Genomic DNA, 123,063 nt, shown 5'->3' on the forward strand with positions numbered 1-123,063 from the left:
GGGTAAGGAGAAAACCGAGCTATTTCATTCATAGCAGAGCGATAGACATTTTTTACATGAGCTATTAAGTGGTATTAGTGAGATCCCCAACAAATTCATAAGGGTATCTAGATAATAATGTTGCTAAAATGTTACGACAATGTGAAAATAGCTGGGCGGTATATGTATAACAGTGCGGTCCTATGTACATGTATTTACTCAATTCTGTATATGTAATATGTCTATCAGTGCGGTCATTTGTATATATATAACAATGCTGCTATCACCCAATGGACCTCAACAAAACCCGCAACCTTCACTGGTATTCCGCAATCTGTGTGGCGATCTGTGCATTTGCAGCACAATTCAATGCCTCTTGTATCATTCATAGCTACATGACCTTACAAATAATCAAAAGAGCACATTGTTGTTAGAACTTGCAAACATAAGCTAACAATAAGCAATCAGCAAAACAGACTAACAATGGAAGGCAGCTTGCCTGCCGAACCTTGAGGCTCGACTTAAGTATCTGTTGCAAAAAATATGTCCGACTATGACAGAAACGCTCTCCTTATTGCTGAACACACTAAAGTGTACATTAAGTAGCACTCCGGGCATTGGATCAATCCACTGATGGTCTATATTCTCATTCTTAGAAGTCACGCCTATAACATGTCCGTCAAACTCAACTCTATGCCATTCATCTTTCATTGCCTGTCAAATATTTAAGCGAAATAAACATCAACAATGAAATTTCAGTTACATTGAGAGGTAAGAGGAATTATCAGGTACCTTGAACGCATCTTGCCCCATTTCCATGATATATTCATAGTCCAATATCATCAAGTTAACCGACAGACCGCAGCTACAAGCCTCCTGAACACGGTCCATGATATAATCCAGTCGACTCACACAAGTGAGTGAAATTCAGGATTGACCGCGGATGGAGTCGGCACCCATTCATTTTGAGTAAAGACCTCTTGGATAGTAGACTAAAAGTCTTCTGAAATTAAAAAATCATGATACACATTACAAAAACTATATGTTTACCCACTTCACGGCCTTGTAAGAAATCATTCAAAAATAGTACAAGATAAGAGAAAGAAGTAGTTACCCTATTTTCACTCCCAACATCAAAGGCTGCAATGTTAATATAGGCGTGTTTCACCATCTCAACACTAAATCCTGAAACGGTAAACAATAGGCACAAAATGCATAAGAAATCAGAAGTAGGCATAAAGAGGATAGGGGGCTACGGGCTCACTGGGGGTGACTATCTCAGTAGAGACTTGTTCAAGATGGTGGTCTTGCCATAACCATTAAGACCCGCCATCAAAATGAGCTTGTCCCTCCGTGATTTGAGGTCTGCCAAAAGGGTAAAAAATTCCAATTCGGGATCCATAGCACCTAAAACAAGTAGAACCAGAGGCATTATGATTAATGACTAACAGAAAAGTTCAGAGGTCATACTCATTGAATGATTTATCAGATGAAGAACTACCAATCACACACCTACTTGATAATTTCAAGAATGCATAGAATTTGAAAATTTAGAGAGTATATAGAGTAACTAGCTTTCACAAAATATCAGTTTTTGTAAATTGTAAGTAAAACATAGGTCAATATTATACTTACCTATACTATCTTGCTAGCTTAACGTGAGTTATTTTTAACAGTGTACATGGTCGATTTTTTTCACATTCCACAACAATTGATCGAGGTCTAGATTAAAAGCTATTTTCATTTATTTTTTATATTCATAAAGACATTGATCGATTTGAAACAAAAATGGCCAAATTTACATTTTCCACAAATCATGGTGACAATTGTGATAGAAGCCATATCTGCCACCTAGACAATGGATCGATCTTCACAAAACCAGGTTAGCATACTAAGATAATTGTCTAACACATTGTCCCAACCTTTCCGTGGGCAATCCTGATTAATTAACATATTAAAGCAGCATTAGGATTATGAAATATATAATATTTCAACGTATCATACTTTCTCAAGACCTTTCACAGAAGAGAGAATAAAAGTCTAATACGTTTGCGTTTCCTAGATTTATAGGGTTAGGATTTCCGAAACATGGTTGGTTAAGGACTTCTATTAGGGTTAGGGTTTTCTGTTCTCTATATAAGCAGATAGATTTGCTGTAATCTTCAACTTATATTTTGAAGAAGTTTTATGGTGGATTGTTATACTTTCTCATATTGTTGTTGTGGGTTTCAACGTATTATTGTTGAAGCATAAGCATGGCAGTTGGATCAAGCATTCAAAGTTGCTGCAATATGAAAGAAGAAGAAGCTCTAAAATGTTTAAGTGTCGTTCTTACCTAAGTTTATATATATATATGTGTAATAAACGGTTAAGCTTATATCATCTTAAAGGTGTATAACTTGACACGTGTCCAGTTTGTTAGATGTTAAGTGAAACCATGTGAGTAGCACGTGATCATAGTCACAATGCTTTGATGATGTTGGCAACGGCTATATAGCTAGTTTGTAGCTGAGTTTCTTGGTGCAAATCCAACATAGATTCGAGGGAGCAACGCACTCCTTCTTCTCAAAAGTTCATCTTTGTCATTCATTTTGCAAATTCATTTCAATTACTTGTTGAATTTGTTACAAATTGATAGAGAAATTTAGCTAATAAAATAGCTCAAACACTAACATGGCCTTAGAGGTTGGATTTGAATCTGGGAGTGAATCTGTGAATGTTTGGCTAAATTCTCAACGAAGAACTCAGAAGTTTAAAAATGGTTGGATCTAGCACAGATCTTCATGTGCAAGTATTGATTAGAGTCAATTATGAATTTTGGTGTATCAAGATGAAAACAATTTTCAAGTCTCACAATCTATGGAGCTTTGTTGAAGATGGTTTCACATTGTCAAAGGAAGGGAATGAGACGGATGAGAAGCAAATTCTTGCTAATCAAGATCTCATCTCTAGAGATGCAAGGGCATTAGGACTGATACAAGGAGCTGTGAGTGATGAGATCTTTCCTATAATCGCCAACCAAGAGATTGCAAATGATGCTTGGATGTTCTTAAGTAAGAATTCAAGGGTGATGCTCAAGTCATGGCTGTGAAATTACAAGGTATTCACCGTGATTTTGAATAAGCTAGGGTGAGAAATAATGAATCTCCCTCTGATTATCTAGCTAGATTATCTGGTTTTGTGAATAAGATGAAAATGTTTAGTGAAACCTTGCCAAATAAGAGACTCGTTGAGAAAATGTTAATTAGTCTAACTCCTACATATGATAATATTGTTTTTGTTATTGAGGGAACTAAGAAATTGGATGAGATTGATCCAAATGAAGTTGTTGCAACTCTGGAAGGATTTGAGCAGAGATTGAAAAGACATAATGAAGATGAGGAAATGAGTGATAAGGCATTTAGCAGTCTTAGTATCCAAAATAAAAGTGGATCACATACCATTGGGTACAAGAGGAAGAAACCTTTCAAATTAAGAGATAAGAATGGTGATTTTAAGGGTAATGATAGGTCTCAAAATGCTGTCCACCCCTGGTTTAACAAGGAGAACACAAGAGAGGCATGTAAAATCTGTGGAAATGTACACTACGGTGAATGCAGATTCAAAGGGAAGCCTAAGTGTCACAATTGTGGCAGATTTAATCATTTTGCCAGAGATTGCAAAAGTAAACCAGTTCAACAGGTTCAAGTGGCACAACAAATGGAGGAGGAAACCTCTATGTTATTTGCTTGTGATTTAGCTGCAATTGTTAAAAGTGAACATGTCTGGTATATTGACAGTGGATGCAGCAATCACATGACTTCACATGAGTCTATGTTGATTAATCTGGACAGAAGTGTCTCAACAAGAATCAAAATGGGGAATGGACATATTGTTCAAGCTAGTAGGAAATGAACTTTGGTGATTGAAACCAAGAAGGGTACTAGACACATCAAAGAAGTAATGCTTGGATGAAAACCTTTTAAGTGTCGGGCAAATGATGCAGCATGGTTACTTTTATTATTTGGAGATGATCAGGTTGCAATCTTTGAATATACAAGTTTGGAGAGTCATGTTGTTACAATACAAATGACTTACAATAGGTGATTTCCACTACTTACTGAGGACATGAATGGTTCCACTCTAAAAGCCAGTTGTGAGGGTGATGCTTGGGAATGGCACAAAAGGTTGGTACATTTGGATTTTAGCAGCTTGCAGTTGTTATCTGATAAGGAAATGGTGTTAAGATTACCAAAGCTCAAGAAATCATCTGGTGTATGTGAAGGATGCATTGCAGGAAAGCAACACAGAGATGTCTTTAGTAAAGAGTTGACATGGAGAGCAAGCAAGCCTCTGGAATTAATCCACTCAAATGTTTTTGGACCAATGCAGGTCACAACATTTGGAGGAAGCAGATATTTCTTAACTTTAATTGATGATGCAACCAGAATGTGTTGGGTTTATCTTCTGAACCACAAATCAGAAGTGGTCAAATTGTTCAAGAAATTCAAAGCCATGGTTGAATTGCAGAGTGGCTACCAATAAAGTTAAGAAATGACAGAGGTGGAGAGTATAACTCTTATGAATTTAATCAATTTTGTGAAGACTTGGGGTTGGAGAAATAGTTGACTGTAGCTTATTCTCCATAGCAAAATGGCGTTGCTGAGAGGAAGAACATAACCATTGTTGAAATGGTTAAGAGTATGCTTCATGACAAGCACATGTCCTATGAATTCTAGGGAAAAGCTGTTAACATAGCTGTGTACTTGCTCAATAGGTGTCCAACCAAGGCTATGGCCATTTGAAGCTTTTAGTGGCAGAAAACTAGGTATTCAGCACTTGAAGGTGTTTGGATGCATCTGTTATGGTCACATACCAAATGTCATGCTTTGATGTTTAAAATGTGAACTAAGTGCAATAATTTACATTTATCATGTTATTAATTATTTTCTTTTATCTTTGTCTACATTTTCACTTATTTTCACATTTTGAAAAGAGTTTCATCAATATAAACCTCATTCAATTCGCTTGTATCCCTTTTCAATCATGTTGGTGAAATGAGTTTCTTTCCATGCAATTTTGATTACATTGAAACACGTTGTGATTTAGAATTGAGACTGAAATTTTTTAAATAAGGATGTCATCTTTTTCTCATTTTTATTCTAGTAGATTGCTAACCAGTGTTAAACCAAAATAATGCAAAATCATTCAATATGCACTCAAACACTTTTCAAATGAAGTAGGGGTACCTAACAGTCCCTCACAGTTATTTTACTACATCCTTATAAATGAATATTTTGTGTCATTTGACTCATTTCAATACTTATACATAACGTAAAATTGACTTAGACAATCGAAAAAAAATGTAAAATCAATATAGTGTAATTTTGTAGTTTGAGGTGTTATGGAGAAATTGTCTAATTCCGAAAGGATAATTAGCAATATAAAATATTGGAGGAAACTAAAAAGTTATATTCCCAAATTGGCCAATCTTGTATTTCGGAGTTGATCTATTCACGAAAGTTGTAACGCTTGTCATTACGACTGATTTTGAGGTGTGGGTATCATATCAGATGGAATATGGGTACGACAAGCCCTCCGCCATCTAGCAACGGGCGGTCAGGCGTATTATCAAGGGTTATGATGTCATAGCCCAGTCCTAGTCAGGTACCGGCAAAACCTCCATGATTGCCCTCACAGTTTGCCAGTCGACACCTCCTGCCAAGAGGTCCAGGCTTGGATATTGTGTCCCACTAGGGAACTGGCGGCTGAGGATATTCAAGATCTTAGGAGACATCGAACAATACTACAGTACCCAAATTGACGAAATGTCGATGAACGTTGGTGATTTGATATGAGAGCTCTGTTTCTGTCCATCGTCATCGTCATAATTCGATATATTATAGTTATATATACTTATGTTAAATGTATTACGCCACATTAATTCGTTGACAAACGTATGGGTTTTGAATTTGATATTTCGGTTTTTCAATTCATATAAAAAGCATAAAACTAAAATGTTTTGTGCAAAGAAATATATGATCAAGTTTGCAATATTGATACCACTCTTGGCTTCCGCCAAGAATCATTCGAAGGGATTAATTTTGTCTTAGAGGGATTAAGGGGCAGTAAACCCATGCTTGAGAGAGAAAGAGAGAGGGGTAAGCAGAAAACCGAGCTATTTCATTCATAGCAGAGCGATAGACATTTCTTACATGAGCTATTAAGTGGTATTAGTGAGATCCCCAACAAATTCGTAAGGGTATCTAGATAATAATGTTGCTAAAATGTTACGACAATGTGAAAATAGCTAGGCGGTATATGTATAACAGTGCGGTCCTGTGTACATGTATTTACTCAATTCTGTATATGTAATATGTCTATCAGTGCGGTCATCTGTATATATATATATATAACAGTGCTGCTATCACCCAATGGACCTCAACAAAACCCGCAACCTTCACTGGTATTCCGCAATCTGTGTGGCGATCTGTGTATTTACAGTACAGTTCAATGCCTCTTGTATCATTCATCGCTACATGACCCTACAAATAATCAAAAGAGCACATTGTTTGTCAGAACTTGCAAACACAAGCTAACAATAAGCAATCAGCAAAACAGACTAACAATGGAAGGCGGCTTGCCTGCCGAACCTTGAGGCTTGACTGAAGTATGTGTTGCCAAAAATATTTCCGAATATGACAGAAACGCTCTCATTTTTGCTGAACACACTGAAGTGTACATTAAGTAGCACTCCAGGCATTGGATCAATCCACTGATGGTCTATATTCTCATTCCTAGAAGTCACGCCTATAACATGTCCGTCAAACTCAGCTCTATGCCATTCATCTTTCATTGCCTGTCAAATATTTAAGCGAAATAAACATCAACAATGAAATTTCAGTTACATTGAGAGGTAAGAGGAATTATCAGGTACCTTGAACGCATCTTGCCCCATTTCCATGATATATTCATAGTCCAATATCATCAAGTCAACCGGCAGACCGCAGCTACAAGCCTCCTGAACACGGTCCATGATATAATCCAGTCGACTCACACAAGTGAAGTGAAATTCAGGATTAACCGCGGATGGAGTCGGCACCCAATCATTTTGAGTAAAGACCTCCTGGATAGTAGACTGAAAGTCTTTATGTTCATCTTCGTCTTTACCTATTTCTTCACCACTGCAGCTTATATCCTTATCTTTATCAACACAAATTAACACGTGCACATGAGGGACCTGCCAATGAAGAGGAATTATATAGGTAAGAAAACACAAAATGCAATCTGTTCAATGTTCATGAATTATGCCTGTTTTTAAGGACACAGAAATGTCGCAACATAATATACCAATCCACAAACTATTAACAAGAGTTAATTAGTTTTCTTATCGTAAGCAAATTCTAGGCAATTACCCTGGAATCAATGGCCCAAAAAAATTTACGCAAAGCCTCAAGCAAGCCATCCCCACTGATTGCACAAGTACTAGAAATATGCCTGAAAATTACATTGACAGCAGTTTTATGACATACTTTATTATCTGCAAGTCGGAATTTTTACATGAGATTAAAATAAATTCCACATATCTCCGTTGAATGATAAAATAGTTTACCACTGATTGATTCTGAGAGACTTAATATCCAGCTCTTTGCTCAACTCTTCTGCAGTCATTGCATTACAAAGATCTTGCTTGTTGGCTAGTACAAGCACAACAACGTTCTTGAGTTCATCCTGCAGCCAAATTCAATTCCCCGTTGTAAAAAAACATAACTCAAATATTTTATATTTCCAAACAACTATTCATGGAAATCACGAAACTACCTCCTGCAACATCCTGTGTAACTCATCCCTTGCCTCCAACACTCGGTTCTGGTCGTTGCTATCTACCACAAAAATAAGACCTTTCCTGTTCTGGAAATGCTGCATGTACAGTGGAGGTATCTGTATTGGGAATATCTAGAACAGTCACTGCCTATGAAAAAGTAGAACTTCTGAAATTCAAAAATCATGATACACGTTACAACTATATGATTACCCACTTCACGTAAGAAATCATTCAAAAATAGTACGAGACAAGAGAGAGGAGCTACCCTGTTTTCACCCCCAACATCAAAGGCTGCAATGTTAATATAGGCATGTTTCACCATCTCAACACTACATCCTGCAACAGTAAACAATAGGCACAAAATGCATAAGAAATCAGAAGTAGGCATAAAGAGGATAGGGGGCTACGGGCTCACCGGGGGTGACTATCTCAGTAGAGATTCCTTCAGAGTGAATCTTGTTCAAGATGGTGGTCTTGCCAGAACCATTAAGACCCGCCATCAAAATGAGCTTGTCCCTCCGTGATTTGAGGTCTGCCAAAAGGGTAAAAAATTCCAAATCGAGATCCATAGCACCTAAAACAAGTAGAACCAGAGGCATTATGATTAATGAACAAATTTTCTAACTCTGGTCCCTTTCCAAGAAGGGAGTTACAAAATATCCAGATTCTGCATTCTGCCGAATCCAATTCCCAAATCAACATCAAATTAGCAGAAATCCCCAATAAAAAAAACCGAGGAACAAAGCTATATTGTTGTCTTCATGACTTGTTTAAGAAAAGTCAGAATCCAATAACTACATTCGGCAGAATCCAATAACTACATGCATCATCCAACATCCAGTTTTTCAACCAAATTCAACACGAAAACAAGCATAAATCCCACTCGACAAACGGAGGAACAAAGCTAAAGATACGCAGTTCTTGGAACAAAAATGTCCAATTACTAGTTCTAACAAAAAAAATTCCATAAACCCAGTTGAGAAATCAAAGAAACAATCACATTAAATTACAAAAATTCGAGTCTTACATCACAACCTCATTTGAAGAAAAAAAATCCAATTCAGAAAGTAAAGAAAAAATACACTGCTATGGAGAAATTCGAGTTCTTTAGCAGAAACCCACTTGAAAGAAACAAGGGATTGAAGAAATATAAGCAACCCTAAATAGAAATTTGCAGAAACCCCATTCAGAAATCAAGGAAACAATCAAATTATACGAAAGAAATTTGCAGAAGCTGACCGTTCGGACTGATCAAGCAACTGGGATAGCAGAACGCATGCAACCCGAAAATCGTTGGCCTTCGCTTCCTCTTCCTGCAGGCTTCAAGAATTGGGATTGAATTTGATATGGTTTTCACTTTCAAGCTTCAAGCTTTAATCTTTAGCTCTCTCTTTCTCTCTCTCTCTTTCGTCCAAGCCTATGGTTCTTGAAAAGTCACTGACGACCCGAAGAAGTTTGTCTGTTACGTTTTCAGGCTCTGCCTTTTGAGTTCTCCGGAATACAATTTTCCCGCTCGAATTGGAGTTTGAGCAATTTACAATAATGCTCCTTCTATGAGAGATAATTACAAGTTTTTACCAGCGACCTCTTCCCCTTGAGGCTCGTGTGAGCTGTGAGGTGGTTATGTGACATGGGTATTTTAGTCATTTAGGTTTAAATTTTTCGCGTTGGACATCATCCCACACGAGAGCGAACAGATTTTTTGGATTCTTTTTATCTTAAAAACATCTCCAACAATTTTGCCCCCAATTGCACTAAAACAGTCTGTTACGCAAATAAAAACAACGGAATAACCGAAAAATGTCGTCTCATTTATGGTACTAGCTAGTGTTTTTTAGCCTATCTAGTTCTACTTGGTTCTTTACTTGGACTAGGACGTTCCCTATTTTTTACGTATTGGGTTTTCCAAGTTTCTTGTGTCTTGTTGGCATCAGGGCTAGTTCAGAGATTTTTGAGACTTGGGACGACATTAAAAAATGTGTCCTCACATCATATAAAAAAATTATTTGTTTTCACACGTAAGACATCGATAAAATTATATTTAGAAAAGCGCTTCAAACTCAATAATTTAAAAACACGGAATAACTAATTTATTTTGTATCGAGAGAAGAAAACCAAAAAACTTCGAGCTTACAAGTAGATAGATTATGAGTTTTGTTTTCCATCTAAACTTTTAAAATGCTTTTGTATAAATCGAAAATGCTTTTGTATAAATCGTGAGGTATTTTTTCTTATTTACTAACCTCGTTAGTATAAGACTAAAATTATAATAATATTTTCGAGTCTCTAAGGATGTGTATAAGTAATGAATGAACATTAAATTAAACCTTTTGATGACACATAATATTATTTGCAAATTTGGTCTAAAAAATTAGTCTACGCCTTACTCTTTGTTGAATATTAGATTTGAATTGGAATGGATATTTAAAAATAACAACTCACATAACTACTAGCTAGTAAATAAATTAACAACCAAATAAAAATTTGTAAAAAATTGAAAAAAATAAGCATGCATATAGTATTTCGAACTTAAGACCTCTCGTTAATTTTAAACAACAAAAACCATTGCTTATAATTAAAAAGATATTTGTAAAAATTGGAATGTAAATAAACACACATGGTGTTTTGAACCTAAGACCTCCTCATTAATTTTAAACAATGAAACCACTAGTTCTAGTTAAATTCTTTGTCACTAAACCAAATTTTATAAATTTATACTCTTATAAAAATATATCATCTTAATAATTTTGGTGCCCCTAATTTTTTTGGGCCCCAGACGATCGTCCTGGGTGCACTTGACCTGGGCCGGGCCTGGTCGGCATGGTTTATTGCACACTTTGTTTGAAAAAAAAAAATATTTTGATACATTTATGATTTTATTTTATCAAACAATTGGTGTGCAATGAATCAAATGATTTTGGTCTGAGATTTAATGTCACATCCCGGCCCGGGTGGGACTACCTCCCGGGCCCGACTCCACTACCGTAGCACGATATTGTCCGCTTTGGGCTTACCATTCCCTCACGGTTTTGTTTTTGGGAACTCACGAGCAACTTCCCAGTGGGTCACCCATCATGGGATTGCTCTAGCCCCCTTCTCGCTTAACTTCGGAGTTCCTACGGAACCCGAAGCCAGTGAGCTCCCAAAAGGCCTCGTGCTAGGTAGAGATGAGAATATACATTTAAGGATCACTCCCCTGGGCAATGTGGGATGTCACAATCCACCCCCCTTAGGGGCCTGACGTCCTCGTCAGCACACACACAACCAGGGTTAGGCTCTAATACCAATTGTCACATCCCGCCCCAGGACGAACCACTTCCCGGGCCCGCTCCACCACCGTAGCACGATATTGTCCGCTTTGGGCTTACCATTCCCTCACGGTTTTGTTTTTGGGAACTCACGAGCAACTTCCCAGTGGGTCACCCATCATGGGATTGCTCTAGCCTCATTCTCGCTTAACTTCGGAGTTCCCATGAAACCCGAAGCCAGTGAGCTCCCAAAAGGCCTCGTGCTAGGTAAGGATGGGAATATACATTTTAGGATCATTCCCCTGGATGATGTGGGATGTCACAATCCACCCCCCTTAGGGGCCCAACGTCCTCGTCGGCACACCACGGCCAGGGTTAGGCTCTGATACCAAATTGTCACATCCCGGCCCCGGACGGATCATTTCCCGGGCCCGAAAAAAAGGCTTCAAAACTTTGAAATTTAACCAAAAGGCTTCAAAACTTTGAAATTTAACCAAAAGCTAGCTAATAACTTTATTTAATGATAAGGACAGAAAAAACAAAAACAAATAAAATTCTAACTATAAGCGCATGCACCACCTCAATCTTCTGCAGCTTCATATTTTTTTTGACAAACCAGCAACCAGAAACAAAATTGCATTAATGTTCTTAGAAACCAAAAACAAAATCGCACTACTGCTAATTCAAATTAGATAAAAAAAAAATCAAACATAATCCAACACTTCCAAATATCTTTCTATGAACTAACAAAACAGCGTTGAGGTCTTTGCCCTGCTAATTTAACTTTTCTTAATCTCGGAAGAACTTCTCATCCTTTCAAAGCTTGAATCTTTGCCCTACTTCTCAGACGAGTTGGGTCCCCTCTTCTTTCCGATGCCAACCACGGGGGTGACGGATCTGCGTTTGTATTGTAAGCATTTGTGGGCGCGACCCTGGGGCTGCTTCTTCTTATCCTGCTTGACCACTTTGGCTGTCTAGCCTCTCACCTTAGTGGTGCAAGCCAAAGAACCGTGGACCTTTCCCAAGATGGCGAGCCAAAGTACCGTTAAGTTTCATAAACAGATAGATTTGCTGTAATCTTTGACTTATATTAGGGTTAGGGTTTTTATCTAGCTAGATTATCTGGTCTTGTGAATAAGATGAAGATGTTTGGTGAAACCTTGCCAAACAAGAGACTAGTTGAGAAAATGTTAATTAGTCTAACTCCTACATATGATAATATTGTTCTTGTTATTGAGGGAACTAAGAAATTGGATGAGATTGATCCAAATGAAGTTGTTGCAACTCTGAAAGGATTTAAGCAGAGATTGAAAAAACATACTGAAGATGAGGAAGTGAGTGATAAGGCATTTAGCAGTCTTAGTATCCAAAATAAAAGTGAATCACAGACCAAAATGCTCTCAAACCTTGTTTTAACAAGGAGAACACAAGAGAGGCATGTAAAATATGTGGAAATATACACTATAGTGAATGCAGATTCAAAGGGAAGCCGAAGTGTCACAACTGTGGCAGATTCAATCATTTTGCTAAAGATTGCAAAAGTAAACCAGTTCAACAGGTTCAAGTGGCACAACAAATGGAGGAGGAAACCTCTATGTTCTTTGCTTGTGATTCAACTGCAATTGTTAAAAGTGAACATGTCTGGTATATTGACAGTGGATGCAGCAATCACATGACTCCACATGAGTCTGTGTTGATTAATCTGGACATAAGTGTCTCAACAAGAATCAAAATAGGGAATGGACAGATTGTTCAAGCTAGTAGGAAAGGAACTTTGATGATTGAAACCAAGAAGGGTACCAGACACATCAAAGAAGTAATGATTGTGTCAGGACTGGATGAAAACCTTCTAAGTGTAGGGCAAATGATGCAGCACGGTTACTTCTTATTATTTGGAGATGATCAGGTTGAAATCTTTGAAGATACAAGTTTGGAGAGTCATGTTGTTACAATCCAAATAACTTGCAATAGGTGATTTCCACTACTTACAGAGGACATGAATGGTTCTGCACTAAAAGCCAATTATGAGGGTGATGCTTGGGAATGGCAAAAAAGGCTGGGACATTTGAATTTCAGTAGCTTGCAGTTGTTATCTGATAAGGAAATGGTGTTGGGATTACCTAAACTCAAGAAGTCATCTGGTGTATGTGAAGGATGCATTGCAGGAAAGCAACACAGAGATGTCTTTAGTAAAGAGCTGACTTGGAGAGCAAGCAAGCCTCTGAAATTAATCCACTCAGATGTTTGTGGACCAATGAAGGCCACAACATTTGGAGGAAGCAGACAAGTTCCTATGAATTCTATGGGTGCACGTGCTATGTGTGTATGTGAAGATATATTGCCTTCAAGCTCTAGCAAACATGTTATACATACATATGTTTTTGCTGCACATATTTGTCTAATCATGTGATGTTTTCCCTTCATCAGGTTTCCTTGGTTATCAACTATGATTTCCAAACAACCGAGAGCTATACATTCATCGGACAGGTCGTTCTGGTCATTTTGAGCGCAAGGTATGCATGTATTCTAATTTTTATAAGTGTGATATGTTTTTGTCCATGGATCTCGCGTCTATTTTCGTTATGTATGCCAAAACATATTCTTAGTCTTGTTTTGTTAAGTTATGTTCTTGAGTTCTAATCATAATGTGCTATAATTTGATTATTGTTTGCAGAGTGTAGCGATAAACTTTGTCAAAAGCAATGATATCAAGATCTTAAGAGACATCGAACAATACTACAGTACCTAGATTGACGAAATGCTGATGAACGTTGCCGATTGATTTGAGAGCTTTGTTGCGTTCTGTTGTCGTCATCCTCTGGGCAAATTGCTAAGTCGAGGGGTTTTAAGTCGTTGATTAATTGGCGTCTTTGTACTGCTTTGTTAAATATTTTCGGTTTGAATATACTATTTTAAATAAGTTTTTCGATGAAAACATAAAACTATGGATTTTTTTCATTAGCATCCCCTTTTTTGTTGAATGCATCACACATAAATTTTATAAAATAAATTATTTTATAAGGTATATGTAGAAACATAGTTGTGCCTTCCTTTCCTTCTTCTCTGATGTGGGTGTGTGTAGAGAGTATAAGGTATAGGTAGAAAGTATGAGGAATGACAGTAATTCGAGAATGTGTTTGAGGCGTATTAAAATAAATATTAATTAAAAATATATACGTGGAGTGTGTTTGAGGTGTACTAAAATAAATATTAATTAAAAAATATATATTTGGAATGTATTTAATAAGTAAATGTATTTAACCGTATGTGAGATGCGAATAAAACAACCCTAAAATGATATCAGAAACAAATATAAAAATATTAGAATCTACATAATCGCAAAAGGAGCAAAAATATTTGCTTGGGAAACGAATAATTGCTCCGTTGTTTCGAAACTTTCTAACATATCTCTATGATCAAAATACAAGATTCAAATCTATATACAAATTGGAAACCTTTATACAGTTGACTTTACCATCTCTAAACCTACAGTCAATATAGACAGTAAATTAATAATTTTGTATTAAAAAGCTCGGGTGGAAAAATTGTCTACCCCAAAAGGACCATTGTCTACATTCCAACTGTCATGCCTTGAAGTTTAAAATGTGAACTAAGTACGATAATTTACATTTATCATGTTATTCATTATTTTCTTGTATATCTGTCTACATTTTCACTTATTTTCACATTTTGAAAAGAGTTTTATCAATATAAACCTTATTCAATTCGCTTGTATCCTTTTTCAGTCATGTTGGTGAAATGAGTTTCTTTCCATGCAAATTCTAATTACATTGAAACACGTTGTGATTTAGAATTGAGACTGAAATTTTTTTAAATAAGGATGTCATGTTTTTCTCATTTTTATTCTAGTAGATTGCTAACCAGTGTTAAACCAAAAGAATGCAAGATCATTCAATATGCACTCAAACACTTTTCGCATGAAGTAGGGGTACCTAACACTCCCTCACAGTTATTTTACGACATCCTTATAAATGAATATTTTGTGTCATTTGACTCATTTCAATACGTATACATAACGTAAAATTGACTTGGACAATTGAAAAAAATGTAAAATTAGTATAGAGTGTAATTTTGTAATTTTGTATTTTGAGGTGTTATGGAGAAATTGTCTAATTACAAAAGGATAATTAGCAATATAAAATACTGGAGGAAACTAAAAAGTTATATTCCTGAATTGGCCAATCTTGTATTTCGGAGTTGATCTATTCCCAAAAGTTGTAACGCTTATCATTACGAGTGATTACAGCTACATGCAAGAAACGAATCTCAATTTTAGTAAAAAGTTAGAACTGGATATTATAGTTACATTCAAGAAACGAATGATGGCGAGGAGGAGACGGGAAGAAGTTATGTGGTTAGCAAGAGCTAGATATTTTCTTGAGAGGGTGAGAAAAGTTTGCAAAAGGTTCGGCAACGAAAATCAAGGGTGAATTTCATTCCAAAAAACAGAAATTGTGCATTGCAGCCACCAATTATGACAAGGAAGAAAAGATCAAAGAGGCATACTCGAGGTCAGAACTTATTTGATCTAACTGTAAATCAGTCACCAACCGCATTTCTTAAAGAAATAGTTAGTGATAGGCAAGAAGTTGAGAATTGTCGCAGGTTCGATGTTAATAAAGTTGCATTATCTACAAATGAGAATTGAGGAATGGTGACATAGAAAATGACACAATTCCCCTAAAACTTTCAAACAAGAAATAATCCGTGTTTTTGCCAGTTTCTTGACTCGAATGCAAAGTAACTATGACGTGAAAATCTACTGTAATTCCATTGGACCGCTTGCCGTGGTTTATTTTGAATATAAGTTTTTGGATGAAAACATAAAATCATATCAGAACCAAGATCCCTATGTAGATCTGGTCAAACAAATACGAAAAATACCACGAATTACATAATCGCAAAAGAGGCAAAATATTTGCTTCGGAAACTAATGATGGCTCCGTTGTTTCAAAACTTTCTTGTACATCCCAAACTTTGCTCTACTATTTCCATGCTTGAAGAACACAATATAACATATCAATGATTTACACAATTTCAACTTTATCAATCGCGTTTCAAAGCCTTTGTCAAGCAGGCCTTGAAAATTACTATAGCAAGGTACGCCAAGACTGTAAGGGCGATGCTCCCAGTAAGACAAGATGATCGAAGGAAAATTTTTGGATAGTGTAGACCCGAAGCCCAATCACATCCCAGTTGCTTTCTGTCCAAACAGCATCCAACAGCCCCATGGGTTAGACTTATTGGGAGGCAATAGAGTCCACGTTCCAGATTCAAACTTCAATTGTGTTGAGTATGCCGGAACATATCTGTATGATCAAAGCACAAGCATTCAAAATCTTTATACAAATTGGAAACCTTTAGTTGACTTTATCACGATCTATAAACCTACAGTCAACAGATAAAAGGTTGGTCTGGACAAAAACAGGATCTTTGGATGGAAGTTTCAAATAATACGACCTGGCAAGCAGGACAGACACCTCAACTAGGTCAATGAGGCACGGTTTATTACATTAAAGCATCATCCACTAAAAAAAATTGATTAAGAAATAAGCATGCTTATTAAAATGAATCTGCGATTTCTAGTTAGGTAACTGGTTGTGGAGACAACGCATACACCCTTTCCCTCTGTTTCTGCTCTAATGCATACTTCACCGTCATTACTGCAATCTTGAGAACATAGCTTGCATTTTCCTTTGGAATAGAAGTTCTTTCAGCCAGGAAGTTCCAAACAAACCTTGAAATGTCACCAACGTATCCAAGATAAGGTGTGGAGGAAGGTTCATCAAGCATAACACCAACATAATGGCTCAGGCAGGTATTGGCTGGTGATATATAGCTTTTCACCAGAGCACAAGAAAGACCTGGCTCACAGTCCAACAGGCAACCCATTAGTTCTTCAACTAGTGAAGTATTCACGTTGATGGATGTCAAACCTGGACTGCTTAGATTTTTGGTGTCACTCGCAAGAATGTAAAGGGTGCGTGCTACAAGGGAAGCAGCCGCCACAATGGATGACAAGTTGATATTTGCTGCAGTGAAAAGTCAAAGTACGAATAAAAGAAAAGATATTTTGGATCACCTTGTAGCATCAAGGTGATTAATCAAGAAAGAACAAAAGAATACTTAAAAACTCACATAAATCGTCAAGGTGACTGTGGTAGAACTTGTTGGTGCAGACAGTATCAAAATCTTCTAACACAACACCAGAGGTTAGAGAGTTCTGTTAAGATTAAGGAGCTATTGAGAATTCCATGAAATCAACAATAAAAAACGATATCCATTTTCTTGAGCGTTCAATATCTCCGAAGAGAACAAAAAGCTAAATATAAAGAAAAAAATGCGTAATTATGCGCAGTAAAACATAAGCTACAAAAATCTTAGTACTTTCCTGAGTTCAAGATTCTGTGGATTCAACAAAATGAAACTTCCACATGGAATGAGACATTCGATACCTCCAGATGATGAATGCTCTGGGGATAAATTTAAGGGGACATTGCATAAGACTAAGAGTAGACTGAATTCAGTACTGTCCTGTGTTTGGAGCACTGTCAGGCCAATCTATATGGTACGGTCATGTTTCTAGTATATGATTAGAGTCAGACTGCATATTGATTTATAAAACTTAAACAATATATACGATAATGTTCTGTCAGACTTAACGTTGGCTTGTCAAAACAAGACCCCTAGTGCCTGTGTTATTCTTTAACTTGGACAAGCTATCCAGTTTCAGGAAGTCGAGATATGGTACTAGTCCAAGACAAGTCAATCCCTCCCGTACTCCAGTCTATCAAAAGCCCCTAAAGATCACCTCACAACCATACTAAATCATTTTTCCGGTATGAAAGCGAATAAGCAGACGCTTATCATTAAAAAGTTTTGAGGCCAGGTCCTCTTCTTCAGTTTTTCTTATACGATCCTTCCTTCAATTTGGGGATTTGGTTGATTTGTGTTAGGATAAACTCATTTACTTATATATTTTTTTTAATACATTGTTTGGCCTTTTAGCAGCTCATCCTTGAAAGTGATATTCACATATATACCATAAAGGTAGCCAAATGTTTGGAGCCCACATGTTAAAGGAATGAAATTCAAGGGCAGACACCAGATTCCTTTAACACATTGTTTTGGCCTTTCAGCATCTCATACTTGTGCAGGTGCATTATGCAAGATACAAATTCCAAGGCAGAGTAGTAGAAGTTAAAAGGATGTGCATAAAATTTGAATCTTAGGAAACAAGGTTTCTTACCCCGGCTGTATGGATAAAAAAGTTAATAATTCCTTGGTTGAGGCCCTTTCCAACAGATCAAATTTCCACAACCTACAGACAAGCATGCAATTACCATTTAGTGAGTTTCTCAAAAGGATTGCTGATGTATTATGTGAAAGATCCAACTAAATTACAAGAAAATGAACCATATAACCTAACACAATACTCAAACCTACACAACGCGAATCACGGTTCTTAGTCCAACATGAGAGGACAGGAGAGGGATCTTTAACATGACATATAAAAAAGAATTCTCCCTGACCAGAAAGGGAGGAAATTAAAACTCATATCTCCTTCTAACTAATGCGTTTGAAGATTCTGCTCAGGAGGATCTCGTAACGTGTAAGTTTGCAATACTTAGGCCAATGGCTGGGTATAGCATTTAACCGGTCAAGTGTTATTACAATAACAGACCCTTGAGATTACAGTAGTTGACTTCCATAGCATCTTGAGCAGAGGTGTACCTTCTCAATCAATGAGTAATTAAGACCACTAACAGCATTAGACTGCAGATCAAGTTCAAGCAAAAATCTCCTGCTACCAAGATAGCCCCATGCCTCTCCAGTGAAAACAGCGAAAACAAGCTGCTTCAAAATTTAGGATCATTAAATAACATTAAATAATACATATCTACATGCAGAAGCCAGAAGCTATACATGGTCACCAAAATTTAAGAACAATTTTTTTTTAAGATAAATAAAATGAACCCAAAATAATACATCTCAAAAACATGCATGTTAAGAAATGACATTGTAAAAGGAGGAGACGACAAGCTTCTACATATAAACATAGTATACAAATGAAGACCACCAAGACAACAAGCTTCTACATATAAACATATATATATTTAACTTGGTACAGAGAAGCCAGACGATCAGGCGTACTAGATGGTCTCAAAACTCAATCTGAGAGAAAACACTCATAAATAAAAGCCCTTATACCAAACCAACAAAGTTTTCAATAGGAACAAACTGAAAGAACAATATATTATACATAGATTATCCATCTTATAGCACACCTGTTTATTGAAGCCATCCGCATGAGAAAGTGCATCAACTGCGGCCAGCAATGAAATCAGCCCCTATAAATTGTTCCAAGTATGATTTTGTATGTTCATTCAACGCAGCATAAACATTAGAAAGAAATAAAACGAACTCACAGATATAGGAGAATTGGCACCGAGACCATTATCACGGAAAAATGAAGCTGAATCCATTGACGCCAGTGCAAGTATAATGGTGATGAAATGTTGATTGGGGGAGGTGATGACTAAACACTGCCCTTCATAATCAAGATGCAAAAACTACACTTCACACAAAATTAAGAAAAGATAAATAACTGAATTCACTTCTACCAGGTAAAAATGGCTACATATAGTTCTCACGGCCCTCGGGACTATATAAAGTCATCTAATTGAAGACAGACACAAGATCCAAATCTACTTGCCTTTTTGTGACTTATGCTTTATTGTAAGAATTTAAGATGCCAAATAGCTAATGGAATAATTATGACGATACTTCTCTGTTTGTGTGTGTGTCCTACATATGAATGTTATACATAAATCTTTTAGATAAAAAGTTAGAGTTGGTTGAATAATACCATAAGCATAGCACTGCATCACAACTATACAAAATTGCAAACGAAGGGGATCATAAGTTTATTCATAATGAGAACAGGAAAACTCACCTGTATCCACCTAACGGAAGGCAAGTGTTTTCCTTTAGACAAGATTCGGAATCATGAGTCCCAGATTTCATTGTCTAATCCAAGCCAAACGTGTTAGAAAAGGTCATTTTATGATATTAAGTTAAGAAAACAATCAAGGCATAAAATCACCGAAATGCAGCAGGAAGAAAAAAATCATGCTGAAATAACAGATAATACCTGCATCACCGGATCGAACTCAGCCACATCATCAGTATAAGATTTCTTGCTCTTCTCATTCTTTATGGCAGCCTAGATATAAGTGACAACACAACTAAATATATCAATCAGAAAATTTGATCTGACCCTATAAGTAATCAAAAAGTCAATTGGACACAACATTGAGACTGCAGTCGTGAATAGTTTGGGATTAGAGAAATATTGATGGAACTATAGGTGAAAAGCAATTGAAAAAAAAAATGTTAAAACCTGGAAAATTTGAATTAAGCTTTAGGGAATTGTAATGTTTGACATCTGATTAAATAACACTTCTTAGCACGTGATATAACTTACACATTAGTAAATCCCAAAAATTAATTTCACTTACCATACACTAAGAGCCCAAATTTTACCTACATAGCCACTTCCTTATTGCACACTGAGTTGTAAAAACAAGAAGAAAAAAGGATTAAAATTCATTACATCTTCGATTACATGGTAAAACCTTTTCCAATCTCAGTACAGCAGCGAAAGTAGGCAACTGCAGAAAGTTTCAGTGGCAGCTTGTTTCACAATTGTGTGGTGCCGAATGTTGCACCGTAACAAAACTGGGGAAAAAAAAACTTAGATCTTACTAACTTGCCATACTTTCTAAAGGGTGGAAGCCTACACCCTTGTGTCAGCCGGCATTTCTTCCATTCATGGCTTAGAGCACAAACATCAAATAAAATAAAGGCTTAACTATCAAAACTCCCCCTGAACTATCTGGGAAGTATAAGCAGGGTGTAAAGTGATACTTAAGGTATTGTTCAGGAGGCATTTTGATAAATAACATAACATAAATTAATAAGACGGCATCGTTGTAATTCATAAAGGACACAAGAAACAGCCATTAATATTCAGAAAATTACCAAGAGGCATTGGCAAATTGGGACAAATATTTACCATGGCATTTTAATTATATTTTTTTTTGCACCATTATGTCTTTCAACGAGAAGATGAAGCACTTCTTCAAAATAGAGATGTAAAAGACAATGAATCCAGGTTAAACAATAGTTCCAGTTATGATTTAACTGGGATTAAAAGATTATCTAGGTCATAAGCAATTATGTCTGTTGGAATATTCATAACATTTAGCATATTAAGCCATCTCACAGTAATAATAAAACATTTAACCAGGGCCACATATGGTACTCGCAATTTTTAAGAACTTGCATTACCTCCTGCATGGTCATTGTGCTAGTCTGCGAGAGTAAGAATACAGGAAAGTTATATGGGTTCCACATTATACCAGAGCCCTGCAAATTTGAAACATTGATGCCTAAATTTATCAGGGGAAAAATAGGTGAATCTACATCCTCCGATTCTAGTATTATCAACTCTAATCTCGAGAGTTTAGTGACAGAGAAAGTAAACGTTTAATTATTAAGTTTGTTCATGGTTTCCTTAAACGATGTTTTTGTATCTTTGGAGTTGATCAACTAGCAAGTTGCGTTTGAAAGCAAATCAAGCACTTTCGGTACAAAATATTATCTTTGTCAAATTACTGATTCATTAAGACACTTTTTTTTAGCAACACAAGCATTGCAATAGTTAAGCAGTGTATATAAAGTTAAATTATAAAAGAGTCAAAAGACCGTAAAAGAACTTACAGTTGGATTCCATTCGTAGTTGATGCTAGTGCAAGGAGCGAATTCAGATTGTGGGAACTTTTGAGCTGGAGAGAATCCTACAAGCAAGACAAGAACCACTGTCAACAGCACCAAAAAGAATTCCTATGGTTACCCGTTTTAGCTTTCTTGAAAAAGAAAAAGACAGACGTATGACCAAACCCTAGATTACTACAAGCAAAAAATAGATTACTACAAGCATCATTCTCAAGTTAACCATCAAAGCCTAGGCTGTTAAGGAATCCAAACCCTAGATTATATTACACATTGAAACATCAGTACAGAATAACAGAACCTTCTACTTATATAACCCACCAAGTCCTAAACATAGCAATACATGTTGAACCATGGACATCATTATAAAAGCACAAAATCCTAGTATTATCAGCACAAGAAAAACTAATTTATATCTGCCAGCAAAAATTACTAATTGCTATCACAATTTAAACAGAAACAGATTGGAACGAATGAAGATTGAGTATTGTTGAAGGCTTGGTGCTTTGTTGTGTTCTCCCTCTTCCTTCTCTTAGGAAGTCCTAACACTTCTTTGTTCCCTAAATATCCTACTTGTTTGAATTTCTGTCATCCTATGCCCACCATAACAATCCTCAAACACTCACCTTTTGCTTTGTCTTGCATCATAGTTTTATTTTAGGGAAGTGTTATTGGCACTCCAAAAATCTGATTCTACAGTCCTCACAAATGTATTTTTTTTCTTTCCTAATATAGAAAGTTTGGAGTGTAGAATGAGATTTTTTGAGTGCTAATAACAATTCCCTTATTTTAATGTATTCTTCCTCTTCATTTCCCCCTCATAATGCTAAAAAGGTAACAGATCTTTCATATGCTAATTATTGTCATGTCTATTTCGTTGAATAAAGGTTTCCATTACTGCAAATATTAATAATAGCATAGGCCACAGGGTTCTCTACCTTATAGAACCTCAAATTACAAGTTTCGATCTGATTAATAAAAATGTTAATGTGACATACAAATAAGAAATAGACCATGAATTCCGTGGCCTATGACTTTCTTTAATAACATATAGGACACGAACATATTGTTGGATTCACTTCTAAGCTCTCAACATGTTGTTGTCAAAGTGTTTGCATGAGATATTAGTCCATTACGAAGGATCATTTTTTCATTTAAATATAAGAAAACTAGTGAAAATGACTCGAAAAGTTTTAGTTTTGATCAAAAAGCATGTTATAAGTTTTCTTTAATGATTAGTACAAGGCCCATATTAAAGTAGTCCAACTAAAAATGGCTCAACTATAATAAATTATAATTTGTTGATTTTACCCCTAACTTTTTAGGTTGAGTTCCAGATTTTCGTCGTTAATGGAGTTCATCGTTGTTTTGTAGACATTCTTCTTTTTCTTTGAAACAAAATTATAGATCGTCATGGTATTTAATTTATATTTAGTATTATTTCGTTGAAATGTGATCGTCGTTATTATTCATAGTGTATTCGAGGTACTGTTTTTCAATTTTTCTTCGTCAGTGGTGTTCATCGTTTGTTTCTCCATAAAATAAATTTGAAATCTACATGCTATTCAATAATAACGACGGATCACTGTTTTTGGAATCTAAGTTACTGTTTTTGGAATCTAAGTCACTATTTCTGGATCCAAATGAAATAGACACACTATTTCTTAAATGTAAGTTAGAAAAAAAAAATAGTGAAATTCACTGTATTTGGATTCAAAGCAAAATAAGCATCATGTTTCTTAAATATAATCAACTGATGCATGAAAGAAAAGAAACAGTCAAAAGTTAAAACATAAATTGTTTATGGAATCTAAATCACTGTTTCTGGAATTTAAGTCACTATTTCTGGATTTTGGTTCTTTTCTTTCCAGATACAGTGTTTGTTTGTATGCAGACAAAACAAACATTGTATCTGATTTTTTTTTTTTTCCAGAAACAGTGTTATGTTTTGGGTTCTCTAGAAACCATTTTATGTTTTGGTTCTTTTTTTTCAGAAACTTTTTCGTCAGTTTCTGCCATTAAACTTCTTTGAACTTGTTTCGGCGACTTTGTTCCAATGAATGCTTCCTTTTTCAACTTTGATTTGAACTTTGATTTGGTTGTTTTTAAAATGGGGGAATTCGATTTGATAGGAAGACAGTGAGTTATTATGACGGTTTTGTGCTGGGTTGAGGTTGCTGATAATTAATAAAAAAAGAGCACAACAAGGTGAATTTAAACAGAAGACCTTGTAATATCTGCGGGTCAAAGACAAGCAATCCTGCAGCCTTTATCCTTTTACAACTAATACATACCAAACAAACACTGAATTAAGCAAAGGTTTTCGACATTTCACAACAGTACCAAAAACTAATGTCTACAACAATGCAGGCATTTCATCAAACAGTTTACAGGCAGACTCTTAGACACAAACAGAACAATCACAAGGTAATCGAAATCACTACGATTCAACGCCCGATTTCATCGAATCCAATTTCTGATCCTCTGTCTTGCTATTGTCGTTGTCGTTCTTGGGGAGGGTTATGGCGACACGGTGTTGGTGGACACTTAGTTTTGGATGGTTTTTATTAAACTTTGAGCCATTTTGGTTAAATAACATTTTGAGATAGTTTTTTGTTAAATATTTGTTGGTCCAAGCCCTTTTCATTAAAACTCCCTTTAAATATCCATATGATAAATGTGTGCGCGCGTGTGTGTATCTATGTATAGGATTAGGACCCATTTCTTAAAGGGATCACTTAGGATGAGTAGTTGAAAGGAATACCATTGTCCAAACAATCCACAATGAAGTTCAGTAGTCCAAATTGTTTAGTTTTTAAATCCCCATCTAATAATCATCCAAAAATCATTGAAATCTAAAATTGTTAGTAAGGACTATGGTTGAATAAGATCCTGAAAGTTGAACAATTCTGATCTTTGGATTCCATTCATGGTTGGGCCCACTTGTGATCCCTTTTCATGAAATAGTAAAAAATGATGCCGCTTAAGAAGGCCTCCCTGTATGTATTATACACACATATACATATATACATATATTGGTTAGGATCCAAGAACATATGTTTTTGACACACTTTTTGACACAATTTTTTGTTAGGCCTGCTTCATAATGTATTTCAACAATTCAACCATCTATCTATTATATCTTACCTCAAAGATCATGTTTACTAAAAATCACCAAAATTCGAAATCATATGACTGTTGGATTAAATTTTGTTTTGCACCATACTTGACCAATCTCGAAACTACCAAGCACCGATCAACGTCATACCTTCAAGGACCCACTGAGGGGTTCATGCTGAGGCACCGCTGTCAAAGCACAAGAGTTTCCCTCCAATCAGGAGACCAATCACACATGACATATGTCAACGTTAGAATAAAGCTCATAGAGTCTCACATTGACTGCGGACAGAAGCTGTCTCCTTAACTATAAAAGGAGGCCATTCTCCTACAATTAATCTCTAATGTCATTATTGTATTTAAACTAGTCATTAAAACCCAATGATGATAGTTATACTTAAACTTATGTATTTATGTAAACCCCTCACTATTAATGAGAACTCATCTACTTCGTGGACGTAGCCAGACTTAGGGTGAACCACGTACATCTTATGTTTGCTTCCTTATATTTATCTATTTACGTATTATCCTCACCAAGTGACCGGAGCAACCGAGCGAAGGTTACAAACTTGACATTTTATATTGTTCCAAAGTCTCATTGATTTTGTGCATCAACATTTAGCGCTGTTTGTGGGAAAAGAAACTTCATTCCTACTCTCTTCAGCTTTGTCAAGTTAGTTTCCATCGTTCGTACACTCTCATTTGACCAGGCATCCCTCTCCAACGTGGGTAGCGAAGGAAGCCACATCACACAGAATGACACTCCCCTTGTGCCTAGTATAAGGTAGAGAAGGAAAGAACGAAGGAAGTTTGCTCTTCAAGCTAAAGTTGAAGAGTTGGAGGCTCAGAACAACAAGAGAGCAATGAATAATGAAATCCTTCATGAGCAGTATAAGAAGCTTTTCAAAATGCTCCATAAGGCTAGGCATACTCAGTTACATGAGCCCATTGTCCTTATGAACGTCAACCATCACCTGGGTACCCCCCAACACGGAGAGTCATCAGTCTTCAACATGGATATTCCTAATGAGGAGCGAGCTACTCATCAATGTGTTGATCAACGTGAGACTTCTTTCAACCCAGTTACTTCGACCCGAAGCAAGAGAAGTGGAGGGAGACACTTCCTTGCAGAAGGAGGCACCTCCTTGCAGAGGGAGTGGAATGATCGAAAACTGTTTATCGTGACTGTCAAGACTTCCCGAGGCAACATCGAGAGAACCCCATCCGCATAAGCTTAAAGATCAATGACCCAAGGGTTTTTGAAAGACTCGGTCTTCTACCACGACCCAGGCTAGCTAACAATCCAAGGAAGGAGCGACAAGTCCTAGAGGAACATGAGGGTATAGAGGACTCGGAGGTCTTCTGACATACATGCCTTAAAAACCAGTATGGTGAATCCAAGGAAAGACCAGATGCCATTGATCAAACTTCCCTACTTCCAAAAGGTGATGGAAACTTAATTAGGAAGGCTCCAGTAGTACATGACTCCACTCAGGACCCTATTGTCCTACAACTTCTTGAGGAAGTAAACAAGTTGAAGGCCGAACATCAAGGCAAGATACCTGATTGGAACCAACCAAGGACCGACCCTCTTACAAGAAGGATCCTTGACATGCATCTCCAAGCAAAGACAAAGTAAAAGCTAGGCTTATAACTATATATCGGAAAGGAGGATCCGATTGAACACCTTAACCTCTTTGAGTCCACTATGGCATACCAGATGCATACTAATGAAGAACGATGTCTTCTCTTCCGCTCCACCCTCTTTGGTGGAGCTCTGAACTGGTATTGCCGCATTCCATCTGAGACGGTAGATTTCCTTGAGGAGCTGAAGAAATTGTTTGTTTCTCAACACATTTTCCAAACCAATTGCTTGCACTTTGCAGATGACTTGTACACTATTTGCAGAAGCCAGGCAAGTCACTACGTGAATATGTCAGCCACTTTAGCTATGAGTATTCTTATTGCGCTGAGGTAGATGACAAGACTGCCCTTAAAGCCTTCACGACAGGTCTACGTGACTGTTTCTTCAAGTACATGATTAATGCCAACACTTGGAAGACTTACTCTGAGGTGATGGCACAGGCTTACAACCCTGCATTCGCCAAGGCAAGGACATATCAAAGGAAACCCCTCATGGCTATCCCTTATTAACAAGTGGGAAATAGGAGCCAGATTCAACCAAGTTAGAAAACCTCGACCTTCCAGACAGCTGTTGCATCTCCCCTTGCCTTACCTAGCGCGTTACCGGAAAAACACACATATCAATCTCAAGGCAAGAAGAAATATTTCCATCCTCAACAGTCTCATTTTAGTAAGAAGAGTATGGGACACTATCACGATAACTAAGGGTATCGCTACAATAATGCCAGCCCTCAGGCAGTCAATGCAATGGGCCAAGTGTAGGTTAAGACAGACCCTACCCCAGGTATGAGATATACACACCTTTAAATGCCACATGCCCAACTATTTACCTACTTGATACCAAAGCTAAAGCCCAGACAGCCAGATTATAAGTCCACGAAGAACACGAGCATGTTTTGCTGTTACCACGAGTATAATGACCATGACAGCGAGAAGTGTATCACCCTCTATGACCATATTGAAGGTTTGGCACGCGAAGAGAAAATTGATCAATTTCTTCTTCACACTCCAAAGGATAACCGTAACCAACGCCAGGTGAACGTGATATATTCTATCATTGGTGGTACACCCTTCTCTGAATCACCCAAGTCCCTTGAGTAGCAAATAGTCATGCAGATGCCTTAGCTCGCTTTGGCTCGCCTTGCCTCTACAATGGAAGACGAGGTTGGAAGAAACATTCATGTCGAGTTGTTGGTAGCACCAAGCACCATTACCATGGAAGTATGCAACTTACAACAGGGGGATAATTGGATCACCCTGATTTATAAATTCCTTGCTCATGGCATCCCTTAGATGATAAATTTACAGCTAAGCAAATTTGATATAAGTCTCCCTACTACATGATCATTAATGACCAACTCTACAAGCAAGGTTTTACCCTGCAATACTTAAGGTGTCTTACACCTGCTGAGTGGGAAATTATCATTCGAGAGATACATGAATGAGTATGTGGAGATCATGCTAGATCTCAGTCCCTAGCACACAAGGCTTTTCACCAGGGATATTATTGGCCAACATTTCACCAAGATGCCATCAAAATATCTCGCTTATGTGACAAATGTCAAAGCTATGCAACTATTCCTCATTCCCTTTTCTAAGCCTCTCACTCCTATGATCAGCCCTTGGCCCTTGGCCTAATGCTTGTGGGGAAGGGCAAGTCGTTATGCGATCGTTGCAGTTGACTACTTCACAAAGTGGGCTGCAGTAAAACCCTTGGCAACCATTATTGATGCAAAGATAGAAGCCTTCGTATGGAATAACATCATTTGCTGATTCGGCATTCCCAATACAATTGTCATTGACAATAGACGGCAGTTTGACAACAAGAAGTTCAAGATTTTCTGCTCTAAGTTCAACATCAACTTATGTTTCGCCCCTCCCCCCCCCCCCCCCCCCCCCGCTCATCCCTAGGCTAATGGACAAGTTGAGGCCATCAACAAGATAATCAAGCGCACTTTGAAGACCAGCTTGGACAAGGCTAAATGTTGTTGGCCAGAACTTGTACCCTAGGTTCTTTGGTCATATCGAACTTCGTATCAGACTTCAACATGAAAAAGTCCATTCTCACTTGCCTTTGGTACAGAGGCAGTTGTCCCAGTTAAGTTTGAGTAAGCAACATACCGAGTTAAGAACTACATGCAAAGTGAAAATGACAAACAACTCACCCTTAACTTAGATTTAGTCGAGGAACATAGGGACCAAGCTTACTTGAGGAACATCGTTTACAAGCAGTGTGTTTCCAACTACTATGACTCTACGGTCAAACCTCGCTTTTTCAAAATGGGGAACTGGGTATTGAAGAAAAAGCTACTATGTGACAGAGTCCCGAGTGAAGGCACACTCAGTCTAAATTGGGATGGACCATTTGAAGTTGTTGGCATCAGTTGCCCTGGCTCTTACAAGCTCAAAAGTTCCAATGGCAAGACCTTTAGCCATCCATGGAACACTGATCACATAAAGTACTATTACAAGTAGACTCACATTATATAAGTGTTGAGCTATAACCAATTGACATCCTTTGTAAGGAAGGCCATTTGGCACGAACTTAATAAAAAGGTGATTCAGACAACTTCATCCAAACTCTTTTACATTCCTAGCACCGAAACACTTGGTCTCACTCCGACCTAATAAAATTATAACTCAAAACCTCAACTCAAATGACACCGCATACTCGAGTTCGAAGCTTCAACATCAATGCTTTCAACATGAAATAAAGTCTAAGCATCTGTCAACAAGACTATGCAAGTAAACAAACATCTTCAAAGTGTATTCATTCAATTATACTCAAGTCATGGGTTGTATCCAAACAGAGGATCTATTCGAACATAGCCAAGCATTCATAAATGATAGTGCAAATACTTAGCACTTAACATCAAAATAAATGGTGCAATGTCGTAAAGATCTATACACAAAAAAGCCCTCAGGCACTTAACTTAACACATAACATCTATGCAACAAACTAGTGCATGTAGGAAGTGAAGGCACTACGAATCATCCTTATTTGAGGTCGAACTCTCGATAATATCATGTTGTGTCTCGCCTCCATTACCATCACCGCCATCCTCGGCATCTCCAGGGCCATCCTCACCATGTTGAGTCTGCTCAGCAACACTGGTGCTATCCTCAACTTTAGGATTAATAGTTAGACGGGATTCCTTAATTATAAATTATTATATATGTAAATACACATAATTCCTTAACTTTAGGATTAATAGTTGGACATGATTCCATAATTATAGGATTTGAACCAATTCGTTAATAACTTAAAACTCTCTCGTAGGAATTATAGGTTGGGTGATTTTGGGGTGATTATGAAGGATGAGAAGGTGAGTATTGCGTTTGCTGCTGGGCATCAAGTGAGAGTATTATCCCCATTTATGCTTAAAGTTATTGCAGCATGGAAGGCTACACTGTTGCTCCACCATGAGTTGCAGATGATTGCACAATGATTTTTTTGAGAGAAACTCGTTCATATTATCATAGTACTTGCTGCTCTACAATAATTTGATGATGATTCTTTTACCTGGGTGCTGTTTTGAATGATGCATGACCTTTTTTGCATTTAATTTCTTGTGTCCGTTTTAATCATGGCCTTTGAAATTTAATCCAACGTTTAAAGTTATTATAACTTTTAATGGGACTCCCTATTGTTAACCATTGGATCAAATTTCAAGGGTCAGGATTATGTGGTAAGTAGGCTCAGATGGAAAGGGATCTGAAGATGATCCTTTTCCTTAATCATGGTTAAAGTGAAGCAAACAGTGTGGCTCATATGCAAGGTATGGTGTGGGAAAGTGATCCAAATGTCACACTTGGTTTCGTTGGTGTTTTATCTACCTGTATTATAGGATTATTTATTTATTTATTTTAATCAATCTACCCTATTATATACTCTATGTATTATAGATTAATAGTAACTTATCTACCTATATCACTTGTTTTTGATAATTCATCTCAAATTAAATGTTTATCAACCTCTACCAGAGGTTTTTGCTCGTAGTTTGTGGAGTATATTTGCTTCCTAGGTATAAAGTATTTGCCTTCCTATATCATAGGTATATATGGAGGTAGACAATACTTTTGTTTATCTATATGTATAATAGGTTTTTGTTTATAATCTACCTCACATGTTTTGGACTTAATTTGAAAAAAGCTGAATATTTTGGACTTGGATCAAAATGCACCAAATTTTAATTCAATTAATTCAAAATCTTATGCGAGATGTGAGATTTGTAGATGCATAAAATACACTAAAAAATCTCTTCAATTCCCTCTAGTTTCTCAACTTCTTCAAATTATTTAAAATCAAATTCTAATTGAATACACCTAGATTGTTATAAACTTCTTTAAAATCTTAATTGAATACACTTAGATTTCTAAGAATTTTAATAAACCATGTTAAAATCCTAATAGAATACACATTGAATTTCAGATAATCATCTAAAATCCTGATTGAATCCTCCTAAATTCATTAAAATAATTAAAATCCCTCAAAATTCCAATTGAACACACCTCCTAAAAATTCTTTATCCAACCGCTAGATTCTTCTGTTGCCTTGTGTGGAATTTCCGTGCAAGTAAAGTGCGTATGCCTCCTTTGGGTTCTACAAAACAAATGGGCTCTCAATGGGCCTCTTCTTTCGTTAATCAATCTGGCAAAGAGTTTCCACTTCCAACGTCGCGACGCAACGACCACACCTTCCATTTCTAATTTTCTCTCCGTCTTCATAGCTCACAGAGCTTCTGAAAGTAGCAAAATCGAACACATTGCGAGTGCGAGCTATCATCGACAGCAATGGGGTTGGGATCGCTTGCTTCGAGGGCCCTGAGGCCCACAGCGTCAAGGCTCCTCAGCTCTCAGAACCCCAGACCCTTCTTCTCCTTCCACAGGGCGGTCTCAACCACGCCGGAGCTCCAGAACGCCGACCAATCAGCGGCGGCGGCCCAGCCCGACCCCCCCGCGGATCTCCCTCCTCGAACCCCTGTGGGCGGGGCCCGTGTCCACTTCCCGAATCCCGAAGATGCCATCGAGGTCTTTGTCGATGGATACCCCGTCAAAATCCCCAAGGGATTTACTGTGTTGCAGGCCTGTGAGGTCGCCGGCGTTGACATCCCTAGATTCTGCTACCATAGCCGGTTGTCGATTGCCGGTAACTGCCGTATGTGCCTTGTTGAGGTTGAGAAGTCCCCGAAGCCCGTCGCCTCCTGTGCCATGCCTGCCATGCCTGGTTAGGTTCCCCTCTAACCTCCTTTTTCAGCTTGTGTTAGCTGTTTGTTGCTTCAAAGTTCCGATTTTCGGACTTTCTTTCGGGGTTTTCTGTTTGTCGAATTCCTAATCTCTTTAGTGTATAACTTAATTGACCATTGGGGTTACATGTTTCCTCCGTAGAAGTGTGAATTATGATTCTATTTCACATTAGGATTTTCCGTAGTGCACAATTTTGCGAGGTTCTGATTATTGTTTTTGGATTCACAGTAACATTTTGATTTTGATATGATATTTTGTTAGTTGAGCAATACATTGTTTGGCTATGGCATAATTTGGTTGTGGTTACAGTAGAATTAAATTTTACTTTATCTTTTTGTGCATAAAGTTATGATTTTTTGACAAAAGTTTCTTCTTAGGCATGAAAATTAAGACCGATACACCAATAGCAAAGAAGGCTCGAGAAGGGGTGATGGAGTTTCTGCTGATGAATCATCCCTTGGATTGTCCAATTTGCGATCAGGGAGGAGAATGTGATCTGCAGGATCAGTCTATGGCATTTGGATCTGATCGCGGCCGTTTTACTGAGGTGAAGAGATCCGTAGTTGATAAGAATCTTGGTCCTTTGGTGAAGACTGTAATGACTCGGTGTATTCAATGTACAAGGTCAGAATCCAGCATTACCTCTTCTTATACACCAAATATTCACTACAGTTCTAGTGAACTGTATGATTTTTTGGTAAAATTTTCTTCTAGTGTAATCTTTTTTATTCTAAAAAAATACTCATTTTTTAAGTGATGCTAAATATTGTCGTAGTTTTACCTCTAAAAGTACACAATCTCTAAGTGTTGGTAGTCTATCCGTAGTGTTTTGTGTTCGACAGTGAGTTACTGAATGATCGATCTATTTGTTGTTTGGTGTTATGTATTTTTAGTGATGCTAAATATTGTCGCAGTTTTACCTCTAAAAGTACACAATCTGTAAGAGTTGTTAGTCTATCCCTAGTCTATTGCATTCGACAGTGAGCTACTGAATGATTGATCCTTTTGTTGTTTGGTGTTAGTGTATTTTTGGTGATGCTAAATATTGTCGTAGTTTTACCTTTAAATGTACACAATTTCTAAGAGTTGCTAGTCTATCCCTAGTGTATTGCATCTGACAGTGAGTTATGACATTCGGAAATCATGTAGTCCATGATGTTTTCTTTAGGTAGAGTAGGTTTTCAAATTAACAACGTACATCACATCGTTGATAGGGTTTAAGTTTATCACCTTCTTATAATAAATTTTTGATATATCAGAAAACAGTTGCATCATTCGTCGACTTGGATAGAGCTCTTGTTTTATTTGTAGTTGCAAGCTTCTGATATTGAAAGTGCGTTTGGTTGAACAGGTGTGTCAGATTTGCAACTGAGGTTGCGGGGGTTCAGGACCTTGGCATGTTAGGTCGTGGCAGCGGAGAGGAAATTGGGACTTACGTCGAAAAACTTATGACAAGTGAGCTTTCCGGAAATGTGATAGATATCTGTCCAGTGGGAGCCCTAACCTCAAAACCGTTTGCATTTAAAGCTCGAAATTGGGAATTAAAGGGAACAGAGACCATTGATGTTACTGATGCTGTTGGATCCAACATTCGAATTGATAGCCGAGGTCCAGAGGTCTTGCGCATTGTCCCACGATTAAATGAGGTAGATTTTATTAGACTACTTTTGATGATTGTTATCTCTGAGACTAGGTTTCTGCATTACTAATATATGCCAATGATGATTACACTAAACTTCAAAACTTACAACTTGCATAGACTAAGATTTTTAACGTATGATGTAAGGGCTGATATTAGTCATTTTTAATTTCTCAAATATGTATAAATTCAAGTGCCAAGGTAGCTGAGATAAAACAGTTCTGATAATTGATGAATCATTAATTATTTCTTTTATTCCTGTTAATTGGATCGTTTGTTTTATTCATCTGGAAGTTGACAAGTCAAACTTCACTTACTTGCTTTCCTCATCCTTCACCTTTTTATTTTATTTTATGAACAAACGATACCATCTACACTAAGGGGGTGGGGGAGTGGGCTAAGCCTCACAATAGGCTTGCAATAATTTGGTTCAAATTCGCCTTTGGTGAGAATCGAACCTAAGACCTTTCACTTACAAGTGAAGAGGAATACCACTAGACCGTAGTACTAAGTGGCCCCTCACCCTTCACCTTGAAAACCTTATAAAACAGTGGGTTCCATAAGAAGATTGGGGCTCTCCAAATGTGAGGCTCAATGGAGGGGTTGGGCCCTAAAGCTCGATTGTTCTGAAGGGTGAATGAGAAGGTGAAAATTAAGGATAAACACCTCAAACAAAGGGGCCTTAACTCTTTGGGGACTTAAATATGGGCTGCATGTAGATGTTTGGGACTTAATTATTGTCACTAGGCTCCAGAAAAGCTCATGGGAAGACATTATTCAAGGCATTAATTTGTTTTATTCTTGCTGCCAGTTTCAGTGGGTAATGGGGAAAGGGTGAGGTTTTGATAAGAGAGGTGGGTGGGGTTTAATGCATATGCCTTTCTTTTCCTAGACTGTACAGATCATCATTCTCATATCTTTTCCATGTGCTTTAGTTCCTGTCATCTTCCTTTGAGCGAGAATTTTGGGTTTCATAGGAATTTGAATGCTCTGGATGTTCGGGAGCTGTTGTCCTTATTAACTTGGTCAATGGGTGTAGTGCTGGTCTTGTCCAGGGTGGATGGGGGAGATGGATGTTGGAGGCCGAAAGTACCGCCTAAGGCATAGGTGTTAGCGTGGTTTACCACTCACTGGAGTGTTAACACTTGTGTTAGCATTAACCATCTGTTTTTGTACTAGACATAGCATATGTTTTTGGGTGGGTGGGAGGAGGGTATGGTATTGAGAAGTTGTGTGATGTCTATTATCTGGGTTATTTTGGTGGAAACTAATACGATGAATTTGAGAATGTGATTATCTCTGTGAGAGGGTTTGCATTTGTTAGAGATAATTCTTTCTCTGCATATGCCTTTCTATTCCTAGACTGTACAGATCATTACTCTCATTTCTTTTCCATGGTAGGCGTGCTTTAGTTCCTGTCATCTTCCTTTCAGCGAGAAATTTGGGTTTCATTGGAATTTGAATGCTCTGGATGTTCAGGAGCTATTGTCCTTATTAACTTGATTAATGGGTGTAGTGCTGGTCTTGTCTAGGGCGGATAGGAGATGGATGTTGGAGGCCAAAAGCCCCACCTAAGTCACTGGTGCTAGCATGGATTATCACTAACTGGAGTGTTAACACTTGTGTTAGCGTTAACCATCTGTTTTGTACTATATATTTGCCTCAGTATGCATATATTTATGGGTGGGACGAGGGTATGTTACTGAGAAGATCTGTGATGGCTAGTATCGGATTATTTTGGTGGAAAGTAATACAGTGAGTTTTGAGCATGTAATTGTAAGAGGGTTTGCTTCTGTATTTGAGAGATGGTTCTTTCTCTGCAATTTTATTTTAATTGTAATGTAGTTGTTCACTAGGAGCCTGTGCTCTTTGCACTATTGGAGATTTCAATTGGTTGCACTTTTTCAGATCGGCGGTCCAAAAAGCAGAGTTGGCCTTGTCTTTTTGTTTGTTTGTTTGTTTGTTTGTGGGTTGGTTGATTGACCTGACTGTTAGTGACAGGCCTACTTCTCAGCCATGAACTTCATGTTTTTGATCTTTTGACTAATTGTCTTCTTGAGTCCTGATGATTCATAGGAGCTACATTTGGACTACCCAAAACACTTTAATTGCAACCTAATCTTATGTCCGAGTCAAGAAATTTATCCTAGTCCGGTCTTTTAGTGTTAACCTTGAATGCCTGCTCCTGTCATGTTTTGATTCGGTCTCTGTTGTTCTGAATCTATCTCAACTGTCGTGAGTCCATATATTTTGCTTTTAAGTTTGCCATCAGTGTTGATGAGTGTTGATGCTTTTTAAATCTGCAAGTTACCCCCATGTTATTGAATTCTTCTTTAACACCATTTGAGTTCCTATTGGATGTTAATTACATGCACGTCATAAAATTTGCCAGTCTACTTGAGCGCTCTAGCACCACATATGCCACATATTAATAGACACTGAATTGTAAAACATACGGGTGTTATCATCCACCACCCTTTTATAGTAATACTTCCTTTGTATAATGTATTTGCTTACTACCTCGTGCAGGACATAAATGAAGAATGGATATCAGACAAGACTCGTTTCTGTTATGATGGTCTGAAGAGGCAGAGGTTAAATGACCCTATGATTCGTGGTGCTGATGGGCGCTTTAAGCCTGTGAGCTGGCGGGATGCCCTCGCTGTAGTTGCCGAGATGGCTCATCAAGTTAAACCAGAGGAGATTGTTGGGGTTGCTGGCCAGCTATCTGATGCTGAGTCCATGATGGCACTGAAGGACTTCTTAAATAAAATGGGGTCAAACAATGTCTGGTGTGAAGCAAATGGTTCAAACTGTGACGCTGATCTTCGATCTGGATATATTCTGAATACTAGCATCGCTGGTCTGGAGAAAGCAGATGCTTTTCTGTTGGTTGGTACCCAGGTATGTTTATGGTCATCTAATCATAATTTTTGCGGTCCAGTTTAAGTGATTTCCACCTGCCTCTTACATGTTTGTATGACATGCTAAGGATTAGTGGATGGATAGGTAGGGACTAGTGGGGGTCTTTGATCATGAGTGGATTCATTGTGTTTTGTGTTTTAATTCATACTGTCATATTATATTTACCAGCCAAGGGTAGAAGCTGCTATCGTAAATGCTAGAATCCGGAAGACTGTGCAAGCTACCCATGCCAAGGTTGGGTATGTTGGCCCTCCAGCTGATTTCAACTACGAACATGAGCATCTTGGCACAGGCCCTCAGACACTTCAAGAAATTGCTGAGTGTCGTCACCCATTTTCCTCAGTCCTCACAAATGCCAAAAACCCTGCTATCATTGTCGGTGCTGGGGTCTTTGAGAGGAAAGACAAGGATGCAATTTTTTCTGCTGTTGAAGCCATTGGAAAATACGCTAATTTTGTAAGGCCTGATTGGAATGGATTCAATGTACTGCTTCTCAAAGCAGCCCAGGCTGCAGCACTTGACCTTGGACTTGTGCCAGAATCTGGAAACAGCATCGAGTCTGCAAAGTTTGTTTACCTGATGGGCGCTGATGATATCAGCTTGGAGAAGGTTCCAAGTGATGCATTTGTGGTTTATCAAGGGCATCATGGGGACCGGGGTGTGTATCGTGCTAATGTCATCCTTCCTGCAGCAGCATTCAGTGAAAAGGAAGGGACATATGTAAACACTGAAGGGTGCTCTCAGCAAACAGTACCTGCAGTTCCGACTGTCGGTGATGCCAGGGATGACTGGAAGATTATTCGGGCTCTATCTGAGGTGGCAGGTGTACGGCTGCCATATGATACACTTGGGGCCATCCGATCGCGGATTAGGACAGTGGCACCAAACATTTTGCAAGTAGACGAGAGAGAGCCAGCTACCTTTCCATCATCGATTAAGCCTGAGTCCACTCAGAAGGTGGATTCGACCCCATTTGGGACTGCTATCGAGAATTTCTATATGACTGATTCGATCACAAGAGCTTCAAAGATAATGGCACAATGCAGTTCATTGCTCCTGAAGAAGTGAGGATGGTTTTATGTTATTCGAATAAAGTCGCAAATTCACATTTTTTTCTCCTGTTATGTTTATTGGGTTGTTTTGAGGCCCTGTTTGGCCAGAGCTTCTGGCACATTGGAAGTACTTCCAATAAAACTACTTTTAGGCTTTTGTTTCACAGTACTTCAAATGAAATGTATTAGGATTTTCTGTGTACAACTATTTGCATTTATACTTTGGGATTTTGCATTCCATTTGTGTTTCGAAATATGAAAACCATGAACGACGTGGGTGAGGCTAAGTTGGCTAAAACAGTGTTATCTGGTAAGATTTATCAGCTACTGCATGGAGGCAGTCAAAGAGTTTACTCTTTGACAAATGATCTCTTGCAATTCTATCTATATCGGTGAAGATGAGTTTGATCCAGCCAAATCACAGTTTTTCAAAACCAATCCTGGATGCAATTGGAAAGGGAGTTCTCAATTGAAGGAAATGAAAAAAAAAAAAATGACTTCCCTTACAATGATAAAAAAAATAAAAAAATAAATAAAAAATCAAATTGAAGAGGTCAAAAAGAGCATCTACTTGACACCTTGTGTTCCATGTTCGCCTCTCCAATATCACTTGTAACAAGAAAAGGCGGGAGAAGTTAACAACTCTATGAAAATACGTACACACTTGATTTGTGGATTGTTGATGACATGGAGCTAGAAACTCACCCCTTAGGTTTAAAGATTACTAGCAAGAGACTAGAGTGGTGCTGGGGTCACCCATTTTATGACCTCACCACCGCTAAGGGTTAGAGAGTTTGGCATCAATTGTGTTTGGGTCAGCTTGTATACGAGGCTATTGACGGATCCACATAGGACTATAGGAGCCAATGCATGCAATTGCCCCCGCTCACCACTAACGTTACACAATAAATTGTCCAAAAGTCTTTTGTTATTCTTCATGAGCGCAAATTTTATAGGGGACAATATGCTTGACAAAATGCCTCAAAGTTTTGCCAATGTGGTATATGCACATTTCATCTCGTCCCCGGGATAACAAAATTCTTCAATCCGCCACTACACGAGACAATGTATAATGAATTGTTTGAGCACATATCTCAGGAACAAGAAGGTACTTTAATATCATTTTGTATACTAACCATTGTTATTTATCACTAATTGACAACTGTTATGGTCACCAAATTATTCCCCAGCTGGGTGCAAGCTTTCTTTGTTTTCCTTCTTGTTTCTGGGTCTCACCTGCTGGCCTTGCCTTGTATTGGTCTTGGTCTTGTAGGATACTGTTTGTTTATTTTAATAAATTTGGTCTTTCATATAAAACAAAAAGCAGTCAATTGGATTTGATGGTCGTGAATTTTAAGATTGGCCTTGTTATAAACTATTGACAAGGTCTAGTTATAAACTATTCTCGCTTGTTAGCGGGGTGATTCAAACTCGATTGCAAACCGTGGACATACATTCCTAACCAACTAAAGCAAAATTAACCTAATGTTTATAAACTCGTGTAATTCATACATAAACGTTTACAATTACATAAAGACATCAAAAGTAGACCTACAAAACGCAACACACACTATTTCCTTCCTATCTCTTGCACTTCCTTATTCAAAAGCCAATACTACAAACAAAAGGAAAACCCTAGGACCTTCTAGCAGAGCACATGAGATAGCAAGAGCGAGCAAGCCCTCCACGGCCATGAGAGTATGAGATGAGGGCTTTGTTCGGCTTTTCTTTATCCTCGAAGAAGAAGACTGAACCCAAACGAAATCGTGCACCCCATAAGCCCGAATATAGCCAAAAACCCGTATTTCCTGTCATTGCAATAAAAAAGAGTAAATCAAGTCTGACATGTTACGGTTCCACCGGTCACATAACAATTTGTAGAATTGTTAAGTGAAATCTTATTAATAGGAAAGTACATTTGGTCTATATTTATCGTCCATACGATATTATAAAAAATAAAATGTATTGTCGCTCTATAGATACAATCTCATAACGTATCATTCAAATCACAATCCTACACAAAAGATCCTATTAGTTGATCAATACTCTTCTCATCTCAAATTTCTATATATATATATATATATATATATACACAAAATTCAAAAGAAAAAAAAAAACAAACGCACGATGACTATTTTAAAATGCAAATAACAACCTATATATATTGATGTATCATTAAATTAGCTAGGGTAATTGGCAAGATTGTAAATTAGTGGAAAGAGGGCATATATACCCGATGGCGAGGCGGTTCATGGGGTCACCGGTGGCGTAGCCTTTGAAGTAGAAGTAGCGAGTAAAAGCAAAGAAGAAGCCAAGGGCGGCGGAGATGCAAGGATGCTTAAGACCTCCCAAGACCAGAAGCACAAAGAACATAGGCATCATTTCGAGAGAGTTCTGATGCCCTCTCTGAACACAGTTAAACACGTTCGCATCTTTGTTATCCGATTCCGACGCATACATGGTCGGATATGGCACCTTGTACCTGCGGCGGTCGTTGTCCAATTCCAATCAATTAATCACATAATTAAACAAAAATATACGGAAATCAAATGATAATTACGCTAAATTCATCTAAACTACATGAATAAAAGGGGGAGACATAAGTGGAGCGCACTGCTTTAGCCAACTCGACGGAACTCAAGTAAGTACGAGGAAACAGAGAAAGATTTACGCATACCGTTTTCTGGCCCGGCCAACTTGGGCAGCCATCCAGAAATTGAGAAAGGTGTAGAGAACGACGGCGAGAACTACATAGCCGTATTCTTTGGGCAGCAATTCAACCGCAGATGACATATTTGTTTTCTTTTATTTCTGATATGAACTGAAAGATTACGATGGGGAGGAAGAAAATTAGGGAAATGGTTTTATGGATTGATCGACTTTTGAGCTGACCGACTGGTGGGGGTGCGAAACTATGGATAAGGTCCAATGGATTGGATGGTATTGGTATTGGTAATCCACGCTCACTCTTATACTTATTTTCCGACTTTTTCTGCAAGGCAACTTTTGAGTTTAATATTTCAACTGTTAAATTAATATATTATATGTTTGACAAAAAAAAAAAAAAAAAAAAAAAACATATAATATGCGTGTAACAAAATATACATTTGTAGGCTTGTTCAACAAGTAGTACTTGCATCTCTTTTAGAGGTGGGCTCCAAAAATCGAAAACAGAAAGAAATTGGGTAGAATACCGAATTGAAAAAAAAAAAAAATGAAAATCAAACCAAACAAAAAATTATTGGTTTGGTTTCAATGGTTTTAATATCGGACCGAATCGAACTGAATAAGACATAATTTTTTATTTATGTTGGTTATTTATTTTTCAAATCCAATTCCAAGTTAACTATTAGTCTAATTTCAATCCAATGATAGGTAAACCCAACTTTAGGCTCAAATACGTTGAAAGCTTTACTCTCTAGATTATTGTGTTTCTCCTTAACAAATTGCAAAACAAACAAATCGAATTGAACCGAATAGTAATTTCAGTTTTGACAAAAAGTAAAACCGAATGAAACCGAACTCTCCTTTGATATCTTTGTTGAAGTATGTAATGTACTTACATCAAGACTTTTTATAAACCTCACACATATTAGATTGTATATGTGATTAAGTTGAAGATCATATCGATATTCATTAGTTTGCTGAATCATCTCTAAATTTGACATGATTTTTGAGCCAATCCTTTGCGCCCGCTTGAACTCGAATTGGGCAACAAATTGAAACCCCTAAACAACTGAAACCCAAACCAAGGGTTACTATAGTGTTGTCTCAAAAGAGTGGCCTCACATAAAGAGGGCACGATGAAATTAAATCCTCCTTATTCTCAATGATTTCATTGCTAATTGTATCAAAACATTTTGTCTAAAATTGTGCACATATTAAACAGAGTTCACATAAAATCTCATTTTTGAAAGATTTCTCTTAACATATCTCAAATTAGAAACAATAACAGTATTGATTCGTAATCGGCCACGAGACTGTTCGGAAACTTTTGACAATCATTTGCAACATTTGAAGCTACAGGGACAAAAGTGGACGTTCAATACAATTACAAGGACCAAAATTATAGTTTGGCCTAAACAAAAGAAACAGAAGAACAAAACAAAAGGGGAGACAAAAAACAAGACAAGACAGAAGCCAACATAGAATGATGCATTCCACAATCCACATAACATTGTAAAAATCCCCACAGGGCCGAAACGCCAGACGACTTTGATTAACACTTCGAAATCACACAACATAAGTCAACCCATATTTTGCGGAGTCTGCACTGTTGACTGCGACGCAATGCCTGTTTGACTGTAAGAGGCTTCCCAATTTTGCCCGTCGTAATACTTAATCTCAATGTGGGCGAGTGTTCCAGGATCAACACACCTAAATGTGATGGCGACCCCATCAGGGTTTGAGCGTGGATGATAGAACGAAGTTATCCCACAAACTTTACAGAATGTGTGCTTTGCTATATGAGTACCGAAGCTGTAAGTTGTAAGAAACTGCTCAGAATCACTCAAAAGTTGAAATCTTTCAGCAGGGACAATGAAATGGGTGTTACTCCTCATAGAGCAATTCGAGCAGTTGCAACTCCAAACCACAACACTGCTAGGTGCCTTCACTCGCCACCTTACATTCTTGCAGTGGCACCCGCCTTCATGCACTACCATCTCAGTTTCCATGCCTCAAGATTCTAATTCTCCAACTAACGAACAGGATTATTTCTTCTAATTTCTAAATGCAAGCACTCTGACCTGCCATGTCAACAAAAATTACTTAATAACCATTCGTTGTAAGTGGAAACCAAATCCGCAATTGCAACTTCCATCTCATTCAAGTTGATTTTATTCTAGTTTCCTCCAGTTAAATTTCTTCTTTCGTCTTTCTTCCGCTTTAAATAAGAAGACATTTACTATATCAAAATATACAAAAAATTTCATATGGATCAACTTTAAAGGATTTTAAAAACATGACAATCGACATTTCTAGCAAATACCCTTCATTTTAAGGCGGTTTGTACAATGTACTTTATCATATGATTACCCAAGTCGCCCACAGGTCTCACCCAAACACCTCGACCGCAACTCTGACTTATCAAATCCACATTGCTACAACATAAGGCTGGTCATATCTGAACAGCCACTTATATACTAACCCAAAGCCAAAAGTGACTCATCCATGGTTCATGAACTATGTGCTTCCATACTACCTCACAATCAAATGGTCAAATTGTTAACCCAAAGCCAAAAGTGACCCGTCTATGGTTAACGAACCATGTGCTTGCAACTGTATGCTACCTTACAATAAAATGGGCAGTTGCTCCATTCATTTGTCCATGGCCAATTGATTCGGGAAATGCGCCCAATGACCCAAACAAAGACGCGAATCTTAGAAACGAAAGAGAAAAAGCGGAAGGACGAGCAGTAGAAGATATAAAGGGATATCCTGTCTACCTTCAACCTTCAACATTAATGGAAAATGAAGTGAAAATCTCATACAAAATAGCAGGATACAAATATACAAATATCTAACAAGAAACAAAGATCAAACATGACATCAATATCTTGTTAGCATGCTTTCTAAGTTGAATGGTTTCTTTCTCCTAATGACTGATCCTAATACCAAGGAGGGAAAGACGTAGATGTTCTTTTTCTACTTGAGTTTAAAATCATAAAAAGAGAATTTTATTTGCATCGATCGAGGATGTTGTAACAGAACAGATGAGTAACTACAAATACAGATGATCCTTTTTCATCAACGGAAGCCACTTTCCACAGCACATAAAGAGGCCTCAGCATTGAATTTTTTTCTTCTGAGGTGACGGTTCTGACTAAGTTGAATACAAGTACAAAACGGCAAGCGATGACAGGATTGGTACTGATTTTAATATGTTTATTTTGATGTAATGGAAATTGCTAAAACAAAAATCGTATCATATGTACTGGCAATTGCCCTAATGAAAGGCTCAACCCCCAACTCAAACTAAAACTGACAAGTTTCAATGAAACCCAACTAGACTTGGTTACGGTACAAGTATTTACTTAAGGGAGCCTTTAGATGCTGTCCCTACCCACCACTCTTCTTTGACCTTTTTTTTTTGTTTTAATAACCGCTGTTCTTTGACTAAAACCTTACCGGTTTTTAGTTTTTAATCAAAGTTCTTTGATTTTGACGACTTCAGCATATTAATATTAATGTAATACATTTCTATTTTCATTTTTTTATGAAAGTTACAAATTATGAGATTTATAACTCCCCATTTCATGAGATAAATTAGGTTCACATCCGTCATTTTTCTTTCTCATTAATTGAAACTTTATTTCTTTTTCATTTTTGATCAAGGTCTCTTGACTAATCTTCATGTCATTATTTGAATATTAAAATTATTTACACGTCATCATATGTAAATTTTAAAAATGAAAAACTTATTAATCATTTTTAAATATATCTTTTTAGTATTTTTTTTTTCATTTATTCCTATTTATAATTTGTACCCTTTTATAAAAATTTTAATTATAAAATTCAATTATGCTAGCATGTAATTTTATAATCATTGAAACTATGGCGTGGATAGAAACCAAAGGATCTTTGATCAAAAATTGAAAATGAATAAAGTTTTAATTAATGAAATAAAAAAAAAGAGAGATGACAATTTAATTTCTCCTTTACTTAAAAGGTCAGATATGAAACCAAAAAAAAGAAAATATCATATCTGACCATATCCGACCATATCTTTGACAATAAACACGAATATATCAAACATCAAGAAAAATAACTAAACCCTAAATTATAAATAAATATATAAAGAAAACAGAAATAGTAAATAAGAAATGAAGTGGGTGAGTGAAAAAGAGAAGGAACCTGATTCCGCCACCGCTGTAAATCAAAGGGCACCTGGAATCTGGATAGAGAAGTTGGAGGAGAACATATAATTTCTTTCTACAGCTGCTGGCGGCCGGTAGTGGCGGTTGTTGAGGTGGGGCCCCCTGTAATGTACTGGCCCAGCCCAAAATCTGAGTTAGTAGGCTGAACCCCGTCCGGCCCACTAAAGCGCATACTTTATATTTTGGTCAAGCACTTGATTTTTTTTTGGTCAAATAAAAAAAAAAAAAAAAACTTTACTCAGCCAAAACAGTTTCGACATCCCTACCCAGCAGCAGTCCGGCCTCCTCCTCCTCTGCTCTCACTCTGTAAGTCCTTCTTCTTCTTCTTCCTTAAAATTAGGGTTTTACTTAATCTCCTAATTATGTTTTCGGGAATCAATTAACTTGTAGGAGTCAATTTGTTTCAGTTAATACTCTGTGCATGTATAGGTTCATATTTCAGCAGCTTCCCTAAAAGTAACAGGATCGATAAACTGACTTGTTTATTTGACTGACTGACATGGTTGGTGTGATTTGTTGCTTTAGTAAACCACAACTTAAACTAGTTTTATATTGTTTTTCGATTCCACGGTTGTTTGTTGTTGTTGTTTTTTTTTTTTTTTTTTTGAGTTTTGCTAATGTATAAGTGTGCATTTTGAGGTGTAAGGCTCGTTACGCTCCCTCGAGTAGGCTTATGTTTTCTTGATTTTTTTTTGTTTCCTGCTTGTCAATGAAATTCACTCGTGCGTGTCATAATACCGTTGGATTTGTATTGGGGAGATGATTAACAAAATAGTCTTTTTAATGTCCCGTCTGTCAAGTAAATTATGAAGATGAATAGAAATGATCAATGTGACAGTCTTAAAAGTAGCAATTATCAATGAGTTTAAGTGTTTCATCAGTGTAGGGAAACAGTTCCTTTTTGAATTGGCAGTAGCCATCATGTGTTAAAATAAGTTGAAGGAGTGAAATAATGTATGTTGGGTGATTTATCCATTACGTTTACTGTTTTTTGAAAACAATTTTATACTTTCTCTAATTACAAATTTGGAACTCTTGTATATAACTTTTGTTTATAAGATTACATCAGTCTATGAGCATGCCAGTATGCATGTATGTAATATATATGTATGTATTTGTATCATGTGTATGTTAAAGTTGTGCTCACTGCCCAGAATTTTCTGCAATATCTGTAGGAAGCTTGTAAGGTATAGTATTTGGAAGCAAAGATGCAGGCTTGTAGTGGAGCTGCAGTGATGGGTTCTCTCCAACAGCCCACTTGGACCAAAGGAACAATTTTTCCAAACAAGGGGCTTACCGGTAGTGGATTTTCACATCAACTAAAGCTCAATTGTGTGAAGCCCGTTAGATCTTCTTCTTACATTGAAGGAAGTTTGGTTGCTGGAAGGCCGTCCTCTTCTGTCTCTGTGCCTATGCCTGAAATTGGCGGTAGTTATACTCCAAACTTTGAACTGATCTCAGTACCTTCTATTTATTTATGGTTCCATTTGTAAATATTAATAAAATGCATGTTAAATTTCTGTTCTGAGAAGTCTGTGGCAGGAATTGTTCTGGTTTTTTAAATTCTATGGTGTTATAATTTAATTTTGATTTCAGTTTCTCTTAAGAATACAAAAATCGAAAAGACCATCATTTTGCTTAGCATCTGCCAGAATGGTATTCCATTATATTGCTTGGATTTGGTGCTGTGTGTATTTATTTTTGGAGTTTTCTTAGTATCTACTTAGTATAACAACAACTACAGCAACAACAAAGCCTTATCCCATTAAGTGCAGTCAGCTGTATGAATCCTATGAGAATGAATATTGACTTAGTATAACTAAAAAATTTCATTACTCAGTTCTATGACAAAACCATCCTTATGAATACACATCTTTAATAGAACCATATGTTCCGGCTGTATTTTCCCAACTTCTGATGTAGTATGAAAGGAATCATTGGTTAGTAGCAGGAATTATGTCTGACTTGTTCATGAATTGTATTTTTTGATTTACAGGTAATGGAAGCAGTTTTGTAGACAATGGGTTAAGCGAGGCTGACCCTGAGGTGCGTGCTATTATTGATATGGAGAAGCAGCGACAGTTCAAGAGTCTTGAGCTTATTGCCTCAGAAAATTTTACTTATCGGGCAGTGATGGAGGCAGTTGGCTCATGTCTCACGAACAAGTATTCAGAAGGATTACCAGGTAAAAGGTACAGATACCAAGACTCAGAGTAATGTGAGTTGAGTAGGGACCTTCCATTAAAATTATTTTTCTTGGTGTAGCTCATCGTTTGATTGTACATATCAGGTACTACGGTGGAAATGAGCATATTGATGAGCTTGAAACACTTTGCCAAAGGAGGGCTCTTGATGCATTTCACTTAGATGGAAAGAAGTGGGGTGTTAATGTTCAACCATTATCTGGTTCTCCTGCTAATTTTGAGGTTTATACCGCAATTCTTAAACCTCATGATCGTCTCATGGTAAGTTATCCTCTTGGGTTTGGTTTACTCTTTTTATTGGTGGCTACTGGCTACTAACATGTGCATGCATCTTAGGGTTTGGACTTGTCTCACGGAGGACATTTGTCTCATGGTTTCATGACTCCTAAAAGACGGGTATCAGGCACATCCATTTATTTTGAGTCCATGTCGTATCGACTCAATGAATCCACAGGTGCTGCATTTTGTTTCTAGATAAGACTATGTTGCCTTTCAGATTTGTTAAGGGTGTAATTGTTATTCTTTGGAATGATGTTGGATTTTTTTTCGTAACAAAAAACAAAACGCAGGTCTGGTTGATTATGACAAGCTTGAGGAAATGGCTGACCGATTTAAACCAAAACTCATTATTGCCGGGGCTAGTGCTTATCCTCGAGATTTTGACTATCCTCGCATGAGGAAGGTTAGTATTTTATGTATTCATTCTATCTAAATTAATTTAATTCGTGTAATGGATATGGAGTTCATTATCATTTACAAGCTTGTGTTTTTTCTTTGGCAACTAATGAATTACATCTAATGTTCATGGGAAGATTGCGGATTCTGTCGGTGCTTTTCTTATGATGGATATGGCTCACATAAGTGGGCTTGTTGCTGCTTCTGTGCTTGCAAATCCCTTTGACTACTGTGATATTGTGACCACAACAACACACAAGGTATTGTTCAAACTTCAAACTCATGTATTTATATCTTACTAGATTTTTCCAAGTTAAAAAAATTACACTTGAATGGACTCGTAGACATGCGAAAACACGAGTACTTCATAGTAGCCTTATCACGTGCTTCCTATGTTGTAATCCACATTTGGATGATCTCACATATTTGTGACTCTTCTTTTCAGTCTTTAAGAGGTCCAAGGGGTGGGATGATCTTCTTCAAGAAAGATACAGTTCTCGGGGTTGATTTAGAAACTGCCATCAACAATGCTGTTTTTCCAGGTTTACAGGTTAGTTGTACTTGTTTCATCTTAACAAATCTTATTGATGCCTAATTATTTATTTATCTTTCTATAAATTCAACATTTATTTTGAATTTTGATATACAAAGGATAAAGGCATGAGTTCTTTATGCAGGGTGGTCCTCATAACCACACTATTGGGGGCCTTGCAGTTTGCTTGAAGTATGCACAGTCCCCAGAATTTAAGGCTTACCAGAACCAGGTACCATAATATTTTGTCCTCGTGTAAAAATGGTCGAAGACATGCCCTAAGTTAGTGTGGATACTCGACCTTGTAGGTGGTATCTAATTGCAGGGCTCTTGCTAGCCGATTAACTGAACTTGGATACAAACTAGTTTCTGGTGGCAGTGATAACCATCTGGTTCTTGTGGATCTCCGGCCTTTAGTAAGTTCCTAGTCCTAGATTGTTAATTAATTAACTTGTTTTGATTGATACTAATTTCTCTTTGCTGCTTATATGAGACCTTGTCCTGAGACATGGAAGTTTAGCTGTTGTTTTATCTATGTTTCCTGCGCAACTTATGCTTTAAAAGTTAGCATTAGAGGTACAGAAAGAACAAGAAATTCACTGAGATGAGTATGACCTTATTGGAACGTTTAAATGGCTTTTTTTTTATATTTTATTTTATTTTTTTATTTTATTTTTAATTTTAATTTTAATTTTTAGGTTTGACAAGGTATTCTTTAAAAAGGAATCTTCTTCCTTCCTTTTCCTTCAATGCCTGACCTTGTCGTTTTATTTTGTTTTGTGTTTTCTCGCTTGTGATGTTATAGGATTAATTAAGGATTAATTAAGGATTAAAGTTACTGGATCCTGTGCATTGGTTTATAACGGAATCTTGTTTTCCAATGTTATTTGTCATTTCCTTTATTGACAGGGTATTGATGGAGCTCGAGTGGAGAAAATTCTCGACATGGCTTCTATCACCCTCAACAAGAACTCAGTACCTGGTGAGTGTAGAGAGGTCAATTTGGTTGAAAATTTTGAAGAGAACTCTGGATTTCAGGATAGGGCTATAAAGTTTTACACGGGATGTATTTGAAGTAATTATATGCAAGTAATCATATGAAATGGACATGTTTTCTTTCGTTCAAATGTTTATACATCCTAATAGTCTAATCAAGCCATTTCTATAATTTTACCCGATGGGCTAAGGGTTCCAGACCTTTACTTTTGGTTTCAGGCCTATTTGGCCCTAAAGGGTACTTGCCTAGTTTTGAAGGGTCTTTATCGTTGAGCTATTTTGTTAGTGTAGTTGTGGTTTTATCTGTCTTTGAGCCTTTTTTTTTTTTTTACTCTTGATCTTACACCTGAGATATTTGATGAAATAGGTGATAAAAGTGCCGTAGTGCCTGGTGGCATTCGCATTGGATCACCTGCCATGACGACAAGAGGATTCACCGAGAAAGAATTCATAGCTGTTGCAGACTATATTCATGAGGGTGTGCAGATAACAATTGATGCTAAACGCGCAGCCTCAGGATCGAAGCTCCAAGATTTCATGAAGTTTGTAGCTTCCCCCGAATTCTCCCTAAAGGACCGAGTGTCAGATCTGCAGAGAAGAGTTGAAGCTCTTACCACCCAGTTCCCGTTGCCTGGAGTATAGCTCGTATAATTAGGCACATGTGGTCAATGTTCTCGTAAGGAAATACAAGGTTATTACTTGTAACTTAAGTTAGCGTGCTTTTTTCAGATGTACTAAATATTCATCTTCGGTTTTGTTCCTGTGCGAAGGTGAGGAAACGAGTTAAATGACTTGTCTACGCGAAGCGTATGAACTTACTGTATCAATGGCATGTTAGACGTACGCAATGTAGTTTTATGTTAAACATCCATGACCATGAAAATTAAATAGGGTGGCGAGCAAATTCGTAGTAGAAAGAAAAAGATGTGTTCTTGGAGTGTTGTTATTTGCAGCAAACATCCCAAAACAATGGTTGATCATTGTAAATAATTTAAACAAGTATTCCCCACACTAACAAACAGAATGCAGAAATAATCTTGAGTTGAAGAGTCCCGGCTGCATTGGCACTGCTGGTTTCCAAGGTTGAACAGAATGACCAAGAGCGAATGCTGTGTATTTCTACCCACCCGCGGCAGCAGAGAAACCAACGCTAACCAGCTCCGGCAGCACATTCCTCAGATCGACTATATATGAAGGACTACAATCTCCGACATTGTATACTGGATTTTTAGCAAAGAAAATTAGGAAAACGCACAAGTTTTGGGTGGTGGAGTTGGCTTACCCATGCATTTGCTACAGATCATTTTTTATGCCGCTTTTCAATGTGACATTGGCTATTGAGGCAATGGAATTAACATTGATTCCTACATGATAGGACTTGATCCCACATATTTTTATAACTGTCGAACTCAACGGCAACGACTTTGTTTCTGGAGGAGTCAGTCGAATCAGAACTAAATAAACCAAAGTATCCACCACTTGAATTGTGAGGGATGTTTGATCCGAATGGTGCAATGAAGAAGGATATGCCCTGGCCGTAGTAGGTATCACTCAGGGCTTTCACGATGAAGTTGAAATGGGTTGTGAAGTCGGTGAGCCTCCCTGTGCTGGCATCACAAAGGTGAACGGGCTGGGTATACAAGGCTCCGCCAACACTGCGAGGGAGGGGAGGACTTCTGAGTTGGATTACTCCCCCAAATTGAAATGCATCACCTTGGAAGGTTAAATCCGCAAGTTTGGACCAAAACTGGAGAACTTGAAGGAGGTTGACACAACATTGTTGACTAGTAAGAAGAATACAAAGATAATAATGACAAGTGAGGGCAATGTTGGTGTGAAATTAGTTTGAAGAGAGTCATTTTCCTTCAATTGTTCTTACTCAAATGCTCACACTATCTATATTGAAGCTAATATATATACAAATAACATGATTTCAGATTGTTATGATGTTTTGTCGAATCATTCGCAGCTGAGTTATCAAAGCTCATGGTGGCTGTCTTCGCTTTCTAGGAATATGATTTTGTAGCTGTCATTTGACCTCTTCTTTTATATTTCTCCATCTACTCCAACTCCGGCAACATCTATACAAAAACGGTATATACAAACCAAGTCTATAAATCTATAGTATAACCTATTTTCTTATGGTTGGACTATGCATTTCATAAGGACTGAGACTTTAGGCAACAACTAAGAAAAGACATGTCAGTAAGCGCTACCAATCAACAACGATAGTAGCTTTTGGTGAAAGTTAATTGATACACCAAGGAGCTGCTGTTGAGATTGTTTTTGGAAGGGTTAGAAACTTAGAAGCAGTTTCTGACAATCAAAAACACTTCCGACTGAATTTGGCGAAAAATGTTTGAAGCGCTTTTGGGTAATAGAGCACTTGCCATGTGGCTCTTCATAAATCAATTGAGTTTTCAATGAAAAACTTGACATGTTTATAATAAAGCATTTCTAGCAGTCCAGAAAACCCCTAATTTGGTGGTATTTCTCTTCCCAATTTTGGAAAATGCCCCAAATCCAGCACCTCTGTAATTGATAAAAAGCCTACAACAACAACAAAGTTTATCTTACTAAGTAGGCCTACATTATAAAAATATATGCAACCAAATGTTTGAACTCGTCTCTGCAGTTACTTATGTGAGGATTGTTTGCTGTGTATTCGTCTAGAAAGGCAAAATCCTTGCCCAACAACTTTTTTGTCTACTTAGTACCCCAATGCCGAAAAAATAATTTGTTTGCATGGATTCTAATGCCACTTTCAACGAGTCTTTTTTTTTTTTTTTTTGGTGAGATTTCCTTTGCTAGCAAAACGTTTGTTGGGTTCAAGAAACAAAATTAATTGATTGTTTGCTAAATTAGGCTGTATTTTGTTATAAATTCTTGTTACATTTTCATTACTGGTAAAGTTTTTGTTCTAATTCAATGTTGTTTTAGGATAAATTTACAATGAGTGGAAGAGTGAGTTTATCGCATATACAACATCTAAGCATCCATTCCCTTGCAGCAGTCCAGCGTCCATTTTCTTCTTCTCCTCTTCCTCCTCCTCTGTGAAGAAAGTTGGGGTTCCATCATAAACTCAATTGGCAATATGGAGAGTAGCTCAACTTACTTAGAGGCCTATGCAAGGACCCTCCTTCCATCGATGTGAGATTTATTCTCAACACTCCTCCCATCGATATGGGATAGAAAACCTTTGTGTGACATAATATGTCATCGGGTAATCAAGACACAACGAAATATATCTATTCAAATATATATAGAGATAGAGAGTGTGATTATTAAGAGCTCTTGCATGTAATAGTGTAATGACACAAGGAAACGAGCTGTAGCTTTCTCTATTTCATCCGTACACACTAGATGATTGTCTATATTTATCCATGGGTTCAAACTTACCCAATAATACCATAAGAGACGGAATTAGTAAGTAAGAAGGGCAAAAGAAAGCGAACTCTCAATCATTATTTGATACAATCTTCGTCAGTTCTAGATCTTCTATCAATCCTCTCAAAAACTCAATTAAGACCATGGCCACACACATCATATTCCTAATTACTCGGCCTCGCCTCTTCCCCTTTTTAGGTTTGCTCTCCACATCAAAGCATCTAAGTCCTTTGGTAGACCATGTAAACGGAGGTAAACTTTCAACTTGTCTTCCTTTGAGGTATGCTTGTACTGCATGCTTAGTCCTAAATCGATGGAGGAGTGTTGAGATTGAATCTCAAATCGATGGGAGGAGTGTTGAGAATGAATCTCACATCGAACGGCCACACACTCTCCAGGCACCCTATTGTATTGTCCACATGTTAGGCTTGAAAATTCACCACAAGTGAGGGGGCATGTTAAGAATGCTAACAAAGAGGAGTCTTCGGCTAAACCTTAATGCCATAGAAAAATGTCGTGGCCTTAATAATTCTCACAATGCAATAACTTTGTCCCTTAAATTTTAACGTGATGGACAACTTTGTTGCACTATTCTTTGGAGTGCGAGTGGCCGTTTGATATAAAATTCATTCTTAACACTCCTCCCATCGATATGGGATTCATTCTCAACAAGCCCCTCACATGTGGCAAATTTTTAAACCTAACACATGGACAACATAACAAGGTGATGTGGAGCGTAAATAAAGTTGAGGTTACACCATAAAACCAATTGGCAATATGGGGAGTAGCCCAACCTCTTATAAGCCATTGCAAAGTTTCTCCTTTCACCAATATGGGGCTCTTTTACCTTCACATCTCATGTTGAGAATCTTGAACACCCATTTTCTCTCATTTGACACCCTTATTTAGTTTTGGTCCTTAGATTGAATAATTTAGAAGATTAATAATGTGTGGAAATCATTTCCCAATCTTTATGTGTGAGATTAAGTCTTGCGTTCGGGGAGCTAGCTTATTGTCAGCCTAAACGCACCCCCTCCCTAGTGTAGATAATATCGATTGTTCAAAAAAATAAAAAAATAAAAACAGTCTTTCTTTCAAGGAATATGACTTTGTAACTCTCATTTGATGTTGGTCGAGTTGGAGTAGATAGAGAAATATAAAAGAAAAGGTCAAATGACGGTTACAAAGTCATATTCCTCAAAAGCAAGACTTTTTTTATTTTTTATTTTTATTTTTAACAAACGTTATTATCTACACTAGGGAGAGGGGATGGGTATAGCCTCACAAAGGGCTAGCTCCTTGAAAGCAAGACTAATCTCATGCATAAAGAATGAGAAATGATTTCCGCACATAATTAATCTTCTAATTTATTCAATCCAAAGACCAAAACTAAATAGGGGTGTCGAAGGAGAGAAAATGGGTGTTCAAGATTGCGTTATCAAAATGAAAAGAAGATAGCTACCTTGAGCTTCGAGAACAAAACATCCGGAAAAAAAACAGCATCACAATAAGGTTATGTGGCTTATGCTTTTTCCTTTGCATATTTACGAAGAAGGATTGAGGCGCTGAGGGATCATGTGAGGCTCTAGAAGTATTACTTTAATGTATTCCTACGAAAAAAGTGAATCTCATTTCATAATTTCATTTTGGGCATAAATTTATCTTTGTAGAATATTTAATGACTAAAGTTGTTCATTGTAGCTTGAATTTGTTACAATTAAAATCAAGTTCATTCACATAGATAAATTCAGTATATACTTATACAAGTTTTGCATTACAAACAAATATTCAACGAGATAACCCCAAACAAATATGGGGATAAATTCCATAACTTTTATTATCTTTCACCTTCTTTCATTTAGGAAGACATGTTAGCTAAAGAAACAAGGAGATTGATGATCAAGAAGTTTAACATGTAGCAGAGTTTATTATCAAGTATCAACTAACTCAACATATTTTTAGAGGTGCGTATAAATTGTTTTTATTTTCTGACTTTACTATTCGAAAAATATGGGAGGAAGAGAAATTGTAAGAAACCAATACACTGAGTTAGGACGCATGTGAAGTTTTTTTTTTTTTTTTTAAATACTCGTTATGTGGTGGAGCAATTTTTCATCTTCCACTCACTTCGACGTTGATTGCCCATTCTTTTGCGAATGGAAGGGTACAGTTGATACACTATAGTACCTGTGTGATACATGTTTTTTCCCAATACATTTATATGTCCAATTTGATTAATTTTTTTACATGGTGTGTGCGCTGATTGAGTTTACTGGATGGTTTTGTTATTGTATTGCAGGAAATGATTGAAAAAGAAAAAGCACTATGACCAAACCGCTTTTGTGAAACTCTTCAGCACCTGCATTGCTCGCTGCTCAAATCTGGTTAACATGGTTGAAGACTTGAAGGCTTGAAGCATGCATGTTTTATATTTGGCTGGAATAAAAGTACTTAGGTTATAAAATGGCAGCATCTTCACGTTGAGTAATTTCTGTTGCATTGATTGACTTCTCATTGCAGCTTCTCAATTTTATTATTTTCTGACATGTTTAGGGTTCCTTATAAGTGTGCCCCTTAAAACCCTTTTTATAGTAAAAAAAAAAACATTTATGTTACGGATAAAAAAACGCATGAAACAAACTGTTAGTACACTCGACATTAAGAGTTGATTGGCGAGTGATTTCCCACCCCCCCCCCCCCCCCCCCCTACAATTTGTTAATTTGATCCTTGTAATAGAGTGTTTCTCACTACTTTAGGTACCAGGAGATTACACTAATTTTAAATTCGTTAAGCAGCACGAATTTCTGTTTAACTTCACATATATTATGACCTTATCTGGTACCAATAAAATCTGAATAAAAAGTTTGTCCAGATTTAAATGAAACATTATATTGTGATGTTGAAAGACAAATTATTAGATGGGGTAATTCGTATCGATTCCCGATCAATAACAATGCATCTTCTCTTCAACATAATTATTAGATGGGGTAATTCGTATCGATTCCCGATCAATAACAATGCATCTTCTCGCTCTCGCTCTTTGTCCTAATTAATCGCGAGGGCTCTGGGCATGAGAACGAAAGTTCCGGAATTGAACAAAACGTCAGAGGATGAAAAAAAAAATGCTCCTTGGGGACAAAATTTGATATATGAATTTGGCGAGTAGTATTGTGTGAAAAGATTTACAAGTAACCGATATCGTAAAGAGAAACATATACAATTGAGAATACACCTTTGCTGCACGTATATTATAAATGGTCTTTTTTCCTTAGGGAGAGGGTTGGTGCCTCACACACGATGTTGATGAAGAGCTAATCTTGCATAATCATTTTCTACAAAATTTAAATAAAAAACTGTTGTAAACGATGTTATTGGTGAACAATACTATGTATCTAAGTATCAAATTGATGCAATTGAATGATGGAGAGCAATTTTAATGATCATATAGAAATAGTTTAATAATTATTGGTATGATGCCTAATACTGCACAATACTAATCAAATAGTAAAGGCATTCCATGAGTCGTTCTATCACCCATTTGTTTATTTTATCAGCACATTGGTTGCCACATACGTGTATATATTCTTTTTTTCCAGCATTATTGTTGATTGCATCTACGCCTATTAACATATGGTATTAATATGGCAATATTGCATTTTGTAAGATAAAGGCACATTGCTTAAACAAATAAGCTCTAATATTCGTTTGACTTGACAATTGACACAGGTCCAGTAGGTTTTTTTACAATAACGGTGCAGGGATGCATCAATGCTTGAATGGTTAGATTAAGGTTATCAAAATTCAATCATGTAGATTCAATTGTCCAATGCATCGATGCATTTCATACATCTGTGCATTGTAGAATTTTCGCATTTTCGCATTTTCGCATTTTCTGGGGGTAGTAGATGAAACGTCTTCATATTTTAAAGGGTAGCTAGATGCAACATTATTATATTTCTGTCTCTTGGACCTATATAATCCTATTAGAATATAATCATGAGTATCAGTCTTAAGGCCGGCTATTTGTTTCACGTTGGTATATAAATTAATAAGGTAAAAATATATAATTAGTCCTTGTTTGTGAAGGTTTGAACAGAAGTATGTAAACTGGTTTATTAACACTTCATATACAGTACTGTAACTGGTATTGAATGAAGAGTCTAATAGGAGAATTACATGGATTAAATATGTATAAATTGTGGCATCCACTCTTACAAAACATGCGCTCAAATTCGAACTAAGATCTATTGTTAGTTTGAATACTTTTGGTTTTGACAGAAAGAAGAAGAAATACTACTTTGTTTGATAATGGCTTCATCTTCTTTCAACAGCTGCGGGTTAGTTTTTCCTTCTATATGCATATCGCTGTCAGTTCATCGATTTAGTTATTTGTGGTTTTATTAATTACGTGCTCGACTATGGCCAACGATTTAATATTCTAACAAATCCTACACGCATAACCCGTGAATCATATAATAATCTTGTTCCAGGAGTTAGATACGTTGAGATCCGACAGCTACCATGCAATAATTTTGTTTTCTATTGTTTTCAATTTAGATTGATTAGTCATATGTTAACGCCATGGCACCAATTATTCTCATTCCCTAGTAAACGCGGATAAAATTTTGTCCTTGCTAGTTCAGTGTCTATCCATGATAATAAACCCAAGTAAGAGATATTTTAATAATCTTAATATTAATTAGAAGACAAATGATATAGTATGGTTTGTTTTTTCATTCAAATTCATGACCTCTTAACTGATTGAGCCATGTTCATTAAACACTGTGTCCTTCTTTTTAAGAACAATAAAAATTGTTGGGTTCAGAATTTGCATCTACAACTTATTCAAGATCTTAATGGAAACAGAAAAATATTGGAGTGAGTAATTGATCTCATTTACCTTGTTGCTAGTTTTATGCTCATACAATACCATGTCGTCCAAAACGATAATGCTGGGAAGAGCATATTTAACTAATGAAATTAATATTGGCATGGAAGTCGATTGATGATGGCTTAATTTGGATTCCCAACCAGCTTAATCCTCTGGCAATTTCATTTCTGAAACACTATGGTATTCCTAATCCTAATACACAACGACGCAAATCTCTTTATAAAACTCCACACATCTGCGACCTTTGACCACATCTCTCCACACGGTGGCGAATGCATGGGAAGTCGTTTTATTAGTGATTGGTGCAAATAAAGCGAGGAAAAAAGAAGTTACTGTCCTTGGACATAGGTATGTTAAGTAGTGGTAATTTTTATCATCCTATTGACTGTCATTTAATGCACTTAAATTTTAAAATTTGTGTCGTAGATACATTAAATAACTCATGTAACAATAATCAATGAGATAATCAGCGATACTGCAGATTAGCATTAGCTAAGTCATTCTAATATCAATCGGTCCAAGTGAAACTATAATCTGAGTGTCTTTTTCTCTAGAGTCACTAACGCGTGGTAATTATTCCACACAAGAATTTGGCCACCGGCCATTTACATTTAGTGCGTGAATGCGTTGGGGTCTGCCGGCAAACGTTGTCATCCAATATACATGTAAAAACAAGACAAAAAGGCCATAATTACTGTACATAATTTATGTGTAGTACTTAAATGTGTGGACATCTAGACACTTGCATATCGACCTTTCCCCACTCACCATCACCCATGCCCCATCACCCTATAAATTTTCAGTTAAACCCAAACACGAAGTGATACACTACGTATCATTATATAAATGATAAGATACTTGTGTTAAAAATTTAACAACTTAAAAAATAAAATTTTTCTCTGCTTGTATTATGACAAGTGGCATACCACCAATGTTCCAGGCAAAATGAAAAATTTCCCCCATCACACATGCAAGTTTATATATCAAACAGTGGAAGCCATATATATAGAGAGGATCCTCGTCGGATCCTCTTTGTGAGGATTATGGGGATCTTTCAATCATATCCGTTCATTCTACATCGTACAATCATTTTTTGTCAAGTACTGTTTATATTCAATTTTAAATAAAAAATTTACAATAATTTTTTATCGCATAATATACCATGAACGGATATGATTGAATGATCTCCAAAATCTTCCTCGATATGCGCACACACACACATATATATGATCCCTACTCTTAACTACTCTTTTAACAAAAACGCGTTATCTTCTGCTCTTTTCTTTTTTCCTCTGGCTTGTCCTGTCTTTGTTTGTTCCTTAACTTTCTTCTTTAGTTTTCTTCCTCCTTCTACCCTCATAATTCCGATGGTATAAATACTACCCCACCTCCACAACCCCACTCTACTGAAAAACCCACCCACCCCCTTCATTTCTCTCCTCTTCTCTCTTCTTTCTGTGTGTGCTTTTGTAAATCAATCACTAAATAGCCTAGCTTGCTAGCTTGTAATAATGTACCTCTCTCCCAAAACCATGTTCTTTAATCTTCTCACGATCTTCATCTTCTTTCTCCTCTCTCCTTCTCAATCGATTTCCATCCCGAAAGATGATCAGAACAAGCACCAAAACAAGTTGAACAACAACGACACTAGTGCTTTTTCTCTCTCTTTCCCTCTCACTACTTCTCCACTTTCTCTCTCTCCTCCAAACACGTCCAAAACATTTCATGCCTCTCTCGTTTCAAACTCCAAGCAAAACCCTACACTGTCCAGAAGATCGGCTGGTGGTGCTACACTAAAAACTCCGTCGTACAACTACAAGATTTCGTTCAAGTATTCAATGGCTCTGATTGTTTCTCTCCCTATCGGAACTCCGCCGCAGACCCAGCAGATGGTTTTGGACACCGGAAGCCAACTCTCATGGATTCAGTGCCACAACAAGAACCCCAAACCACGGCCACCTCCTCCTCCCACAGCGTCTTTTGACCCATCTCTCTCTTCCACCTTCTCTGTTTTGCCTTGCACTCACCCTATTTGCAAACCCCGGGTTCCCGATTTTACCCTCCCAACCTCTTGCGACCAAAACCGCCTCTGCCACTATTCCTACTTCTATGCCGATGGTACTCTCGCTGAGGGCAATCTCGTCCGAGAAAAATTTACCTTTTCTCGTTCCGTAAGTACCCCTCCCTTGATTCTTGGTTGTGCTAAGGACACCAGTGACACCAAGGGTATTCTGGGTATGAATCTTGGGAGGCTATCATTCGCTTCCCAAGCAAAAGTTACCAAGTTCTCCTACTGCGTACCTAACCGACCGGCTCGAACCGGGTCCAATATGCCGACCGGAAGTTTCTACTTGGGCCACAACCCGAATTCTGCGGGATTCCGATACATTGACCTCTTGACCTTTGGTCAAGGTCAACGCATGCCGAATTTGGACCCCCTTGCCTATACAGTTGTAATGGTGGGGATAAGAATTGGTGGGAAAATGTTGAAAATTCAACCCTCCATATTCCGACCCGATGCCAGCGGGGCGGGTCAGACTATGATTGATTCGGGTTCTGAGTTCACTTATTTTGTGGATGAAGCGTATAGTAAGGTGAGGGAAGAGATTGTGAGACTGGCGGGAGCAAAGTTAAAAAAGGGTTACGTGTATGCAGGTGTGTCCGACATGTGTTTTGATGGTGACAGCATGGAGATCGGGCGGTTGATAGGAGACATGGCATTTGTGTTTGCCAAAGGTGTGGAGATTGTGACGCCAAAAGAACAAATTCTAGCCGAAGTTGGGGGCGGAGTCCGTTGCGTTGCAGTCGGACAGTCCAACATGCTTGGTGCCTCCAGCAATATAATTGGAAATTTTCATCAGAGGAATCAATGGCTTGAATTTGATCTGGCAAATCGTAGAGTTGGGTTCGGTAGGGCTGATTGTAGTAGATCAGTATGAATATATATATGATTTGGTGGGGGCTGTACAAGTTAATGCAAGGGTGTATTTACACATATGAGGGCAAATATGTCATTTTTATGATGATGACCTAATACAAGAATCTAAACGAGTGAAGAGATGATATTGCCACTTGCAATGCAGTAGTTAGTAGTATCAATGTCTTGACTGTTCCAAGTCTCCTGTATGTATTTACCGAATGTATTATGTGTGTGTAGTCAGTAGTATCAATGTCTTGACTGTTCCAAGTCTCCTGTATGTATTTACTGAATGTATTATGTGTGTGTGTGTGTGTGTTGAGACCAATGTATGTACAAGATGTGCAATAATATAATCACTTAATTTGGTAAAAATAATCATCTCTCCTTTTCAGGTTTTTTTTTTCTTCGGTTGGAATTAAACTTTCGACCTAACTTAATTCTAATTATGTTAATGCATGTTCTTTAATATCGTTTGTTCAAAAAAAAATTATATGATTCTTTTAGACTCATTAAAATAATATATAGTTGTTGTTGGGTCTAAGGAGATAGGCTTGAAGAAAACTCACTAAAGGATGAGAAGATCAAGACATTTGGCTTACAAGCTAGCCTAAGGAGCTATGCAGACAGAGAACTACCACAACAACGAAGAAGATAGCCGCTCTTAGCTTTGGACTGTCTGCCAACAAAGAAGGACGAGCAAAAAACTTAAAAGTGCTTTCCGACCATTCTTGATAGTTGGCAAGCCTGACAACTTTTTAGCATGGAGCTCCAAGGGTAGGTCTACCCTGACGTCAACTTCGTTCAACGTGTTGGCCATCAACGTTAAAATAAGTCCATGAAGGGACGTAAATACTCTCAGGCCTAGAGCTGCTGAGTGCTTTCCCACCACTCTTGAACAAGGGGTGCGCTCGATATGCGTCGTCCTGGGAATCATGCAAGTAGCTCTGAGCAAATGTCACTTATGTCAAGTGGATAATGGAGGAATAGCTTATATGTCCCATATATGTGTTTGGCCCATTAAATGATAGGATAATGAGAGAATTAAGGACCCAAGACTTTGGGACTCACTCAAGGCCTATATAAAGAGGTTGAGTACCCTTATAAGCGGTCGGATCCATGAGAGGAAAATCAGATTACATCGTTTCAAGTTCTCTTGTAAATTACTTACATCATTTCAAGTTATCTTGTAATCTACATCAAATATATAGCAGATCACTAGCCCTTTTTAAGGGTGAACCACTTAAATCCTTCTATTTATAATTTAGTTTTATATCCTGAGCCCATTTTTAGGAGTGAGCCGCTTAAATTTTTTTGACCATATTGGTTTTTGTTGACCTCCTAGTTTTGAGCTTAACAAATTAATTTACTTCACTTGTATTCGTTATTTTGTTAAATTATTATTGTTAAGGGAAGGGGAAGAGATCGAAACTATTACAATAATTTATGGAAGGAGAAATTTTGAACTCGGGATGGATGGGTGGAAACCCAACACCCTATTCAGTAGGATATTGGATAACATGCTTTTATTTGTCACTTGAGCTAGCATTTATTTGTCACTTGATCATCAAACAAATGTTAGATGATAACTTTGGCCACCTCACACTCTCAGACTCTCTAATTTAGTGAAACGACAGTACTATAATTTTGAAAGGAAAACAGGTAAATGTGTCCCCATCGACTCATAGACAATAAAGGGAGTAGTTGTTATATGATAGGAAGATTGATAAAATGAATTCAAACTTCGAAGAATCTGGTTTGTTTTTTCTTCTAAAATTAATCAATTCCATTGAACATGGACATGCATCCTTTTGACCTATAATAATTAATCCAACAAAGAGAAAAAAATATCGAACATTGGGGCCTAAACTCGGCCAAACTAAACCCTTACTTTATGGTTCTACTTCTTATCCATATCCTTGTAAACTGTTATCTCACTCATTACATCTCTCCTGTGATTTTTATGCTGTATTCCAGTAATAATTTTCTTGTTTTAATCTTTATGGGAGATGCAGATTCAAATTCGAATCATTCTTCAATACTTTAAAGAGAAATATCACTAAATTTTAAGCTTTATTTCGTTTTATATGCTTGCATTTGATCATTTTTGTTGTTAATACAAGAGATGTTTTTACTTTAATTTATACTTGAAGAGAGAGAAGAGGGAGAATAGTTTAAACCAAAAATACAACGGGTTGAAGAATAATGCACTGACCACCAAGCAATCCATACTACTTGTTGCTTTGCATTTGATCATTAAAAAAAAAAAAAAAGAAGATGCGCCACTCCATTCATGCGACTCAAACCTACTTTAATTAGCAAAATGGCCAACGGTATTTCATTATCACATAGGTCTAAGAGAAAAAAAAAAAATCTACATATGTTAAAGCTTTATGTAATCGATTCTTACCAGTGTGAGCCTGTGAACATCTTTCTTTGTTTTGTTTGTGTTTGTGTAAACATCCAACAAAATAAACAAGTCATGGGATTAAGGATAATGCTAAAAAAATTAAATTATAGACAAAATTATAGAAACTAAAGGACATAGAAATTCATAGTTGATTAATTACATTGATAAACGTATTCATTCATATTAGTAACATATTATTCAGTTTACAAACTGTCTTCAATTTTAATCTCCTAACATTACCCTGGAATTAAAGTTTAAACCCGGCAAAGCATCATGCCGAAGATTTAAGTAGAGGAAAATGTGGGCTCTACCAAAGTTGGAAGCGTGCAGTGAAGTGGAGAAACCTACTTGGGACTCTTCTGCCGACTCAATACTCCTCTTTCCACAAATATTCCCGACACTCACATGTTTGACATTTTCTTTTCTTTTGAATCTTTGATTATATTTTGTAATATTTTCTTGTAACATAATTGATTAAAGATTTTATAGAAAAATATATACCATAAGGTCGTTCTTCTTCTCACCCTTTTAACCTTTTGTCACGTGGAACTTGGAAAAATGTTCCATCATTTCAAAATCATGATTGTTCTTTTATATATTGACAAAATTAAAATGGACTTTATTTGGTTGGTATACGTGGCCTCAAATCATAGATAAAGTTGCATGCATTGTCATGAATTAATGAGACTAATTTAATTAACTTTACAAAAAAAATTGACCACTTGTCATCCTATGCTTAATTTGATCTGAAAAATTCATTCATCATCTCGAATATAATGTGAAGCATTTGATTAAGAAAACGAGATGGTTCACGAAAAAGCAAAGCTAATTAAACCCTAGTAACCTACAGAAAATGACCTTGAAAGGCATGAGCTATGCTCTCTCGTGAATGTGGTGAGTTATGATCGATCGTCCAATCTTCTTGTGCCAATGCGAATGCATGAATAAGTAGTAACTAATAAGTTCTTATCATATGAAGGAGATGATAACATCGACATAAAACAATCCAATCTTCTGTCAGAGTGTAGACAAACACAAAGATGAGGATTTAAGTAAAGACAACAAGCATAAAGATGACAATCCAAGTGAAGGGAATTCAAGGGTCTATATGATGATAAGTGTCACAAGATCCAAAGGAAGTTACAAGGTTGTTAGACTCTGGTGCTAAGGTTGTTAGATTGTTAGATTGTTAGATTGTTAGATTGTTAGATTGTTAGCTTGTGTTGCAAGTATTGTAATCAGATAAATACATATAGCTAAGGTGTAAAAAGATAACTTGACTCTCAAGAAATACAAAGAAAACTTCTCTCAACTCTCAATCTTTCTCTCTCTCTCTCTCTCTCTCTCTCTACAAATTGGTTTCTTCGATCATTTCCATTGAAGCTGCTGCTTCAATCTTTACATGGTATCATCGCCACACATCGACCTGGCGCTTCCGCATCTCAATCAAAGCATCTTCTGCATATCAACTGTTTGATAAAACGTCTCAGTGAATGAATTCTACAAAGTATCAACAATGGTTACTGCTGATCAGTTAAAGATTGTTTAGTCTCCGATCAACGGCCTTATCCCACCATTTCTACATCAATTACAATCAAGCTTGATGATTTTAACTACTTAACTTGGAGTTTTCAAATCACACTACTCTTCGAAAGTCATGGAACTATGAGGTTTGTAAATGGATTAAAAAAATATCCTCCGAGGTTTGATAACGATGCTACAACTGAAGGGATTGAAAATGACGATTATCTTGTCTGGAAGATGCATGATCGTGCTCTTATGCAATTATTCATTGCAACTCTGTCTACAACTGCAATGTCCTGCATAATTGGAAGTCAAAGTTCTCATCAAATGTGGGTTAATCTTGCTGAGAGGTTTTCGACAGTTACAAAAGTTATAATCTTTCATATGAAAATTGAGCTCTGGAACATCAAAAAATGGTCTGAATCTATCTTTGTGTACTTGCAAAAAATCAAGGGTGCAAGGGTTCATCTTCCAGTTGCGGGAGTTATTTTTTATGATGATGATGATATAATCATTCTTGCCCTGAAAGGTCTTCCTGCAAAATTCAATACTTTCAGATGTGTTATAAGAGGCAGATTTCAAATCTCAATTGTTGACAGAAGATACTACAATTGATCAATATTATAAGTCCTCAACACCTTTTGGTTCTGCAATGGTTGCTGGTACTGAAACCAATAAAGGGAAAGCTCTAGTTCTTGATCAAGACTCATCACAATCTGTCGAGTTTGGTTCTAGCTCTGGAACCAATGATCAAAACTACAAGAGTAATGGTAATGGATCAAATTTTACTGGTTATAATTCTGGTGGTTAATACAATAACAATGGCAGTCAATACAACAACTATGGTGGTCATTATCAAGGTTGTTACAACTAAATGGGTTACAAGGGAAACAACTTTAAAGGTAAAGGAAGAGGCAGATCATATCACTCTGGGCCAAGATCTTACAATCATCCACCAAATGCAAGTCCTGGAATTCTTAGTGCTTCAAGGCTATTTCAAACTCAATGTCCAGATCATCAATCTAAGATACCAAAATGCCAAATTTGTAACAAAAGAAGACATGTTGCAGTTGATTGCTTCCAGTGACATAGTACATCAGTCACAAGTTTTAGTTCTCCAATTCAATGCCAAATTTGCTGGAAATGTGGTCATTCAGCTATTCAATGCTATCATAGAGGCAATTTTGCTTATCAAGGAAAGTCACCACCCCCAAATCTTTCTGCAATGCATGCTAATCATCAACCATCTGCACCTGCAAAACAATTTTGGGTTGTAGACATTGGTGCGACTTCACATATGACATCTAAGCTAGCTAACTTGGAATTGGCAAGTCCATATCAAGGTAATGACACACAGCAAGTGGTGCATGTTTGCATATTTCTCACATATGATCTTCAAAATTACACACTTCAACTCATAGCCTTGTATTGATGAATGTGTTACATGTTCCAAAGATATCTCAGCATATATTATCAATTTACCAGCTTTGTAAGGATAATAGACGCAGGTTCATATGTGATGATGTTTCCTTTTGGGTTCAGGACAAATTCACAAGGATAATTCTTCTCAAGAGGTTGTGTAAAGATGGTTATTACCCTATACCTTTTCATATTACTCAAAAGCTACCACATGCATCATCCCAATCACAAAAATGCTTTCTTGCATAACTTGTTAGCACAAGTTTATGGCATCAAAGGCTAGGACACACATCTAATGCAATCACCTCTGCAATGCTTCATCAACATTAAGTGTAAGATCCCACATTGCCCAGGGGAGTGATCCTTATATGTATATTCACATCCCTACCTAGCACGAGGCCTTTTGGGAGCTCACTGGCTTCGGGTTCCATGAGAACTCCAAAGTTAAGCGAGTAGGGCGCGAGAGCAATCCCATGATGGGTGACCTATTGGGAAGTTCTCGTGTGAATTCCCATAAATAAAACCGTGAGGGCATGGTCGGGGCCCAAAACGGATAATATCGTGTTACGGTGGTGGGCCCGGGATGTGGTGGACCTCGGGCCGAGATGTGACAATTTGGTATCAGAGCTTAACCTTGGCCGCGTGTGTGCCGACGAGGACGTCGGGCCCCTAAGTGGGGTGGATTGTAAGATCCCACATTGCCCAAGGGAGTGATCCTTATATGTATATTCTCATCCCTACTTAGCACGAGGCTTTTTGGGAGCTCACTGGCTTCGGGTTCCATGGGAACTCCGAAGTTAAGCAAGTAGTGCGCGAGAGCAATCCCATGATGGGTAACCCACTGGGAAATTCTCGTGTGAGTTCCCAGAAACAAAACCGTGAGGGCGTGGTCGAGGCCCAAAGCAGACAATATCGTGCTACAGTGGTGAGCCCGGGATGTGTTGGACCCCAGGTCGGGATGTAACATTAAGTCTCTGCATCTTTAGACACATGTAAATCAATTTGTACACCATGTCTAGAAGGAAAATTCACCAAGTTACCTTTTTCTTTTCCTACAAATAAGCCTGTACATCCACTAGAAATCATACATAGTGATGTATGGGGACCTGCCCCACTACTATCATATGAAGGATTTAGATACCATGTAACCTTCATAGATGAATGTACAAGACATACATGGATTTTCCCATTGAATAATATATCAGAAGTGGTTACTTTATTTGTCAAATTTCATGCCTTTGTGTGTACCCAATTTTCTGCCAAAGTAAAAGTTTTACAAAGTGATGGAGGTGGAGAGTATATAAGTTCTCAATTCCAACATTTTCTGGCTACAAATGGTATAATACATCACAAATCATGTTCATACACTCCTGAATAGAATGGCTTAGCTGAAAGAAAACATAGGCACATTGTAGAGACTGCAATTACTCTACTTCAAACTGCAAAATTACCTAATTTCTTCTGGTTTCATGCTTGTGCCACTGCAACATATCTAATCAATTGAATGCCCTATGTCACTTTAAAAATGAATTCCCCTTATCAACTGTTATATGGTCAAATTCCCAACATTAGTCATTTAAAAATCTTTGGTTGTGCCTGTTTTCCTCTCTTGAAACCATATAACACTTCCAAATTACAACCAAAAACAGCAACATGTGTTTTTCTAGGTTATGCAGCAAATTACAAAGGTTTTATATGTTTAGACATTGCTCAAAATAAACTATACATATCCAGACATGTGCTATTTGATGAATCAGTCTTTCCATACAACAAGTTTTTTGGTTCTGTCAAAACATCAACCTCCCCAATCACAAATTCTTCACTGCATCATTGTACATCATTATCATGAATTACATTGACTAATCAAGTCATATCATCACTTCATACTCATGCATCTTCATCAAATATCACAGATTCAGTAACTACAAATGCATCTAGTGCCCCAGATTCATTGGCTACATCTAGTGCCTTATATTCTTTGCCTGCATCTAATGCCTCAGATTTCTTGGAAACATATGCATCTGCTACCCCAAATTTCATTCATTCATCACCAAGTTATAGTTCAAATGAGCCTCATAGTCCTAAAATACCAGAAAATACACCTACACAGCATCCAGGCCTTGTGGATCCTGATTTCCAGCATGAACAACTTCACGTTATGTTAACAAGATCCAGGAATGGTATAACCAAGAGGAAAGCTTTCTCAGCCAGTATTGGTTCTCAGTCATTTGTCTCAGAGCCAAAAACATTCAAGGCTGCTTCCAAAGTATCAAAATGGCAAAATGCAATGCAATAAGAGATAGATGCACTACATTCTCAATATACATGGTCTCTTGTTCCAATTCCAAGTGGTAAAATCCTGGTTGGGTGTAAATGGGTGTACATAATAAAAAAGAATGCAAATGGCACTGTGGCAAGGTATAAAGCAAGGCTTGTAGCAAAAGGCTATAGTCAAGAGGAAGGTGTAGACTATGGAGAAATATTTAGTCATGTGGTTAAGCCTACAACCATTAGGCTTATTGTTGCTTTAGCATCTCAGTTCAAGTGGCAACTCAGGCAATTAGATGTGAAAAATGTCTTCTTACATGGCATTTTACAAGAAGAAGTGTATATGGAGCAGCCTCCAGGGTTTCAAAGCTCACAGCATCCATCTAATTATGTCTGCAAGCTTCAAAAATCACTCTATGGGCTTAAATAAGCTCCAAAAGCATGGAATGGCAGGTTTACTAGTTTTTTACCAGCATTGGGATTCAAGTCTTCACAGGCTGATCCATCTTTATTTGTTCAACACACTCAACAATTCATTGTAGTGTTGCTGCTTTATGTTGATGATGTAATTTTAATCGGCATCTCATCTTAGTTGATATCTGAGGTGATCAAAGAACTTACTACAGAGTTTGAGATGAAGGATTTAGGCAATTTGCATTACTTTTTGGGGCTGCAAATTAGTCACATAGAAGAAGGCTTATTTGTTTCACAGTCCAAATATATCAGTGAGTTAGTTGACAAAGTGGATTTGTGGGATTGTAAACCATGTGCTACTCCATGCTTACCATATCACAAACTCCTAAAAAACGATGGAAAATCATACCATAGTCCTAATCAATACAAAAGTGTAGTTTGAGCACTTTAATATCTCAAATTTACAAGGCCTGACATAGCCTTCTCTGTGAATCAATCATGTCAATTCATGCATAATCCTATGGAGTCACATGTAATTGCAGTTAAAAGAATTATAAGATATCTCAATGGCACATCAAATTATGGGATTCACTTTAAACTAGGACCAATACATCTTCAATCCTATAGTGATGCAGACTGGGCCGAGGATCCAAATGACAGAAGATTTACCTCAGGGTTTGTAGTTTTCCTGTGATCCAATCTCATTTCTTGGGCATCAAATAAGCAGCACACTATGTCGAGGTCATCCACAGAAGTTGAGTATCGAGCTCTTGCTATCATAGCTGCTAAAATAGCCTAGATAAGACAGTTATTTTGTGATTTACACATTCCCCTTTAACAAGCACCAATGATTCATTGTGATAACATCTCAGCTATAGCTCTATCAACCAATCATGTGTTTCATGCCAAGTCCAAACACACAGAGATTGACTATCACTTTGTTCGTGACAGAGTTACAACAGGAGATCTTTAAGTACAACATGTTTCCTCTGCTGAACAATTTGCTGATATACTCACAAAGGGTTTATTTGCACCCTTGTTTCGATAGCACTGTGGCAATCTCATGCTCAGTTCACTAGTGCATGAGATTGAGGGGGGATGTAAGAGTGTAGACAAACACAAAGATGAGGATTTAAGTAAGGACAACAAGCACAAAGATGAGAATCCAAGTGAAAGGAATTCAAGGGTCTAGATGATGACAAGTGTCATAAGATCCAAGGGAAGTTACAAGGTTGTTAGAATCTGGTGCTAAGGATGTTAGATTGTTAGATTGTTAGCTTGTGTTGCAAGTATTGTAATCAGATAAATACATATAGCTAAGGTGTAAGAAGATAACTTGACTCTCAAGAAATACAAAGAAAACCTCTCTCTCTCTCTCTCTCTCTCTCTCTCTCTCTCTCTCTCTCTCTCTCTCTCTCTCTCTCTCTCTCTCTCTCTCTCTCTCTCTCTCTCTCTCTCTCTCTCTCTCTCTCTCTCTCTCTCTCTCTCTCTCTCTCTCTCTCTAAATTAGTTCTTTGATCATCTCCATTGAAGCTGCTGCTTCAATCTTTACATCTTCTTGTCCCACTCATAGATAGTAAAATACGAAACGAATATATAAATGTATTATTGATATGTCATCTTGTCACTATTTTCACGTCAAATTAATTTAGACTTAAGCGCATTCACATCCACTAGTTAAGTCAAACATGATAGCTCCTCCAACCAAGTGGAGACAGCAACCCCTAGGGCATGGGCTAATTTTTCTTTTCCTTCTTCTTTCTTGCCTATTTTATTCTTTATTCTTTTCAATTTTTTAAAAATAAATAAGAAATTCAGTTTTAAGATTTACAAAAAGGACGAGGAGGGTATGGTGAGCAAATTTTGAGGTACAAACAGATTATCCCTAATGTTTTTGCGTATGGGTATCTGCATTGATTAAATTTAATCACTAATCCAATGAATGATCCTAGCTACATATATAATAACTTGTTTTGTGAACTTTTGATCCATCCCTCTCCTTTTAAGGAAAATAGAACAGAAAAAGAAAAGAAAAGAGTTGCAAAGAGGTGGCTTAAAGTGGAATGTAATACACAGTTTTTTAAATATTTGACAAGTGAGTTTCAATAATTTCAACCTCGTGTTCAACATTGGATGACCGGACTGGGCTTCCAGGGAGAAAGGTGCATCATCTCATCATCAAAAGATTCAAAATATATGGAATGCCATTGCAAACAAGGAAAAGCGTAGTTTGATCATTACAGCTGGCCAAAAGAGATAAAGCCACTTGCATGGTTGCATGCTAGCTATTTTAGGATGGACTGCTTTCACTTTCAGCCCATCCTCGACGACCTAACCCTAAACTGGATGACGATGAGCACATCTCGCTTTCGGCATGATGTAAAGTAAGAGGAACCCTAGTTTTTTCCATGGCTAGTGAGATTTTTCACCCCTTTTAAAATCTCCAGCGTACTCATGAGCGCAAAAAATATATGAACTCGTAAATTTAGAGTGCAAATGATTACAAGTTTGTGTGAAAACCGACTCAAATTGAAAATACTAGGTCATTTAATTTGTAATTTGATGTTTGTATAGTAGTTAGCATTGGTTCCGTATAACATTGCATTGTGCTATCTATTTGTCTTTGTGCATGAAAGCGCCACATCCTTCTTTGAAAAAGTAATGACCAAAAGTCTTCTATTTAGATATTGCTGCTATACACTGTTAGTGGCCGCCTACAAATTAACAGGGTTTTAATGGTCCCCTCTCAGACTCTTCCTATTCTTTTCCCACGAGTTTGTTTCAAGTTTTCAATCATAAACGAAAGCAAATAATGCCAGCTTGCTCTTAGCACTTTGGTGGACTTGTTGGTATATATCATATATGGTTGGTAAATGAAATAGACAATGAGAGTAGGAATTTTACATTTGGGAAAGAAAGGACATTGGATGTGCTTATAAAAGATTGAGCTACTTCCAATATTACTAGTTGATTTTATGGAACCCCAACTTTCTTCAAGAGGAAGTCAGTGAGAAAACAAAGTCAGTCCACTCAATACAAACCTTCTCTTTGGTCTATCGTAGCCTTTTATTGTGTTTATAATCTTGTGATTGGTAGCAAAAATGCAGAAGTCAGCTTGTAACCAAGAGTAGATCACTTCATAATTCATTTATACAAGCTCAAATATAGCTGGATACAATTAAGATCCATTAATTTGGATAGAAAGATTACAAGCCCAAATTTTATACTTAAAAATCTATTGGGTTGATTTACAAATATTCGAGCTTGAGAGAGAGGGGGGCTTTTGATTTTATAAATTGTGGAATGAATGAACAATGACAAACTGCTGTAGTACTAAAACTATAAACAAAAATGCTTTAAACAAAAATTAATTTCTAGGCACTCAATTTTATGCTTATTTTCGGAAGGGATATATAGAATGCATACCAAGAGCACATTTGATCATCCATGAGGTTGAATCCAAAAGGTTACTGGTTGTGAATGGGAGAAAGATTGGTATAAGTGTAATAATCAGTATACCAACATTTACACTTACCTCAATTTTTCTTCCATTCAAAACCAGCAAGATGTTAGATTTCAACTTCATGGATGAACAAATATGCTCTTGTTTTGGATTCCATCGAGCCAAGGTAGACTCCAACCGAGTCCCAAGGGGCATTCTTCGTCATGTATTCCTCCACTGCTTCATTTGAAGCTTTATATAAATGTTTTAATTTTGCCTCGTCTTCTAAATGATTCAATATCTTAGTCGCGCCCTCCATGTTGTAGTTGTGGCATGCAACCTTAAGTGTATCTGATCTTACAATCTTGAATTGATGAGGTTTGCTGATCCATCCGCGGGAGGTTATTCTTGAATCGGTTACGATAACAATCGTATTATATAAATCCAATAGAATATTAGTAGTTCCGTGTTCTCGTAGAAGGCCTAAAAAAGTTCGAAAATCCTTCTCTAAATCATTAGCAATGGTGATTACTTGTGTCGAAGTTTCTTTTTCTTTTTGTGCTCCACTCTCTTTATAAAGCATGTTAACAAAATAAAGAATAAGAGTACAAAGTATATCTCATAAATAAAGAGTAAAAGCATAACCTCATACATATACATAACAAAACAATTCTGCTGTAATATAATATTAGCTATTGAATTAAACCCTCCATCGCTCTAACCCTAAACTACCCGCCAAAGCCCCCCTCGCTCCCTTCTCAACCCCAAAGCCCTCTCTCTCAAACACAGTGATAAATCGTAACTACCCACAAAGCCCAGTCCCTTCCTCTCTCTGACAAAGCCATGAACTGCCGACGGAAAGCCAAATCAAAGGCCAAGTCCCTGGTGGGATCAGTATCCTGGAATTGGAAGAATTCAGCCCAAGCGCCAAAGCTCCTAGGTGAGTTCCGGACTCGTTTTGGTATGCTTTTCGTTTTTCTTTTAGGGTTTGTGAGGAGGAAATAATTTCGATTTTGCTGATAACATGCTTTGATCGTTTGAGCAAACATACTAAACAAAATTTGGTTTTTGGCTGCTGTGCGTGAATTTAATTAATTCATACCGAATTTTTTGTGTGCATAAAACTATATCCCTTTTAATATATCGTATATGTATCTTTTAGGGTTTATATAATAGCAGCTAGATGTATTGTGGTTACCTGGGTAGAATTCTGAACAAATTTCGCAGGAGTGCATTCAAACGGATTTTCTTTAGACATGGTTGCAGAGTTCATAGCAGCGGAACTCCACTCGGAGTGATTGCCATTTCTGAACCCGTCACATGAAGGCATGTGATGCAAGATCAGCCTGTATGAAGGTCAGTTGAAATTCTAAGCTAGCTAAGAAAGTCGTATCATACAGTGCAATGTGCATAGCTGATAACTGCATGTGCATCATCCGAGCTAACTGTAGGCAAAATGCCAGTTTTTAAAGAAAAACAAAAATGTGAACCGTTCCGGAGACCGAAGAGTAAGGGTTTGGTTGTAAGCTTGTACAAAACCAGTGGCCTAACAAAATAATAAGAAGGTTTCTTTAGCTAAAATGGTCATTGAGATTTGTCTAACTTCTCACTTTGGTCCTTGAGATTTGAAATCAATAGAAGTAGTCCATGACCATCAATCATTTTCGTCATTCGGTGAAAAATTATGTAAATAATGATCATAATAACAAAATTACCCTCCATATAATAAACAATAGGTCAAAATAATTTGGCAAAATTTGAGGGTATTTTTGTCATTTTATTCTTATTTTATGGAGATTTTCATGGAATAACCAAAATGATTGATTGTGGAAAAATTTAGGGACAAATTCTATCGATTTCAAATCTCAGGGACCAAAATGCGGAGTTATGCAAATCTCAGACACCATTTTAACTAAAAAGTATAACAAGAAATCCATAAGGGGTTTGATTGTAAGCTTGTACAAAACCAGTTTTTAATTTTTAATATTTTCTTTTTCTATGGAATTATAAAGACTATCTTTATTGTTTAAATAATTAGTTATAAGGGTAAAGTTATCAATTTATCAGTAAAAATTTGACCAAAAAGGTTATGTAAAAGTGAATTAAAAATTAAGGAGTGCTAGTGTAAGGTCTCAAACTTAAATTTATGAAATCACCTATAAACCTCAGGGGTGTTAGTGTAATTATCAAACCCCAAAAGTTAGTATATAAGGGAAACCTCTTATCCCTCTAACCAATAAACTACCAGCCAAAGCCCCCCTCCCTCCCTTCTCAATCTCGCTGTGGCCCAAATCTAACCTCAAAGCCCTCGCTGGCTCTCTCTCTGAATAGCCATGAACCGTCGACTGACAGCAAAATCAAAGGCCAAGCTCCGCATGGGATCAGGATTTTGGCAGGTGATGAACTCAGCCCAAGAGCCGAAGCTCCTAGGTGAATTCCGGACTCATTTTGGTGTGCTTTTGGTTTTTAGTTTTACGGTTTGTGAGGAGGAAATAATTTCGATTTCGCTGATAACATGCTTCGAGTTTGAGCAAACATACTAAGCAAAAAATTGGTTTTAGGCTTCTGTGTGTAAATTTAATTAATTTGATAACTAATTTTTGTGTGTGCATAAAACCCTATCCCTTTTAATATATTGTATAGAGGTATTCATTAATTTCCCCCCTGAACTTGTGACCATTGGCTAATTTCCCCCCTGAACTTTAATTTTGGCTAATTTCCCCCCTCAACTCTCATAATTAGTCAATTTCTCCCCTCAACTTTAATTTGGCCAATTTCCCCCCTCAACTCTCAAAATTAGTCAATTTGCACCCTACTGTTAATTTTTTTTTTTTTTAAAAATTTTCCATCTATTCTTTTCTTAATTTTCAATCTTTCTAATAACTTCCAACAAAGTACTAAAATTAACATAAACTCACCTGCATAATATAGGGTAAAATGTACAAAAACATAATACGGTTAGTATGTGATATGGGTTGATTATAAGAAAAAGTTATGAATCGGGTTTAAAGCATGTAGAAGAAGAGATAATAACAAAAAGAAATAATAATCCTAAACTCATGGATCAGACCTATTTCAATAAAATGGGTTATTCTTAATAAGGAGTCGAAAATTATGAATAGACTAGCCATTTTTTCACTAAAGCTCGATTCTCTGCAATTTACTTGAACTTAGCTTTCACTTTTATAAAGAAAATTGTATTCACATACAAAAATTTACACATCAATCCTTTTCGTTATCAATTTTGTATGGTTAAAAATCAAATAAAATTACTCCATACTGATTTATTATGACTAATAATACTATCTATGATAAATTGTAAATTCTAAATTTTAATCTATTTGTAATAGGATAAAGATATAGGAACATGATTAACATACATCTTATTTAGTTTCTTACACACTTGTTTAATTATGATCAAATGAAAAAATTAACAGTAGGGTGCAAATTGACTAATTATAAGAGTTGAGGGGGGAAATTGGCTAAATTAAAGTTGAGGGGGAAATTGACTAATTATGAGAGTTGAGGGGGGAAATTGGCCAAAATTAAAGTTGAGGGGGGAAATTGGCTAATGATAACAAGTTCAGGGGGAAATTGATGAATACCTCAAAATAATAATAAAGAAATATAACATAAAAAAAAAAAAATGAAGGGTCTCCATCTAATTTTTGCACAGGGCCCCTAAATACTCAGGGTCGGCCCTGTATACAGAGTGCCCAAACTAAAGAAAATAGAGAGAAAATTAAGCAACTACCATGAAATAACGTCCCTAGACGATACAACTGCTCCAGCATTCGTACATCCCAATCCTCCGCTTCAGCAGGATCATATCATTTGAGATACAGGATCAACGCATTTTCCTTTGTATCCTCCTTCGTTCGTCTTGGGATCTTCGAACACTCACCAGTGATGTGCTGACCCCACACTTTACATATATAACAATACACGTAAACAACACAGCCGATATTATGCTTGCACCTGTTACGCACTGAAGGACAACGCAAACAAACTATTACATAGCCCTTGCCAACCTCAGTTACGCCAGCTGGGACACGACGGAGGTAGGAGCACTCACAAGTCCAGTGGCCAACCTTGAGGCAAACACGACAAACTTTGTTGACACATTTCTCAGGCTTACAAGTTTTCTTCTCTGAAGTTGTATCCTCAAGTTAGACGTTGAGTTCAGTCAAAGAGTCTTCAACAACATTTTCCTCTTTCTTCTTATCTGTTTTTAATTTACGGAAAAGTACAGAAAAAATTAATAATGTATCATATATAAGTATGTATCTGTACATATGTATGTATGCATTTCTGTGTATGGTAAGAGGCATCTTGATAAAGATAATTAACAAAGCCCATCATATGCATGCCGCAAATATACATATATACATATAATTGAATCAACTCCTGCGAAATTTGTTCAGAATTCTGCCCAGGTAACCACAAAATGACTAGCTGCTATTTATATAAACCCTAAAAGATACATATACGATAGAGGTATTCATCAATTTCCCCCCTGAACTTGTGATCATTAGCCAATTTCCCCCCTCAACTCTCATAATTAGTCAATTTCCCCCTCAACTTTAATTTAGCCAATTTCCCCCCTCAACTCTTATAATTAGTCAATTTGCACCCTACTGTTAATTTTTTCATTTGATCATAATTAAACAAGTGTGTAAGAAACTAAATAAGATGTATGTTAATCATGTTCCTATATCTTTATCCTATTACAAATAGATTAAAATCTAGAATTTACAATTTATCATAGATAGTATTATTAGTCATAATAAATCAGTATGGAGTAATTTTATTTGATTTTTGACCATACAAAATTGATAACGAAAAGGATTGATGTGTAAATTTTTGTATGTGAATACAATTTTCTTTATAAAAGTGAAAGCTAAGTTCAAGTAAATTGCAGAGAATCGAGCTTTAGTGAAAAAATGGCTAGTCTATTCATAATTTTCGACTCCTTATTAAGAATAACCCATTTTATTGAAATAGGTCTGATCCATGAGTTTAGGATTATTATTTCTTTTTGTTATTATCTCTTCTTCTACATGCTTTAAACCCGATTCATAACTTTTTCTTATAATCAACCCATATCACATACTAACCGTATTATGTTTTTGTACATTTTACCCTATATTATGCAGGTGAGTTTATGTTAATTTTAGTACTTTGTTGGAAGTTATTAGAAAGATTGAAAATTAAGAAAAGAATAGATGGAAAATTTAAAAAAAAAAAAAAAAATTAACAGTAGGGTGCAAATTGACTAATTTTGAGAGTTGAGGGGGGAAATTGGCCAAATTAAAGTTGAGGGGGGAAATTGACTAATTATGAGAGTTGAGGGGGGAAATTAGCCAAAATTAAAGTTCAGGGGGGAAATTAGCCAATGGTCACAAGTTCAGGGGGGAAATTGATGAATACCTCTATTATTTTTTTCAAATTTTTCATCTATAAAAGTAAAATATTACAAGTTACTATAACAAAAATAAGTTGTTTGATTGGGCAAGCTTTTTTCCTTACCTTCAAAGGTCCTGAGTTCGATATACGTTGGATGCATTTTTGTTATCTCCTTTTTATGTTTACAAATTTGCAAAAGCTAAAAAATTAGAAAAGCAATATCAAAGGGATTCAAACCGAGCCCATGGGTCATAAGGTAGAAGAGCTAAATCGCTAGAACCACATATAAGATTGTCCTTTGCATCTCATCTATTTATATGCATCTATATACATGTAATGAAAATTTGGGGGCTTGTCCAAATTAGAGGCCCTGTGTGATGGCACCTTTTGCACACCCTCAAGGCCGGCTCTGTTTGTATATGCCATGTTTGTTTTGGAATAAGCTAGCTCCATCACCATTCATGGCTAGCGATAGCAGATAGATACTATGTTGCTTGATCGTATTGGTCTCGAAAGTTGCAATAGCTAGCTGCGGCAGTTTGATATGTACTTGGTTGTTTTTCTAATCACTGCTTGTGCATCATTCGACCTAACTACTGTAGGCAAAATGGCAGTTGTTAAAGAAAAACAAAAACGTGAACCGCTCCGAAGAAAGACCAGTTGTTAAAGAAAAACAAAAATGTGAACCGCTCCGGAGTAAGGAGGGGGGAGGCATTTAATAGAAAAGGGCAACGCTAGGTTTCCAAAATTTGTAGACTAAATTTTGGAAACTAAAGGCTATGGAAGAGAAATAGATTGGTTTTTTCTTCCTGTGCTTTGGTCTTCTTGGGCTTTTTGGTTAAACTTAATTCAAATGGTTTGTGTAAAGGAAATCATGGTCCAGCTTCTTGTGAAGGAATTTTCAGGGATTGTCATGGTCATTGCAACTCTTGTTTTGGTGGTTTCTGCCAAGGAATTGGTCGTTGCAACTCTTTTTTTTTTGCATAATTATCAACAATTTTTATTGGTCTAGAATTTGCACATCAATGGGGTTGGCATTGTCTTTGGTTGGAAAGTGACTCTTCTATTGGTATTTTTGCTCTCCAATCGACTGATTTTGGTCTTCTTTGACCACTTCATACGCAATAGTCTATTTGTTTGGACCGCATTTAGAAGATGAATTTCAACAACTCTCACATACATCGCGAAGGGAATGTTGTTGCGGAAAAATTTGCTAATATGAGTCTCTTCTCCAACTTTGGTATGGCATGATTCCGTTTCATTAATAGCTCATGCCGATTTGTTTTCGGATTATATTGCCTTTCCTGATTTCCGCTTCTCAAATTAATTTACATCTTGGTATACATGTTTGTCTCACTTTTTTATTCTTAACCTTATGATGTTGTTCGATTTGTTTTGCAAGTTTAAACCATTAGGTTTGGCTTTGGAGGGGTTATGTTTTATATCCCCCTATTTTCTTGTACTTTATTGTTTTCATTGTTAGAAGGGTAAAATTTAGGTCCTCTTGTTTTTCATATGCTTTTTTATTCTCTTTTCTTCTTTTTTATTTTTATTTTTTTGTCACAAAGACAACTTTCATTACAATAAAAATTAGTACAAGGCCCAAAAAGGACCAGATAAACAACTACAGGCAAAGTAAAAGGCCCAAGCGAAATGAGCGCAGTAACCCAAGATACAACGGAAGGCCCACACAAGCTTAGGCCTGAAGGCAGCAGTAAACAAACATTAAAAATCCCTAATCTCCAACAGCAAAGACCACATCACCGCCGACATCACATCCTCTAAGAAAGTCAAACTCCAAATTGAGAAAGTACACATCAAATCCAAGTTCCCTTCACAAACCCCTGCAAACATATACAAACAAAGTAACATATGGGAAGAAGGTGAGGCTAAGGGGTTATGTAAAATACCCAACACTTGGCCTCGATGGAAATCCGGCATGCCGGTTGGGGGAGGGGAACTGAGGGAAGGAAGTGGATATGATATCCAATTTCTGGTCAAAGCCTGCCAATCAAGCACATGGTGGGATGGGGATAAAGTATCACAGTTAGGAAGGAGGGAGAAAGGGAAATAAAAGACAGAAAGCAGTAAAAGTAGGGGGAAAAGGCCGGATAATGGAGAAGAAGCCCTGGATAGTTGAGACTCGGATCAAGGAAAACTGAGATTAAACTTAAGGAAGGGAGAAAACTGGAAAAGATGCAGGAAGAGGAGAAGGGAAGTAAGGAAGGGGGAGGAGCAGAGGAGATGAAGGGAAGGAAAAGAAGGAAAGTGCAAATGAAAGAGAACTCGAGAAAACTCAAGAGGAAAAGTAGAAGAGGGAGGAAAAGAAGAAAAGAAGGAAGGAAGGGAGGATGCCTCCGGCACCCAACCCAAAGGCTAGGGCTGACAGCAAAGTTGCTGGAAGTCTTTCACAAAGACAATTTTAGAGAGAGAAATTGGGAGACTTTTTAAAGAGAGACTCGATTGTATAATAGTGAAGTAAGCTATCAACCCAAATTAAAATTCTTGATTTGCTGTACACCGATCATACCTTAATTAATAAGAGAATTGTTTCTAATAATAAATAAAGACAATGAATTTGTAAATAGTTTGCATATCACAGACAAATTTGGAGTAATACCAATTTAACGACGATCTATTATCTTTTGGGGGATCGAAATCTACAATAACCTTACTTAGTATATGATACTCGCGCTGATAATGTGAATTTGCATCCCTTTTGTATGTTTAGGATGCGACAACCACCAATGGCAAAAAAATTAAACGAAATCTCAAATTTACAACTCCGCTATTAAAGTAAAACTGTAATGTATCGTATTGTGATTGTGTCACACTTGGCAACCCCATATAATATTGGGCCAAGCTACTCTACCACAAAAATACAACCCAACCCAACTGACAGCTGGCCCCAAATAGCTTTTGAGGCCCATCGACCACCAAGCTGCCTACCCCCTTTTTTTCCCGTGTTTTTCTCTGTAGTCCGTGGAGGCAAGCGTGGAGGACCTGAGACCGACGCACGCAGCAGCAGCAGCAGCAGCAACAGCAACAGCAGTTCCCTGTCATTTGTGTGTGGATTCAGCTGCTGTATTCGTAGCAAATAGCAAGTCAAGGAATCCAATTTCCCAAGGGTAGGTGTGTGTGTTTATATGACTATGATCCTCCTTCTATATGAAATCCACACGTATATTTGCTTCTCAATTTTTGGGTCTTCCTTCTCTTGTAGCAATCGTCTTCCAGATTCAAAACCCATTTCGTCAATTTCCCCAAATTTCGTGTTCTCAATCGAAAATTTGAGTTGGGTATTTATTTATATGACCAATATGTCAGGATAAAAAAAGAGGTTGGTGTAGTTTCTGCAGGTGTCTGTAGATTTGGAGTCAATTGGGGTTAAAAGATGTATCCTCCATTAACGTTACACAAGCACCCCATGTGTGCACAAGTGACTCCTCCTTCCCCTTTGCTTTCTTCATCTTTATTTATATTTTTAGATGTATAAGACAAAAAATTGCTCATCACTTCAATGGAATTTTGAGTCCTGAGCCTCCGTCTAAGTACTTAGTGCTAACCGAAGACTTGGCGCAAAATTGAGCGCAGTGGCATAGGCTTGGTTGTTGTTGTAACATTTTTTTAGTCAAATGATAACTGGTACTTATTAAATTAATCGAATGTGAATCGATACATTGACATCTTCAGCTAAGATATTGATTTTGGTTTTGGATCATCTCTATATGTGTAGTTGGGCTATGTAGTACCATAACTAAAGATTTCTTCATCTATTTTCTGTTGTTATTTTCGTATTAAGCGCATATTTGTTAGTTTCAGTTTATTATGCTAACTTGGGCTATCTAGTAAAAGTTTTTCCTCCTATCATATATTCATGTACTGGGTTGATTCTGTAATTAATACTCTTCCATTTCTTTCATATCAGATAAGCAACCGTTAGAGTTACACTAAGCTGAAGAATGACAATATGATGTCTGAAGCCGCAGGACTTAGGAATGACAATATAATGTTAGTGGTTTATGATGATGCTTCGGATCAACGATCGTTGTCTTTGGATGATACCAGCAGCACTGAGGAATCGCCTGATGAGACCAGGCTTTCATTGGAGACCACAAATGATCTAACTCCATATATTGGACAAAGATTTTCTACTCATGATGCAGCTTATGAATACTACAGTGAATTTGCTAAGAGATGTGGATTCTCAATCCGGAGGCACCGCACAGAGGGAAAGGTTGGGGTAGGAAAAGGAATTACAAGACGCTACTTTGTCTGTCACCGTGCTGGAAACACCCCCATCAAAAACTCCAGTGAGAGTAAACCTCAAAGGAACAGAAAGTCCTCCCGATGCGGATGTCAAGCTTACATGCGGATAAGCAAGACAACAGAATTAGGAGCACTGGAATGGCGTGTCACGGGTTTTGCAAACCACCATAATCATGAACTCTTGGAACCAAACCAAGTTCGTTTTCTTCCTGCTTACCGAACTATTTCTGAGTCTGATAAGAGCCGGATACTTATGTTTGCCAAGACAGGAATTTCGGTGCAGCAAATGATGAGGCTCATGGAGCTGGAGAAGTGTGTGGAACCAGGGTGTTTACCATTCACTGAAAAGGATGTTAGGAATTTACTCCAGTCATTTAGGAAATTAGATCCAGAAGAGGAGAGTATCGACTTGTTAAGAATGTGCAGAAGTATCAAGGAGAAAGATCCCAACTTCAAATTTGAGTACACCCTTGACTCAAACCACAGATTAGAGAATATTGCATGGTCATATGCATCATCAGTCCAGGCATATGAGTCATTCGGTGATGCTGTGGTGTTTGACACTACTCACCGCTTAACTGCATTTGACATGCCACTTGGGATATGGGTTGGAATAAATAATTATGGTATGCCTTGTTTTTTCGGCTGTGTGCTTCTACGAGAGGAAAGTTTAAGGTCGTTTTCGTGGGCATTAAAGGTAAGAGTGACCATGTTTATTTTTCATCTTCATAAAATCTGTCACATCACTTGTATACTTTACAGAGGGATACCGTAAGGTTATCTTGGACAAACCCGTTGATAGGTACTTAAGTTTAATTTGGACTATGACTAATACATTGTTGATACCGTAAGTAACTTGGTCTAGCAAATGAATTAGGATTCTCTTTTGTGACACAAACAAAAGCCATGGAAGCATGTGACAGTGTAAACCAGGGAAGCATGTGAGAGTGTAAACTTAGTTTCTGAAATAAAGGGCATCAAAAGGATGGGTGGGAGGTGAGAAAGCTTAAAGTGTAATATTAACGATTGGTCAGTCAGTTTTTGGCCAACCATAAGAGATGTTGCTTAGGTGATTGTGGTTCATACTTAAAGCAAGGGACTGATTTTTTTTTTTTACTTTTTTTCTACTTTAAATTTGAATCATTTTTAAGCAGTTTTGTAGTACAATTGTATAATGCGAGGGACCAAGTCCTTATCAAATTTATGGCAGTTTAACTAATGAAGTTGGGGACTTTTCTTACCCCCTAGTAAATGCCAACAATCATCTCCTCTTATGTGTTCTGTATATCAGTCTTTTCCTGATAACCAGTTTGAACTAAAACTTATATGTGTTGAAATCTTCTTATACTCATGATGAATGTCTGGCATCTGCAAAACTTCATCAGTCTCAAGTTTACTTTGGTTTTCTTTTTTGTATGAAGGCATTCCTGAGCTTCATGTATGGGAAGGCACCACAGACAATATTAACCGACCAAAATGTGTTTCTGAAAGAAGCAATAAGCATGGAAATGCCAACTGCTAAGCATGCACTATGCATATGGATGATAGTGGCAAAGTTTCCTTCCTGGTTCAATGCTGTTTTGGGTGAACGTTACAATGAGTGGAAGAGTGAGTTTTATCGCATATACAATTTGGAGTCCATAGAGGATTTTGAGCTAGGATGGAGAGACTTGGTAAATTCTTTTGGGCTTCACTCTAACAGGCACATAGTCAACTTGTATGGCCTACGTTCGTTATGGGCATTACCGTTCTTGAGAAGCCATTTCTTTGCAGGAATGACTGCAATTGGACAGTCAAAGTTCATTAATGCATTCATCCAACGATTTTTGAGTGCACAGACCCGACTTGCGCACTTTGTTGAACAAGTATGCGTCCCGTTGCTCAATTTACAATCAAATTTGAATAATTCCATTTATGATTTACTCTTAACTCTTGTTTGGTTAGAAAGTCTGGTTATACTCTGATTCATTTTAGTGTCTTGCTTGGTCAAATGTAAAGGTAGGATGATATTAACATAGGAAGATTGATATTTCAGTATTAGGCTATTTATTCAAAGTGGTTTTGTAATTCTACCTTGCCTAAGATTTTGTAGTACATCAGAACATGGAAATTTGTGTGTGTTTCCATGTGTCAAACAACATCAAAGCACACACAATTTTATTAAGTCAAAAACTGTAACTACAGAGGAAGAAGTGTTGAGCTACAATAATATTCTTCCTGTGGTCAATGTGTTATCTACCTTTGACCCCGGACATGCTAGAACTTTAAAAAAAAATTATTTGGAACCTGAGTTTTGTCAAATAGTCTGTTTAAATGCGCAATTTTTCAGTTTATATGGAGGTTCTATATAGTACGCAATTCCAATTATGAGGGTAAAGTGGAAGTTGATGAATGTTAACCTGCTGAGTGCTGACTGTACGGTAAACAATGTTTTCCTGTGACTGCTTCATGCTTGAATGACAAGCATAGCTCCTTCTACTGATTTCTCGTGTGGTTTACGTACCTATCACAGTTGATTTTCTACACTTAAATGAATGTGTTGGTGGATGGAACGAAGTTGTACCTGTCATTAAGTTTGTGGAAGGTAGTAGTCTACTTTTGGAAAACCTATTTTGCTGGTATTTAGGAAATAAACTTAATCGAGAATTAGAGTTAGCCCAAAGCTTATCTAATATACATGTTGGTTAATGCGCATTTAGGTGGATGTATTATAGGATGCACATTTAAGGAGTCATGTCTCTTTGTGAAGATGCATGAGGCATATCTTATGATGTATGAGGCATCTCTCGTTTTTTTTATTTCTTTTGTGTTTTTGTCCTCAATTGTTTACTTCGATTTGCACGAGCAGGTAGCTGTTGCTGTGGATTTTAAAGATCAAGCTGGAGAACAACAAACAATGCAACAGAATCTCCAAAATATTTGCCTTAAAACAGGAGCGCCTATGGAATCCCATGCGGCCTCAATCCTTACTCCTCATGCTTTCTCTAAGCTTCAAGAACAACTTGTTTTGGCTGCCCACTACGCATCTTTTCAGATGGAAGATGGTTTTCTTGTGCGACACCACACAAAAGCTGATGGAGGTCGTAAAGTGTATTGGGTTCCTCAGGAAGGCATCATAAGTTGCAGTTGCCATCACTTTGAGTTCTCTGGAATTCTCTGTCGGCATGCACTTCGAGTTCTCTCCACAGGAAATTGCTTTCAGATACCCGATAGATATATTCCTGTGCGATGGCGCCGGATCAGCATGCCTTCTGCAAAACTCCTTCAGAGTGCTCCAAGTGAACATGCAGAAAAAATACAGTTATTGCAGAATATAGTCTCAACTCTTGTAACAGAATCTGCCAAGTCTAGGGAGAGACTAGATATAGCAACTGAGCAAGTCTCCATTCTCTTATCTCGTATACGAGAAGTGCCTGTTTCGTTGCAAAGTACAAGAGAGATTTGTTCTACGCATAGGAATATTTGATTCATACATTCAGATAGCATAGTCCAGGTTCTCATGGACAGCAACGCTTGTCAAGGTTTGCTAAAGAATGTAAGTCGGACAGGCTTGGAAGCTGCAATTTGCACCAGAGGCTTGGAAGCTGGTATGTCTGATAAAGTTGTTGCTTGACCTTTTTGTAGTTGTTTTGGTACCCATGTGATGATGGTTGTAGAAGGACTTGGGTTTTTTGGACTTCATTTCGTATGCCCTACGGCCGATGGATGAAGACATTTCTGCTAGTTGCCAGTCGGGACACAAGAATGCGGATACATAGAGGCACGGTTGTTTTGAAGCAATGGACGGATGTTTCTCCCTCAGTTGATTGAGTCGGAGTGTCTCAACACCAGAAAAATAGAACGCAGTTCCTTGTCTTCATGAAATAGGGACACCAGAAGAAACAAGGTTGGATTGGTTACCAACAACTGGAGCACCCTGGAGATATTTGGAATTGACAATAACATGCTGCGGTGCACGCCAACTAAAATCATGCAAGAGGATTGTAGCTCAAGGCGATTAGAGCATTTACTAATGTATTTGATGTTCTTTGTTCGATCCCGCACTCCCAATATCACTTGTATCTTGGAAGACAAAACTAGGAATCAAAATCGAACCTCGGCAACTTCGAATGGATGCCACATCTTATCTCTGCATCTTCTTCATTTTGAGAGAGAGAGAGAGAGAGAGAGAGAGAGAGGAAACCTGTGCGTAAAACAGAACAAAGTGGGTCAATCAACTCTAGCTCAAAAACACAGCCCAACCCAGCTTACAGTTAGACCCAAGCAGCTTTTAAGGCCCATTAACCACCAAGCTGCCTACCTATGTTATGTTGTGCCCTTTTTTGTTAATTGCATTTTACACCACAGGGTTTAGACATCATTAGTAAAAATGAGTTACGAGATTTCAATTTTCGTGTATTGCACAACGTGATTTCAAAATTGTACCAATTTAACTTCTCTTTAAGTTTCACATTCTAATTAGACGTTACAGAGTGATTTAATTGGTGCCATTTGAAAATTAATGGTATTACTTTGCGAAAATTGAAATCTCAAAACCTAATTTACAAATGATTCCAAAAGTTTTGGTGTAAAATGCAATTAACCCATTTTTACACAAGTGATGTGCATTTTTCTCTGCCGTCGGTGTAGTCAGAGCGTGGCGAACCTTAAACCTCTAGTTTATGCGAAGCCTGAAGGAGGAGGACCTGAGACGGACACACGCAGCAGCAAATCGCAAGTCAAGGAATCCAATATCCCATTTCCTCAATTTGCCCAAATTTCGTCTTCCATATCGAAAAATTATAGTTTCTGCAGGTTGCTGTAGATTTTGATTCAATTGGGTGTTAAAGATTAAATATGCATCCTCCATTGACGCTACACAAGCACCCCATGTGTGCACAAGTGAGTTCTCCATCCCTTTTCCTTTGCTTCTCTTTCTCTTTAATTTTTTATCAAATTTTTTATATGATTTCGGAATCGGATCGTCTCTGTTTGTGTAGTTTGAGAGTCATGATTCACTGCCTGAATTGCTTTGGCGTCTCATAGATTGTATTCAACTTAATGGGAAACTGAACCTGTAACTAGTTGTGTCTTTCTGTGCCAAATTGCCAATACAATTACAAACAAAAAAAGCAATTGAAGTGTTTTTTTGGAAGATGTGCTTCTAAGCACAAGTGCTTTTTGAAGAAGCATTTTCAAACGGGTAGTCTAAGGGTTCGTTTAGAAGTGGTTTTAAAATGATTAAAAACGTTTTTGATGAAAATATTTTTGAAATCAATCCATAGTAAAAATTCAAGTGAATCTTGGAAAAATGCTTTCTACAAGAAGCACATAACTGGTCCTTTTTGCATAAAGCACATTGCTTTTGGAACCTAAAAATATTTTCTCTAAAAACGTTTTCAATTATTTTTAAAGCACTTCCAAACGAATTAGGAGGCTTGCCAGTGTGTAGCCCAGCTAATGTTTGATTTCAAATGGAGAAAAATTGACAACTTATAGACAAGAGTTGCGTAACCTAATTCATTCATTATATAAACACGTATGGAACTACATATACGCAACCAAATAGATGAGTTATGTATCAGGATTTGCCAGTTCTGTTATAGCTGGATACAGTTTGGGGTTACAATTTATGAGGTTAAGGGAAGATGGTTTTGATCAAACATCTCTCGTAAATCTGCCAAGAAAAGTCATAAAAGTTGTTATCTCGACACGAAAAATACCGTCAAGACTCCTATCTTGAGGTCTTAGATGGTTTCTGGTGTAGGAAGTTTCAGTTTTTGATATTCGAGTTATGAAATTAAGCAGCAAGTTGATATATTTATTTTATTTCTCTTTGTGTGCGGGTGTAGATCATCGAGGAGTTTCAGAAGTGTCATGTAGACCATCCTATTGCAAAATTCTTTGGTCAATGTACAGACCTCAAAATACAGCTCGACCGTTGTTTCCGACAGGAAGTAAGTCTTAGTTATCTGAGTCTTTTTATTTCAAAAATAGAAACTGATAATTGTTGTAGAGTCTTGTTAATTATTTTGGGGTAATAGTTTTGGAATTACTGCAACAGAAAGCTGTGAAGAGGAAGGCAAACTTTGAAGAGAGTAAAAAACTCAAGGAAAGGCTACAAACTTTGAGGAAGGAAACTGCTGAGATAACCCCTGAGAGTTCTGTACAAGCTTAATTGCAAACCAAGGCATTCTTTTAGCGACGGAAAAAAGGCGCAATATCAGGTACACTTCATATTGACGAATATAATGTAGTATGTTGCTTCCACAGATTAGTGACATGACAAGATACTCCTCAATGTCGTGTTGCTGGCGATGTTGGCCTTTATTTTCTTCATTTTGTCGAACGTGTGTCCGAATAGTCTCTTTCGTTTGAGGGAAACAAATGTACAAGAGAATGTTTCAAAATAATTTTGAAGTTTGAGGAATATTATTCATCGAAAATAAAAGTAGGATTCATTTTCAGTCGTAGTTTCAATGGAACTGTGTTATATGTTGAATAATACATGAGCAGCTTCTTTAAATTGCAAATCTTTGTCCTCTTGAGATATGTATGCTAAATCATAACTAGAAGTTTAATCTACGTTACTTGGGAAAACTTTGGCGAATGGCATCGCTTGAATTTCAATCCACGACCACCACAAGTGTCGTTTCACTGCTTTCGCAACGACATTTTGAAGGATCGCTTTACCTTGTATCACCAAGAGACTCGTACAAATGCCACAATGCAGAGCTTTAAATGCAGGTGCTCAAGCTTCATCAGAGACTGGCCAACACCTTATGGGAAGAATTTATGCTAACGGAAGCAAAGAAAGTTAAAAAACTGAAACAAGATTAAAGATAATTTTGAATCACTCTGAAGGCTTCACACGCGTTCTTTATTTCACAATACGAAAATCCTTCTGCAGGAAAACATTCTCAAAGCTTAAATCCTCAACCACCCTTGACGATTTAAGTTACAGTAGCAAATTAAAAGACAAACCCTAGATCGAAGGGCTGAAACACCATTGGAATTGTATCACTCCTGTTCTCCATCGGACCATCGCCAGTTACATCTCCGTCATCATTGTTCAACTCAATTACACTAGCTTTGGATGTGCTTTGATTTTTCACTTTTTGCTTAATTTGCTCGATTTGAGAACAACGATCTCGAGGAGTCCATCATGCCGGAAATGAGGAGAAAAGAGACGGGGGTCAACAGGTCCGGGAAGACTGAAAGAAACGGCAAATGGTCCAGGCGGGCATAGTTGCTGGACTATCATACGGTACACAGTTGATGAGTTTCTCAAAAGTTCAACACCGTTCATGACTCCTTGTATTGAACCTTTCCATCACGTTGGATAACACATTTTACGTTACCTGCGCCAAGAACCAAAAGCCCGATTAATTACCTACTACTTCCAACTTGGTCGCTGAGATTTGCAATCTTGGACAACATTAACTTTAACAAACACACCAACAACTATGAGGATTGAGAACTGAAAATGAAAATGAAAACGTATTACCTCGATTCGTTCGAAGACCAGCAAGTGCAACTCGAGCAAGGTAGGCAGCTTCGCTCTCGCCAATGTCGACAACACCGCCATTACCTTCCTTTGCAATTGCTTTTCCGGTGAAAGCAACGCCCGACTCCTTCGAATGTGGACGACGATTCCCGACATTTTCTGCTCGCATCTTGATCACTGAAACTAACTAGGATCAGATTTCATTGAAATATTTACAATGCAGCACGGTAGGAAAAACGGAACAAAACAATAAAAATTGTGCACAAATGCAAGTCGTGAGTTGCCCAGGTGGTTCAGGTATTCCTCTTCAACGCACTGTGTCCTGATTCAATCCTCTTCCTCCCATTGGCGTAAATTCATGTAGATGATCACTTTTACGTACAAAAATGTGCAATCTCACATGTGAAATTAAACAATGTGAAATTTATGCATGCCGTTGCCTATTACATTACAGAAAATTATAATTCCGCAATCCAAAATTGTGTTATGAAATTTCATACCGGCGTCGCCAAAACCGAGGGAAAATAACGGAGAATCTTCGAATACACCAAAAAATGGATGGGTTTCTGAACAATCCAACACCCCAGGTCTTCGGATTGGTGGTGGGTTCGTCGGGTCGCGGCAAAATTAATCCGGACCGGATCCTAGTGTTTTGGACGGAGTGAATTTTGAAAAGCAGATTTTTCCAATTTGAACACGGGCCGGGTCTAGATTTGGTAACTAGGAAAATGGGTTGGGCCAGCACACAATTTTACGTTAATTGTAGTGGGAAAGGAAAGGAAATAAAATTGGAATTTAATTAGGTAATTTGTTTGAGGTTATAAAATTTAATTTTAGTATTACCAAATCAACCATTGGGTGGTGGATGCATGCTACTTTCTGTATATCAATTGTACAAGGAAAGGAATAAATTGCAATTTAACTCGGAATAATTTGTTTGAGCCTTTGAGATCACAAAATATTTTTTGAATGGAAGGTTTAAAATTATCAACATTAGGATTGAGTCAACGCCGCCAAATTCACTTGTTTATTTATTTTTCATTCATACTCATTTTAGGAATAAGAGAATAAATAAATAAATCCAACCCATGAAAACCGTCCAGCCCAACCCATCTTAAAATGGTTTGGGAGGGTTGGTTTGCTTATTTTCTTGTGTAAAAAGGGTTATAATACTGACAACTAGCCTATTGGGTTGGGCAAAGAGATGAAGTCCAACCTGACCAACTTACCCAGTGATCACCCCTATTACTTAGAGTGAAAAAGTGTTTCCATTGACATATATTAGAAATAAAATATTCATTACCCACCTATGTCAAATGTGAAATAATTTGTTGACCTTAAACAAAGAGAAGTAAATATTATTTAAAATACAAAAAGAAAATAATAAATTAAACAAAATCACCTCAACTATGAGTCGCATAATAATCTCATGCTTCATGTTTTGAACATTGCAATGTTATACATCATCTTATAACTTTGTTGTAATGTCATACCTCCATCAACTTTTCTATTAAATGCTGACGTTGCAAGACTGGAGCCCACTCATTCGCCAAATGAAATAAAAAATTAATTAATTAATAATAAATTATTGTTATTTATTTAACAATTAAATTTCATTAAAAACAAATAATCTTGTGGACCCCATGTTTGTTTAACAATTAATTTAATAGAAATAATAATTTTTTGGGCCCCCACACCCAATCTCTATTTTTCTCCCTCAAGCTCTCCCTTATCTCCCAACTTGCGTCTCTTTCTTCATCCGTAGCCGCATGTTGCACTGCTGCAGCTTATGCTCCGTTTAACCTCAAATCTCTACCAAAACACATGAAATTTATCTCAAAATGGAGATCACAAAACAAGGAATAGAAATATACCCTTTTTAGGCCAAGTCGTGGCTGAATAATGGCCTGAGCTTGTTAGCCCAAAACTGGGCTTGTGGTTTCTCGCGAAATCGAGGCAAATTCAAGCCTCTCATGCTCGAATCTGAACCTCAAGATGAAGGCGAAGTGATATGTGGTCCTAGTCTCATCCAATCTGATGAGGAATTGACAGATTTTTCATCGGAATACCGTGAGGTGGTGACGGCTTCCATTTGTGTTGGTGTACAGAGAGAGATTAGATAAAGTTGGGACTTGAGCGTTGAGGGAGAAAAGAAGAGAGGGTGACACGATTATGGTGGTGGTCTGGAGGGTGGCCGTTCTTTGGGGGTCAGCTTCTCTGTGAACACAGAGAAGTAAGAGACGGTGAGAGTTGGTAGAGAATGGAGATTTTGAGGGAGAAAGAGAGAGATTGGGGATGGGGCCCACAAAATTATTTTTTTAATTAAATTTAATTGTTAAATAAATAAAAATAATTTATTATTAATTAATTCATTTTTTATTTCAGTAGACGAATGAATGGGTCCCGTTCCTGCCACGTCAGCATTTAATAGAAAAATTGACGGAAGTATGACATTGTAACAAATTCATAAGATAAGATATGACATTGCAATGTTTAAAACATAAGGTATAAGGTTGTTATGCGACTAATAGTTGAGGTGATTTTGTGTAATTTATCCAAAAGAAAAAAGATTGTTTGCAACTGCAAGTAATTGTGCTTCAAAGAAGCATTGGACTTGTATGGTTAGCAATGTTGAGTGGTACCTTTCTAAGAGTGTATCAAAGCTTCCACTGTACAAAATTCAATTGTACCATGTTTATAATCGCACTTGAAACCACACCTTTGCCTTCGCTTTCCATGACAATGCTCTCCTAAGGTCCTCTTTTTTAGGATCTGTGAGGACCACTTTTATGTGAACCATAGGATTGATCTAACGGTAAAAAAACTGATAAGGTTATATAACTATGACACTCTTCAAAGTTACAAATAGACCACTTCGTCCCAAACTTGTCACGAGAAATGCTTAACTTTGCCTTACAACCCACACGAGTTGATCCAAGATTCCTTTCTTCCTTGATTGATGTATTCTTTTTTGTTTTCTGATAAGTCTCGTCTGGTTCGCCTTCTTTTGAAGAAACAAATTGTTTCCAGCTAATTTAATTTGTTCCTTTTTTTCTTTTTACTTGAACCCATTTTGACGCTAAATCCAACTTCTCAAGCATATTGATCGTAAAAATCATATGCTTTCGTTATTGATCCAAATTCTTAGCCTACTTTGGGATTTCGTTCACCTGCAACTTGTTTGAGGTGAAGGACTTCTTTGTTCTTCCATCATACAACAATCTACAATTAAAATTAAATTAACATGATGCAAAAAAAAAAAAAAAAAAAAAAAAAAGAGAATGGGGTTGAGGTTGAACCACCAGCAAAAAAGATTATAAAATAGGTTACTATGGAACATAATTAAATAAGAGTGGTGCTCAATTAAAATTACAGTTTTTCATTGGTTTTTTATATTAGCACCTCATAAAATGTTGAATGCACATAACATTAAAATTTAATATTAAATGACTTATTTATCCTATTATGCAATGACAATATTGACCTTACTAGGTTAAAAAAAATTCTAAATACACCTCAAATCACTTTTAGCGTATTATTTTTCTTCTCAACTATCAAAACCCTCCCACCCTCCATTGTTGAACAAAACCCTAAACCCCTTTGATCAATTGATTGTGCATTGGATGCATCCTATGCCCAAGCCCCTTTGCCTTTTTCCAACCTCAGGCCTCTAGTTCTAGTTCTATTTAATAGTGTTGTAAGTGAAGTGAAAGATGATGAAAGTTGCTATGCAAATTTGACAAAATCCTCTCTTCCGTTCTGGGGAAATTTGTAGCAAACAAAAAACACTCTAAAAATTTATTGCTCCTAATTTTTCATATCTCAAAAACCCTACCGCAAGAATATTATCCAGGGCTCCTTATTCTACTACAAGTGACCATCATCTTGTTAGCAAGTATGGTAACCCTTGAGATCATCTTCTTCTATGTGGAGGATCTGAATGTGGGTAACGTTGCAGAGATTCACTAGAACACGATGGTGGAGCACTTGTCCAATTAAGGTAATGAAACCAATTTGATCAGTTGATTTGAAATCTTTCGGTAAACTAAACATTCAAATGGTTAGATTCAGTCCCTAAAAATTAAAAATGAATGTTATAAGATTTGAGAAATGTGGGGGGTATAGAAAATGTGGGGTGTATGTACAAAATATAAGGTGTATATTAAGAATGTGGGGTGTGGGGGTATTATGGAAAAATATATAGGGTGTATAAAGATAATTTTTAAGTGAAAAAGCAAATGTGAGGTGTATTAAATATGTGGGGTTTATTCAACAATTTATAGGGTGTTAATATAATAAGCCTTTTTCATTTTACGATAACCATAAACATGATTTAATTTTTACTTTTTTTTAACTGTGGAGAGGGGAAGGGAGAAATTGAAATCAATACAACCACAAATGATACATTTTAGTTGCTGGAAAGAGAATTTAAATTTTTTGATGACCCTGCAAAATTGGACATCGCGCAATGTTCTCCTTCAACTTACGAAATCTATCAACTCAAGGATGAGCGTCAACTCTTTTTTTTTTTTTTTTTTTTTTTTTTTTTTTATGTGTTTTTTCATTTTGTTTAGGTGTAATAGGATTATATAACCTCATCAACTTTTTTACCATTAAATTAATCATATAGTTCACATAAAAATGACCTCTTAGGTCCTCAAAAAGAAGACATTAGGAGAGCATTGTTGTTGATTCATGTATTATGATTGGACTAATTATGGTAGATAATTGGCTTAGCCAAGTTATGTGTGGGTCTCACCAGTTGAAATGTATAATCTACAAAATTATTTTATTTTTTTTACAAACGATATTACTATTATGAGCTTAGGTAAACGCAATCGAATGATTTGATGACACATCCCGGCCTGAAATGTCCACTTGGACTCCGAATTGAGTTGTGCTGGCAGACACTCAGAAGGTGATGAAGTCATAAAGTGGACATTCTGGGTGTCGGCCATCACAACTTGATTCAGAGTCCAAGTGGATATTCCAGGTCGGGGTGTGTCATTTGAACTCAAGGATTAGTGAGTTAAAAGATCCACCATTACTCACAAGGTCCAATTCAAAATACTAGATATGTTAGTTCTATGTATAAACATGAAAATCCTGCGACAAATGAGACAATAACACGTGTACAAAATAATTATTTTGTATTAATGAATTTGTAGGGTCAGAATTTCTTTACAACTTGATCCTCTGCTTTGATATCTGAAATGTAAGGAGTGTAACGTTGTTGATCCAAGGGTTGCGATGACTTGATCTTGGATGGATGGATGCCGCAAGGTTTTAGCCCTTGGCAATGAAGGATCAACACGGGTAGTAGTGCTTGGTGATTCTTCGAAGGTTTGGTGAAGAACACAGAGAGCCTTTTGAATTCTTCTTAGTGATTGGGGATTTGGGTGCTTGAGCTTTAGCAGCGTCTGGATACTTGAATGATTTCTGGATCCCCTTTTCTTTGTCTTGGAACCTTCTATTTATAGACTTTCCAAGCTTTGACTGCAGATAGATTTGGCCTTGATTGTGGGCTTGATTAATTGACGAAAGAACCAGGACTTGATTTGTGAGTCGATTAGTGATTTGACTCCATCAATTAAAATCAAATAATTCCCTTCTGCCAAGTGTTGACACTTGTCCTTCTTGATAACTCGTCTGATTTTGATGAATCACGTACCATGTGTACAATTTGTGGGACACATGGTACATGCCATGTAAGCCCTCATATGCCAAAATTTAATGCATTGGTGAACATTTATTTTCACCGAAATTTCGATGTCTACAAATGGTCCCACTTCAAAGTGCATCGTATGTATGTGCTTGTCACATGTAGAATATATGTTTTGAAGTCCTTCGCATAGTGGATATATTTGACCTCTATGCTTTGAAGTCCCTCAATGTAGATGTCAATTCAAAGGTCGTCGAGGCTTGATCTTGAATTATGCTGGAAATTTCTTTAAGGGTCGTCGAGGCTTGGTATTGAATGAAACATGGCCACGATGAGTTTCATATGGCTGGTGATCTTCGACATTGGTAATGGATGAATTGGTACGTGCTTGTTGTGCTTGTTTATTCTCCATGAGCTTGATGAAAAACACGGTGTTTGATTTGGCTAGAGAGCATTCTGGTTTCCTCCAAAGGTTTGGCTTTGCTTCATTTCTTTGGAGTTGAATTTGATCCAAGGGTGGTTGACACTTGATCTTGAATTCGGACTTGTGATTTCTTTAAGAGTCATTAAGGCTCGATCTTAAATGCAATGAGACCACAAGCAATTTCACATGGTTGGTGAACTTTGGCTTTGGTAGTGGATGAATCCACACGTGTTTGTTATGCTTATTGATTCTTTACGAGCTTGATGAAGAACACAAGTGTTTGTTTTGGCCAAAGAGCTTTCTAGAGTCAATTTGATTTAAGGGTGGTGGGCACTTAATCTTGAATCGGACTTGTGGTTTCTTCAAAGGCCGTCTAGGCTTGATCTTGAAGGAAGCAAGACCCCAAGCGGTTTCACGTGGTGGGTGATCTTTAGCTTTGGTAGTGAATGAATAGGCACGTGTTTGTTTATTATCCACAAGCTTAATAAAGAACACGATTGTTAAGTGTTTGAGAGATTTCTGGATATCCAGGGCTTCGACTTGCTTCTTTTTACTATCCCCCGCTTATGAATGAGTGCCTGGTATTTATAAGAAAATAATAAGAATTGATTTGGAATACCTAATTGAAGCATTAGGCTTGCCATGCTGCTTTGTCATCCTACACATACAAATGAATATATATGTGTATATATATATATATATTATACACATATATAAAAATAATATCCACGACACCATCACTATTTTTTCCTTCTTTTCTTGATTTGTTCCTGCTGTCTTCCCCGTCCTTGATTCTTGATTTCAGGTGAGGAAGTCACAACATCCTTGAAATTTTTTTCCTAATTCAGACTTTCATTTTCCAAATTCGGAGGATGTGATTAGGGTTTGAATTCTGTTAGGGTTTCTTCCTTCACACTTAAAAAATAGGCTGATCTTCTTTGAAGTGACCAAGTGCAAGCATCCCAAGTTGTTTTGCTTTTCATCACATCACCATCAATTTTGCCTTCTGATTTTCCTTTATCGTTTCCTTCAATTTTGCTTTCTTTCCCTTCTGAATTCCTCGATTCCCTTTGACATGATTCCTTCAATTTGATTCTCTTGGGTCTATAAATTGCGCAGCCATCTCACATCTCTTATAGTGGCCTTCGGTACAAACACTCTTACACAGATTAACATTCATCCACCCATTTTTATTTGATTCCTTTTGTATGTAAGTGTACACGTCGTCCTCAGATTTTGTCGTGTTCTACTTCTACGTTCCTGCCCGCTTCTGTGCACTGCATCTTGTTGTCTGTCCCAGTGTTGTTGCTTTCTCCATCTCTTCTGTAGTGGGGGTTATGGCTTCTTTTGTTCCGCATCCGATGCGTTTGTGTCCTACGTTTGTGTCTGCTCTCTCGGCCTTTGCTCGCATGCATGTTGCCTTCATAAATTCAGGCCTCAATAATTTGCTGGATTTATTCTCGCAATAGTCTGGGTAACAAAGCCATCCCAACTGCAGCTTATTGTTAATGAGCACCACATCCAGTTCCTTTGGTTTGACACGGGTTTTAAGTGGGTGAAGACCCCACTTTAACATATGTATATACTTTTTTATTGTCTTGTTGTTTTTGTTTTTTTTTTTCCAGGAGTTTTGAAAGATATCGTCTACTACAACAAATAACCATATGAAGTAAATACATTATTCTGGGGCAACGTCAAAATGAAGACTTGAATAGTAGTGGACCTCTCTTGCTCAGATCTTAATGTGTTTTGCCACTCAAGCCCACGTGTCGTCTTCGAGCACAGGTCCTAATCGTATGTGGCGGTTCCCTTTGTTGGGTTTGTTACGGCATTCGTCATTGGTTATGCAACGCTACTACCGTCACTATCTTCTATTACCGTTCATGTCTGCTATTGCAAAGTCATCACTGCTACTTGATGCAGAATCGTCATTACTAATGTTTGCTGCAGAATCATCATTACTATTGCAAAGGAATTCCTAGATTGCACTGCCCCAACGGCGACACTGCCACAGTGACTGCACTATGTTTGCGATGGCATTGCTTTGGCGATCACACTACCTCAGTGATTGCATTAACTCGATGATTGTACTAACTCCGCGATCGCAGTGTCTCGACGACTGCACTACCTCAACGACCGCACTGCCTCTACGACGACACTGCCTCGGCGACCTCATTTCATTTGTGATGATACTACCTCAGCAATTGCATTGACTCGACAATCGCACTGCCTCGATGACGTCACTGTCTTGGGGACTTCATTGCCTCGACAAAGACACTGCCTCGATGATTACACGGCCTTTGTAATGACATTACGTCGGTGATCACACTGCCTCAACGACGTTAGTGCCCCAGGGACTGCAATGCCTCGACGATTGCACTGCATTTGCAACTACATTGCCTCGACGACTGCATTGCCTCTACGACACTGCCTCGATGATAGCACTACCTCAACGACTACACTACCCCTTCAACTGCACTGTCTCGGTGACTGCCACTGCCTATTTTCGACATTACGCTTCTTATGAGGACAACAACATGCTGCTGCTTATGAAGATGAGGACACATCGCTGCCTGCAAAGACGAGGACACGTCATGCTACTGTGACGACAAGGCATGATGCTATTGTGACAACAAGCTGTGATGCCGCTGTAAGGAAGAGGACACGTCATTGCCTTTGAGGACATGCCACTACATACGAGGATGATCGCTGTCAGTGCTGCTTTATTTCAAAGGCTGGAACCCTTATTTTTCATTTTAATGTAACTGAACTTGAAGTTAAGAATTCGAGCTGCCTACGTACCCCCATTTAGGGAGGGATCAAGTCATTACGTAATTCAGAGGGTTTTTTTTTTTTTTTTTTTTTTTTTTGTCCTAATTTTTGTTTGAATCGCCCTTTCGGATTTTCAACTCAATGAACTTTTGCTTGAGTCGCCTTTTCGGGTTTTCAACTCAACGAATTTTTTTTTCTCTTTTTTTTATTTTTTATTGTGTCCTAACTTTTGCTTGAGCCACCTTTTTGGGTCTTCAACTTAACATACTTTTTTTTTTTTCATTTTTTTTATGTGCCGTATGCAATTTAGGCTCTTGGAGGCCAGGAGCATTTGTTGTCGCCTTTTAAGCTCGTGTGAACAAGAAGCTTTGGTGTTGCCTTTTAGGCTCATGCGAACGATGAGCATTTTGGTGTATATTTGGTGTCGTTTGCAATTTCAACTCGTGCATGCAAAAAGCGTGTTTGTACCTAGTGTAGTTTTAACTCATGCAAGCAATAAATGTTGAAGTGAATTTGTCAAGCGATCTTAGAGAGGTGTTCCTTGCAGATTTCATAGCAAGGAGTCCTAACCAATTAATTCTTAAAGAAGTTTTCGGGGAAGAAATCGCGCACCGTGATGGGGATGGACGATCTTCGTATCAAAGTTGCATCATCTTTGACTATTCTATGCTAGTTTAGATGTTGATGAGAGCTTATTTGCCTCCTCATGATTTGTCAACTTGTGGACAAGGCGTATGCTTCTTGGGCGGTGTTTCTAGAGTGACATGAGTCTATCCTTCAACTTCACTAGGCTTAACTGGCATGATTTTTGGAAAATGTCCCTAACCATTGAGATGAAGATGTTGAGTCAAATGAGCCAAAAATGACAGTGGTATGGTTTGATTCCACCAGATCATCAAGACCTAAGTCGATGACTTCTTCTACGGCCAACTTCATGATGAGATCTTTCAGCACGAAGTACATTTCAACCGGATACTGATGACGTGGTGGTACTTATAGTATCTTGGGTTGTCGATGCGATTCATCTCTTCCAGCTGTTTGCACTCAAGTAAATTGATCACCATTTTTTCAAGCAAGTTTTCCAACATGGCAACCACATCGGAGTCGGGGAATGGATAAGTCTTCTCCTCAAGATCCTTCAAAGTGCGTTTACACTTATCTTGGTCATGAAAAGCTTCGGTCGACTTCACCTTGTCTCATGTTGAGATTTTAACGGCAGTTGTGTTGACCACCATTGCTTCATTGACAAGCTCCCTCTTGGATTTGTCCATTTTCTGCCCAAAGAATTTATTTTCTCTGTAGTTAGCAATAGGGTCTTTCTTCCTATAATGGGCGATGCTCAACTCCATGTCGTGGGTACGAGTAGCTAGCTCTTCGAAAGTCCAGAGCTTGATGCCTTGGAGAATGTAATGTAATCCCCAATGCATGCCTTGTACGCACATTTCGACCGTAGAAACCTCCAAGAGCCCGTCCTTACAGTCGAGACTTAATGAGCGTCATCAATTGATGTAGTTGACAACTGGCTCGTTATTCCACTACTTTGTATTTGTAAGCTCCATTATGCTGACGATGCGACGGGTGCTGTAAAAATGGTTCAAGAAGTCTCGCTCCATTTGATCCCGATTTTTTACGGACTCAGGCTCTAGGTCCGTGTACCAATCAAATGTATTCCATTTCAAAGAGCGGACGAATTGTTCACGAGGTAGTCTCCTTTGGTCCCCGCGTTGTTGCAAGTTTCGACAAAGTGGTTAATGTGTGCTTTAGGTTCCCCTTCCCATCAAACTACATGAACTTAGGTGGCTGGTACCCCGTCGGCATCCGCAAGTCATCAATTAGCCTGGTGCAAGGTTTGGAGTACAACAATGCATCCCACGAAAAAGGTCCGTAATTGTTCCCTGATGGTGTTTATGATCAAGTCCTAAAGTTACTGGATGGAAAGAGAGCTCATTGATGTTACTTTAGACTCTGGATTTTGTTTCCATCCAGCCTTGTCGACATGACGTGCCTCCTCCTTACCAGACTTCTAGTCATGCTGATTCTTATTTGGGTCAAGGTCGACTTCTCTGTTATACTGCAATTCCAATCGACTCATAATCGTAGCGATCTACACATATTTCTCCTCGATAGTTTTTGTCAGCTTCGCAATCGCCTCGTTCATCTGTGCAAGTTGCTCCTCAATGAAGGTGGCACCAGTGGTCATGACTTGCATAACCAAAAGATGTGACTTTCCCTTATACATAAAGAGTGCTGGTGAAGTCTTCGCGCGACGGTTACTGGTCAGTGATCTGCAGTAGGATCCTACGTTTGAGTTCGCGTCTGAAGCCAGTGACAAGGAGTGCTCTCTCAAGTTCTTCGAAGACAGAGAATCCCTGTTGGCCATTTTGGGATGTCATCTTGTGTGCCACAACAACATGCTTCGATACCTCCAACGAGGCTAGGTTAATGACGGGTGCGCGCCTCTGACGCTTCCTTTGCTCTCTTAGCAGCACCAAATTGGAAATGGTGCATTGAATAGTGGTGACCACCTTTGCCTTGCTACGGGTTGTGACGTCAATGGATTCTCCGTTTGCGGTAAAAGTGCTGATGTTTTTTCTCTTGGTTGCAAGAGCAACTTGTCCCTTCTTTGATGTCATTGACTTCGAAATGTGCTTGGATTTCTTGAACAGAGAAAGAGATAAGAGGTAGAGATATCCCACTGGGCATGCCAAATTTGTAAGCACGAAAATTCTAAAACAAATGAGACCAGAACACATGTACAAAATAATTGTTTTGTATTAATGAATTTGCAGGGTTACAATCTCTTTACAACTTGATCCTCTAATTCGATCTCTGAAATGTAAGGCATGTATTGTTATTGATCCAAGGGTCACGATGATTTGATCCTGGGTGAACGGATGCCGCATGGTTTTGGCTCTTGGCAATAGAGGATTAGCAAGGGTAGTAGTGCTTGATGATTCTTCGAAGGTTTGATGAAAAACGCAGAGAGCTTTCTGAATTCTTTTGAGTAATTGGGGATATGGGTGCTTGAGCTTTGGCAACGTCTGGATGCTTAAATGATTTCTAGATCCCCTTTTCTTTGTCATGGAGCCTCCTATTTATATACTCTCCAAGCCTTGACTACGGATGAATTTGACCTTGATTGTGGGCTTGATTAATTGACGAAAGAATTAGGGCTCGATTTGTGAGCCAATTCGTGATTTGACTCCATCAATTACATTTGATTAAATTAAATTAAAATCAAATAATTCCCTTCCGCCATGTGTTGACACATGTCCTCCTTGATGACTCATCTGATTTTGATGAAACACATGCCATGTGTACAATTTGTTAGACACATGGTACATGCCACGTAAGCCCTCGCATGCCAAAATTTAATGCATTGGTGAATATTTATTTTCAACGAAATTTCAATGTCTACACTATGATCCAGTGTTACTGCTCTTCACTTTAAAGTAAAAAGTCTTATATTAGAAACTTGTAAATTGAAGTTTGATACCATTATTTATTCCTCCTTCCTTAGTGTAAATATGTATCATTGTATCAACAAAAGGAAATAATTGGTGCTCAACTTCTCACCATATTCTACCATTTATGTAGGGGTTCTGAGAGATTATTGGTACTTCTCTCCGTAATGTGGTAAAACTACAACCTCTCTCCCAAATAATAAATTTGATACTCATTCGTCGTAGATTTCTTGTGAAGTACATATTTGTAGGGACAACGATCGGCCTACTATTTACTCAGAAAGATTTGTCTCCCTAATAATTCTTCAGTTAATTACGTAGTGTGGAGTTTGTGGATGCAAATTTCTGCCTTCTTCTTCTTAGTTAAAATTGCACCCACAAAACAATTAACATCTTAGGTCAAGGCTAAGAGCCTCACGCGCCCACGATGCATTTTTTTTTTTTTTTTGGGGAAGGGGGGGTGAGGGTGGGGGGTGGACTTTGGCCGAAAAACCTCTGATGCCAACGTTAGAATTTGAGGACAACTGTTTAGAGATATTTGGAGAATTTTGCAAGATAGTTCGAATTAGATTTTTGGGAGAAATAAAGGCTATTTATAGGGGTGTGGCCGGCCCCTCTTTTGAGAAGAAGGGTCCGGCTAATTATGGTGATTTTTGAGTGTAATTGCAAGATATTATGTCAAAATAATATCTGAAAATCAATTAGGAAATTAATTAGAAAACTAGTTAGTTAATTAGGAAATTAATCAATTAATTTAGGTAATTAACCCTAATTTGAATGAATAGTTGAGGGTTATCTTGTGGGGATGATTTGATGAGGATGGATGAAATAGGTTTTGAATAAATACATATTTTGATCACTTTTGACCTTGATTGAGTCGTGATTGTCCGCTGCTTGCGTGCAGGAATTCTGGTATGCCTCAAGGGTAATTTTGTTTTTTTCACCCGAAAATCCAAGTGTCGTCTCCATATTCTTCTTGATTATTTTGGGCTCCACAAATGCCCCCACACCTGTTGGGTTGCTCGCATGAAAGGGCAGCAAGTGTATAAATCTTCTTGCTTTATGAAACATAGGATTGTTTCCTATTTTGATGTAGATTCCCTCTTTAATTGGAAATTATCTCCTTCTAGGAAAAGGAAATAAATTTCTTCTGAGGTCTATTTGAGTCTACCTTAAGTAGATTATTAAATCAACTTCAGAGAGTAATTTATTCTACCCTACAAGAGAGAGAAAGCTAGAGGATATTTGTTTCCCCTCCCCTAGCAATCTTTTACACTTGCTCATGCAAATGACTGTCTTTTGTTGCTTTCTTCGTCTTCTTCGTGCTGCACCGAGGCAAGAAAAAAATTAATTTTCCTTGTCTTATTCTTGGATAATGATGTCGCAGGGCAGTTGTCAAGGTGGTGCAGCACGTGGGCTTACAAGGGCCAGGAGTCGACTCGGCATAGATCGAGAAGGTGTTATGGCAGGGACCACTGCTTGGGCTGTTCGGTTTGGCTAAAGCTAAGGGCGGCTGTGCTACTGGGGCGACAGATTAAGACGCTAGGGGCGCAGTGCTAGGCGAACGGCATGTCTCATATCCTTTGGGCTTTTAGACTTGACGCGAGCTAGGTCAGTGATTGAGAGAAATGAGGAGGTCGTGGGCTTCATAGACTGCTAGAATGCTGAGAATGCAGGTCTCCCCTACTAAGTACCATGAATGGCATTGGCTGCTTAATCATCTTTGTTGGGAGAAAAGTGGGCTGCCTCCGAGATAGGAGATAAAGCGAATCAAGGCGGAGGCATTGGCTCGTTCGATCGCTGTAGTGGATCCTGCTATTAATGAAGATGGGAAAAAAAGATTTTCCCCTCTTGCTTAAGAGGTGCCGGCTAAGAAAAAACCAAAAACTTCTTCCGCTGCTCACTAGGGTTCGCCAACTGCCTCCAAACTTGTGATTGACTTGACTTCTTCCAATGGGATGAAAGATGAGGCTGCTAGATCTGAGCCAATGACGCATGCCATGCTAAAGATGGCTAGTTCGATTGCCGATAAGATTGCTCAGCACAGAGGCTCCATCATGCCCCTAGTGCTGAAACCAATGTCAATGTGTCCGTTGGGAGCTAAGTCTAGTTCACCTTTGGAGAGGCTTGCTAATATGAAGAGCGATAAGGTGGACTCCGCTACTAAGTCTATGCTCCTTCACCAAAAAGATACAAAAGCTACCAAGGAGGTGGCAAAGGTTGTGGCAGCCGAAGCTTATTCTTTTGTTAAGAAAATCAAATGGTTGGAATCTGAGTTCATCGCTCTAAAGGGGTCTAATATCTCTGCCCCCACTTCTCTACAGCTTGAGACCACTCGCCAAGAGATCGTTAACTTAAAGATTAGGCTTGACGCGATCCAAGTTAAGTATGAAAGTGCAGAGAATGAGATCAGATGTTACATACCTCATATTCAAGATCTTGAGCGTGCCATTTATAAGCTTCGTTCTACTGCATATGCAAAGGATGAAGAGTTGATTACTGCTTATAACCGAGTGATTCACTTCAAGAAGGTTGTTGATAGGCTTGAACTCAAGTGTTAAAACTCCAATGTGCACTGAAGATCAACGAAAGTTTGAAGAAAGAAGTGGATAAGTTATAGCGTGTCCGTGTTGGTCTGCTCGAGGAGAACAAGCAAGTGAAAAATGAGAAGACTAGGCTCGAGGTTTTGCTTGTTCAGAGTCAGGCTAATTTCTACAAGCTGGGTTATGTAGATCATCTCTTTGGTAGGTCATATGACTTCGAGTTTGCTCGGAAAGACTTTGAAACCTTCTCTATTTGTCTAGAAGACTTGTTTGCCTTTACTTTTAAGGCCCCCATTGGTGAAGTAGTTGGAAAGGTTGATGCCCAAGCTGGAGCAGCCAGGGCTGAAGTGCTGGATGATGCCGCTGCTGAGAAAGTTGCAGCTACTGAAGATGGCAGTTGAGTAGTCGTGAGATGTCCAAGCTGCTGAAGGGTAGTCTTCTAGGTAGCCTTTAGGATTTTTTTTGTTTTCCTTGTTGTTTTTTGCTTTGCTTGAACTCTTTCGATCTTTGCTAGTCGTTTATCAAATTTTCTAGAAAATTTAATAAACTTGCTTCATTCGCTTTTCTTTATCTTCGTTTCTTTTGTTCATGCCTTAACCTTTAAGCTTTATAGACCAATGGCAGGCATGCTACTTTTCTATAAGTAAACAGGCCCGCGTAGCCTATGCAGTCGTGGGTGTTGGTGTAGAACTTTACAAAGTTGTTAGCCATAGAGCCAGCAGCCAAACGCCTTACTTACAGAAGCAGACAAATCCGCGTGACCACTAGGCTATTAACCATGGCTTTCTTCAATCCTTTCAGTTGTGTAGCCTACATCACAACGTAATAAAGATTTTTGAGTTATGAAGTTCGCTAACCTTTCGTATCAAAAGTACGCAGTTGTATAGAATTTCATAAGTTAGAGTTTGAGAGAACTCTTTGATTTTATGTAACCAATTACGTAGGCTGCATAGCAAGTATCACAACACTTTAGGAATTAATGTATATCTAAATGATCATTATGTGGTTGGCAAAGGTGAAGCTTATCGACTGCGTAGCATGTCAGCAGTGGATAAAGCTTCGTATATGCACGCTAGGTTGTTTCAGCTTTCACAAGAATGTGTGGTTGTATAAGTCTAGTGCTACTTTACTACTCAAAAGGCAAGCTGTAGACAGTCTTCTGAAAATCGTAGGCAACCTTAGTGCACTCGGTAGCAGCTTTAGGGTTCCAGGATAGTCGTCCATAAAGCGTACTGCGTAACATGCCTCATCCATCTCTGAGGCCCAGTTATCCACGAATTAGGCCAAAAGACCCAAAATCCTTCAATTAGCTAAGCCTTGAAAAAGATCATTGTGGCTACTTCCAGGAATCCCAGCGCAAGCCATCGTGCACCTAGTTATACCAGAGCAGCCCAACTCACCCACATCTGGATATTCAGAGTGTAAAGTTTATCCTTCCGCATTGGAGAGCAAACCCATATGGGTTTCGAGGAATTGGTTTACCTTATCACACTGGAGATCAATTAGTTTATTCCCTCACAATAAAGAGCAGACCCAGATGGGCGTCGAGGAATTGGTTTACCTCTCGCACTGGAGAGCATGATTGGTCCCTCGAGGGGCGCAATTCCTACGATGAATCCCTAAGAAGAGCTCGATCTTTTTTTGAAGTGTAAGAATAATCAGTTATTATAAGCATGCAGCCGAGCCAAGTTGTAGATTACTTCTGAATTCCTCATTGAAAAATGAGTGAAACGAACAAGAACTTAGTTGTAAAGTAGGAACTGCATAATAACTAGATAGTTTTCTGCTTACGAAGCAGTGCCCGTCGAGCTACCTAAGTCTTCGGGCTTTAATGTAGCGGAATGTTACACATGGTACTTCCTTAGATTGTAGGTGTTCTACTGCTTTTTTAGCTCTTTGTAGTTCATGGTGGCGAGGGTGTAACTACTATTGCTGCCTACTCTGCTGATCTTGTACGGACCTTCCCAGGGGGATCCATCTTTTTGGAGCCTTCTCTACTAGCAGTGATGAAGGCTTTTTTTAGGACCAAATTTTTGGGTTGGAACTGCTGGATCTTGGCCCTTTTGTTGTAGTTGGAGAGGAGTTACAGCTGGTAGGCTGCGATGCGGGTGATGGTCTACTTGCGCTTCTCCTCTACCAAATTTAAGCTTGTGGCCATCTCCTTTTTGTTTTGCTTGATACTTGGCACGATGACATTGGGATGAATGATTGCTTCTGAACCAAATGCCAAAGAGAAAGGAGTCTTACCGGTGGCTCGTCATTTGGTGGTGCAATACGCCTATAGACATCTGGGGAGTTCATTTGGCCATTTTCCCTTCTCGTCAAAGAGAGACTTTTGAAGCAGTTGAGGATCATCTTGTTGGATGCTTCGACCTGTGCATTTCCTTGAGGATATCTCAACGTGGACATATGTTGCTTAATGCCATACTTTTGGAAGAACTTCACCAAATCTTTGCCTACGAATTGCAGGCCATTGTCTGTGATAATAGATTGAAAGATGTCAAATCGGTAAATGATGTTCCTCCATATGAAGTGCCCTATGTCCGTCTGAGTCATGGTTGTCATGGGATTTGCTTGTACCTGTTTATTGAAATTATCAATTGCCACAATCATCATGCATCTGCCCTCAATAGTGGGCGGCATTCGCCGCCCATCGTATGAACGGCTAAGGACTCGTCTACGGGTATAGTTTGCTAGCAGGTAATGTTGGTACCGGCTTGTAGCGTTGGCAGTTGTTGCACTTTCATATTAGCTCCTTAGCGTCTTGATACATAGTAAGCCAGTAGTAGCCTGCGTTAAGAGCCTTCTGTGCTAAGGATCAACCTCCGGATTGATTTCCACAAACTCCTTCATAGATTGAGCTTAAAACCTTTAGGTCGTCGGGAGGCGCTAGGCAGCAGAAATGTAGTCTAGTGTAGGATATTCGGACAAGAATGAGTTCGACATGTAGTAGCCTGCTGCCTTTATTTGGAGCTTTCTAGACTCCAACCTTTTCGTGGGGAGTGTGCCATTGACCAAGGAGTCTATAATAGAACTTTGCTAGTTGGGAGTTGTACTAACTTGTGACACTTCGGTTACCAACTCCGCTTCTATGCTTGGCTAGATACTCAACGGGAATAAAGCGTTTGAGTTGGTAGTGAAGGGCGGAGCCTAAGTCGGTGACTCACGGAACTTGAGTGAGGGTGTAAGTCTAAAACGCCTCAAGCTATTTTCGTACCTTCTCTAGGTATTACGCCATCTTCGAATACTTTTGTCCGGTACTCTTCAGTAGTCTGGCTGGTGATTAGCTGGGAATTAGAATGAATTGCAAGCTTTTTTATCTCGAAGTCTTTTGCCATTCGAAGGCTTACTAGCAGGGCCTCGTATTCCACTTCGTTGTTAAATACTTTGAAGCCTAGAGTGATTGCCTGCTCAAGCATCGAATCATTTGAGGTGATAAGGACCACACCTGCTCCAGAGCCCTTGTAGTTGGATGCACCGTCGTCATGCAAATGCCAAAATTCCTCATCGAGTGAAGCAGATGTGGGTAAGGCATGTTAGGTTACCACTAAGGCGTTTTTGGGTCGCTCTGTTACATTGCCTAAGCTAGGTGTGAAGGCGCGGTAGGGAGCCGTAGAGCTGAGGCCATGTTATACACAGCAGGAAATGCTCAACTACTAGTATTGGGCTACTTTAGAGCTGAATTATAGAGCAAGGGTCGGCTACGACCATGTGACGCATACCAGGATATGGTGCTTAACTACCGGTAGATGTTGCACCTATGTAGAATCTTTTGGGGCGAAAAGGATAAAATTTGCTTTCGAGTGTGTCCTTTTAGTTTTCGTCTACACTTGGTGTGCCTTTTGGGCTGAGTTATTGTGTTTGTTGGAAAACTTTGTGTCCGTTAGTGTCTGCGTCTTTATCGTCACGCGTCTTGATTGGGCAGAATAGTGCGTCATAAGGATGACTGCTTGCATCTGAAGTTATAACTTGAGCTTCTAGGTTGCAATAACTGTCGCCAAAGTTAGCTTTTGAATTTTTGGTAGTTGGTTTCCATATCGAGGAGAGCTTTTGAATCGTGGAATACAGGTAGTCGGGCCCTCAACTCTTCTCGTATAATGGTAAAGCTTATTGCTGTTTCAGATATCGTCAAACATACGAATAGGCCATCCGCTGCTTTTGATTTGGAATACATGTCAAGTACTCCTTCAAGTCCTTGAATGTGGATTGGCAAGCTTCATCCCAAAGTGCATGCTTCTCTGCCAAAGCAAAAGAGTCTACCAGAGTTAGGTTTTCTTTCATGATTAACTCCCCAAACAACGGGCGGTCTGCTGGGAGTCTCTTTTGGAAGGCTTCACTTGCTATCGAGTCGTATCATCTGACTATATTTGTCTTCTCTAATTTGAACCTCTTCACATAGTCGCTAAGCGACTCCTTTGGGTTATTCTTGACGTTGAACAAGTGATCGAACTTCTTCTTGATTGAGTGATAAAATGAATATTCTTTAGTGAAAACCAAAGAAAGTTTGTTGAAACTCCAGATGGATTGTGGCGGCAAGGTGTAAAACCAATCTTATGCCTTGCCTTATAGAATAGTGGCAAATATCTTGCACATGAGATTGTCATTGTTTTAGTAGAGGATCATTACGCTTCGGTAATGCTTCAAGTATCTCTCCGGATTTCCATCTTCTTTGAAGGATGTGAAATATGGCACTTGTGATAGGAGCATATTTAGGCGACTTACTTTGCTTGTTTTCGTGCATCTATGTTGTTAACTCACAGTTATTTTAGTCCTTTACGCTTCTTTTGTGTGTTTTCAGGTTCTAAGGGCAAAGGATGCCTTTTGATGCCTTTTGGAGCCTTTTGGAGCAAATTTGAGATTGGATTGGATTGCATATGCTTAAAGCCTAGTAGATGGACGAAATTGAAGATCAAAACCATTCACTTATCACTTATCAATACCATAACCATTCACACCCCTTTAATCCACATGCGCTCCCATCCATTTCATCATTGCAACCATTTCACATACACAATCAATCATTCACACCACTCATTGCCGTGGCCTCCCTTTGCATTCACATGCATCTCACTTCATCATTTCAGCCACAAAGCCACTTCACATGCACATCCAACATCCCTCATGCCCATACCGTGCACATTCACCCCCTTTTCAGTATTCCTTTCACATGGTTCATGTCAGTTTTCACATGCATTCTGTTTTGTTTTCCATCATTAGCCACAATCAGAAAATCCACTTCATTGCACATGCATTCCCTTCTCTTTTATTTCACATGCATTCATCATCACTCACCAAACTTGCAGCCACATGCATCCTTTAATTCAATTCCAGAAAACCATTTATCCCATCATTCCATGTGATTCCAACTCCTCTTTGTCTATGCCGTGCACTTTGATACCCTTTCCAGGTTGTCATTTCAGCCTTTGCAGCCAATACACATGCATGTTTCAACCAAAATAGCCAAATGCATGCATACTTCCCTAGTGCCGTGAGTCCACTACCTCAGAAACCCATCAATTCCAGCTCATTTATGCACTTCCATCTCACATGTGCAGATCCAAGATCCAATCTGAATGTTGGGAGCCACATTCCTTCCTATAAAACTAGGCACACTTCACACATCAATCCACAACTCATTCACAACAGAAATTGGCCCTTGGGGCCGTGCCTTTCACAAGTCCATCCATTACATTTCATTCACTCGTCCATTTCAGAATGTAGACATCAAACTTCCCTTGTGCCGTGCTCTCCCTTAAAATCCAATCACCATCCTTCCATTCCTCCACCACTTCCCAAACCATTCACACCATCAAACTATCCCTAGACCTTGTGCTACAACGAAGAGGAAGAGAAGAGTGCCTAAACGTTCATACAATTCAAGTTTGAGTTGTTGGAATGTTTAGGTGTTTCTTTGATTTCAAGGTTTAATTTCAATACTCTTTGTTTGTAAGAATGAGGAATGGAAGATAAGAGGGCCTAAACGTTCATACAATTCAAGTTTGAGTTGTTGGAATGTTTAGGTGTTTCTTTGATTCTTTTTGTTTGTACCATGAGGAACTTTCTCTTTCGATGTAACCTTGCAAGAGTGCCATGTAGTTAATTCAGAATTCTCATTTAATCTATCTATTTCTTGTTTCATTCTCCAATTTAATTGTGACTTAGTGTGTTGATTTTAGTGCTTGATCATCATTTGAATTAACCACAGGTTGTTTAGCCAAGATTAAAGCACACATCATGCATAATCTTGGTGGATATGTGAATGAATGAAGGGAATGTTTTGCAAACATCCTGTCGAGTGTTCCCTTTGGTTTTGTGAAAGTTTCTTATGCATTACATATTCTTGATTAGGAACCAAAGTTGCACATCACAATTAGGTTCATGATTAGGGACATTTGATCAAATCCACACATCATATGGCTGATCATATCTAAGTGAAACAAACTCAAGAAATAAGTAGAGGGATGAGTATAATCTGACTTAACAAGCATGGACTTGGTTTAGCAATGGTGAAATCGAATCTCTAGCTACATCTCTATTTGTGTTATCTCATTTCATTAGTTGTTGATTCATTCATTTTGTGTTTACTTCTTTTCCTTATGCTTTAATTTACAATCTGTCATTTATCAAAACATAAATCCCCCTTTACTTTAATGTCCAATTTAGTTAGAAATCATTTTAGTTTGTGCTTTTAAGTGTTTTGATTCATTTCATTCCCCAATTTCGTCCAAATTCACCAAAGTGCTCAAAACTGCCCAGAAAGTGATTTTAAGGCAGTTTTGAGTGTTTTGGGTGATGTTTGGGTCTTTTGGTTTGGTTTAGTGTTTTAAAGTTTAGTTTTGCATTCTTTGAGTCTAGTATAGTGTTTCATATTGTGTTTTCACGTTTGAATCAAGCCATTAGTCCAACATTGAGTTTAAGGTCAGAAACTGCCTAGTTTGTGTTTTTAGGCAGTTTTGAGTCTATTGAACTTGTTTTGAGTCCTTTGAGTCTTTGTGAACGTTTTTAACTTTGTTTTTACGTTTTTGAGTCAAATCCAAGTGATTAACAATCCCTCCTAATCCCCGGTCCAGAACGATCCCTACTTATACATATACTACAATTTGACGAAAAGAGGGTTTAATTTGTGTGCGTATAATTCTCGCATCAAATTTTGGCGCCGTTGCCGGGGATTAGAAAATTTGCTAATCCCTTGGATTGTTCTATTTTTGTTTGTTTTTATTCCAGATTCTTAATCTTGTTTTGTTTCTTGTTTTAGGTACTAGTTTATGACTCGGAGTTCTCATCCGATTCGTGAACATATCCTGGATTGATTGGGTTCTTCGTCCGGCTGCAAGACGTAAAAGAAATCGCTACTTGGGAGGCAACCCAATGCACTGAAAAAAAAAAAAAAAAAAAAAAAAAAAAATTTCATTTATTAAATAAAATACTAAACATGGAGAAAAGTGGAGCTTCACAAAGGTTGTTTACGTGAAGCCCCACTACGAGGCGTAGAAGCGGAAGGCATAGAAGCGGGAGGCATAGAAGCGGGAGGCATCGGAGCGGAAGCCATCGAAGCGGGAGGCATCGGAGCTAAAGCATTCCAGGCCTCAATACTTGGCCAAGCGCTGGATGACCCAGGAAAAAGGTGCCTCTGGAGACAAGCCGCAAGCCTTTGACGGTCACTGTGAATTCGACCCTCAGATTCTTGCAGCTCATCAAGCTTCCTCTTCATGCCCGACGAATAGTTATTTGCAAGCACATGCAAACTTCTATTCTCGTACTTAAGCTGCTGGATCTCTTGCTTAAGACTCTCCACCTCTGCCATCAATGATTCCACCTGACGGGAGCGGGCAAGCAGGCGTTGGCCCATGTTGGACACAGAACTCGCACACTGAACACTAAGTGCGAGGGACTCTTGAACGGCCAACTCATCGGACCGTCCTGACAGCAGCCTACTATCTTTTGGAGTGAGGAGGTTCCTAGCTACTATTGTAGCTGTTGTGGCGTCCTGCATCACGGAGTCTTCACCTGTAAGAAGACCGTTAGAAGATAAGAAAGAAGGGCGCCATACGTTACCTTGACGCGGCGCGCCCGTATCACTGCTAAGGCTCAATTCCAAGCTAAGGTTCGATGAGTTTGCCATTTTTTTCAAAGTGTTCAAAGAGAAGGGATGGAGTTAATTTTTCAAAGGGCCGGAGTCGATTTTCAAGAATGGGAAATCTTCAGAGTATGTTTGTTGTGGTGATCGATAGCTCTATAAAAAGCCAAAGCGACGCGTCCACCGATTCAAGAAGCCGGAATTTCTGGCGTAATTTAGGCGACGCTTTCTAGGCTTTTCAGAAGGCGCGTTCAACTTTGTCAAAAGTTCACGTGGAGGTCATCATCGCAGCTACATTTTTGCCGACAAGCGTAAATTTCGGCGACGCTTTCTCTGCTTTTCAGAAAACGCGTGCGACTTTGTCAAAAGAGCTCTGACAGAGCCGCATCCGCACTACCACGTGTCGTTCAGAAAGCGAAGGGGTGCCTGTGCAGAAATCGAAGGGGCGCCTGTGCAGAAATCGAAGGGGCGTCCGTTCAGAAATCGAAGAGCCATTTTGCTCAGAAATTGAAGAGACGTTTGTCGACACGGGTAAAAGAACAATACCACCATTTGATATTATCTCTATATATGTCGACCTTCGTCTCTTATGGCAAGGCAAACCTGAAGAAAATGTCCAACTCTTCCGCACCTCTGAGGGCGCACTCTCAGCAACGCCTTTTGAAATACTAAATTTTTTCTCCCCCAAAGAAGATACCAGAAACCTGGAGTACAAATAAGGCAGAAGGAAACGGTCGATCGAAGCATGTGGAGACAACCACAACAAATACATGTGCTGCTTCATTCGCCGTTTCTTCAAAAGCAAAGGTATCTCATATCATCAAGGTCTAAAGCAAAAGTATCTCATATCATGCTCTTTCCCTGTCTTTTCCTTTGTCCTTGTTATTACTCGCATGGCAAAGTAAAACGAAAGCAATCAGAGGCACTTGGAGTCAGTCTTCTGTTCTGGAACCAACTGCCTGGAATCCATTCCTGATTGCTTACCTAGCGTTGCTCTCGACCACTTCTGCAAGGGGAGCAAGCAAGGCAAGGAAAATGATACATTGAAGCATGTGGAGACAAACATAGGCTGAGTTATCCTCCAACCCTTTTCAATACGAATTGGAAAGATTGAACAAAGAAACAGACCAAAGGAGTAAGCTCAGACCTTCGGGGGAGACCAAAAGAATCCTGCTGCCCAGTTCAAGAGTAGCACAAAGGAAAATCAACGATGGGAGGAACCCCGGTGGAGTCAACAACATCAAGCCTCAATGCAATCAACAAGGAGAAGATGGAATTTACATTCCACAACCAGATTTGCGTCCCTAAACTCTTCTCTTTGTTAATTACATTTTGCCATGTTTAGTATGTTTTAGTGTTTTTTTTGTGTGTTTACTTATGTTTTGCGTGAATCTATGCTTAAAACATTGAGGACAATGTTTGATTTAAGTATCGGGGGGTAACTAATGTTGTTAATGCAAATTCGTGGGATTTTATCACCCATAACTTCAAATGTTGTTCCTTGCTGTTTTAAGGTGTTTTTAAATTGTTTTAGAGTGTTTTAGTGTGTTTTGTAACTCCGAAAATCACTTAAAATTTTGAAGAAAATGTTTTGAAAAGCCTAAAAAGAGTGTTTTGAGTCGTTTTTGTGTGTCTGTGTCTTAGGGTACCTTCCAACACAATGATAAGGATTTGGTTTGTAAATTGCATGACTGTTAAAAAGAGTTATAAACATAGAGAAAAGTTTGATTTACTCTTGGTATATGCTTGGTTATGGTTATAATATATGACTTCACATGCAATCATAAAAGAAAAATTCGTTTTTGTAACATGCTTGAAGGAAGGAGCTTAGAATAACATTACAACCCTAAGAGACTTGAGCTTTAAACATTCTTTGGAGAGTATTAATCTATGATTCTTGTTTTCAAACTCGTTGCATGATCTCATTATTCTTGCTTGGTTGCTAATTAGAAGGCGTTTCATCACTTAGTTCCAAATGCTAGAACTTGCATCCATTCCATTCAAAGCATGACATTGAGTGCATAATATATATCAAGATGAAGTGTGTAGTGAAGCCATCAACCAAACAGCCAACCCATGCACTATATATTGTAGGTCATAACCCCCACTGAGCCATTGTTAGCCTTTGTTATTTGTTTATCCATATCATCCCTACCTAGATTAGGACCACCCATACCCTTGTTCTTGAAGCATAGTAAGCATGATTTAGAGGGAATCCTTTCGATTATGCAAAACAACAAGTGTGGGGGAATTTGTGTGTGTGTGTTGATATGCCACAATAATAAAAAAAAAAAAGAACAATTCGTGAGAAAAAGAAAAGAAAAGTTGTGAAAAGAAAGAAAAAGAGTATGAAATAAGTGAAAATAAGCTCACATGTTTGTGGTAGTTGAAGAAAGGGTCCAAAACGTTGAATATGGCCCTAAGAGTTGTGTGAATTTTCCCCTTGTGTGTCTAAGTGAGTTTCTGCAAATCACGAGTGATTCTAAGTGTCAAATTTCACTACTTTGCTTGTTATTGCCTAAAGAACGTTTGTTATCCTTACCTTTCATTGTTAGCCAATCACCCTTAACCCGTTACAACCCTTATGCTTCTATCTTGATCATTATGTTTTCAATAATGCGGAGTTTGGAATTAATGTAAGCTTATGGTGTCCCTGGTTCTCGCATCTAATTAGTAGCATTCCTTTCATGAGATCATATTCATATACATTCCAGAAAATGCTTTCTTTGATATAACATATGTGAGTGTTAGAATTCATATTTACATCAATCTTCTCACATATAACTAGTGTAGGGTGTGTAATCAGAAATTCTGTGTGAAAATAAGAGAGTATCTAGTAAGGAATTAAGTGAATTCTCTAAGGCATGTTATTACATTCAAAGGTTATTTTAAATTGATTAAAAGAGAACTAGTATGTGGTAACTATGATTAAGAATGTACTTAAGTGTGAAGATGACTAAAATCTGTGAGAATGATGATTTTTAACATGTCATGTGCATTGGAAATCCCTAAGACAGTTGTTGGAAGGTTTAGGTTGTGTTTTACGTGTTTAGTGTCGGTTTGTTTATTTGCTTTTATTCTGTTTTGCTCGAGGACTAGCAAAAGTTAAGTGTGGGGGAGTTTGATAGGAGCATATTTAGGCGACTTACTTTGCTTGTTTTCGTGCATCTATGTTGTTAACTCACAGTTATTTTAGTCCTTTACGCTTCTTTTGTGTGTTTTCAGGTTCTAAGGGCAAAGGATGCCTTTTGATGCCTTTTGGAGCCTTTTGGAGCAAATTTGAGATTGGATTGGATTGCATATGCTTAAAGCCTAGTAGATGGACGAAATTGAAGATCAAAACCATTCACTTATCACTTATCAATACCATAACCATTCACACCCCTTTAATCCACATGCGCTCCCATCCATTTCATCATTGCAACCATTTCACATACACAATCAATCATTCACACCACTCATTGCCGTGGCCTCCCTTTGCATTCACATGCATCTCACTTCATCATTTCAGCCACAAAGCCACTTCACATGCACATCCAACATCCCTCATGCCCATACCGTGCACATTCACCCCCTTTTCAGTATTCCTTTCACATGGTTCATGTCAGTTTTCACATGCATTCTGTTTTGTTTTCCATCATTAGCCACAATCAGAAAATCCACTTCATTGCACATGCATTCCCTTCTCTTTTATTTCACATGCATTCATCATCACTCACCAAACTTGCAGCCACATGCATCCTTTAATTCAATTCCAGAAAACCATTTATCCCATCATTCCATGTGATTCCAACTCCTCTTTGTCTATGCCGTGCACTTTGATACCCTTTCCAGGTTGTCATTTCAGCCTTTGCAGCCAATACACATGCATGTTTCAACCAAAATAGCCAAATGCATGCATACTTCCCTAGTGCCGTGAGTCCACTACCTCAGAAACCCATCAATTCCAGCTCATTTATGCACTTCCATCTCACATGTGCAGATCCAAGATCCAATCTGAATGTTGGGAGCCACATTCCTTCCTATAAAACTAGGCACACTTCACACATCAATCCACAACTCATTCACAACAGAAATTGGCCCTTGGGGCCGTGCCTTTCACAAGTCCATCCATTACATTTCATTCACTCGTCCATTTCAGAATGTAGACATCAAACTTCCCTTGTGCCGTGCTCTCCCTTAAAATCCAATCACCATCCTTCCATTCCTCCACCACTTCCCAAACCATTCACACCATCAAACTATCCCTAGACCTTGTGCTACAACGAAGAGGAAGAGAAGAGTGCCTAAACGTTCATACAATTCAAGTTTGAGTTGTTGGAATGTTTAGGTGTTTCTTTGATTTCAAGGTTTAATTTCAATACTCTTTGTTTGTAAGAATGAGGAATGGAAGATAAGAGGGCCTAAACGTTCATACAATTCAAGTTTGAGTTGTTGGAATGTTTAGGTGTTTCTTTGATTCTTTTTGTTTGTACCATGAGGAACTTTCTCTTTCGATGTAACCTTGCAAGAGTGCCATGTAGTTAATTCAGAATTCTCATTTAATCTATCTATTTCTTGTTTCATTCTCCAATTTAATTGTGACTTAGTGTGTTGATTTTAGTGCTTGATCATCATTTGAATTAACCACAGGTTGTTTAGCCAAGATTAAAGCACACATCATGCATAATCTTGGTGGATATGTGAATGAATGAAGGGAATGTTTTGCAAACATCCTGTCGAGTGTTCCCTTTGGTTTTGTGAAAGTTTCTTATGCATTACATATTCTTGATTAGGAACCAAAGTTGCACATCACAATTAGGTTCATGATTAGGGACATTTGATCAAATCCACACATCATATGGCTGATCATATCTAAGTGAAACAAACTCAAGAAATAAGTAGAGGGATGAGTATAATCTGACTTAACAAGCATGGACTTGGTTTAGCAATGGTGAAATCGAATCTCTAGCTACATCTCTATTTGTGTTATCTCATTTCATTAGTTGTTGATTCATTCATTTTGTGTTTACTTCTTTTCCTTATGCTTTAATTTACAATCTGTCATTTATCAAAACATAAATCCCCCTTTACTTTAATGTCCAATTTAGTTAGAAATCATTTTAGTTTGTGCTTTTAAGTGTTTTGATTCATTTCATTCCCCAATTTCGTCCAAATTCACCAAAGTGCTCAAAACTGCCCAGAAAGTGATTTTAAGGCAGTTTTGAGTGTTTTGGGTGATGTTTGGGTCTTTTGGTTTGGTTTAGTGTTTTAAAGTTTAGTTTTGCATTCTTTGAGTCTAGTATAGTGTTTCATATTGTGTTTTCACGTTTGAATCAAGCCATTAGTCCAACATTGAGTTTAAGGTCAGAAACTGCCTAGTTTGTGTTTTTAGGCAGTTTTGAGTCTATTGAACTTGTTTTGAGTCCTTTGAGTCTTTGTGAACGTTTTTAACTTTGTTTTTACGTTTTTGAGTCAAATCCAAGTGATTAACAATCCCTCCTAATCCCCGGTCCAGAACGATCCCTACTTATACATATACTACAATTTGACGAAAAGAGGGTTTAATTTGTGTGCGTATAATTCTCGCATCAACTTGTCAACTCCATGACTTGTCGAGACAAGTGTTATTCTCCATTCAAGTTAGAAAATCTTGGACGGAATACGTCTTCTTGAGTAATGGAAGTGTAATGGACTCCAGAAGTGAGATTTGAGTTAGGAAATTCCAAAATCCGCAAAGAAATGGGGTGAAAATATCCCCGATTTAATCGTCGGCCCAAAAATCTGAAGCCGGGATGGTTGAACTAGTCTTGGACCAGTTTGGGCTGCTTGGGAAACCACATGATTGGGTTAGTCTGCATGGCGCATGTGGGTAGGAGGATTGGGCTCGGCTCAGGTGCGGGTTGGGCTCGTGCCGAGTCATGGCTCGGGCTGGCTCGCCTTGAGCTTGAGCCCGCGTAGTTTGAAGTAACGCAGTTGGATTCGTTAGTCCTAGGCTCGGCCTTGGGCCTGTGAGGTCTGGGCTGCTCCAATTGCTACAACTGCTTGGGCCTCAACTGCTTAGGTTTTAGCTGCCATTGCAACACCGTAGGCTTAAATGTGGGCTACCTTGTGGCACGGGCATGGGCTTGATACTGCGAGATGGCCTGCTCACCGTGGACAGTGGGCTCACCAAGGGTTACTGTTGTGGTTGCTACCATGGTGGCTACCACGATGATGCCCCATAGAGGTGGTGCCGCTCCACTTATCGTCATGTTGAGACTTGTGGATCGTCGTGGTCCTAATTCTTAAACATTGAAATTTCCGTTCATCGAGGTTTCCGAATCTCTTGCCATTGTACTTTTCTTTTACATTTTATCAAAGAATTTTAACAAATAAAAATTTCAAGAATAAGAATGTACGAAAAATCTACAAACGAACAAGAAAACGAAAAACCTTGAATGTAAGAGTCTTCTACGACTATCTGACTCAAACTCTCAATGAAAGTACGAATTTGGGGATGCAAATTTCCGCCTTCTTCTTCTTGGACAAAATTGCACCTGCAAAACAATTAACACCTTAGGTCAAGGCCAAAAACCTCACGCCCCCACGATGATTTTTCTTTTTTTTGGAGGGGGCTTCAGCCGAAGAACCTCTTATGCCAAAGTTAGAATTTAAGGAAAAGTGTTGAGAGAAATTTGGAGAATTTTGCAAGAGAGTTGGAATTACGTTTTTGGGAGGAATGAAAGTTATTTATAGGGGTGTGGCCAGCCTCTCTTTGGAGAAGAGGGGTCCGGCCACTTGTGGTGATTTTTTAGTGTAATTGCAAGATAATATGTCAAAATAATATCTTGCAATCAATTAGGAAATTAATTAGAAAATTAATTAATTAATTAATTAGGAAATTAATCAATTAATTTAGGTAATTAACCCTAATTTGAATGAATAATTGAGGGTTACCTTGTGGGGAGGTTTTGATGAGGATGGATGAAATAGGTTTTGAATAAATACCTATTTTGATAACTTTTGACCTTGATTGAGTTGTGATTGTCCGCTGCTTGTGTGTGGGAGTTCTAGTGTGCCTCGAGGGTAATTTTGTCTTTTTCACCCAAAAATCCACATGTCATCTTCATATTCTTCTTGATTATTTTTGGCTCCACAAAGTTCAACTATGGTGTCCTAGGGATGTCAAGTTTTAAGGTTTCTTTTTTCAACCAAACAAAAATAAAATTGAAAAATTGGAAACTTCGTGCACAATAATACACGTTGATGGAGCTTCAACCATGACAATTGAATGGTAATCCTCAGCTTATAATACTATTCTCTTATCTAATATAAGGCCATCTCCAACTGAGGGCTAGCTAGAGAGTTCGTTTTAGCCCTCTGGCCCTCCAAGAAATTAATATTTTAATTAACAGTACAAGGCCATATTTGCCTCTGTCTCCAACCGAGGGCCAAAGGGTCATAGGGCTCATTTTAGTCCTGTCACAAAAATCTGTCTCCAACCGAGGGCCAAATGGCCATAGGGCCAAACATAATTTATTATTTAAAAACTACAACTTAAATTCAAATCCAACGACTAAGTGACGTCAGCATGACATTAGCTGGTTGGATTTGAATTTTTCTTTTGCTATAAATAAGGTGAATGTTGGGCTATAATTCACACAACTTTGAATTCAATCTATTTGAATTCAATCTTTTTCAATTCAAGGTTGTAATGAATTCCAACTTTGGATCCTCTTCAAATTCCAATTGGGGGTCCTCATCCAATTCCAAATTGGAAGCAAAATGGGCGTAAATGAGACGAGAAGATGAGGAGTCTGAAATAAAATGAAACAAATTTTGTGAAATAGAAGTTATAGGAAAAAAAATAGAATTTTAAATAAAATGAAACAAATTTTGTGAAATAGAAGTTATAGAAAAAAATTTGTAAATAAAAAATAATAATGAAACTGTAAAAAAAAAAAAGAAAAAAAAAAAATCAAATGCAACTGCTAGCTGACGTCAGCTAGCCGTTGCATTAGAATTTTAGCTTAAGGATTCTTGTCAGTTATAACCGACAGGAATAATGATTTTTCTGGCCAGCCCTTTCAAATTATGCGGGGCCCTCTTAGATTCCATGAGCCCTCTGGCCTAGCCCTCGGTTGGAGACGATTTTCGGGCTATTTTCAACCCTCTGGCCCTCTAGACCCTTCGGTTGGAGATGGCTTAAGGATACGCTAACAACTTTTTCATTTGGACGATCATGTAATGCTTTTGTTATTGATGATTAGAAAAAAACGATCAATAAGTATCTGCTTCTAAAAGAAATCGAAGAATTTCTTAGGATGATGACCTGATGACAGGAGAGCCGATGATCGAAGTCCCGATGAGTTCGACACAATGCTTTATTTTTGTCCTAGTCCTAGATTAGTAATACGATAACTCCAAATCCAATTGTTGAATCAATTGATCCTTGTAATAATTTTGAGACGAAATAAAAGAAGTGTTTCGCAAGACATTGTTTCTTTCGTTCACATATTAAATCCCACCAAAGTAAACTGACTTATTTTTCTAATTTATTGCTTTTACTAAAAATCCTTACTTCTAGGCCTTGTAATGTTTTATTTTATTTTGTTTAGGTTAAGCGTTTAGCCCCATCGTTAACCAAAAAGGCCAAAAGGGATATTCACCTTCAGACCTTCCCCATGATAACAAGTAGCACATAACATTCACCACAACAATAATTTGTACCTAACATTAACCTTTCTAGTGGACCCAAATGCCCGTTTCTATTGAATGTTTTTATTCAATTCTGATAATGCTAGCTGCTGTAGGACCAACTTGCATCCAATAATGCAAACTCTCTCATGAGACGAGAATGACTTAAATATATGACACAGTGACGTTTTCTATAAAGGCATGTATAAGTTGTTTTGTCTTTATATTGGCACAAAACACCACATGACAGTGTACATGTATCATATAAGTTGTTTTTTTCTTGAGAAAACTTATACCATTTATTTTTTGGGGGAAGGGGGGGGGAATGATAGAGACAAGTTTACAAAAAGTTAAAGACAAACAACAAATTTGCTTTCCTTGTAACGTGGAACTTCATTTCCCCACAAATTCCAAAACTCCGTTAATTTTCTATGGTATTAATTTATCTGAACATCCTTGTTCTCCCTAACTATTTTAATTAACTCTATAAAGCTACAAAAACTCAGTATTATAAATTCATCATGCAGAGAAGAAAGCCGAGGGGAAGCTTCAACGACATCGATGAATCGGCAGTAGTAAAGGCAGCTGCATGGGCATGGTTCGAGCGCGGTTCGTGTTCCGACAGCAAGTCGATCGTGCCAGAATTCGATTTAAGGAGGACTTGTCACGCTCCATATAAACCGTCCAGGTACAAGCTAGAAGCTATGGAAAATATAGCCAATATTAATAGTAAAGAAGACACGGAATTTGTCAAGTTAGAATCTCCAAGCGTTACTACATCTAGTAACTCGCTTCTTGATACATATGAAATTGAAAGTATTTCTCGGAAATTGGATCAACTTATAGAGTTTAGTGGTGACAGAGACAAAGTTCATAAGGGTTTTCTAGTTGGAGATGTTCTTGGTACAAAGAACACGAAAGAGTGCGGGAGAGGTTCGTACTCTGATCTCGAATACAGAGATAAATCCTCTTTACCAGTGAAACTACAAGTCCCCGAAGACGTTCGTCAACAAGAAAGTGTGCCGCTCATGGATGGTAACGCGAATCGGAGGAAGAAAAAGAAGAACGTTAGAGGAGGGTTCTGGCATAGGCATGCGGCGATATGTGGCAATAGTGAAGATGTTCTTAACACACAAGCTTTTGTGGTTAGTCGTCGGCGGCCAGAAAAGGGTGTATATGTACGTACCAGTACCGGTGGTTAAGGCGGCGAACTTTCGGCCGCGGAGGCTTTGTGATCAGTTGGAATATAGTAAGTTTTGATTGGTATGGTCGTTGGTTGTGTAACTGTCTACAGCTATACCACCACAATGCACGTCGTTGTATGTATGATCATTTTATTTTACTTTCTCGTCAATATAATACAAGAACAACCAGCATCCATAATTGTAAGGATTTGTCATAAAGAGATTAAAAAGATGATGATTCGAAAGTGTTTTGATCTTTTAAAATTTATGTTAGTTTTGTTGTTTTTGAAATGAGTTCTAATATGATTGATGACCTTTCTGCTATGATTTGATTCGAAAAACAAATAATTAATTAACTACGGATGGAGATCGAATTCGCGCAGAAAGCTCGGCAATCATATACTCTCGCAGCGAGAGAGACTAAGATAGTTAATCCTGTAAACAGTTGTCACGAGTTTTTGAGCAGGCGTGAAGCAATCTACAAAAGATCTTTGGCTATATACCTTGAGTGAAAACCCATATTCAAATGTGTAGGTATGAATATAAGGCCCTCTAAAATTGAAACTTTTTTATCATCAAAACTCTGTAGACATATTGCCCAATAAAAATGAAACGAATATGATAAATAGTAATTAAGTGGTTAAACAATTTCTAATTTGCAATGGTGATCTAGAGATAAATTGTTCTGATCTTTAAACCTACAAGGCAAAGAAGAAATTGCGCTCTCTAAGTTTTGAAAATAAATGGACGAAGATGTAACATGTCATCACCACTTTAGTGTATAAGAAGTTTGTTGCGTATCCCAAATAAGCAAGGGAAAAGTAGGGGTGAAGGAAGTTTCCTTTAACGCACAATTTTGACATGTAGATTGACAATTTGTGATAGTGAATAATGTTTTGTATAATTTCATTTTGTGTTTTGTCAAATATTAGGTAATCCAAAATTATAGTGAATCGTGTCAAATGACACAACACTAATTAAATGTCGTTGGATAGTTTGCCAAAGGGAGCACTAGGTGCCCTCTGATATGAATGAGGGGGTGTAAGCTAACCCCCAAATGGTTGTGTTGAATCCCACATCATCCATACTAAAAGATAAGTAAAAGTTTAAATATATTAACTCCACTCTAACTAACATCGAGACCTTTTGTGATAAAACCCCACACCTGACGAATTGTGCAGGTGATAATTACCAAGTTGGGGACAATATCAGTGTTATTGGAAGTGGGCTGTATGGCCCGTCTTTCTGATAATTCTACATGGTATCAGAGCCAGGGAGCGAACTCATACTGTACAACCACATGATGGGTGGGCCCCTTTGGCACCACGTGATGATGGTGGATCCCTTGGCCCTACGTGTAGGGTGCCAGTCCCCTTGCCTCCACGTGATTGCCGATGTGTGGATCTCCTATGTGTGGCCCACTAATTGGGTCCCACGTAAGGGAGCGTGTTGAATCCCACATCATCCATACTAAAAGATAAGTAATAGTTTAAATATCCTAACTCCACTCTAACTAACACTAAGGCATTTTGTGATAAAACCCCACACCTGACAGACTGTGCAGGTGGTAATTACCAAGTTAGGGATAATATGATGTTGTTGGAAGTGGACCGTATGGCTCGTCTCTCTGATAATTCTATAGGTTGAACACCCTCCCTTCTCAACATCCTAAGATTTGGGGGCACGG

At 37.9% G+C, this 123,063-nt stretch overlaps 8 protein-coding genes and 3 pseudogenes across 9 annotated transcripts; 5 read left to right on the plus strand and 6 right to left on the minus strand.

Annotated features, from left to right (window-relative positions):
- Positions 1-7,566: 7,566 nt before the first annotated feature.
- LOC137739172 (ADP-ribosylation factor 1-like) lies at positions 7,567-8,352 on the minus strand. The gene is made up of 4 exons (XM_068478685.1): positions 8,199-8,352; positions 8,049-8,119; positions 7,780-7,899; positions 7,567-7,689 (listed from the first exon to the last, which is right to left on the minus strand). The coding sequence occupies exons 1-4, from the start codon at positions 8,350-8,352 to the stop codon at positions 7,567-7,569; spliced, it is 468 nt and encodes a 155-aa protein (XP_068334786.1).
- A 3,515-nt stretch (positions 8,353-11,867) lies between these two features.
- On the minus strand, positions 11,868-12,083 carry LOC137740753 (small ribosomal subunit protein eS30z/eS30y/eS30x-like; annotated as a pseudogene).
- Positions 12,084-16,098: 4,015 nt separating this feature from the next.
- On the minus strand, positions 16,099-22,497 carry LOC137740754 (nicastrin-like; annotated as a pseudogene).
- An 8,770-nt stretch (positions 22,498-31,267) lies between these two features.
- On the plus strand, positions 31,268-37,708 carry LOC137739350 (NADH dehydrogenase [ubiquinone] iron-sulfur protein 1, mitochondrial). The gene is made up of 5 exons (XM_068478909.1): positions 31,268-31,837; positions 32,235-32,481; positions 33,209-33,503; positions 36,026-36,400; positions 36,590-37,708. Exons 1-5 carry the CDS (start codon positions 31,405-31,407, stop codon positions 37,487-37,489), a joined length of 2,250 nt encoding a protein of 749 aa, XP_068335010.1. The 5' UTR covers positions 31,268-31,404; the 3' UTR covers positions 37,490-37,708.
- A 1,234-nt stretch (positions 37,709-38,942) lies between these two features.
- Positions 38,943-40,411, minus strand: LOC137740309 (uncharacterized). The gene is made up of 3 exons (XM_068480171.1): positions 40,151-40,411; positions 39,707-39,955; positions 38,943-39,281 (listed from the first exon to the last, which is right to left on the minus strand). The coding sequence occupies exons 1-3, from the start codon at positions 40,264-40,266 to the stop codon at positions 39,203-39,205; spliced, it is 444 nt and encodes a 147-aa protein (XP_068336272.1). The 5' UTR covers positions 40,267-40,411; the 3' UTR covers positions 38,943-39,202.
- Positions 40,412-41,454: 1,043 nt separating this feature from the next.
- LOC137740968 (uncharacterized) lies at positions 41,455-44,417 on the minus strand. Of its 2 annotated transcripts, none has more exons than XM_068480770.1 (2): positions 44,329-44,417; positions 41,455-42,221 (listed from the first exon to the last, which is right to left on the minus strand). In XM_068480770.1, the coding sequence occupies exon 2, from the start codon at positions 42,147-42,149 to the stop codon at positions 41,721-41,723; it is 429 nt and encodes a 142-aa protein (XP_068336871.1). In that variant the 5' UTR covers positions 42,150-42,221; positions 44,329-44,417; the 3' UTR covers positions 41,455-41,720. The 2 variants fall into 2 exon arrangements, with proteins under 2 accessions (XP_068336871.1, XP_068336873.1); XM_068480772.1 differs by lacking the exon at positions 44,329-44,417 and adding an exon at positions 42,765-43,031.
- Positions 44,418-44,592: 175 nt separating this feature from the next.
- On the plus strand, positions 44,593-49,623 carry LOC137739115 (serine hydroxymethyltransferase 3, chloroplastic-like). The gene is made up of 12 exons (XM_068478608.1): positions 44,593-44,657; positions 45,527-45,779; positions 46,348-46,543; positions 46,642-46,816; positions 46,892-47,009; positions 47,125-47,237; positions 47,368-47,490; positions 47,676-47,780; positions 47,908-47,994; positions 48,071-48,178; positions 48,672-48,744; positions 49,126-49,623. Exons 2-12 carry the CDS (start codon positions 45,560-45,562, stop codon positions 49,398-49,400), a joined length of 1,593 nt encoding a protein of 530 aa, XP_068334709.1. The 5' UTR covers positions 44,593-44,657; positions 45,527-45,559; the 3' UTR covers positions 49,401-49,623.
- An 8,725-nt stretch (positions 49,624-58,348) lies between these two features.
- Positions 58,349-60,327, plus strand: LOC137740217 (aspartic proteinase PCS1-like). The gene has a single exon (XM_068480054.1). It carries the CDS (start codon positions 58,549-58,551, stop codon positions 59,974-59,976), a length of 1,428 nt encoding a protein of 475 aa, XP_068336155.1. The 5' UTR covers positions 58,349-58,548; the 3' UTR covers positions 59,977-60,327.
- Positions 60,328-79,809: 19,482 nt separating this feature from the next.
- LOC137739495 (protein FAR1-RELATED SEQUENCE 11) lies at positions 79,810-85,237 on the plus strand. The gene is made up of 4 exons (XM_068479082.1): positions 79,810-79,965; positions 80,766-81,803; positions 82,528-82,971; positions 83,955-85,237. Exons 2-4 carry the CDS (start codon positions 80,808-80,810, stop codon positions 84,570-84,572), a joined length of 2,058 nt encoding a protein of 685 aa, XP_068335183.1. The 5' UTR covers positions 79,810-79,965; positions 80,766-80,807; the 3' UTR covers positions 84,573-85,237.
- A 482-nt stretch (positions 85,238-85,719) lies between these two features.
- LOC137740265 (uncharacterized) lies at positions 85,720-87,611 on the plus strand. Its single transcript, XM_068480113.1, has 3 exons — positions 85,720-85,987; positions 86,938-87,042; positions 87,150-87,611. The coding sequence occupies exons 1-3, from the start codon at positions 85,943-85,945 to the stop codon at positions 87,261-87,263; spliced, it is 264 nt and encodes an 87-aa protein (XP_068336214.1). The 5' UTR covers positions 85,720-85,942; the 3' UTR covers positions 87,264-87,611.
- A 332-nt stretch (positions 87,612-87,943) lies between these two features.
- LOC137740264 (increased DNA methylation 3-like) lies at positions 87,944-89,207 on the minus strand (annotated as a pseudogene).
- Between the last annotated feature and the right edge of the window lie 33,856 nt (positions 89,208-123,063).

The sequence above is a fragment of the Pyrus communis genome, chromosome 7, assembly GCF_963583255.1.
Source record: "Pyrus communis chromosome 7, drPyrComm1.1, whole genome shotgun sequence".
NCBI classification, from domain to species: Eukaryota; Viridiplantae; Streptophyta; class Magnoliopsida; order Rosales; family Rosaceae; genus Pyrus; species Pyrus communis.

Excerpts from the sequence above, each read along its gene's own strand:
- LOC137739172 (XM_068478685.1), bottom strand. The coding sequence starts at position 8,352 with ATGGATCTCGATTTGGAATTTTTTACCCTTTTGGCAGACCTCAAATCA. Across the intron at positions 8,120-8,198 it reads TACTGAGATAGTCACCCCCG|GATGTAGTGTTGAGATGGTG; the intron begins GTGAGCCCGTAG and ends TTACTGTTGCAG. Across the intron at positions 7,690-7,779 it reads TACACAGGATGTTGCAGGAG|GATGAACTCAAGAACGTTGT; the intron begins GTAGTTTCGTGA and ends ATTTGGCTGCAG.
- LOC137739350 (XM_068478909.1), top strand. The coding sequence starts at position 31,405 with ATGGGGTTGGGATCGCTTGCTTCGAGGGCCCTGAGGCCCACAGCGTCA. Across the intron at positions 32,482-33,208 it reads CGGTGTATTCAATGTACAAG|GTGTGTCAGATTTGCAACTG; the intron begins GTCAGAATCCAG and ends TTGGTTGAACAG. Across the intron at positions 36,401-36,589 it reads TTCTGTTGGTTGGTACCCAG|CCAAGGGTAGAAGCTGCTAT; the intron begins GTATGTTTATGG and ends TATATTTACCAG.
- LOC137740309 (XM_068480171.1), bottom strand. The coding sequence starts at position 40,266 with ATGTCATCTGCGGTTGAATTGCTGCCCAAAGAATACGGCTATGTAGTT. Across the intron at positions 39,956-40,150 it reads GTTGGCCGGGCCAGAAAACG|GTACAAGGTGCCATATCCGA; the intron begins GTATGCGTAAAT and ends CGACCGCCGCAG. Across the intron at positions 39,282-39,706 it reads ATGAACCGCCTCGCCATCGG|GAAATACGGGTTTTTGGCTA; the intron begins GTATATATGCCC and ends TTGCAATGACAG.
- LOC137740968 (XM_068480770.1), bottom strand. The coding sequence starts at position 42,149 with ATGGAAACTGAGATGGTAGTGCATGAAGGCGGGTGCCACTGCAAGAAT.
- LOC137739115 (XM_068478608.1), top strand. The coding sequence starts at position 45,560 with ATGCAGGCTTGTAGTGGAGCTGCAGTGATGGGTTCTCTCCAACAGCCC. Across the intron at positions 47,781-47,907 it reads CTGTTTTTCCAGGTTTACAG|GGTGGTCCTCATAACCACAC; the intron begins GTTAGTTGTACT and ends TTCTTTATGCAG. Across the intron at positions 47,995-48,070 it reads TTAAGGCTTACCAGAACCAG|GTGGTATCTAATTGCAGGGC; the intron begins GTACCATAATAT and ends TCGACCTTGTAG.
- LOC137740217 (XM_068480054.1), top strand. The coding sequence starts at position 58,549 with ATGTACCTCTCTCCCAAAACCATGTTCTTTAATCTTCTCACGATCTTC.
- LOC137739495 (XM_068479082.1), top strand. The coding sequence starts at position 80,808 with ATGATGTCTGAAGCCGCAGGACTTAGGAATGACAATATAATGTTAGTG. Across the intron at positions 81,804-82,527 it reads CGTTTTCGTGGGCATTAAAG|GCATTCCTGAGCTTCATGTA; the intron begins GTAAGAGTGACC and ends TTTTGTATGAAG. Across the intron at positions 82,972-83,954 it reads TTGCGCACTTTGTTGAACAA|GTAGCTGTTGCTGTGGATTT; the intron begins GTATGCGTCCCG and ends TTGCACGAGCAG.
- LOC137740265 (XM_068480113.1), top strand. The coding sequence starts at position 85,943 with ATGCATCCTCCATTGACGCTACACAAGCACCCCATGTGTGCACAA. Across the intron at positions 85,988-86,937 it reads AGCACCCCATGTGTGCACAA|ATCATCGAGGAGTTTCAGAA; the intron begins GTGAGTTCTCCA and ends GTGCGGGTGTAG. Across the intron at positions 87,043-87,149 it reads ACCGTTGTTTCCGACAGGAA|AAAGCTGTGAAGAGGAAGGC; the intron begins GTAAGTCTTAGT and ends TTACTGCAACAG.